The 124,583-nt window shown below is 46.6% G+C and overlaps 20 protein-coding genes and 1 pseudogene across 22 annotated transcripts; 10 read left to right on the top strand and 11 right to left on the bottom strand.

Moving 5' to 3' along the window:
* Window positions 1-7,556: 7,556 nt before the first annotated feature.
* Window positions 7,557-7,967, bottom strand: LOC311321670 (histone H3.2; the record flags this gene model as incomplete). The annotated part of the gene is made up of 1 exon (XM_084453675.1): window positions 7,557-7,967. The coding sequence occupies one exon, from the start codon at window positions 7,965-7,967 to the stop codon at window positions 7,557-7,559; it is 411 nt and encodes a 136-aa protein (XP_084309801.1).
* Window positions 7,968-8,261: 294 nt separating this feature from the next.
* Window positions 8,262-8,648, top strand: LOC311321689 (histone H2A-like; the record flags this gene model as incomplete). The annotated part of the gene is made up of 1 exon (XM_084453694.1): window positions 8,262-8,648. The coding sequence occupies one exon, from the start codon at window positions 8,262-8,264 to the stop codon at window positions 8,646-8,648; it is 387 nt and encodes a 128-aa protein (XP_084309820.1).
* Window positions 8,649-10,089: 1,441 nt separating this feature from the next.
* On the bottom strand, window positions 10,090-68,077 carry LOC311321657 (histone H1-like; the record flags this gene model as incomplete). Of its 2 annotated transcripts, XM_084453661.1 has the most annotated exons (2): window positions 10,090-10,149; window positions 67,487-68,077. In XM_084453661.1, the coding sequence occupies 2 exons, from the start codon at window positions 68,075-68,077 to the stop codon at window positions 10,090-10,092; spliced, it is 651 nt and encodes a 216-aa protein (XP_084309787.1). The 2 variants fall into 2 exon arrangements, with proteins under 2 accessions (XP_084309787.1, XP_084309788.1); XM_084453662.1 differs by lacking the exon at window positions 10,090-10,149 and having other exon boundaries at window positions 67,457-68,077.
* On the top strand, window positions 12,655-13,032 carry LOC311321703 (histone H2B-like; the record flags this gene model as incomplete). The annotated part of the gene is made up of 1 exon (XM_084453707.1): window positions 12,655-13,032. The coding sequence occupies one exon, from the start codon at window positions 12,655-12,657 to the stop codon at window positions 13,030-13,032; it is 378 nt and encodes a 125-aa protein (XP_084309833.1).
* Window positions 13,913-14,224, bottom strand: LOC311321721 (histone H4; the record flags this gene model as incomplete). The annotated part of the gene is made up of 1 exon (XM_084453725.1): window positions 13,913-14,224. One exon carries the CDS (start codon window positions 14,222-14,224, stop codon window positions 13,913-13,915), a length of 312 nt encoding a protein of 103 aa, XP_084309851.1.
* LOC311321697 (histone H2A-like) lies at window positions 46,630-47,012 on the bottom strand (annotated as a pseudogene). The gene has a single exon. The product of its transcript is annotated as a histone H2A-like (transcript).
* Window positions 47,307-47,717, top strand: LOC311321680 (histone H3.2; the record flags this gene model as incomplete). Its single annotated transcript, XM_084453685.1, has 1 exon — window positions 47,307-47,717. The coding sequence occupies one exon, from the start codon at window positions 47,307-47,309 to the stop codon at window positions 47,715-47,717; it is 411 nt and encodes a 136-aa protein (XP_084309811.1).
* LOC311321671 (histone H3.2) lies at window positions 64,963-65,373 on the bottom strand (the record flags this gene model as incomplete). The annotated part of the gene is made up of 1 exon (XM_084453676.1): window positions 64,963-65,373. One exon carries the CDS (start codon window positions 65,371-65,373, stop codon window positions 64,963-64,965), a length of 411 nt encoding a protein of 136 aa, XP_084309802.1.
* Window positions 65,666-66,052, top strand: LOC311321688 (histone H2A-like; the record flags this gene model as incomplete). Its single annotated transcript, XM_084453693.1, has 1 exon — window positions 65,666-66,052. The coding sequence occupies one exon, from the start codon at window positions 65,666-65,668 to the stop codon at window positions 66,050-66,052; it is 387 nt and encodes a 128-aa protein (XP_084309819.1).
* A 1,952-nt stretch (window positions 68,078-70,029) lies between the features above and the next one.
* LOC311321711 (histone H2B-like) lies at window positions 70,030-70,407 on the top strand (the record flags this gene model as incomplete). Its single annotated transcript, XM_084453715.1, has 1 exon — window positions 70,030-70,407. The coding sequence occupies one exon, from the start codon at window positions 70,030-70,032 to the stop codon at window positions 70,405-70,407; it is 378 nt and encodes a 125-aa protein (XP_084309841.1).
* Window positions 70,408-71,303: 896 nt separating this feature from the next.
* On the bottom strand, window positions 71,304-71,615 carry LOC311321714 (histone H4; the record flags this gene model as incomplete). The annotated part of the gene is made up of 1 exon (XM_084453718.1): window positions 71,304-71,615. One exon carries the CDS (start codon window positions 71,613-71,615, stop codon window positions 71,304-71,306), a length of 312 nt encoding a protein of 103 aa, XP_084309844.1.
* Window positions 71,616-76,144: 4,529 nt separating this feature from the next.
* LOC311321715 (histone H4) lies at window positions 76,145-76,456 on the top strand (the record flags this gene model as incomplete). Its single annotated transcript, XM_084453719.1, has 1 exon — window positions 76,145-76,456. The coding sequence occupies one exon, from the start codon at window positions 76,145-76,147 to the stop codon at window positions 76,454-76,456; it is 312 nt and encodes a 103-aa protein (XP_084309845.1).
* Window positions 76,457-77,413: 957 nt separating this feature from the next.
* On the bottom strand, window positions 77,414-77,791 carry LOC311321702 (histone H2B-like; the record flags this gene model as incomplete). The annotated part of the gene is made up of 1 exon (XM_084453706.1): window positions 77,414-77,791. One exon carries the CDS (start codon window positions 77,789-77,791, stop codon window positions 77,414-77,416), a length of 378 nt encoding a protein of 125 aa, XP_084309832.1.
* Window positions 77,792-80,901: 3,110 nt separating this feature from the next.
* LOC311321658 (histone H1-like) lies at window positions 80,902-81,531 on the top strand (the record flags this gene model as incomplete). Its single annotated transcript, XM_084453663.1, has 1 exon — window positions 80,902-81,531. The coding sequence occupies one exon, from the start codon at window positions 80,902-80,904 to the stop codon at window positions 81,529-81,531; it is 630 nt and encodes a 209-aa protein (XP_084309789.1).
* Window positions 81,532-82,725: 1,194 nt separating this feature from the next.
* On the bottom strand, window positions 82,726-83,112 carry LOC311321694 (histone H2A-like; the record flags this gene model as incomplete). The annotated part of the gene is made up of 1 exon (XM_084453699.1): window positions 82,726-83,112. The coding sequence occupies one exon, from the start codon at window positions 83,110-83,112 to the stop codon at window positions 82,726-82,728; it is 387 nt and encodes a 128-aa protein (XP_084309825.1).
* Window positions 83,113-83,385: 273 nt separating this feature from the next.
* LOC311321675 (histone H3.2) lies at window positions 83,386-83,796 on the top strand (the record flags this gene model as incomplete). Its single annotated transcript, XM_084453680.1, has 1 exon — window positions 83,386-83,796. The coding sequence occupies one exon, from the start codon at window positions 83,386-83,388 to the stop codon at window positions 83,794-83,796; it is 411 nt and encodes a 136-aa protein (XP_084309806.1).
* Window positions 83,797-88,423: 4,627 nt separating this feature from the next.
* LOC311321674 (histone H3.2) lies at window positions 88,424-88,834 on the bottom strand (the record flags this gene model as incomplete). The annotated part of the gene is made up of 1 exon (XM_084453679.1): window positions 88,424-88,834. The coding sequence occupies one exon, from the start codon at window positions 88,832-88,834 to the stop codon at window positions 88,424-88,426; it is 411 nt and encodes a 136-aa protein (XP_084309805.1).
* Window positions 88,835-89,106: 272 nt separating this feature from the next.
* LOC311321687 (histone H2A-like) lies at window positions 89,107-89,493 on the top strand (the record flags this gene model as incomplete). The annotated part of the gene is made up of 1 exon (XM_084453692.1): window positions 89,107-89,493. The coding sequence occupies one exon, from the start codon at window positions 89,107-89,109 to the stop codon at window positions 89,491-89,493; it is 387 nt and encodes a 128-aa protein (XP_084309818.1).
* Window positions 89,494-91,018: 1,525 nt separating this feature from the next.
* Window positions 91,019-91,630, bottom strand: LOC311321664 (histone H1-like; the record flags this gene model as incomplete). The annotated part of the gene is made up of 1 exon (XM_084453669.1): window positions 91,019-91,630. The coding sequence occupies one exon, from the start codon at window positions 91,628-91,630 to the stop codon at window positions 91,019-91,021; it is 612 nt and encodes a 203-aa protein (XP_084309795.1).
* A 3,115-nt stretch (window positions 91,631-94,745) lies between these two features.
* On the top strand, window positions 94,746-95,123 carry LOC311321709 (histone H2B-like; the record flags this gene model as incomplete). Its single annotated transcript, XM_084453713.1, has 1 exon — window positions 94,746-95,123. The coding sequence occupies one exon, from the start codon at window positions 94,746-94,748 to the stop codon at window positions 95,121-95,123; it is 378 nt and encodes a 125-aa protein (XP_084309839.1).
* Window positions 95,124-97,610: 2,487 nt separating this feature from the next.
* On the bottom strand, window positions 97,611-97,922 carry LOC311321712 (histone H4; the record flags this gene model as incomplete). The annotated part of the gene is made up of 1 exon (XM_084453716.1): window positions 97,611-97,922. The coding sequence occupies one exon, from the start codon at window positions 97,920-97,922 to the stop codon at window positions 97,611-97,613; it is 312 nt and encodes a 103-aa protein (XP_084309842.1).
* Between the last annotated feature and the right edge of the window lie 26,661 nt (window positions 97,923-124,583).

Consider the following 124,583-nt stretch of genomic DNA (forward strand, 5'->3'; position numbering starts at 1 on the left):
TACTACAGGGCACTTTCCAACTGCATGTTCAAGTATCCTACTTCTGTAAGGGATGTCTCTATATGAGCCAGTAAGTTTCTCTCGAAGGGCTTGGCTCTTAGCATCCGAGGGCATCAGTTTTCCTGGACCGCAGATGACGGGACGGTCACACTGTCTCGACCCCGAGTTTGAGTACACTTCCTGGCTATGTGTCCCACCCCATTGCACCTTAGACATATGGGCTGCCCATCCTCAGTGTACCTTGGCTGCCTTCTAGGCCTGTTAGTTGCTGCTGTCAGTTCTCTAATTGCTTTAGTTAGCTCTGAAATGGTTTGGTCTTGTTCAGCCAACCGTTTGTCTTGCTGTGCAACCACCTTTAGGACATGGTCTAAAGTAGCTGGCTGATCACTGGCAGAGATGGCTGCACACTGTGGCTCACAGGTTACTTCTGACTGAACTTGTCGGCTTTTTACCACTCTAGGGCCGTGGGACCTATCGTCCTCCACCGACCACATGTTTGCCTCCTTACGAACATCAAGGAGGTTTGACTCAGGTTTGTCTCTGATAAACTTGCGGAGCTCCCGCTTAAGGTTTGCATCCCTCAAACCCTCAACAAACTGATCTCTGAGGACTACTTTATCATTGGATACAGCATCCTGTGACTGCTGGGTTACAGAGGTTAGGATCTGGGAAAGCGCATGGGAGTAATCCCGGAGATTCTCACCTTCTAGCTGCCTACGTTGGTAAAAGGTCTGCAGGAGTTGTGTAGCGCTGCGTTTCTCCCCAAATGCCTCACGCAAGAAAGTGAAAAGATCACTAGGTGGCCTAGGCCTAGACCCATCTCCCATACACAGTCGGACCTCTTCTAGAGCAGGACCTCTTAGGAGGGAGAGGAGGAAGTCAGACTTCTCTTCGCTAGACTGTTCTCTGGTCCTGAGGACCCTTTCCACTTCCTCAATGAATTCCCCCACTGACCTCCCATCCTTACTGATATCCCCAGTAAAAATTTGGATTTGCCTTTCTCTTGGTACACAGATGTATTGTTGGGAACTATTTCCCCTGTTGGCACTACTTGCCCTCGTTTCATCTCTCCATCTGTTAAGCTCCCTGATCTGGTGCCGCAGCTCCTCCATTGTGTCCCCATCACCACCTGCGGCGGCCCCATTATTTTCACCATTATCATTTTCTACCACTGACATTGTTACAGTTATAGGTGATAACTACTATGATACTCAGTCCCATACACCACACCAGTCTCAAGGATATAAAACAGTCTCTTGATGATGTAAGCTCTGCTGGGACTTGCTTGGAGATATAGATGACACAGTCTCTTGATGACTTTGTAACAGGAACCACCAAGGCAGGAACGATGATCTTCCTCACAGGTACAGCTGTCGTCACTGGCTCCCTCTGGAACACCACCAGTCGTCACTCCCAACAGCTACTCCTCCACCAAGCTGGCCACTGGTGACACCGTTCACCGCCTGCCAATCTTCACCACTGCCGTATTGCCGTAGATTTATCTTTGCCAATTTGTCTTCGACCCCACTCCTGGTACCAATATTGTAGCCCGTGGATTTTAGGGACACACCGGGCACAACTGCTTCTGGGGGAGTTCTTTATTTTGTTAGTGATGTCACTCATAGAAAAATAAAGAGTGACAACAAGTTCCTAAAATTGGCAGGAAGTTTCAATTTAGTTTTCCCAAAACAATACGGCAGTGGACAGATGTAAATTGTTTTAATATTATTTACCACAGATAATACTGGATTCCGAAGATGCGCTTTCTTACACAGCGATGCTTACACAGAAGTGCTTCTCACCAAAAGACTCTCTTACTGCGCAGGAAACTATCTCACTGCACATGATACTAGAACATGCGACATCGCCCTCTAGTGGCGGCGGCCCAAATACCCACGCAATTACACGTTAACTTAAATCTAAAAGAAAACACATTCGCTACACAGCGCAACACCTGGGGAACACATAATTATTATTTACCACCCGGTTACATTTGATTGAGTGCACCAGTCAATTTATAGATGTTCATATTTTTTTACAAAGTCACTATATATGAGCTTGTAGTATGGGATGTCTTTTCTACCTCTTCCTATTTTGTGCCTCCATTTTGTGACATCACCAATCCAATTCACATTTCGGCTCATGCCTTTTGCAACTGTTTTACACAGGCTTATCATCAATTTAATACCAAAATCAACGGAGCCTAAACCTCCGCAGACTCTTGGCTTGAAGAGGAGTTCTCGTTTTGTCACTTCTCTGGTAGTGTCCCATACCAAACGGAAACCTTCTTTGTTTATTTTCTTAACAGTTTTGTCAGTCGGCGGAAACACTCTACTCAAAAGCAGGTCTCGCTGCAGCTAAAAGACCGGCTCGAGCCGCAGTCTTTTCCTGCTAAAGCAGATGTGACTCACGCTGCCCAGCAAGCAAAATACGTCTAATAGAAGTCTAGGCTAAACATATACCAGATATAGCCGGTTTAGCATAGCCCACTTTTAGCCGGATTATTTTTTTTAAAGGGGTAGTAAAGGGAAAATGCATGTTTAGCCCTGTTTTAAGGTTACTTATGATCATATACAATGGTTCAGATCAAAACATTGACAAAACTAGCCCTTTTGAGAAAGTCTGATATTGCTCTACCACCGTTTAGGTCATACAATGGATGTGGGTGGGCACCTTGAAAAATCATTCAAAAACATGTTAAACTCATAGGGGCGAATTCACTAAAGGATTGCGCAGCTTTTCCTGACGCAAAGCCTGTGCAAATAAGTCAGAAATTATGTTTGCTATTCACAAAGCCCTCGCAAAGGGTGAAATACGGTGTTAACTGCGTTGCGTTCGTCATTGCGTTTCTCTGCGCCGGTGTTATTAGCTCATATTTAAATTAGGTAATATGGGCGGAGAATGTTCCCCTCTCTATGCAAATGAACATTATTGCAAAACCCGCCCAATTCACAAAGATCGGCGCAAATTGCCTCACGCAGTTAAAGTGAAATTAATTCCGTTTTCAGAGACGTGGTGGTATTTAAGCGCAAGGGGTGTCATGGCCAGCCTTTCCGCTGATCATGGCAGCAGTGATTGTTGCAAGGCGAATTCGGCATCGCAATGCCAGGCATGTTGTTCGTGAGAGAATATTAAGAAGAAGGTCACTTTTTGATTTAACACTAGAACCACCGCGGTAGCTGTTTGGACACCAGAGCGCGCAGCTCTTCAGCCAACTGGAGGATGAAGTCGCGTCTGGGGAGGCTCAGTTGACTATGCGTCTCTCCACCCGTCCCCAGAGAGTCCAAGCTCCCCCAATGAATAATACTTATTTATAATAGCCTACATAGCACGAAACTGTGCGTATAATAGTCTATACGCGAAACTGCGCATTCCCTATAGCTGTTCATTGAACGGCTGGGGGCCGATATAGGTATAAATAAATAAAAACATAGCCTACACAATATTTTTTTTATTTGAATGGTCTTGAAAATATTTTGCTTTTGTATCATAGGTGACGGCAGGTATCATCTTCAGCCATGGATGATGACTCCCGTGCGTAATCCTTCCAACGTTGGAGAGGCGGCGTACAACCGGGCTCACATCAGGACGCGCGGTGTGATTGAGTGCACATTTGGAATCCTGAAAAGCCGTTTAGATGCCTAGATCGTACCGGTGGGGCAATGTTATACACTCCCCCAAAAGTATGCCAGATCATCGTGCTGCAACTTGCATGACATAAAATGACAATTTTTCCTTTGTTCGTCTTTTTAAATCATTCCACCTCCGTTTGCAGTCTTCCGCGTTTACACACACAAATGGCACTGACTGATTGGGAAATTAAACCCCAAATATGATTTTTTGCTGCAGTCGTGATATTTTTTGCGGAAAGCTGTGAGACATGTTTTTGAACCTCGTCCGTGAGGCCTTCAAGTTCGCTGTCTGAAAATCGTATCTTTCTTTTTCTGTCTGCCATCCTCCAATGATATGCATACGAGTTGTATGCGCTGTATGCGCAGTATTTATAGTCATTTCCTATATCAGCAGCAAATTGCACTCAGCCGCAAACACCGAATGGGCGTGTTTGCGCTGGGATATTATTAGCGCAATGTCTTTAGTGAATAGGTTTTTAAAACGGAGCACATAGCTGGAGCAACTGACGCGCAATGTAATGGTGCAATTAGCAGGCGCAATTTGCTTTAGTCAATTCGCCCCATTGTGTCGCCATGGCCCCAGGTAGCTGCGCTGACCTGCTGGACGCCCATGAGACCGCCCCCGGGACCAGGTGGGATGCCAGCGAGTGCTCGAGGGGCGGGGTTCCCTGAGAAATATCCCTCTCCAGCCCGACCATTTGGCTGTCTTTGAAATTGAGAGTTTAACATGTTTTTTGAATGATTTTTCAAGGTGCCCACCCACATCCATTGTCTGACCAAAACGGTGGTAGAGCAATCATCACTTTCTCAAACGTGCTAGTTTTGTCAACTTTTTGATCTGAACCATTGTATATGATGATAAGTAACCTTAAAACAGGGCTAAACATGATTTTTCCCTTTACTACTCCTTTAATGCTAAGGGTAATGAGGGATGAGGTGCAGGTGATACAGGATACGGGAAGGTGAGTAGGCAACAACCAAGCAGGAACTGGAACCGGACCACTGGCTCCTCCTTCCCACACTGTGTCGTCAGCTGTCCCTACCCACCCAACCCTACCCATGTTTTACCCTTGGCTCTCCGCTTTCCCCACCTCTGCCTTGCGGCATTCTCTATGAGCCTGTTATGCTAAGTGCGTATTGTGCTTTGTTATAAGATTCACTCAAATATCATATTATAGACTACAGTGATAGCTAACACATAATGGCCTACCATGTAGGCAACTTCTCTGTAACTATTTGTGCACTCTCCTGTTAGTCATGTCTCTCTTATGAAGTATCTAGCCCATGTTTACTGCTCTGTATAAGTTTAATAGACAAACATTTTCCAGGAGTTTGCTCGATCGTCTCGTTGAGAGAGGTCAGGGAATAATTGTTACGGCTCACTTTTCTGGCCCCCGGGTGAAACTCTTTTTTTTGTTTTGTTGCTTCCCTCTGGAATATGTAGGGGTGGGAACTATGCCCACCCTCCCATTGGTCTCGGTAAAGTGAGTAGCATTTAGGTAACACACACACACACACACGTACACACACACACGTACACACAGACATACACCAGTCCACTTACGGCTTTTGGCCTGGACTTGGGCCCAGTCCCCCTTCCCCTCACCCTAACCCGGGTCCGTATCATTTTCCCACCCCCACCCTACCCCCGACCCCTGCCTCTACCTGGACCCAGGCACACTCACGCTCACACAGACATACACCAGTGTTTACCATGTCTCTCCTATCATCTTTTTAGCCCCTTTTGCTCTGAAAATGTAATTTAATGTAATTTATTGCTCTATAAATGTTCTTAACAGTTGGACAAACATACTCCAGGAGCTTGCTTGATCATCTTGTTGATAGGGGTCAGGGAATAATTTTTACAGCTCACTTTTCTCTCCCTGGGTGATACTGTTTTGTTTTTTTTGCTTCCCTCTGGAATATGTAGTGGTGGGGCCTATGCCCACCTCCCTTGTTCTCTGTAAAGCGCATTGTGTTGCCTCTGTGTATGAAATACGCTATACAAATAAAGCTTTGATTGATTGATTGCTTGATTGATCACGTCACCACAATATCTCTCACATGAGGTGTGTTTGGTCCTGTAGGTAAGAAGCACTGATAGTTTTTTTTTTATATACACTATATTGACAAAAGTATTGGGATGTCTACACATTACACTTAGAGGAGCTTTTATGACATCCCTTTCTAAATTCATAGGCATTCATAAGGAGTTGGTCCCCCGTTTGCAGCTATAACAGCTTTTGTCCATATAGGGTATGATAGGCCATCTTTATAGAATCTCTCCAACCATGTTGCCAATTGTTGTGTGATGTAATTTGATAATGCCCTGCATATGGCATGAATCTGCCTCTAGCAATGTTCTTCTAAATAAATCATTTATTGAGCATTATAAAAAGTAAAGTTATCTTGCGTCATCTGTATGGTACTTTATGTGAAATGTTAGGTGATGTGAAATGTTAGGTGATGCATGCATTGTTATTCTTATAGGTTGCCCTGGTTTGTAAACGACACACCCTTGTAGCTGAAGTATACTAGCTGCTAAAACCTAATTCTAGCAACCACGTCAACAGACATCTCCTTTAGAGAAGAGCAGTGGTGAACCTGATTTGGCTCCTGTGCTGCATCCCCCCTCTCAGGTCATAGGGGGTGCTGCTGGAGCGTAGGCAGGGTGGGCTCTGGGAAAGACTGTTAGAAGCTATAGACAAATCTTCTTCTCACCTGCCTAAACTATCTATTAGAAACCCACACAAACGAGAAGTCGCTGGGCTGGTAAGTTCCTGTTACAGGAGGGCAGGACTCGGACCCCTGTACAGGGGTAATGCAGAGACAACTGATTTAACAGTAGTCCATTTTCAGGGCAGGCAGGTACTTTAATAATTCCAGAGGGGAAATTGCACTGTTACAACAGCCACATTCAAGCGATATGAAATAGGTTTAGGTCGATATAATATGCAATACAATATATGGGTTCCATGTAAATACACAGGTGAACTGTATGTATGGATTAAAAATGTGTGTGCCACTGGTGTTGTGGTGCTGCAGCTGAACCTACTGGGCTGGGGACTGGGGACCATCAACATCCACCTCCTTCAGCTCCCATTTGACCTGAGGGAACCGTGGAGGGAACATTACTATCTCACACTGTGACTGACAGGATGGAGGTCTGTCTTAGCTGTGCTACAATCTGTTCTCAACTATCCAAATGAGGAGAAGACATAGGGGTTGCCAAAAGACAGGTAAAGACAGGCACCAGTCAAAAGATATAGAGTTGATGGAAATCCATATCTGTAGCAGAATGTAATTTATAACTATAGCCATTAGAGGGAGCTAAAAGGCTTTTTTGTTGCTTGACTTTGTTTTTTCCCGCTTTGTGGTATTGTTTAGGTATGGTACACTTAAATAGTCCACCTGTAACATACCACAACGCAGGAGGAAAAAGAAACAAGACAAAAAAACAACCTTAATCTCACTTTGCTGTGGATTTCCCATCACGTTAAAATAGATTGAACGGCTATTCACTTGTTTAAACCACCTCATACGCTAAACAAAGCATGTTACTAGTGTTTGAATAAACCATTTTGAAACTATGTTCATACTCTCTGAGGCTGTAATCAAATGCTGGAAGGGACTAAAGTCTGACTCATTCCGTTCCAAGTTCTCTTCGTGGGTGTCAAAAAAGGCGGTACAGGCTAAAATGCATGGCTGGGCGTAAAGTCAATGTACAAAAATAATTGCATTGTATACGTGGATGTCATGACGGTGGTGAACGGACAGTGTAGTAGAACTAGCAGTCCAACCTACTCCTATTAGGACACACTAGACTGTGCAGGTAACAATAGGAACACATTGGCTTTATCATTAGAGATAATGAGTTGGCTCTTAAAAGAGCCTTTGGGGGATGTTGAAGCAACTCAGACCATTTTAGGCGCGTTCTCCGCGAATGCGGCGGGCCAACTGGATGTCCTTGGGCATGATGGTTACCCTCTTGGCGTGAATGGCGCACAGGTTGGTGTCCTCGAAGAGGCCGACCAGGTACGCCTCGCTGGCCTCCTGCAGGGCCATAACAGCAGAGCTCTGGAAGCGCAAGTCGGTCTTGAAGTCCTGAGCGATTTCCCTCACCAGGCGCTGGAAGGGCAACTTACGAATCAACAGCTCGGTTGACTTCTGGTAACGACGGATCTCTCTCAGGGCTACTGTGCCGGGCCTGTAACGATGGGGCTTCTTCACACCGCCGGTGGCGGGTGCGCTCTTACGAGCCGCCTTGGTTGCGAGCTGCTTCCTCGGGGCTTTGCCACCGGTGGATTTTCGGGCGGTCTGCTTGGTTCTGGCCATGATCTCAGCTTTCTTCTGCGCGAGTAGAAGTTATAACTTTCGACGAAGAGTTTTGTAGTTTTACAGAAGGTAATGTGCCATTTATATAACGTCCGCTGCCGTGCGCTGATTGGACGGCCTCTCTGGGTGACTTCATTGGCTGGCTATCGTCTCCTTCTCCCCATTGGCCATTAACACGGAGACTGGGATTGGATAAGGCGACAAAAGCAAAAGAGCGCCACTTTACGCAAGTTATAAAAATCCGACCGCCGTAGTATCACACCACTCAGTTTCTGAACTACTTTGATACTGAAAATGAGCGGAAGGGGGAAAACAGGAGGCAAAGCCAGGGCCAAGGCCAAGACCCGATCATCTCGCGCCGGTCTCCAGTTCCCGGTGGGTCGTGTTCACAGACTTCTCCGTAAAGGCAACTATGCCCAGCGTGTGGGAGCCGGTGCACCGGTCTACCTGGCCGCTGTGCTCGAGTACCTGACTGCTGAAATCCTGGAGTTGGCCGGCAACGCTGCCCGCGACAACAAGAAGACTCGCATCATCCCCCGTCACCTCCAGCTGGCTGTCCGCAACGACGAGGAGCTCAACAAACTTCTCGGAGGCGTGACGATCGCCCAGGGCGGCGTGCTGCCCAACATCCAGGCAGTGCTTCTCCCCAAGAAGACCGAGAAGGCTGTCAAAGCCAAGTAAAGTCGTTACTGAACTTCAGTTTCCCAACATCCCCAAAGGCTCTTTTAAGAGCCACCCACTTCACTCCTTAAAGAAAGCGCAATATGTATTTTCATACCAAGTTTTTAAGACTTGGCCTACTAAGACCTACAACGTGGCCAATCCTCCAAGTAAACCCATGTTATTTCTCTTAAGGGTTTGTCACGAGGATTCAGAAACGTCTCGGGATTGTTTTAATAATGTGCCATCAACTGCATGCTGCCTACAATTGTCAGTGTTATTACCGGCATATAGTTTTCTTGATCACTGGGCTGTTTGATCTGTGTTTTGGATTGAATCGCATTGTGTTGCGTTTTGTGTATTAAGTGCGCTACCATAAAGGGAACAATTCACGTCAAGTAACGTTTGATTTGTCATGCCTGTTGATCCTCCCTACTAAATAGACCTCCATTGACTTTCCGTCCTGTCCGAAATAGAAAGGCAGAAAAGAGCAGCAGCTCTGAATGATCCCATCAGCCCCAACAGACTGCTTACTACCTGTAGCCTACTACTAATACTATCCTACTCCGTCCTTCACCAGGTCTTGTGCGCAGCATGATCTGCAACTAAAAAAATAAAAATAATCTTACCTACCGGTGTGCCACCACACTGTAGCTCAACGTTGTAAGTCGCTTTTGATAAGTGCCTGCTAAATGACCCAATTGCATGAGCACCAGGAGCTACACGGTCAGACACTAGTCCTGTTTTAGTTAAACCTGTTGCTATATAGACAAATACAAGCGAAATTAGTATGGGCACATGGCGAAAGACAGCTTATGCCTTGATCTACTGCCACTTACATTACCATCAGAGGGCAAACAGAGAGAATGCATGGGGGTCTATGGAGGTTTTTCAAAAAGCCTTTTATAATTTGTGATTTGAATGAAGTGTGTGTCATGATTGAAGTAGTAAGTATGGCCAGTGGACGTACCACATAGTCATAACTGTCTCTTCTTTAAATATGAGATCATAACTGTCTTTTCTTTAAATATGAGACCGTAAGTGAAGCGGCTGTTCAAATGATAAAATGGCTGTGGCTGGAGGCAAGTCGGTCGAAATTTAGCCAGAGGCCACAGCAAGGCGGCGATCGGCGCTGATTATTGACTGCGCAGTCCTGATCCTTACGAACGAGCCCACGGTCAGCGCTTGTCCCCAGCTCTCACACTAACTCTGCTAATTTTGGGCGCCAGAATGACGATGTTCATAAACTAGCCTAGTGTTGATCTGATCCAAAGCCTCAACAATTTAGTCCTAGAGTTGACATCCCAAGCCTGTGCTGTGGAAGTTCATTACAATGAAACATCAGCGTGCATAAAACGCGCACCCGCATGAATAAGGTACCCATACATGGATATGCTTTTATGGAGAGGGGTGGGTGGCTCTTAAAAGAGCCTTTGTTATGTAGAGGACGAAAACAGGACGTTTACTTCTTTTTGGGGGCTGCCTTCTTCGCCTTGGCAGCCCTGGGCTTCGCAGCTTTGGGCTTGACGGCCTTCTTGGGGCTCTTAGCTGGGGCTTTCTTGGGTGTCGCGGGTTTCTTAGCCTTTTTGGGGCTCTTGGCTGGGGCCTTCTTAGCCGCTACTGGCTTCTTGGCTTTCTTGGGCGATTTTTTTGCGGCTGCAGGCTTCTTAGCCACAGCCTTTTTGGGCTTCTTGGCCGCAGCGGGCTTCTTGGCGACTACTTTTTTGGCCTTCGGGGCGGGGGTCTTCTTAGCTGGCTTTTTTGGCTTCACCTCGGCGACCTTGTTGATCTTGAAAGAACCGGAGGCGCCAGTTCCTTTGGTCTGTACCAAAGTGCCCTTGGTGACGAGGCTCTTGACGGCAATCTTGACGCGGGAGTTGTTCTTCTCCACGTCGTAGCCGCCGGCAGCAAGAGCCTTCTTGACCGCTGCCAGGGAGACACCGCTCCTCTCCTTGGAGGCGGAAACAGCCGTGACGATCAGCTCGCCGACGCTGGGTCCCACTTTCTTGGGCTTGGCTGCTGCCTTCTTCTTGGGTGCCTTGGCCGGAGCGGGGGCTGGGGCGACTTCTGCCATGTCTAATTTCAATTTGCCCTCTAGTAACACACGTTGGTTTTGCTAACTACGAGTCCTCTTGACGCTGCTCTGTGCTGTTGTGTTGCTCGCCTGTGCAAAGGGTTGGCCTTAAACGCAACATGAGAACCGTGTGGACTCAGCTCCCCAACTCTGCAGCTCCCGGTTACCAAAATGTTCTCCTCTTGTGTTTTCTCCTGGCGAATAAAGGGCTAAAAATCAAAGTTGGAGTGGAGCAGAAGTCCTAAAGCGAATGTGACAAGGAGTAACCTATTTGCCGTTCGAAATAAAGCGGTTTGGGTAGCGGCGGCCTCGTCTGTTTAGTTGCGACTGTGTGAAAACATTGCCGTTGATCTCTCGGATGGAGCTGTGCGCACTGGGTTTCCACTGGCATTTGACTCCTAAAGTGTCTAAAAGTGCAAGCGATTTTGGACACAAACCGTTGCCCAGTGAGCAAAGTTGTTTGGCGAGGGACTAAAATGATTTAGGGTACACAGATGTGGTGCCGGGGTTTTTAAACAGGGTCTCTTTTGGGGTGCGTAAAGCACAGTGTTGAAACTGGGTCTGAGCCCTGGTCCCTATAAAAGTGGTGTCTGTCCGTGTGTGTATGCTACCTTTCTCAGAGGGTGACTCTCATTTGGATTCCCTGCAGAATGACTCCCTCTGGTCTTTTTAGACTAGGCTACTACTACTACTACAGTCTACGTCCCTCGTCTGGCGCAATGTCGTCGTTTGGTTGGTATGGCTATGCAGTAAAGTGACCTGAGGCGCACCGGCTGCGTCTCACCTGGGTTGGTTTAGGAGGAGTCTCTGAGCACACCTATGTCGTAGTTCCCTTTGAGGAGCGATGAGTTAGACTCATTGTACATGGGTTGAGGGTTAGGGTTAGACCGACTTCTGATTTCGATTGCTGCCTGGAGACCGTGCATTGTTGTTGAGGCAGTGACCTGCACGCTAGCTCCCTAGGGTTTCGTCATTTAGATTGTACCACAGCTTGTTCTCATTCAATAACCTCCTTTCTTAGTAGCCTACAAATCAAACCAGATGAAATCGCCTAAAAGCACATTGGTTGCAGAGGGCAGAAAGGTGAAACATAGCCCAACAATCACAACACACTCTTTTTCTTTTTACTTAATTTGATGACCTGACTATATACATCTCTTCATCGTGTAATTGAATGTGCCATGAGAATTACACAAAGCTTAACAATTTGAAGAAGCCTAGCTTAGGCTATAGGTAGGCTCCTACTGAAGATTTAGGCTACACCTTACACTTAACACGGAAAGTGCTTATTGATGAGTGATCAATTGATCAAAACTCCTTCTGTGCTGTTCTTTACTAAACTACGCACACGCACGCACACACAGACACACGCACGCACACGTCGCCTGGTGAAATGTTCTGCCTTTGACCCATCCTATGCTATCCTTCCTCCAAGGGCTGCCAGGAGCAGTGGGCGTGTGCAGGGAACCAATCTGTCCAATTCTGTTCACCTTTTGAGAAAGCTGTCTTTTGATGTGTGTCGTGCTAGCATGGTGACAGATGCTGCTGTAGCATCGTTGGATTAGAGCTACCGCTTGCTTACGCACACACAAAATATTCATTATTATTGTTACTATTATCATTAATAATAATAATAATAAATCTCTGTGTTTCATTACTGTACTTGTACATCTCAGATTCATGAAGCAAGATTGTCCATCCCACTATTTATTTTTTTGGGGGGGGGGGGGTTGACTAACTTAGTTTGTATGGATAGGCTACAAAAAAAAAAGGCAGACGGAGGGGGGGTCCCGGCATGTGCAATTGATTTGGGTCACAGGTGAAACGAGGGCGTCGAGCTCAACGCAGATATTAGAGGGAGCCTTGCCTAAATATTTGCATACCCCTCCATATATAGTGGGTGAATACCAGCGGCTTCTTACATTTGTTCCTGTGAAGCAACGAAGAATCGAGATGCCTGAACCTGCTGCGAAGTCCGCGCCCAAGAAGGGCTCTAAGAAAGCCGTCTCCAAGACCGCTGTCAAAGGTGGCAAGAAGCGCAGAAAGTCGAGGAAGGAGAGCTACGCTATCTACGTGTACAAAGTCCTGAAGCAGGTCCACCCCGACACTGGTATTTCCTCCAAGGCCATGGGGATCATGAATTCCTTTGTGAACGACATCTTCGAGCGCATTGCCGGAGAGTCCTCTCGCCTGGCGCACTACAACAAGCGTAGAACCATCACCTCCAGGGAGATCCAGACCGCCGTGCGCCTGCTGCTCCCCGGTGAGCTGGCCAAGCACGCCGTGTCCGAGGGCACCAAGGCAGTGACCAAGTACACCAGCTCCAAGTAAAGCGGCTGCTTTCCACGGCTCCAAACTACCCAAAGGCTCTTTTAAGAGCCACCCACATTTTCTGTAAAATAATGCAATTCCATGGCGATTTGGCTACTTTTCGTATAAATCGCAAACTCTGCAAATGCTGCAATTGGTCACCGAATGTGCCTTTTGTTGTCCAATCTGCGATGGTAGAATTATTTTTTTATAATGTATATTTGCCTCATCTTTCCAGGGATCAATAGTTATCGAAGTAGCATATAGTCCCATCTATAGCTAGATTGATCTCTAATTTTTACTATTGCACCCTTTTTCAAAACTCCCGCCTCTGGAAGACGGCGAGGCTGGATCTGCTTCTTGAATAAATCGATCTAACCCTACCTTTCAGTAAGTTTAAACAATCGATTTGATGTACTGTGCACTGTCATCCTTGTAATTGCATACTTATTCATCTAGTGTCCTTGTTCATGTATATTTTAAACGTAGTATTCAAGTCAAATTCAGTGTAGCCCGACTAGAAGGAAACGGAAGATCTCAGTACATAGGCTGCATACAGAATATTGCAAGGTAATCTTGATGTGGATGGGCAACAAACTGAGTGAGATTTTTTCCTACAATTAAACAATTTAAACAGTGTTGGCGAACAAGCCATTCATTCCGGTTAACCAGCTGGATTGTAGTTAATCTAGTTATATGCGAGTGTACAACGCAATGCGTATTTCGGAGCTCCTCAGATGCAAGCTCACTATTAATAAATACAACCTTAAAAATTAGAATGAGCGTTGACTATTAATACCCGAGCTTCACTCAACATGGACCCATCGCTTTTAATTGTAGACGTGGGTGGCTCTTAAAAGAGCCGTTGGGTTGGTGGACTACAGAAACGGGGAGACGATGCTTATCCGCCGAAGCCGTACAGGGTGCGTCCCTGGCGCTTCAGAGCGTAGACGACATCCATGGCGGTGACGGTCTTTCTCTTAGCGTGCTCGGTGTAGGTCACGGCATCACGGATGACGTTCTCCAGGAACACCTTCAGCACACCACGGGTTTCTTCGTAGATCAGACCAGAAATACGCTTCACGCCGCCACGGCGAGCCAAACGACGGATTGCAGGCTTGGTGATGCCCTGGATGTTATCACGAAGAACCTTGCGATGGCGTTTAGCGCCTCCCTTTCCGAGTCCTTTGCCTCCTTTTCCGCGGCCAGACATTTTTTGACGGTTTTCTTTTCAATTGTTCTACACGAAACCTTCGAGTTCACTGTTCAATTCTCGAAACGTGGCCCGTCTATTATATCGAAAATGCGGATGTGATTGAACACAGTGAGAGCTCTTTTCTGCTGGGCGGAGCCATGGAGGTATGATGAGACGTTATTGAAAATGGCTGCCTATTCATTTCAATGAAAGTTGCTCACCGGCGCATGAAGCCATTTGACGTAGGCTAGTGGCCAAAGCTCGGTATTGCAAGTCACGTGACGGCATGCGGCACAAGACCTATTCCCCATGATTTGTGGATTATGATACATAGGGCTAGAAAAGGAAAACAAAATGTTTGTATTCATGGCTGAAGATGGTCTGATACGACTGAAGCGGTCCTTTTTTTGTGTGTTGTCACATTAAATCACTTTTTATTTGTATCCTGAGTGCCTCCTCTCTTTTTTGTCAGTGTGCGGGCTTTTTCTTCTATTTTTCCTTGATCAGTGCATTTGGGCCCACGCACCTGACTTAGATTTGAATCAGCCTAATTTTAAGAGCGCCAACTTTTCCTTCAGTTTGAACAGTATGCAAGCCAGCAGGTTCTCTTTTTAACATTAGTTTCAATGTTTCACCTATGGGATGCGCATGCGCGACCCTACGACGGAAGCTTTTATACAGCGTCTGTCGTGATAGGTCAGACTGGCAGTGCATGACAGGAGGCCCCACCCTCCCAGGTTATATACCTGAGACACCGCGCCAAACGTCATTTTCGGTTTCTTCCCTGTGAAGATTTGTGTGAACCTATGTTCGAGTTGGCAACTCTAAAGCCGCCTTTACACTATTACGGAAAAATTACCACGGTACGGTCCTGAAAAGACCGGAAGTCATTCGTTTCCTATGAGAGTCCGCAGACCGCATGCGACAGGACTCCGAGGGATGCGGTGCGGACAAAATTCCGCTCCGGTGGACGTCCGTATGCGTTCAAAAAATTGAACTCATCCGGCAAATCCCAGTCCGGCAGTACGACCGGGAAATAGCGTTGCTATGGTTTTGGTAAATAATGGTGTGTGTAAACAATGATAGATCGCTTTCTTGTCACTTTACTTGAATAATTTAATGTTATAAACTATATAAAAAACAGAATTAACAAGCCCATGTGATCTAGTGGAGCACGTTGTCAACATAACAAATATAACGAATATAACCAGACAATCTAACCAGCATAGAGCCGGCTTCGGCTATGGCTAGTTAGCTAACGTTAGCTATAAGCTTCGTAGATTTGTCAAACTTGATAAATACGACACACACACAACCCAAAGCTGTCAAAATAGTTCAATATTGGTGTAACTAAGATAGCTGGGTAATATGTTTTTTTTTTTCCACAGACACATTTTGCTACAAAGTCTGTAACCTTTTAATATAGTTTGGCAAATTTCTACCGCTTCGATGTCCGCCATGACTGTTGACAGATCACTGACTGCTCGGTGACGTCGACACTTGACGTATCGTCCGGCAGTTCTATTTCGCGGAGCTTCGCCCCATAGGGGGGCTTCGCTCCTAGTGGTTTACCCCGTTGCCTAGGCAACGCAGACTGAATATGAATATTAAAAATTGAACGCATCTGACAGCCAATCAGGTACAGGTGCCTTTCTCTCTAAACTGTATAAAAGAGAGCTAAACCCATCAAACTGCTCCCAAAATATTTCAGCGAGCTGAAATATTGACTGAGTGTGAAGATCTACCTCAAGTATGAAGAAAGCGGTCAGCAACCTGGAAGCGGCGGGACTGGGAGACATTCCAGCCCCACCAAAAGCCCTTCTAAGGGCTCAGTGTTGCTGCCGGAAGCTCAACCCGAAGACAGACCGGCACGATTTGTGCTTCGTCTGCCTCGGGGCCCAGCATGCGAGGGATGGTCTGCTTGTGCCTCCCCCGTGCGCGCCGTGCTACCTCCTGCCGTTGGTAGAGAGGCAGTATCGTGCTGCGTTTTTTGCTGAGGAAGTTCCTCTGACCCCAGTGGACTCACTCTCTATGGCCGCCTCCGGTTCGGAGTCCGGTTCTGAGGGAGAGGACGAGGAGGAGGGGAGAGGCGCTGTCGGCGATCGGTTCGGTTGTCCAGAGCCCCCTCCCAGGTGTCTGAACCCGAGGACTCTGATGGTTCGTTGGACCGCTCTGAGAGTCCCGGGGGAGGGCACAGGGGCTCTGTGACCGGAAGCTTTATGCCGTCCTTCCGCCGGGAGTTTCCCGGTATCCTGGAGAGGGCGGCGGCTTACGTCAGCATCCCCCTACCACCGGAGCCGGTCGAGGAGGAGCTGCCTGGATGGAGCCACTCCTACTTCGGTGACCGGCAGGCGAAGAAGGAGAAGAGGCTGCTCCCCGCGATGCCACGCATGGAGTCCTTCATCGAGGGATCGTGGGAACAGCCTGTCACAGCGAAGGCACCTGTGAAGTCCTTTCTCCACGCCACCCAAGTGGTCGGGCTGGAGAGGGATATTTCTCAGGGAACCCCGTCCCTCGAGCACTTGCTGGCGTCCCACCTGGTCCCGGGGGCGGTCTCATGGGCGTCCAGCAGGAAGGCGTAGCTACCTGGGGCCAAGGACAGGGCGACTTTGGCGTTCGCAGTGAAGATGTGTTACACATGTGTCTTACACTATTGTTTGAAATGATTATTCAGTTGTGCCTGATCATTGTGCTGCAGTCAGGCACACCTGAATAATCATTTCATCCAAAGTGTAGGACAGGAAATAGAGAAGCATGTCTAATTTCAGGAAGTAGCCTACTGGAGTTGTGCATAGGCCCTACTGGTAGCCGCCAAACAGGACGGCCTTCGGCTGCTCCACCTCGTCCAGCATGATCACTAGTTATTCTTTGGTGAACGCTACCACACGCTTCCTCTTCATATCTGCCATGTCGCTCAATGTGTGCAGTTACCCTTGTTTTTTTATAGGCCACATGCGCCAACACCGGTGCCTGATAGATTCAATTAGTCATCGTATCCGCGCGAATTCTAACGTGGGAATGCTACTGCCACAGGGGCAATTTAAATGGCCATTATACCTTTGTTTGTATGATAACTAAATCAGTGGTCATTTTGCTATCATCATTGCCTATCATCATTAAAGTATTTTTTCCTGGCCTTTCAAGACATCCTCGACGGGGCTTATATGTCCCGATCCGATCCGTGCTCTTTCTTGGATATTTTAGGCTATTTGATGTAATGTAATTTGATGTATGAATTGGGATTATCACGAGGTCTCGCTTTGACTCTTAAATACATTAGCAGATGAGCTTTCGGAGGCATAGCTTCCTTTTTGGTAATATTTAGACTGAAATAAAATAATTAAGACAGCACGTATTATATTGGCACGTCATTTCTGTGACTTTACGAATGGCCATCGATGTGTGCGGCATCGATTCATTCTTTTTTCAGCACCGCGCCCAGGGACAGCTCCTCTAACGATGTATCTTGGGATGGACCTAACGATGTATCTTCAGGCGCCCACTAAGGGATAGTCTGGGAAACACTCGTAGGAAAAACTGTCCCTTCGCCAAGGTATAACTTGAGAAGCGTCGTAGCGCGGAGAAGTTCGGCGAATCTGGGAAACGCGGCCCAGATCCCTGGTGGTATAGTGGATAAAGTGCCTGACTCCCATGTGGAAGGGCAGGAGTTCAAACCCTGGTGTTGGAGACTTTTTGTCATGTCAGTGAAATTCAGTGATGCTGCCGTGTATATTTCCCTTCTAACCTTCATTGCATCACATCCTGTTTTTAGCTGATAATCAGATAAGCAGGAAGATGCTGGAAAGTAAGACGTTGTTATAGAAGTGATCTACCCAAAGGCTCTTTTAAGAGCCACCCACATATTCTATAAAATAATGCAATTCCATGGTGGTAGATTTTTGTTTAATGCTCGTATACATTGTGTGCTCGGGATGCGTGCTGTAATTGATCCCCGAATGTGTAATTTGTTGACCATCTCTCTGGGGATCAATGCAGTTGTCTCTAAGCCTGGGGCATTGCGCGCGTTTTCTTATTCTTCTAAGCCCCCCGGTAACGTTAGAATAAACGGATCGCGGGCTTGGTCGACGGCGAGGATATTACACAGGAGGCAAGTCAGCATCTCTGATAGCACGGTCCTCCCCCTCTCTCTCTCTATCGCTCTCTCTCTCCCCTCCCTCTCTCTCTCTCTTCTCCCTCCTCTCTCCCCCCTCCTCTCTATCGCTCTCTCTCTCCCCTCCCTCTCTCTCTATCCTCCCTCTCTCTCTCTCTCTCCCCTTTCTCTCTCTCCCCTCCCTCTCTCTCTCTCTCTTCTCACTCCTCTCTCCCCCCTCCTCTCTCTATCGCTCTCTCTCTCCCCTCACTCTCTCTCTATCCTCCCTCTCTCTCTCTCTCCCCTCTCTCTCTCTCTCCCCTCCCTCTCTCTCTCTCTCTTCTCCCTCCTCTCTCCCCCCTCCTCTCTATCGCTCTCTCTCTCCCCTCCCTCTCTCTCTATCCTCCCTCTCTCTCTCTCTCTCCCCTCTCTCTCTCCCCTCCCTCTCTCTCTCTCTCCCCTCCCTCTCTCTCTCTCTATCCTCCCTCTCTCTTTCTCTCTCTCCCCTCCCTCTCTCTCTCTCTTCTCTCTCCTCTCTCTCCCCCCTCTCTCCCCCCCTCTCTCTCTATCTCTCTCTATATCCTCTCCCTCCCTCTCTCTCTATCCTCTCTCTCCACCCCCCCCCTCTCTCTCTCTCTTTCTCCCTCTCTCAGTGTCTCTATCTTCCTCTCTCTCTCTCTCTTTCTCTCTCCCCCTCCCTGACAGCATGTGAGGAGGATAGCGGCCATTTTGTTTCCTGGCACTGATGAGAGAGTTGAGGCGACTGCAGCAGAGCAGAGAGGAGGAGAGAGATGACATCAGAGCAGAGAGGAGGAGAGAGAGAGAGAGAGAGAGACAGAGAGAGAGAGAGAGAGAGACAGAGAGAGAGAGAGAGAGAGAGAGACAGAGAGAGAGAGACAGAGAGAGACAGAGAGAGAGAGAGAGAGAGAGAGAGAGAGAGAGAGACGGAGAGAGGGAGAGAGAGCGAAAGCAGTGGGGAGTGGGGGGTCATGAAGCCTCCATCTAGGGTTGGGGGGGTCACTCTGGCTGACAGGCAGACCCATGTGGGCCCAGTGTGAGACACAGCAGCTTCCAGCCTCACCTGCCCTCGCTGGGCTGGATGGCGGGTCCTCTGACTGGCTCGCACATGACCAGCTCGCATAAACACCGCTTTAACCAGCTCCACTGAAAATATTTTTATACCGAGGAGTGAGTTTAACCAATCCAACTCAGTTACATCAGCCAGAGTCTGTTTCTGTAGCCAGGGTAGAGGTGACCTGGGCCTAGAGCCTTATTACACCTGGATTAGCAGAACCAGACTGGGTCAGAACCCGCTTTATGGTTCTAGAGTTTGTTCAAATGGGCGACTGTGTGTTCTAACCCCCAAACCACAGCATGTCAGTGAAATTCAGTGATGCTGCCGTGTATATTTCCCTTCTAACCTTCATTGCATCACATCCTGTTTTTAGCTGATAATCAGATAAGCAGGAAGATGCTGGAAAGTAAGACGTCAACACATTTAGAGGTGATCAGCACTAATAAGCAGTCAGACAGTTCTCCGTACGGTTAGGTTATATTTCTCATCTGACCAGAACTCAAGTCTGGACACAGATATGGTTCCAGTCCTGATGGTGATGTTAATGTCCTGGACCACAGGTAGGGCCCAACCCTTTTCTATCTGCTGTATACCGTGTTGGAAACACTACAGGTCTGTGTTGAGCAGAGAGGCCTCTGTTATACTGTAGACTGGATATTTTGTATCAGTACTGTAGATATAGGGCTGTGTAGTTTAGTTCACTTTAGTTTATTGGACAGTTGTTAAATACATGATAGAACAGGTCATGAATCATACAAATGTCAATGATGGCACAAAAGGTCACAGACTTATTTCCGTTGTGGTCCTTGGTCTCGGCACATGGCAATATACATAAACATGATTAGCATTACTGGGGGTTTGCCAGAATCCCAATACAGTATTCAGATGAGCAAAAATTTTGGGGTTTTCTGAATATAAAATTCATCAGAATAAAAAAAAAAAAAGTATTCAGGAAAAAAAAAAGTGCAGTGCGCTCTGCCTGCTGACATGACAAGATGAGGAGAGAGAGATAGAGAGAGAGACAGAGAGAGAGAGAGAGAGAGAGAGAGAGAGAGACAGACAGACAGACAGAGACATAGAGAGACAGAGAGAGAGAGAGAGGGGCGGGGGTTAGCAGTACACTGAGCAGCAAGATAATAGGCAGATAACAGATGTACTGTGGGGTTCTGACTGAACTGAACTTGAACTAGCTCATGTAAAGCGTGTCCCTGTTAGAACGTAGGCTAAGCACTGTGGGGGTCTGACTCTGTTTGGGTGTCATGTGACTCTGCATGTGGCCAGCGGTCAGCTGTAGCTGATTGACTGAGTGCTGATGGTCTTGAGTCCAGGGTGCAGAGCACCTTTCACATGAAAAGACTGAATGAAAAGCTTGTGAACCCTAGATTTCCTCAGACAATTTATTACTATTCAAGTTCAAGTTATTCTTGCACCTGGTCTGTGTATGTGTGACATGAATGTCTGTCTAAACCCCATCTCTCATGTGAAGAAGAGAAACTTGCTGTGATGGTTAGAAGTTATTTGTCCACAACGGTGTGCTGGTGTGTTATTGAGTTATTAAAGGTGTAGTACTTAGTCACATAGAAGTGTAGGCCTGTTGATCAGACTGAATTACAGTACAGTTGTTGACTGCTCAGTAGTGATGATGCAGAGTTTCCACCACGGCAAGATCCTTGCCGCCACACCAAACATTTGATACAAAAAACAATAATACAAATTAGGCTATATATATAAAAGTCTTAAATTAAAAATCTTAAACTTTTTAAATATTTCTGCCTAAATGCGCTTTCAAAACCACTCTCGCGCCCACATTAGGACTATTTATTTTCAATAAGCCTATAGGCCGCGCGCTCTGTGCCGCTCCTTTCTGAGGTGATCGGAAGACTCGGCGCGTGAAGGGATTTTTTCTTCAGTGAGCGGCATGAGGTTACAACGAAAGATAGGTAGGCTATTGGGGCTATTGACGCTCAAATATTACCATAGTGTTAACCAGTGTTTGAATTGGGCCAAACACTGGTGCTGGCACCTAGTCCTACTTCTCAAAATGCCTAGCCTACTGTCTAAAATACATTTATGTTAGTAATCTCTAAAGTCTAAAGTAGCCTAGTCTAAAGACACGGGGGTGGAGGGGGGGGGTGGATCTTGTTTAGCTGGTTGTTTTAAAAGTAGCTCACAAGACAAACAAGTGTGGGCACCCCTGCTCTAGACCAATGTCAACTAAAGTTATCACATGGATTGTTGATTTTTAAAGTGTTCGCCCGTTACAGCCAATCAAAATCGGTGGCGAAGCCACCAAATAGGAAATGAGGTCATATCTCAGCCACGTTTTGAAGTATCAAAAACAAATGTGGCCCCCTGATCAGGGACAGTCCCATGACTCTTGTCACCAAGTCTGTCGACAGCTGGAACATTCTAGCGCCACCGATGCTTGGCCCCGTATTGCTGCTCACAGCTATATTTCATCTTCTTCTTCTGTCATGGGAGTCTATGGCAGCCTATAGAACCGTATGGTAAAAAGTTCAGCAATTTGGCAAGCTGATCAAAGACAGGCCTATGACTCTTGCCACAAAGTCCCATGTCGACACCTCAAAATGTCTAGCACCACCAATGTGTCAAAGGTGGAGGTGCATTTACAGTATGCTGAACTGTGAGTTCAATGCCCCTTCTGACGTCATAGGACACTGACTACCTACATTAAATGCAATTATTGTAAGTCGCTTTGGATAAATGTGTCTGCTAATTGACTGTAATGTAAATGTTCTGTAATGCTTGGTCCATCATCCCTGCTTGCAGGTATAATTTATCAATCAATTTGTTCACTCATTCCTTCGTTCACACATTCACTCATATATTTCTTCACTTATTCACTCATTTATTAATTTAGTCATCAATCTGTTAACCACTTTGGCATTGATGACTGCAAGCTGGAAGTTGCCACACACAATCTGTGATGATGTCATCTTAATGCGACTACCTCTATGTTGGACTCCTGTCTGTATCTCGTAGCTGGTGCTCCTCTGAGACTTGTCAACGGCAGCAACGCCTGCTCTGGCAGAGTGGAGCTGTACCAGCAGGGCCAGTGGGGGACAGTGTGTGACGATGGCTGGGATCTCCCGGAAGCCCAGGTGGTGTGTAGACAGCTGGGCTGTGGCCAGGCGGTGTCTTCTCCCAGAGGTTCCCTCTTCGGTCAGGGCAGTGGTTCCATCTGGCTGGACAACGTCAGGTGCTCAGGCTCAGAGTCCTCCCTGACAGAGTGCAGCCACCGGGGCGTTGGCTCCAACAACTGTGATCATGATGAAGACGCTGGGGTCGTCTGTGAGGGTGAGTGTGAACGGGTGAATGTTAATTAAGAATTTGATCGTCAGAAAAAGGTGTGAGGGATGGTTACGAATATGAAAATTAAGATGAATTAAATCAATCATTCATGGCTTTGATATGTATTTTTTGAATTGTCATTAATTTATTCAGTTGCAACATTCAGACATTATTTCATCCACTAATTACCTCCACCCCCAACAACAGCGCAGGGGGAAAAGTAATGTTTTCGGTGGCGTGTGTTTGTACTGTACGTACTAGGGATGGGACATGATCTTCGAGAAATCGAATAGTCATTAAATAATTAAAAATCGATTTTATAATTTGATAATCGTTTGTTCATCTTGTCTTATAAAATACTAGTTGCCTTGTTTTTCGCGGCGCGAGACTCCGCAAGACGAGAGAGAAAGGCACGGGCGAAAGACAGTTTGAGTACTGTAACCTAGGATAAGTAGTAGGCGTCGTTTGCGCAGCGCGTGAGGTCAGAGACCAAGACTCGACCGGAACAGACATGCAGCGGCTAACGCAGCCAACGAAAAGTTCTGTGTGGAACAGCAAAACTGTCGAATGCGTACCTGAGTGTACCCGCAACATCATACCCTCAGAGAGGGTCTTTTCCGCAGCAGGACTTATCGTCAATAGACTGCGCACCTGTCTCCATCCCGACCATGTCGATATGCTCATATTTCTAAATAAAAATATGAAGAAATAGGATAGGCCCTATTGGCCGGAAAAGTCGCTCAGACGAGCAATGATGAGATGCGATTTTCTAATAAAAATCGATTTTTGCCCAGCGATTTTCGAATAGCAGATTTGCCAGAAAGTCCCATCCCTAGTACGTACGTCCATACAGTACCGTACGTACAACTGTTATCAGGATTACACAAAAACTACCAGACTGATTCTCACAAAACTCGATGGAAGGGTGTAGCATGGGCCAATGATTTTGATGAAACTCGGTGGAGGGGTGTACAAGCTGCCCAAACGTGGCCGGCCATTCACCTCCATTCATTTTTTGGACTTGCGGAGCAGAAAATTCCCCCCTTTCATTGTCAATAGAGGGAAATAAAACGTCCATATCTCGACATGGGAAGGTCACATAGACACAGGGGGTGGAGGGGGGGGAGGGGGGGGTAGATCTTGTTTATCTGCTTGTTTTAAAAGTCGCTCACAAGACAAACAAGTGTGGGCACCCCTGCTCTAGACCAATGTCAACTTAAGTTATCACTTGGATTGTTGATTTTCGAAACGTTCGACCGTTACAGCCAATCAAAATCAGTGGCGAAGCCGGCAAATAGGAAATGACATCATATCTCAGCCAAGTGTTGTTGTATCAAAAACAAATTTGGCCCACTGTTCAGGGACAGTCCCATGATTCTTGTGACAAAGTCCCATGTTGACAACTCAAACTCTAGCGCCACCAATGTGTCAAAGGTGGAGGTGCATTTACAGTATGCTGAACTGTGAGTTCCTTGCCCCCTCTGACGTCATAGGACACTGACTACCTACATTAAATGCAATTAATGTAAGTTGCTTTGGATAAAAGTGTCTGCTAATTGACTGTAATGTAAATGTACTGTAATGCTTGGTCCCTCATCCCTGCTTGCAGGTATAATTTATCAATCAACTTGTTCACTCATTCCTTCATTCACACATTCACTCATATTTCTTCACTTATTCACTCATTTATTAATTTAGTCATCAATCTGTTAAACCACTTTGGCATTGATGATTGCAAGCTGGAAGTTGCCACACACAATCTGTGATGATGTCATCTTAATGCGACTACCTCTATGTTGGGCTCCTGTCTGTATCTCGCAGCTGGTGCTCCTCTGAGACTGGTCAACGGCAGCAACGCCTGCTCTGGCAGAGTGGAGCTGTACCAGCAGGGCCAGTGGGGGACGGTGTGTGACGATGGCTGGGATCTCCGGGATGCCCAGGTGGTGTGTAGACAGCTGAGCTGTGGCCAGGCGGTGCGTTCTCCCAGAGGTGCCCTCTTCGGTCAGGGCAATGGTTCCATCTGGCTGAACGAGGTCAGTTGCTCAGGCTCAGAGTCCTCCCTGACAGAATGCAGACACCGGGTCATTGGCTCCAACGACTGTGGTCATGATGAAGATGCTGCGGTCATCTGTCAGGGTGAGTGTGAACGGGTGAATGTTAAGAATTTGATTGTCAGAAAAAGGTGTGAGGGATGGTTCCGAACATGAAAATTAAGATTCATTCAATCAATCATTCATGGCTTTGATATGTATTTTTAGGTGGGCTAGCTTGTAGAAGCTAGCCCAACTTGTGATATTCCCACTATTTCTTTCTTTATTATAGTTCTCCCCACTTTTTTGAACCTCAATTAGTTCTTCATACTTTGTGCTAGAAACTTCATTCAAACTTTAAAATGTTCATGATGTTTAGCTGTTTCAGGGATCCATTCAGATTTTTTTTTTTTGTAATAGTTTTTTAGTAATTTAAATTTGAAAACAATTTTTTGTCCCATTGAAACTGCTTGAAACTGCTTTTGGAATGTTCAGTAACTTTATGTTTTTAGAGTGGTGGCAGCAGTTGCTTTGAAAATATTCACACATTTTGTAAACTGCTGGCACTCCTACAGTTTTGACAGCTCACACACATAGTATATCAAAATGTTCACACAACTGTGCTGATTCGTACAATGTAAGTATCTAAGCTGTGTGACTTATAGTTTTCACGGTATGACGATTTGTTCGGCAACCGAGCTCCTCATTGAAACGTATGGCACCACACTAACTTTTGAGCTGCTAATTTTGTATTTTTACCCTTTTTCTAACCTGTCGCTATGCCTACAGTTTTAACAGCTCATACACATATTGTATATAGAAATGTTCACACAACTGTGCTGATTCATACAATGTAAGTATCTAAGCTGTGTGACCTACTGTTTTTGAGGTATGACGATTTGTTCGGCAACTGCGCTCCCCATTGAAACATATGGTGCCGCACTAACTTTTGAGCTGCTAATTTTGCATTTTTACTCTTTTTCTAATGTGTCGTTATGCCTACAGTTTTAACAGCATATACACATATTATATATTGAAATGTTCACACAACTGTGCTGATTCGTACAATGTAAGTATCTAAGCTGTGTGACTTATCGTCACTTATACGTTTTCGCTGTATGACGATTTGTTCAGCAACTGCGCTCCCCATTGAAACATATGGCAAGTGAGTCAGCGAATTCTGTGTGTTCTGTGCTTTGGTGCTGTAGAACTGCTGCTGCGCTGTGGTTGCTATGGTGACAGTTCACATATTCTTGAGCAAGCTGTGACTGCTAAAAAGATGTTGGTGGCTTGTCATCGAAAATCTATTCAATATCCTGTTATAGGTGTCATAGTTCTTAAGTTAACTTGCATCAGCACCCTCATTAGTCTACTTGAATTCTAACCCTGTTTGTACTGTAACACTACTTGAATTTTATAATCCTTCTACTTTAGCACCAGTAGTACCAACTGTGGTAGGCTATTTATAGTATAGTTTATAGTAGTTTATTAATATTTCATTATATTTATTATTATTGTTTGTGCTAAATTATATTTGTAGCTATAATAGTAATAGCAATTTAATTTATAGTAGTTATATGTACAGTAGTTATAATAGTACTGTCTCATGATGTTTAGCTGTTTCAGGGATCCATTCAGATTTTTGATATTTTTTATAGTTTTTTAGTAATTTAACTTTTAAAACTATTTTTTGTCCCATTGAAACTGCTTGAAACTGCTTTTGGAATGTTCAGTAACTTTATGTTTTTAGAGTGGTGGCAGCAGTTGCTTTGAAAATATTCACACATTTTGTAAACTGCTGGCACTCCTACAGTTTTGACAGCTCACACACATAGTATATATCAAAATGTTCACACAACTGTGCTGATTCGTACAATGTAAGTATCTAAGCTGTGTGACTTATAGTTTTCACGGTATGACGATTTGTTCGGCAACCGAGCTCCTCATTGAAACGTATGGCACCACAGTCTAACTTTGAGAGTTTAACATGTTTTTTTAATGATTTTTCACAGTGCCCACCCACATCCATTGTATGACCAAAACGGTGGTAGAGCAATTATCAGACTTTCTCAAAAGTGCTAGTTTTGTCAACGTTTTGATCTGAACCATTGTATATGATCATAAGTATCCTTAAAACAGGGCTAAACATGCATTTTCCCTTTACTACTCCTTTAATGCGACTACCTCTATTTTGGACTCCTGTCTGTATCTCGTAGCTGGTGCTCCTCTGAGACTTGTCAACGGCAACAACGCCTGCTCTGGCAGAGTGGAGCTGTACCAGCAGGGCCAGTGGGGGACGGTGTGTGACGATGACTGGGATCTCCCGGATGCCCAGGTGGTGTGTAGACAGCTGGGCTGTGGCCAGGCGGTGTCTGCTACCAGCGGTGCCCTCTTCGGTCAGGGCAATGGTTCCATCTGGCTGGACAACGTCAGGTGCTCAGGCTCAGAGTCCTCCCTGACAGAGTGCAGCCACCAGGGCATCGGCTCCAACGACTGTGGTCATGCTCAAGACGCTGGGGTCGTCTGTGAGGGTGAGTGTGAACGGGTGAATGTTAATTATAAACTACCAGTGAAGATAGTGTGTGTGTAGCTGTCCTGTCTGGCAGTAACCAACTGGCTGACCTCTTCTGTCAGAAAGATGATGCAATCTCCAGACTTCTTTAACTTGTTTATTATCCAAAACATATCATCCATAAATATGTGAGTGTGTGGTTTCCTATGAATAGGTAATAAACAATACAAATGCATTCAAACAACATAATTACATAAATACATTAAACAAAATGGCTGCAACACACCAGCTCCTAATTGTTCATTGGCTAGAGACATCAACAATTCCAATCCAAACAAAGCCATTATGTAGCAACACTATTACACACTGCAGTAGCAATATAAATGACCTGTTTTTTTTCTTCCATTATCCACAATAACATGCAATAAAGACAATATAAAGTCCATTCAAAGTCCAATAAGAAAGTCATAATCCATAATTCACACAGGGCTGTAGTATACTCCATTATGAATGTCATTATAATCAAGGTGCTGGAAAGGAGGGTCCGGCCGATAGTTGAACCTCAGATCGAAGAGGAACAATGCGGATTTCGTCCTGGTCGTGGAACCACCGACCAGCTCTTCACTCTCGCGAGGATCTTGGAGGGGGCTTGGGAGTTTGCCCAACCTGTCTACATGTGTTTTGTGGACTTGGAGAAGGCTTACGACCGGGTCCCTCGAGAGGATTTGTGGAGGGTTATGCGGGAGTATAGGGTGAGGGGGTCCCTACTTAGGGCCATCCAATCCCTGTACACCCAGAGCGAGAGCTGTGTCCGTGTCCTCGGCAGTAAGTCGTCTTCCTTTCCGGTGGGGGTTGGCCTCCGCCAGGGCTGCGCTTTGTCACCAATCCTGTTTGTGATTTTCATGGACAGGATATCGAGGCGTAGCCGTGGGGAGGTGGGTTTGCAGTTCGGTGAGCTGGGGATCGCGTCGCTGCTATTTGCAGATGATGTGGTCCTGATGGCATCAGCTGCCTGCGACCTCCAGCACTCTCTGGATAGGTTCGCAGCTGAGTGTGAAGCGGCTGGGATGAGAATCAGCACTTCTAAATCTGAGGCCATGGTTCTCCGCAGGAAACCGGTGGCCTGTCCGCTCCGAGTAGGAAATGAGTCCTTACCCCAAGTGTAGGAGTTCAAGTATCTGGGGGTCTTGTTCACGAGTGAGGGAACCATGGAGAGGGAGTTTGGCCGGAGAATCGGAGCAGCTGGTGCGGTTCTGCATTCGCTTTACCGCACTGTTGTGACGAAAAGAGAGCTGAGCCAAAAGGCAAAGCTCTCGATCTACCGGTCTATTTTCGTCCCCACCCTCACCTATGGTCATGAAGGATGGGTCATGACCGAAAGAACGAGATCACGGATACATGCGGCCGAAAAGAGTTTTCTCCGGAGGGTGGCTGGGGTCTCCCTGAGAGATCGGGTGAGAAGTTCAGTCATCCGGGAGCGACTCGGAGTAGAGCTGCTGCTCCTTTGCGTCGAAAGGAGACAGTTGAGGTGGTTCGGGCATCTAGTGAGGATGCCTCCTGGGCGCCTCCCTAGGGAGGTGTTCCAGGCGTGTCTGGCTGGGAGGAGGCCGCGGGTTAGACCCAGGACTAGGTGGCGGGACTACATCTCCGCACTGGCCTGTGAGCGGCTAAAGATTCCCCAGGCAGAGCTGGTTGATGCTGCTAGGGAAAGGGATGTCTGGGGCCCCCTGCTGGAACTGCTGCCTCCGCGACCCGACCCCGGATAAGTGGATGAAGATGGATGGATGGATGGATTATAATCCATGAGAAAAATCATTTGTAATCCATCAAAAATGTCCTTTATAATCCATCATGAACATTGATCTTCTGGGGTCAGAAGTTCAAGCACTAAACCCACCACTGGGACTCAGTCTTTACCACTGGTCCAAACAACAAAGTTACTGTGCCGCTTGTAGAAGACACAGTTTGGTGATAGGCCTGACCAAAACATTAGTCTTGGTCTTGACGCTCGCAGAACGTACAAATCCACGCTTGTCCGCAAACGTATCCTGAATTCGTCCCAGCAGCCAAGAACTGCGTGGAGCAAAGTGAATGGACCAGCAAAGGACTGTTGTCTGGCATGAGCGAGCGGAATGCGACAACGGGACTGAGAAGTGCTACATTTCAACCAGACATTCCAGTGAAACCAGGTAGTCAAAATAACTTACCTGATATAAAATTGACATTTTTGATGATGTCCTCAGTCCAGTCCGTACCATGGATGTATTGGTCCGTATGCTTAATAATGGCGATTTTGTCTGTCTTCCTCTGCTACTGTTTCAAGAATGCGCGCGCATACTTGTGCTGAGTAGGCTGTAAAAGGGTCTATAATTAACAAATATGACCCACGCTCGTTACATAACTTCTATAACATCCAGTGACAAAATATGTCATGGTACCTTGGTATGTCCACACCAAGGATTGAACTCACAATCTTCGCGGTGATAGGCAGCGCACTATCAACTCAGCCACCATCCACTCAGCCACCGCTGACCTGGGAAATTTGTGGAGTCTTTTTGTTTTGATGTTCTGGGACCACTGCCTCTTGTGGTAGCAACATAGAACTGCAGGTCAACAACGACAACAGGGAAGGAGCGACAAATAGGATTCCCTCTTCTTGGTGTGTCGGCTTACAGGCAACACACAAAAACACTACTGCTGGTTTGATTATAAAAGCATAGGAGGTGTGTGTGTGTGTGTGTGTGTGTGTGTGTGTGTGTGTGTGTGTGTGTGTGTGTGTGTGTGTGTGTGTGTGTGTGTGTGAATCCAGACTAACACTACTAGGTTTCTGATATGAAGAGGTTAGGGTGTGTTTCTGGAGAGGGCCTGACTGTCTCCTGTCTTTCTCCAGAGCCTGATGATGTGAGGTTGGTGGGAGGAGGCAGCCACTGTGCTGGTAGAGTGGAGATGAAGCACCAGGGAAAGTGGAGAGGTCTGGGCAGTGGATATGACTGGAACATGGATGTCTGGGCCATGCGTGATGCAGCTGTAGTGTGTAGACAGCTGGGCTGTGGCTCTGCTGTTTCAACAAGAGGGGCTCCTGGTGAAGTCCGTCCTGTATGGGAGTTTATATCTCGCTGTGCTGGGTCTGAGTCTGCACTGAGGAAGTGTGTAGGAGTGTCTGGAGAGAGTAATACTGCTGTTCTCCTGGAGGTGGTCTGCTCAGGTTGTTGTGGGGCGTGCGCGGAGCGCGTCACGGTCTGCCTCTCCGACGCCGTCTGACCAGCCCACCACCTCTGCGCGCTCAATGAGAGCGTTGGCTAGGCGACGACGCAGCCGGTCTCCATCAGGCAATCAGCGCACCTGTCGCTGATTGCCTCCGCTGCTACAAGAACCAGCGGGACCGGCAGTTCATCGCCAGATCGTAGCCTTATGTACACGGTACAAATCTCGCTCCCTGTGATTACTAGTCAACTTGCCTTTTCTTTCCCGGACCCTGCCTTACCCCGTTTTGTGTTTTTTCCTTCCAAGATTCCCACGGACCCTCCCTCGCGTCTCTCCGGCCCCAGTTCCTCTCGGCCTCCCACGGATCCCTTCCCCGTCTCCCCGGACCCACAGAACCCCTCGAACCACCCCCGAACCCCTGGACACCCTCGGACGGATCTCCCGGTACCACGCTCGCCTCCTCCCTTGGACATCCCTTGGACTCTCGGACTGTACTGTAGCCAGGCGCACGCACATACATACAACACCCTGCCCGCCTATATCTCCCCGCACCCACGGTAGACCACACACATAGTCTTCACTACGCACTACACATAGGTATTCACACATCCCATACTCCGAGACCATTCAGCGCACCACACTTTCTCCCGCATATCCCCTTCCCAACATCCTGGAAATAAACAAACCCACGGGCTAACGGATCAACCGCTCTGTGCCGCTTCTTTGGTCCCCCCGGGTCGTACCGCACAACATTACGATCTGGCCATGACGGACCCCAGCAGCACAGGGGCGGCTGACGCCCCGGCTCCACCGGTACCCAACGTCTCGGCCCTCACCGTTCTCTCTGGGGCTGTCCAGCGGCACGAGGGACGGCTAGCCAGCCTGGAGACCCAGCTCACCGACGCCTTTGCACTGATTGTGGCTCGTCTAGATCAGCTGGACAGCACCGCTCGGGCGCGGTCCCAACCTCCGCCCCCCGCTGCTCAACCCATGGCAGCGTCTCCCCCGTACCAGGCTCCTGCGCCCGTCGCTCCGGAGAGAGAGCCGAACCTAGCCACCCCTAGGCCCTACGAGGGCGACTTCGATCTCTGCCGTGGGTTCCTCAGTCAATGCGAATTAGCATTTCGCTACCAACCTAGCCGGTACGCCTCTGACGGGGCTAGGGTGGCATACATCATGTCACTCCTCACAGGTAGGGCCCTTAGATGGGCTACAGCCGCGCTAGATCAGAACGGGTTACTCACCTCAGATTATGCGGTTTTCCGTAGGGAGTTCACTCTGGTGTTTGACCACCCCGTAGACGGATGTGACGCCGCTACACGCCTCCATGTAATCCAGCAGGGCTCTCGTTCTGTCGCGGAGTATACCGTTGAATTCCGCATCCTTGCGGCCGACAGTGGGTGGGGAGACAAGGCCCTCCTCAGTGCCTACCGACGGGGCCTTAGCGAGGCTGTCAAGGACGGTCTTATGAGGGACAGACCCGAGACCTACAACCAGCTGGTGGACCTGGCTCTCATGATGGACCAACGTCTCCGTGAGAGACGCGCCGAGCGCTGTCACCGTCTTCCTCCAGCGGCCCCTAGATCCTCTCCCCCGGCTCCCCGATTCCACCCCGAACCACGGTTCACGACACCCAACGAGCGTGCACCGGCTCTCCGTCCAGCCGAGTCCGAGGAGGAACCGATGCAGGTAGCCCGGTCACGGCTCTCGGAAGCGGTGCGCGAACAGCGCATGCGCGGAGGGCTTTGTTTATACTGTGGGGAGCCCGGTCACTTCATCCGTGCCTGTCCTACCCGCCCAAAAGACAGGGCTTACTAGCTGAGGGGTTACTAGTAAGCCACCTGACGCTGCCCCAGAACAAGAGCTCACCTAGTATGTTATTCCCTGCCTCGATCTCCTGGGACAGCCAGTCATTGACCGTTAGCGCTTTTCTGGACTCTGGGGCAGACGACAGTTTCATTGACAGCACGCTTGTCCGGCAGGCTGGTATCCCCCTTGTTCTCCTGGAAACCCCTCTGGTTGCCTACGCCCTGGATGGGCACACTCTAGGGAAAGTTACACACAGCACTAAGTCCCTTTCCTTCTCCATCTCCGGCAACCATGTAGAAACCATGCGTTTTTTTGTTATCTGTTCGCCCACGGCCCCGCTCGTGTTAGGGAGACCCTGGCTCCAGAGACACGATCCCCACGTCTCATGGTCCACAGGGCAGATCCTCGGATGGAGCGTCGCATGCCACGCCAACTGTCTCCGTTCTGCCCCTGGCTCCCCTAGGACGCTCAAGCCTGACCCCTTACCTCCGGATCTGTCTGGCGTTCCTACTATTTACCACGACCTAGCCCCCGTGTTCAGCAAGGAACGCGCTCTCTCTCTACCTCCCCATAGACCCTACGACTGCGCGGTCGACCTCATCCCGGATGCGCCGCGTCCCTCTAGCCGGTTGTATAACCTCTCCCTCCCCGAGAAAAAGGCGATGCGGGAGTATATATCCGAGTCCCTTGCCTCTGGTATCATCCGTCCCTCTTCATCCCCGGTGGCAGCGGGTTTTTTTTTTGTTGGCAAGAAGGACGGCTCGCTCAGGCCCTGCATCGATTACCGTCAGCTCAACGACATCACCATCAAGAACAAATATCCCCTCCCTCTCCTTAGTTCCTCGTTTGAGCCTCTCACCACCTCTGTCATTTTCACGAAATTAGACCTGCGCAACGCTTACCATCTCGTCCGTGTCAGGGAGGGCGACGAGTGGAAGACGGCGTTTAACACACACCTTGGGCACTTTGAATACCTGGTAATGCCGTTCGGGCTCACAAATGCCCCTGCCGTTTTCCAAGCCCTCGTGAATGACGTTTTGCGGGACATGTTAAATATTTTTGTTGTTGTTTACCTGGACGACATTCTTATTTTTTCCCGTTCCCAGCAGGAGCACGAGCAGCATGTCCGCCTGGTCCTCCAGCGGCTCTTGGAGAACCGCCTGTATGTTAAAGCGGAGAAATGCACGTTTCACGCGGCCTCAGTGGAGTTCCTGGGATACATAGTGGAGGGGGGGCACGTCCGGACCGACCCCCGAAAAGTGAAGGCGGTGGTGGAGTGGGCCCAACCCACCAACCGGACTGAATTGCGTCAGTTCCTGGGGTTTGCAGGGTTCTATCGCCGTTTCATCCGTGGCTTCAGTAAGGTGGCAGCCCCTCTCCACGAGCTCACATCCACTCTTCGAGTTTTTTCCTGGACCCCGGAGGCGGACGCTGCGTTTGAGACCCTGAAGGGGTTGTTCACGGAGGCTCCGGTGCTCGGCCATCCAGACCCAGCCCGGCCGTTCGTCGTGGAGGTGGACGCGTCAGACACGGGCGTCGGAGCCGTCCTCTCCCAGCGGTCTGAAGAGAGCAAACCGCTCCACCCCTGCGCGTTTTTCTCCCGGCGTCTCACCCCCGCAGAACGCAACTACGACGTGGGGAACAGGGAGCTGCTGGCAGTCCACGAGGCCCTGGTTGAGTGGCGGCACTGGCTCGAGGGGGCTGAGCTGCCGTTCTTGGTGTGGACAGACCATCGCAACCTCACCTACATCAAGACCGCCAAGCGGCTAAACGACCGGCAGGCACGCTGGGCCCAATTTTTCAGCCGTTTTGATTTTACCCTCTCCTACCGCCCAGGCTCCCGAAACACCAAGGCGGACGCCCTCTCCCGGCAGTTCGCGGAGGAGGCAGCCGACCACGACACCCCTGACCCCATCCTGCCCCCAGCCCGAGTGGTGGGTGTCGTCACCTGGGCCATCGACTCTGTGGTCAGGGCGGCTCTTCGCGCCCAGCCAGGCCCAGGCAACGGACCCCTCAACCGCCTCTATGTCCCGACCCTGGTGCGTTCTCGGGTCCTCGAGTGGGGCCATTCCAGCCGTTTTGCCTGCCACCCCGGCGCCCACCGCACGCTGACCTTCCTCCAGCGGCGCTATTGGTGGCCCTCCATAGCGGCTGACACCAGGGAGTTCGTTGCAGCCTGCATCACCTGTGCCCGGAACAAGGCGTCCCATCGACCTCCGGCGGGCCTCCTACGTCCCCTACCGGTTCCCAGTCGGCCTTGGTCCCACATCGGGCTCGACTTTGTCACAGGTTTCCCCAGGTCCCAGGGCAACACCGTGATCCTCACCATCGTCGACCGGTTTTCCAAGACCGCTCACTTTGTGGCTCTGCCCAAACTCCCCTCCTCTGCGGAGACCGCCGACCTCCTCGTCTCCCACATCGTCCGGCTCCACGGCATACCCCAGGACATCGTCTCTGACCGTGGTCCCCAGTTCACCTCTCGGGTGTGGCAGGCCTTCTGCAAGGGGATTGGGGCCACGGTTAGCCTCTCCTCCGGGTACCACCCCCAGACCAACGGGCAGGCGGAGCGGACCAACCAAAGCCTGGAGGCGATGCTGCGCTGTGCCACCTCCCGCAGCCCCGCCTCCTGGAGCAAGTACCTGGCCTGGGTGGAGTACGCCTACAACTCCATGACCAGCTCAGCACTGGGTATGTCGCCTTTTGAGTGTTCCCTGGGTTACCAACCACCTATGTTCCCCCAGCAGGAGTCCGAGGTGGCGGTTCCGTCCACTCGGGCCCATCTCCGGCGGTGTCGGCGCATATGGAAGGTCGCCCGTGCTGCGCTGCTGAGAGCCACGGAGCGGTCCCGGCGTTGCGCCAATCGACGGCGGGTTCCGGCTCCCCTGTACCGCCCCGGCCAGCGCGTCTGGCTTCTGGCCAGGGATCTCCCTCTCCAGGTCCCCTCCCGGAAGCTCGCTCCCCGCTACGTGGGGCCCTATACCATCGACCGGGTCATCAACCCCACCGCGGTACGTCTCTCCCTCCCTCCATCCCTGAAGGTGCACCCGGTGTTCCATGTGTCACTGCTTAAACCGGTGTCTGTCAGTGCCCTGTCGCCCCCTGTCTCAGCTCCCCCTCCTCCCCGTGTCCTCGAGGACGGCGACCGGGTGTGGCCCGTCAAGCGGCTGCTCGCCGTCCGGCGTCGGGGCCGGGGGTTCCAGTACTTGGTGGACTGGGTGGGTTTCGGCCCCGAAGACCGGAGCTGGGTGCCCCCTTCCTATCTGGCTGACCCTGCCCTGTTGGCCGACTTCTATCGGGCCCACCCTGACGCCCTTGGGCGCTCGCCGGGAGTCTCGCGTCGGGAGGGGGGTACTGTTGTGGGGCGTGCGCGGAGCGCGTCACGGTCTGCCTCTCCGACGCCGTCTGACCAGCCCACCACCTCTGCGCGCTCAATGAGAGCGTTGGCTAGGCGACGACGCAGCCGGTCTCCATCAGGCAATCAGCGCACCTGTCGCTGATTGCCTCCGCTGCTACAAGAACCAGCGGGACCGGCAGTTCATCGCCAGATCGTAGCCTTATGTACACGGTACAAATCTCGCTCCCTGTGATTACTAGTCAACTTGCCTTTTCTTTCCCGGACCCTGCCTTACCCCGTTTTGTGTTTTTTCCTTCCAAGATTCCCACGGACCCTCCCTCGCGTCTCTCCGGCCCCAGTTCCTCTCGGCCTCCCACGGATCCCTTCCCCGTCTCCCCGGACCCACAGAACCCCTCGAACCACCCCCGAACCCCTGGACACCCTCGGACGGATCTCCCGGTACCACGCTCGCCTCCTCCCTTGGACATCCCTTGGACTCTCGGACTGTACTGTAGCCAGGCGCACGCACATACATACAACACCCTGCCCGCCTATATCTCCCCGCACCCACGGTAGACCACACACATAGTCTTCACTACGCACTACACATAGGTATTCACACATCCCATACTCCGAGACCATTCAGCGCACCACACTTTCTCCCGCATATCCCCTTCCCAACATCCTGGAAATAAACAAACCCACGGGCTAACGGATCAACCGCTCTGTGCCGCTTCTTTGGTCCCCCCGGGTCGTACCGCACAACACAGGTAAAACACACATCATGTCATTATATTCAGCTGATGGTCTTGACAGTCACATTTCTAGTCTGCACCTGGATAAACCTATTAATGATGCCTTATAACCATATACTAGAACATAGAATGATTAGTATAGTAGAATATAGAACTGTATGGAGCAGAATAGTATAATTCTACTGAAGAACAGTTTTGTGTTACTGAAGGCTATATTTCTATCTCTCTCTGGGTGGTGGTCTGCTCAGGTAATAAACACATCATGTCATTATATTAACTATTCAGTTACACTGTTACAGTATTATTGCACTAAAGATTTCTGGCTCATCGGATACAAGCTAATGTTATCTGTTATTGTATAAAATAGCAACATTTTGACAGAGCTGAGTGTATTCTTTGAGATTGTTGGATATCTTCACAGTTCTTATTTTTTGTTTGGAATAATTATTATGTTCATATTGACCATCTGTCTCTGTTCCTTCAGAGTCTGCAAGGCTTGTGAATGGAGCTGGTCTGTGCTCTGGCAGAGTGGAGGTGAGGTCTGATCAGTCGTGGGCCTCAGTGTGTGAAGCTGACTTTGACTGGCAGGATGCAGAGGTGGTCTGTCGGGAGCTTGGCTGTGGGGCTCCTTCAGCCCTCCAGGGGGCGCTCTATGGAGAAGGTGAGGGTGACACCTCAGGCTCCGCTAGAAACACCTGCTCATCTGGCAATGCTGTTGGACTCACCTGCTCAGGTACTGTAAGAATCAGTTTGTCTCTCAACCTCTGTTTCTCATGTGGAGTGACATCATGAGAGTATGGCTGTGTTTTGTTAGGATACATAGAGTCAGAGGGCCTCACTGTCTCCTGTCTTTCTCCAGAGCCTGATGATGTGAGGTTGGTGGGAGGAGGCAGCCGCTGTGCTGGTAGAGTGGAGGTGAACCACCAGGGAGAGTGGAGACGTCTGGCCTCAGGGTGGTCTAGCTGGAGCATGGATGATGCAGCTGTAGTGTGTAGAGAGCTGGGCTGTGGCTCTGCTCTCTCAACAAGAAGGGCTTCTGCTGGTGAAGTCCGTCCTGTATGGTGGTTTATGTCTAGCTGTGCTGGGTCTGAGTCTGCACTGAGGGAGTGTGGAGTGCATGGACAGCGTAATACTACTGCTGTCCTGGAGGTGGTCTGCTCAGGTAAAACACACACATGTCGTTATATTCAGCTGATGGTCTTGACAGTCACATTTCCTAGTCTGCACCTGTCACAGTATCTGTGAGTGCTCTACAATAGAATACTCAGTTACACTGTTACACTATTAAAAGCTTCTGTATATCAGGTATCTCTGGTACTAAAGACGTCTGTCTCATTGGATACAAGCTGATTTATTTGTTGAAGGGATTCACGTTTTATAAAATGGCTAGATTGTGATTGTATTATTTGCCATTATTGGACAGCTACTGTACACACTTGTAATTTTGCAGATAGAGCTTATATGAACAGCTTGTTGCATGGTGGTTTAAATCTAAATGTGCTGGTCTGAGGGAGTGTACACCAGGGTTTAAAGAGACTAATACTAACGGTGTCCTGGCAGTGATCTGCTCAGATATGTATAATAAATATCACGTGATGCTACTGTATACTGCTGTCTCAGTCACTAAAGTAGCCCATGCTGCCCTGTGAGGGAGGGAGGAGAACACAGCAGATCTCATCATCACACCTGAATCAGAGAGGTTGGTTTCTCTCCCCTCTTCTCTGTCTTTGCAGATCTCCTATTCCAGCCTATTATCTCCCTGTCTATCTCCATGCGAGGGGTCTCCGAGGGCCAGCAGCAGGGGCTGCAGGTGTTCAAGGACCACAGCTTCCACATCAGCTGCTCCATCCAGCCACAGTACCCAGGAGGCTCCTTCCACCTCACCTTCACCGGCTCCAACACAACCCTGAGACACACCCACCCAGCTGTCAATCACTCTGCCAACTTCCTCTTTCCTGCTGCAGACCACGCCCACCAAGGAAACTACAGCTGTGTTTATGAGGTCTACGTTTTCTCTGAGAACTTCACCTCTGAGAGTGAGCTCCTCTCTGTCACTGTTGCAGGTAACTGAGGACGGACTTTTAAAACACAATCTGTACCTTTTTCACTTAATCAAGTGGTTGGGTTGCCATGACACATTTTTCTATCCCACTTCGGGTTGACTGACTTCTCAGTTGACAGCTTAATCTGATCTGATGATTCTCAGTTTCCTCATCTGCTGTGTTTCTGTTCCAGACTCTCCTCTGACAGATTTCATTATCAGAGTGGTGATGCTGGTGGTGGTGCTGATCTTGGTGATATCCACCACTGCCCTCTATCTGTTCTTTAAGGTACAAGTTATTACCCAGTCAGTCAGGGGAATGATAGCCATGGCACAGAGGTCAAGTCTTGGCTTAACTACCACGTGTGTCCATCTGCTTGCTGGTAGACTAACTCTAGTTTTGTTTGTGGTCTGTGATCTGCTCATGTAGGCCTGTGATAATGAACTTGCTGCTCATTTCTCCAAGTCTCTCCCCCTGTTCCTGACTGTTGGTGTTGTGTCTCTCCAGACCACCAGGGGGCGGAGGCCAGCAGAGAGGGAGAGCATGGAGATGGAGGTCCTGCATTCCAGTGCTGAGGCGGGGCCAGGAGAGGAAGGAGCAGCCCAGAGGATGGAGCAGGAAGAAACTGCTGTTTAGAGGCTGATCTGAGGTCAGTCATGGGTGACATATTCTCTTATACAGCTACAGAGCTGCTAATTATGGGCCATGTTAACTTTGATTGGGAAAAACCTCTGACAGCTCTAAGGATATGTGTATTAATCTACATTTCGATTAATAACTAAACCAACACGTCCTAATGCAAAAATGAACTCAAAGTCTTCTCTGATCGACATCATACTTCCCAGCATGCCTCAGAGGAACAGTCCAGCAGCGTCCAGTGGAGGCTGGATCAGCTGGATCTGGTCCTGGATCACCTGGATCTGGTCCTGGATCAGCTGGATCTGGTCCTGGATCAGCTGGATCTGGTCCTGGATCACCTGGATCTGGTCCTGGATTAGCTGGATCGTGTCCTGGATCAGCTGATCTGGGCCTTGGGACAAATTCCACCCAGCGTCCAAGATACTTAGTGGTCCATCTTTATAAATAGCTTTTTATATTCAAGCATTTGTAAATCCAAGCTTTTTTATATTTCAACTATTACCACAGTCAGTTTTGTAGTTGTTTTGACAATGTTAGTGTTATATTGAGTAAATAACGAGACATGTATATTTAGTTTGCTGAGGATTTTCTGCGAGGGCTCAGAACCCAACAAGTTGACAGTTTTACATTATAGAGATCATTTCTACTATTGTTCCTATGTTTTGACACATTTATACATATTTGACTTTTATCATTTTATTCTTACTATTACATTGTGGTTTTTGTGAATATCATATTTTATAGTCATTTGTTTAGAAAGGAGATGCACTTCTCTGGTGAGTAGTAGTACACTGACCTACATGTACGTTAAATACAATTATTGTAAGTTGCACTGGATAAAAGTATCTGCTACTATAAATGAATGTAGTGTAAATGTAATGTAATTATAGAAATACTTGCCTTCTGCTGATGTAGTACCAATAAAGTGAGTCAGTCTGGCCTGTGTACTGTAATTATTTACAGTCTTCAGTTTAGTTATCAACAGTGATGCCACTGAAGACACCAGCAACAACAAGAGCAACAACAACAACAACCCATAGAAATAGAGATGGATGGTACTGTAGGAGGGGCTGGCTCAGGGAAATAGAGATGGATGGTACTGTAGGAGGGGCTGGCTCAGGGAAATAGAGATGGATGGTACTGTAGGAGGGGCTGGCTCAGGGAAATAGAGATGGATGGTACTGTAGGAGGGGCTGGCTCAGGGAAATAGAGATGGATGGTACTGTAGGAGGGGCTGGCTCAGGGAAATAGAGATGGATGGTACTGTAGGAGGGGCTGGCTCAGGGAAATAGAGATGGATGGTACTGTAGGAGGGGCTGGCTCAGGGAAATAGAGATGGATGGTACTGTAGGAGGGGCTGGCTCAGGGAAATAGAGATGGATGGTACTGTAGGAGGGGCTGGCTCAGGGAAATAGATGCGCTGTGGGAGGAGCCGGATGAAGAAAGTAAAAACAGCGCTCGGAGTAGAAGCCCTTTTACAGCACTGAGTTGAAGATGTGTGTGGCCCAGTCCCAATGTGACAGGCCCAGTCCCAATGTCCACCCTTATGGACTCACAGACTTTGAGGCGCGTTCCCGCTAGTAGGGAAGTGTGTGAGGACTTAGGACTGTCCCACTGTCACATCCTCAAGTACATGAGGACTTAGGACTGTCCCCCTGTCACATCCTCAAGTACATGAGGACTTAGGACTGTCCCACTGTCACATCCTCAAGTACATGAGGGCTCTCTGGCAGACATTTTGAGCCCTTCATGCCCTCTTACCATAAGTCTGCGTTTCTGCAGACTTTGCCTGAGGGAATTACCCACAGTTCATATGGTTGTGATGTCAAACACGGGGTCACCTGAAGAACGGCCCATAAACAAGCACACAGATCAACCAACCCTCGTTCAAAATATCTTTGACATGAATCATTCATCTCGATGCACTGTTCTTTGAATTGAGATGAGATTTCTAACATGGATATGAAAGAGTTGTGAGGTATTTGTGCAGAAATGCGTCTTGTCATTCTTGAATTGGCTAAATACTTTTGGATTCATCACAAACAAGAATTACAGGCAGTCATGTAGCTTATGATCACAAAATCAAATGATTTCAACAAGTTGAACAGAAATGTTTTGAGGGTAAACACAGAGAGTTGGGATCATGTAAAGGGGATTTGACTCAGCCTAAAATTAATGAACATGCAGGCCTACAAGAAAACATAACGTAAAATCAAAACATCAAATAAAAAGTCCCAAACCCACAATAGTAAGAAATATGTTTTTGTGGTCAATGTAACGTGATGTCACATTGTCCTATTCCTTTATATAGGCCTACCATATACCATCAAGCCCTCGCAGCCTCTCGCACTCAAACACCTAAATAGTCAATCAGTCTGTGAGGGTTCAGGGCTTGAGGGTTTAGGGGGGACATTGGGATTGGGCCTGTGTGTGTGTGTGTATGAATGTGTGTGTGTGTGCGTGTATGTGTGTGTTCTACCTGCTATAACAGAGGTGTGTAGATTGGTCAGCATGTGTGTGTGTTTACGTGTATGTGTGTGTTTCTGTGTGTAAAATGTGTATTAAAACATGAAATATGTTTTTCTCTAACTAGGAGATGATCAGGGCATTTGTAATGCCTACCCCTGTGCGAGGTATTGAAGTATTTCTGAGAGTCAGTGTGACACTCACAATTGTGTGGTCACAATTTAGGGTTTAATGTGTTTGATTAGTTGTTCTTGAAGAGCCATATTTATTTGGGGTTGTTTCTAATGAATGCTGTAGTTTGTACCCTGCGCCACCAGAGGGCGCTATGGTTCCCTATTAGAGTGAGGCGCGAGGCTGTTTCCTCAGACGACTGACAGCCTGTGAAAACGAATATCTAACGGCTCCCGTTTTATTCTTGCTTCTATATAAAACAGGTATGTAAAGTCACCAAGCATGTTAGAACTAAGTAGGAACCATGAATGTATGTATTTAGCTTGTGAACTACAGAGTTCTGGGTCATTAAGTCCAGCATAATCATTAGTTTGATTTTAAAAGATCGCTAGCTTCTTTAGCTTCGTAGCTAACTAGCCAGATAGCCTAGCTGCTTCCCTCACGTGACGGCAGCTACTGGCCATTGTTCTGTATCCCAGTTGAGGGAATGGTTACTCACACCATTATTAAGTATTTCTTTTGTTTCATTTTGGCACCTGGACTCATTGGGTTTATTTTCTGGCTACAGTAAGAAGGTATGAATGTGTATCAGGTTAAAGTTAGACAGTAAGAAGGTATGAATGTGTATAAGGTTAAAGTTAGACAGTAAGAAGGTATGAATGTGTAAAAGGTTAAAGTTAGACAGTAAGAAGGTATGAATGTGTATAAGGTTAAAGTTAGACAGTAAGAAGGTATGAATGTGTACAAGGTTAAAGTTAGACAGTAAGAAGGTATGAATGTGTATAAGGTTAAAGTTAGACAGTAAGAAGGTATGAATGTGTATAAGGTTAAAGTTAGACAGTAAGAGGTATGAATGTGTATCAGGTTAATGTTAGACAGTAAGAAGGTATGAATGTGTATAAGGTTAAAGTTAGACAGTAAGAAGGTATGAATGTGTATAAGGTTAAAGTTAGACAGTAAGAGGTATGAATGTGTATCAGGTTAAAGTTAGACAGTAAGAAGGTATGAATGTGTACAAGGTTAAAGTTAGACAGTAAGAAGGTATGAATGTGTATAAGGTTAAAGTTAGACAGTAAGAAGGTATGAATGTGTATAAGGTTAAAGTTAGACAGTAAGAAGGTATGAATGTGTATAAGGTTAAAGTTAGACAGTAAGAAGGTATGAATGTGTATCAGGTTAAAGTTAGACAGTAAGAAGGTATGAATGTGTATACGGTTAAAGTTAGACAGTAAGAAGGTATGAATGTGTATCAGGTTAAAGTTAGACAGTAAGTAGGTATGAATGTGTATCAGGTTAAAGTTAGACAGTAAGAAGGTATGAATGTGTATAAGGTTAAAGTTAGACAGTAAGAAGGTATGAATGTGTATCAGGTTAAAGTTAGACAGTAAGAAGGTATGAATGTGTAAAATGTTAAAGTTAGACAGTAAGAAGGTATGAATGTGTACAAGGTTAAAGTTAGACAGTAAGAGGTATGAATGTGTATAAGGTTAAAGTTAGACAGTAAGGAGGTATGACTGTGTATAAGGTTAAAGTTAGACAGTAAGAAGGTATGAATGTGTATCAGGTTAAAGTTAGACAGTAAGAAGGTATGAATGTGTATAAGGTTAAAGTTAGACAGTAAGAAGGTATGAATGTGTATCAGGTTAAAGTTAGACAGTAAGAAGGTATGAATGTGTATAAGGTTAAAGTTAGACAGTAAGAAGGTATGAATGTGTATAAGGTTAAAGTTAGACAGTAAGAAGGTATGAATGTGTATCAGGTTAAAGTTAGACAGTAAGAAGGTATGAATGTGTATCAGGTTAAAGTTAGACAGTAAGAAGGTATGAATGTGTATAAGGTTAAAGTTAGACAGTAAGTAGGTATGAATGTGTATAAGGTTAAAGTTAGACAGTAAGAAGGTATGAATGTGTATCAGGTTAAAGTTAGACAGTAAGAAGGTATGAATGTGTAAAAGGTTAAAGTTAGACAGTAAGAAGGTATGAATGTGTATAAGGTTAAAGTTAGACAGTAAGAAGGTATGAATGTGTATCAGGTTAAAGTTAGACAGTAAGAAGGTATGAATGTGTATCAGGTTAAAGTTGGACAGTAAGAAGGTATGAATGTGTATAAGGTTAAAGTTGGACAGTAAGAAGGTATGAATGTGTATCAGGTTAAAGTTGGACAGTAAGAAGGTATGAATGTGTATAAGGTTAAAGTTAGACAGTAAGAAGGTATGAATGTGTATCAGGTTAAAGTTAGACAGTAAGAAGGTATGAATGTGTATCAGGTTAAAGTTAGACACGGTTTGATTGAACGTTTCTGAGCTGAGCGACGGTTGAGAGGAGTGTAACCGACGTCACCATGGTAACACATAGCCAGTTAGTTCCGGTGTCTTCTAGTCTACCCGGTTACATGGGTCAGGTTTTGCTCTTGTCAACTGTTTAGTATAAGTTTGGTTCTAGTCTACCCAGTTACATGGGTCAGGTTTTGCTTGTGTCAACTGTTTAGTATAAGTTTGGTTCTAGTCTACCCAGTTACATGGGTCAGGTTTTGCTTGTGTCAACTGTTTAGTATAAGTTTGGTTCTTTGGCATAGGCTGGTTTATTCTGAATATACATATATAATATAGATTGCATTTAACTATAAACCAGTAATGAGACTTTTAATTACTAGTATTAAAGACTAGTAGTGTGAACTGTATAAGACAGTACTGTAGCATTTAGTGCTACCAGGATAACTTTACTGTAGCTATTAATTGGTCTATTGAGTCAATTGTTATTGCATTAGTGCAAGTGGAATGCATGTTGTAACTTATGTATCTGTGAAAGATAATTGTTGACATAAAAGAGAAAGAACAAATGAAAGGAACGATGAATACAGAAAGGATTCATTTCCAGTTTTATTTATTAAAGATGACTGACAGCCTGTGAAAACGAATATCTAACGTCTCCCGTTTTATTCTTGCTTCTATATAAAACAGATAAAACAGACCACATACATGTTACAAGGCCCCACGCCCCCCCCCCCCCTGACCTGGGACCTGTAACATCAGCTAATTGCTCTGCAGCAGCAGAGATGTCCTTGGGCGTTTGCAGAGAGACGGTGCTTCTGAAGAGTTACAGCCACAGGGAAGCCACAGTCGACAGGAACATTCAGGTACCGAGCTACTCAACCACAGCACAACCACAGACGCTGACAGGAGGCCAGTCAGCATCTCTGATAGCACGGTCCTCCCCCTCTCTCTCTCTATCGCTCTCTCTCTCCCCTCCCTCTCTCTCTCTCTTCTCCCCTCTCTCTCTCCCCTCCCTCTCTCTCTCTCTCCCCTCTCTCTCTCCCCTCCCTCTCTCTCTCTCCCCTCCCTCTCTCTCTCTCTATCCTCCCTCTCTCTCTCTTTCTCTCCCCTCCCTCTCTCTCTCTCTTCTCTCTCCTCTCTCTCCCCCCTCTCTCCCCCCCTCTCTCTCCATCTCTCTCTATATCCTCTCCCTCCCTCTCTCTCTCTATCCTCTCTCTCCACCCCCCCCCCCCTCTCTCTCTCTTTCTCCCTCTCTCAGTGTCTCTATCTTCCTCTCTCTCTCTCTCTCTCTTTCTCTCTCCCCCTCCCTGACAGCATGTGAGGAGGATAGCGGCCATTTTGTTTCCTGGCACTGATGAGAGAGTTGAGGCGACTGCAGCAGAGCAGAGAGGAGGAGAGAGATGACATAGAGAGACAGACATAGAGAGAGAGAGAGACAGAGAGACAGAGACAGAGAGAGATAGAAAGAGACAGAGAGAGAGAGACAGCGAGAGAGAGACAGAGAGAGAGACAGACAGAGAGAGAGAGACAGAGAGAGAGAGAGACGGAGAGAGGGAGAGAGAGAGCGAAAGCAGTGGGGAGTGGGGGGTCATGAAGCCTCCATCTAGGGTTGGGGGGGTCACTCTGGCTGACAGGCAGACCCATGTGGGCCCAGTGTGAGACACAGCAGCTTCCAGCCTCACCTGCCCTCGCTGGGCTGGATGGCGGGTCCTCTGACTGGCTCGCACATGACCAGCTCGCATAAACACCGCTTTAACCAGCTCCACTGAACATATTTTTATACCGAGGAGTGAGTTTAACCAATCCAACTCAGTTACATCAGCCAGAGTCTGTTTCTGTAGCCAGGGTAGAGGTGACCTGGGCCTAGAGCCTTATTACACCTGGATTAGCAGAACCAGACTGGGTCAGAACCCGCTTTATGGTTCTAGAGTTTGTTCAAATGGGCGACTGTGTGTTCTAACCCCCAAACCACAGCATGTCAGTGAAATTCAGTGATGCTGCCGTGTATATTTCCCTTCTAACCTTCATTGCATCACATCCTGTTTTTAGCTGATAATCAGATAAGCAGGAAGATGCTGGAAAGTAAGACGTCAACACATTTAGAGGTGATCAGCACTAATAAGCAGACAGACAGTTCTCCGTACGGTTACGTTATATTTCTCATCTGACCAGAACTCAAGTCTGGACACAGATATGGTTCCAGTCCTGATGGTGATGTTAATGTCCTGCGCAGTCAATGATCAGCGCTGATCGCCGCCATGCTGTGACCCTTGCATTGTGGCTAAATTTCGTCCATTATTGTATAAGTCTACGAGGAGATCAAGCCATTTATACATGGACGTCTAATTAGGTAGGACAAACAGGCATGACAAACTAGGTCATTCATGCATCACACTTCATCCACAAAGGCAACACGAAGCGTTTCAATTAAACAGGTTTTAAATTAAAACAATGACAAGAGTAATACAACTATGCCCAATAACGAATATTTTAAAGCAATCCAAAAACATGTCTGCAATACCTTCAAACCAGACTGAATTAGCTAAATTTCAAGCATCAAGCTCATGTAGGCGAATGTGCCTCAAATCGGGAGGGGGGGGGGCACGCATTAGAGAGAACAATGGAAATACACGTTGCACTTTTAAGAATAGAAGTGGGTGGCTCTTAAAAGAGCCTTTGGGATTATTGGGAGAATTCACTTCAGTGGCGTCTTCACTTGGCTTTGACAGCCTTCTCGGTCTTCTTGGGGAGAAGCACTGCCTGGATGTTGGGCAGCACGCCGCCCTGGGACTCACGCCTCCGAGAAGTTTGTTGAGCTCCTCGTCGTTGCGGACAGCCAGCTGGAGGTGACGGGGGATGATACGAGTCTTCTTGTTGTCGCGGGCAGCGTTGCCGGCCAACTCCAGGATTTCAGCAGTCAGGTACTCGAGCACAGCGGCCAGGTAGACCGGTGCACCGGCTCCCACACGCTGGGCATAGTTGCCTTTACGGAGAAGTCTGTGAACACGACCCACCGGGAACTGGAGACCGGCGCGAGATGATCGGGTCTTGGCCTTGGCCCTGGCTTTGCCTCCTGTTTTCCCTCTTCCGCTCATTTTCAGTATAAAAGTATTTCAGAAACTGAGTGGTGTGATATAACGGCGGTCGGATTTTTATAACTTGCGTAAAGTGGCGCTCTTTTGCTTTTGTCGCCTTATCCAATCCCAGTCTCCGTGTTAATGGCCAATGGGGAGAAGGAGACGATAGCCAGCCAATGAAGTCACCCAGAGAGGCCGTCCAATCAGCGCACGGCAGCGGACGTTATAAAAATGGCACATTACCTTCTGTAAAGCTACAAGACTCTTCGTGGAAAGTTTTAACTTCAACTCGCGGAGTAGACAGCTGAGATCATGGCCAGAACCAAGCAGACCGCCCGCAAATCCACCGGTGGCAAAGCCCCGAGGAAGCAGCTCGCCACCAAGGCGGCTCGTAAGAGCGCACCCGCCACCGGCGGTGTGAAGAAGCCTCATCGTTACAGGCCCGGCACAGTAGCCCTGAGAGAGATCCGTCGTTACCAGAAGTCAACCGAGCTGTTGATTCGTAAGTTGCCCTTCCAGCGCCTGGTGAGGGAAATCGCTCAAGACTTCAAGACCGACTTGCGCTTCCAGAGCTCTGCTGTGATGGCCCTGCAGGAGGCCAGCGAAGCATACCTGGTCGGCCTCTTCGAGGACACCAACCTGTGCGCCATTCACGCCAAGAGGGTCACCATCATGCCCAAGGACATCCAGTTGGCCCGCCGCATTCGCGGAGAACGCGCCTAAAATGGTCTGAGTTGCTTTATCATTTCAACATCCCCCAAAGGCTCTTTTAAGAGCCACCTCATTATCTCTAATGATAAAGCCAATGTGTTCCTATTGTTACCTGCACATTCTAGTGTCCTAATGGGAGTAGTTTGGACTGCTATTTCTACTACACTGTCCATTCACCACCGTCGTGACATCCACTTATACAATGCAATTATTTTTGTACATTGACTTTACGCCCAGCCATGGATTTCAGCCTGTACCGCCTTTTTTGACATCCATGAAGAAAACTTTGAACGGAATGAAAGTCAGACTTTAGTCCCTTCCAGCATTTGATTACAGCCTCAGAGAAAGTATGAACATAGTTTCAAAATGGTTTATTCAAACACTAGTAACGTGCTTTGTTTAGCGTATGAGGTGGTTTAAACAAGTGAATAGCCGTTCAATCTATTTTAACGTGATGGGAAAACCAAAGCAAAGTGAGATTAAGGTTGTTTTTTTTGTCTTGTTTCTTTTTCCTCCTGCGTTGTGGCATGTTACAGGTGGACTATTTAAGTGTATCATACCTAAACAATACCACAAAGCGGGAAAAACAGTCACAACAAGCAACAAAAAAGCCCTTTAGCTCCCTCTAGTGGCTATAGTTATAAATTACATTCTGGTACAGATATGGATTTCCATCAACTCTATATCTTTTGACTGGTGCCTGTCTTTACCTGTCTTTTAGCAACCCCTATGTCTTCTCATTTGGATAGTTGAGAACAGATTGTAGCACAGCTAAGACAGACCTCCATCCTGTCAGTCAGTGTGAAATAGTACTGTATCCCTCCACGGTTCCCTCAGGTCAAATGGGAGCTGAAGGAGGTGGATGTTGATGGTCCCCAGTCCCCAGCCCAGTAGGTTCAGCTGCAGCACCACAACACCAGTGGCACACACATTTTTAATCCATACATACAGTTCACCTGTGTATTTACATGGAACCCATATATTGTATTGCATATTATATCGACCTAAACCTATTTCATATCGCTTGAATGTGGCTGTTGTAACAGTGCAATTTCCCCTCTGGAATTAATGAAGTACCTGCCTGCCTGCTGAAGGTCCAGAAACAGCAGTAGGGCCGATATTCAGTTCCAGTTGATATGAGCAGAGGCTATTAGGTAAACACCTCCAACACCAACGTGGATGATAAATGCACCAATATTGTTACTTGTTTCCTCTCACCCTCCGGATCCCATTTCACCCCGATTCACATTTAGGGGCCAAAATATGTAGTTAGTCAGCCTCACTAATTGAAAAAGGAGAAAAGCCTCAATTGGGTCGATGTCTTTTGTATGGGGGTTGTAGTGCATTGGCTACACAAACCAAATGAAAAACCTACCAATATCAATCACATATATTTTGAATCATTTGGAAAATGGACTACTGTTAAATCAGTTGTCTCTGCATTACCCCTGTACAGGGGTCCGAGTCCTGCCCTCCTGTAACGGGAACTTACCAGCCCAGCGACTTCTCGTTCGTGTTGGTTTCTAATAGATAGTTTAGGCAGGTGAGATCTGTCTATAGCTTCTAACAGTCTTTCCCAGAGCCCACCCTGCCTACGCTCCAGCAGCACCCCCTATGACCTGAGAGGGGGGATACAGCACAGGAGCCAAATCAGGTTCACCACTGCTCTTCTCTAAAGGAGATGTCTGTTGACGTGGTTGCTAGAATTAGGTTTTAGCAGCTAGTATACTTCAGCTACAAGGGTGTGTCGTTTACAAACCAGGGCAACCTATAAGAATAACAATGTGTGCATCACCTAACATTTCACATCAATCAATCAATCAATCAATCAATCAAAGCTTTATTTGTATAGCGCATTTCATACCCAGAGGCAACACAATGCACTTTACAGAGAACAAGGGAGGTGAGCATACGACCCACTCTCTACATATTCCAGAGGGAAGCAAAAAAACAGTAATCACCCGGGGGCCAGATAAGTGAGCTGGAAAAATTATTCCCTGACCCCTCTCAACAAGGCGATCGAGCAAGCTCCAGGAGTATGTTTGTCTACCGGCTAAGAACATTTATAAAGCAATACATTACATTAAATTACATTTCAGAGTAAGAGAGGCTAAAAAGCATCATAGGAGAGAGTACATTCTACGGACATGCTACGACATCCACAGCAGACACGGGGGTATCTATCGGACTCCGGGAGGTCTGCTGGTGACAGTGGGGCATCCACTGGACCTGGTTAGAAGATAGGAGGGAGAGAGAGAGGCACTAGGGAGAGGGAAGGCAGAACAGGGTTAGTAGCACATAGAGCCATACAGACCACACAGATATTGAAACAGGCAACCTGGGGCTAGCTCCTGGATTATATTTGTCTAATGGCTAAGAACATTTAAAGAACAATAAATTACATTAAATTACATTTTCAGAGCAAGAAAGGCTAAGAGCATCAGGTCCAGGCCTAAGCCGGATGTGGACTGATGTGTGTCTGTGTGTGTGTGTGTGTACTAAATACTACGACATCCACAGCTCCACAGCTGACCTTGACCTGGTTAGAGGATAGGAGGGAGAGAGAGAGGTGCTAGGGGAGGCAGAAAACGGTTAGTAGCACACTGAGCCATTGAAGCAACACAGATGTCAGAACAGAACAAGCCTGTTTCAGGGTAACCAGCTTCTGTACACTACTTGATATACATACAGTGCATAGCAGGATAAATACCAATGTATACAGAGGATTCACAGGTAGGTTTGAGGCTGCCTTTCTGTGTCTCAAGGTCCTAGCTAGTGATTGTAGGCTAGGTCGAAAAGGTACGTCTTGAGGTCTCGCTTGAAGACCTCCGTTGACATAAACAAAGTACCATAGATAATGATGAGATACTTTTACTTTTTATAATGCTCAATAAATGATTTATTTTGAATAGAAGCTCCATTTCTAGAGGCAGATTCATGCAATATGTAGGGTATTACCAAATTACATCAATCACAATCACACAACAAATGGCAACATGGTTGGAGAGATTCTATAAAGATGGCCTATCATACCCTATATGGACAAAAGCTGTTATAGCTGCAAACGGCGGACCAACTCCTTATGAATGCCTATGAATTTAGAAAGGGATGTCATAAAAGCTCCTCTAAGTGTAATGTGTAGACATCCTAATACTTTTGTCCATATAGTGTACATAAAAAAAAAACTATCGGTGCTTCTTACCTACAGGACCAAACACACCTCATGTGAGAGATATTGTGGCGACATGATCAATCAATCAATCAATCAATCAATCAATCAATCAATCAATCAATCAATCAATCAATCAATCAATCAATCAATCAATCAATCAATCAATCAATCAAAGCTTTATTTGTATAGCGTATTTCATACACAGAGGCAACACAATGCGCTTTACAGAGAACAAGGGAGGTGGGCATAGGCCCCACCCCTACATATTCCAGAGGGAAGAAAAAAAAAAACAGTATCACCCAGGGAGAGAAAAGTGAGCTGTAAAAATTATTCCCTGTCCCCTCTCAACAAGATGATCAAGCAAGCTCCTGGAGTATGTTTGTCCAACTGTTAAGAACATTTATAGAGCAATAAATTACATTAAATTACATTTTCAGAGCAAAAGGGGCTAAAAAGATCATAGGAGAGACATGGTAAACACTGGTGTATGTCTGTGTGAGCGTGAGTGTGCCTGGGTCCAGGTAGAGGCAGGGGTCGGGGGTAGGGTGGGGGTGGGAAAATGATACGGACCCGGGTTAGGGTGAGGGGAAGGGGGACTGGGCCCAAGTCCAGGCCAAAAGCCGTAAGTGGACTGGTGTATGTCTGTGTGTACGTGTGTGTGTGTACGTGTGTGTGTGTGTGTTACCTAAATGCTACTCACTTTACCGAGGCCAATGGGAGGGTGGGCATAGTTCCCACCCCTACATATTCCAGAGGGAAGCAACAAAACAAAAAAAAGAGTTTCACCCGGGGGCCAGAAAAGTGAGCCGTAACAATTATTCCCTGACCTCTCTCAACGAGACGATCGAGCAAACTCCTGGAAAATGTTTGTCTATTAAACTTATACAGAGCAGTAAACATGGGCTAGATACTTCATAAGAGAGACATGACTAACAGGAGAGTGCACAAATAGTTACAGAGAAGTTGCCTACATGGTAGGCCATTATGTGTTAGCTATCACTGTAGTCTATAATATGATATTTGAGTGAATCTTATAACGAAGCACAATACGCACTTAGCATAACAGGCTCATAGAGAATGCCGCAAGGCAGAGGTGGGGAAAGCGGAGAGCCAAGGGTAAAACATGGGTAGGGTTGGGTGGGTAGGGACAGCTGACGACACAGTGTGGGAAGGAGGAGCCAGTGGTCCGGTTCCAGTTCCTGCTTGGTTGTTGCCTACTCACCTTCCCGTATCCTGTATCACCTGCACCTCATCCCTCATTACCCTTAGCATTAAAGGAGTAGTAAAGGGAAAAATCATGTTTAGCCCTGTTTTAAGGTTACTTATCATCATATACAATGGTTCAGATCAAAAAGTTGACAAAACTAGCACGTTTGAGAAAGTGATGATTGCTCTACCACCGTTTTGGTCAGACAATGGATGTGGGTGGGCACCTTGAAAAATCATTCAAAAAACATGTTAAACTCTCAATTTCAAAGACAGCCAAATGGTCCGGCTGGAGAGGGATATTTCTCAGGGAACCCCGCCCCTCGAGCACTCGCTGGCATCCCACCTGGTCCCGGGGGCGGTCTCATGGGCGTCCAGCAGGTCAGCGCAGCTACCTGGGGCCATGGCGACACAATGGGGCGAATTGACTAAAGCAAATTGCGCCCGCTAATTGCACCATTACATTGCGCGTCAGTTGCTCCAGCTATGTGCTCCGTTTTAAAAACCTATTCACTAAAGACATTGCGCTAATAATATCCCAGCGCAAACACGCCCATTCGGTGTTTGCGGCTGAGTGCAATTTGCTGCTGATATAGGAAATGACTATAAATACTGCGCATACAGCGCATACAACTCGTATGCATATCATTGGAGGATGGCAGACAGAAAAAGAAAGATACGATTTTCAGACAGCGAACTTGAAGGCCTCACGGACGAGGTTCGAAAACATGTCTCACAGCTTTCCGCAAAAAATATCACGACTGCAGCAAAAAATCATATTTGGGGTTTAATTTCCCAATCAGTCAGTGCCATTTGTGTGTGTAAACGCGGAAGACTGCAAACGGAGGTGGAATGATTTAAAAAGACGAACAAAGGAAAAATTGTCATTTTATGTCATGCAAGTTGCAGCACGATGATCTGGCATACTTTTGGGGTAGTGTATAACATTGCCCCACCGGTACGATCTAGGCATCTAAACGGCTTTTCAGGATTCCAAATGTGCACTCAATCACACCGCGCGTCCTGATGTGAGCCCGGTTGTACACCGCCTCTCCAACGTTGGAAGGATTACGCACGGGAGTCATCATCCATGGCTGAAGATGATACCTGCCGTCACCTATGATACAAAAGCAAAATATTTTCAAGACCATTCAAATAAAAAAAATATTGTGTAGGCTATGTTTTTATTTATTTATACCTATATCGGCCCCCAGCCGTTCAATGAACAGCTATAGGGAATGCGCAGTTTCGCGTATAGACTATTATACGCACAGTTTCGTGCTATGTAGGCTATTATAAATAAGTATTATTCATTGGGGGAGCTTGGACTCGCTGGGGACGGGTGGAGAGACGCATAGTCAACTGAGCCTCCCCAGACGCGACTTCATCCTCCAGTTGGCTGAAGAGCTGCGCGCTCTGGTGTCCAAACAGCTACCGCGGTGGTTCTAGTGTTAAATCAAAAAGTGACCTTCTTCTTAATATTCTCTCACGAACAACATGCCTGGCATTGCGATGCCGAATTCGCCTCGCAACAATCACTGCTGCCATGATCAGCAGAAAGGCTGGCCATGACACCCCTTGCGCTTAAATACCACCACGTCTCTGAAAACGGAATTAATTTCACTTTAACTGCGTGAGGCAATTTGCGCCGATCTTTGTGAATTGGGCGGGTTTTGCAATAATGTTCATTTGCATAGAGAGGGGAACATTCTCCGCCCATATTACCTAATTTAAATATGAGCTAATAACACCGGCGCAGAGAAACGCAATGACGAACGCAACGCAGTTAACACCGTATTTCACCCTTTGCGAGGGCTTTGTGAATAGCAAACATAATTTCTGACTTATTTGCACAGGCTTTGCGTCAGGAAAAGCTGCGCAATCCTTTAGTGAATTCGCCCCTATGAGTTTAACATGTTTTTGAATGATTTTTCAAGGTGCCCACCCACATCCATTGTATGACCTAAACGGTGGTAGAGCAATATCAGACTTTCTCAAAAGGGCTAGTTTTGTCAATGTTTTGATCTGAACCATTGTATATGATCATAAGTAACCTTAAAACAGGGCTAAACATGCATTTTCCCTTTACTACCCCTTTAAAAAAAATAATCCGGCTAAAAGTGGGCTATGCTAAACCGGCTATATCTGGTATATGTTTAGCCTAGACTTCTATTAGACGTATTTTGCTTGCTGGGCAGCGTGAGTCACATCTGCTTTAGCAGGAAAAGACTGCGGCTCGAGCCGGTCTTTTAGCTGCAGCGAGACCTGCTTTTGAGTAGAGTGTTTCCGCCGACTGACAAAACTGTTAAGAAAATAAACAAAGAAGGTTTCCGTTTGGTATGGGACACTACCAGAGAAGTGACAAAACGAGAACTCCTCTTCAAGCCAAGAGTCTGCGGAGGTTTAGGCTCCGTTGATTTTGGTATTGAATTGATGATAAGCCTGTGTAAAACAGTTGCAAAAGGCATGAGCCGAAATGTGAATTGGATTGGTGATGTCACAAAATGGAGGCACAAAATAGGAAGAGGTAGAAAAGACATCCCATACTACAAGCTCATATATAGTGACTTTGTAAAAAAATATGAACATCTATAAATTGACTGGTGCACTCAATCAAATGTAACCGGGTGGTAAATAATAATTATGTTTTCCCCAGGTGTTGCGCTGTGTAGCGAATGTGTTTTCTTTTAGTTTTAAGTTAACGTGTAATTGCGTGGGTATTTGGGCCGCCGCCACTAGAGGGCGATGTCGCATGTTCTAGTATCATGTGCAGTGAGATAGTTTCCTGCGCAGTAAGAGAGTCTTTTGGTGAGAAGCACTTCTGTGTAAGCATCGCTGTGTAAGAAAGCGCATCTTCGGAATCCAGTATTATCTGTGGTAAATAATATTAAAACAATGTACATCTGTCCACTGCCGTATTGTTTTGGGAAAACTAAATTGAAACTTCCTGCCAATTTTAGGAACTTGTTGTCACTCTTTATTTTTCTATGAGTGACATCACTAACAAAATAAAGAACTCCCCCAGAAGCAGTTGTGCCCGGTGTGTCCCTAAAATCCACGGGCTACAATATTGGTACCAGGAGTGGGGTCGAAGACAAATTGGCAAAGATAAATCTATGGCAATACGGCAGTGGTGAAGATTGGCAGGCGGTGAACGGTGTCACCAGTGGCCAGCTTGGTGGAGGAGTAGCTGTTGGGAGTGACGACTGGTGGTGTTCCAGAGGGAGCCAGTGACGACAGCTGTACCTGTGAGGAAGATCATCGTTCCTGCCTTGGTGGTTCCTGTTACAAAGTCATCAAGAGACTGTGTCATCTATATCTCCAAGCAAGTCCCAGCAGAGCTTACATCATCAAGAGACTGTTTTATATCCTTGAGACTGGTGTGGTGTATGGGACTGAGTATCATAGTAGTTATCACCTATAACTGTAACAATGTCAGTGGTAGAAAATGATAATGGTGAAAATAATGGGGCCGCCGCAGGTGGTGATGGGGACACAATGGAGGAGCTGCGGCACCAGATCAGGGAGCTTAACAGATGGAGAGATGAAACGAGGGCAAGTAGTGCCAACAGGGGAAATAGTTCCCAACAATACATCTGTGTACCAAGAGAAAGGCAAATCCAAATTGTTACTGGGGATATCAGTAAGGATGGGAGGTCAGTGGGGGAATTCATTGAGGAAGTGGAAAGGGTCCTCAGGACCAGAGAACAGTCTAGCGAAGAGAAGTCTGACTTCCTCCTCTCCCTCCTAAGAGGTCCTGCTCTAGAAGAGGTCCGACTGTGTATGGGAGATGGGTCTAGGCCTAGGCCACCTAGTGATCTTTTCACTTTCTTGCGTGAGGCATTTGGGGAGAAACGCAGCGCTACACAACTCCTGCAGACCTTTTACCAACGTAGGCAGCTAGAAGGTGAGAATCACCGGGATTACTCCCATGCGCTTTCCCAGATCCTAACCTCTGTAACCCAGCAGTCACAGGATGCTGTATCCAATGATAAAGTAGTCCTCAGAGATCAGTTTGTTGAGGGTTTGAGGGATGCAAACCTTAAGCGGGAGCTCCGCAAGTTTATCAGAGACAAACCTGAGTCAAACCTCCTTGATGTTCGTAAGGAGGCAAACATGTGGTCGGTGGAGGACGATAGGTCCCACGGCCCTAGAGTGGTAAAAAGCCGACAAGTTCAGTCAGAAGTAACCTGTGAGCCACAGTGTGCAGCCATCTCTGCCAGTGATCAGCCAGCTACTTTAGACCATGTCCTAAAGGTGGTTGCACAGCAAGACAAACGGTTGGCTGAACAAGACCAAACCATTTCAGAGCTAACTAAAGCAATTAGAGAACTGACAGCAGCAACTAACAGGCCTAGAAGGCAGCCAAGGTACACTGAGGATGGGTAGCCCATATGTCTAAGGTGCAATGGGGTGGGACACATAGCCAGGAAGTGTACTCAAACTCGGGGTCGAGACAGTGTGACCGTCCCGTCATCTGCGGTCCAGGAAAACTGATGCCCTCGGATGCTAAGAGCCAAGCCCTTCGAGAGAAACTTACTGGCTCATATAGAGACATCCCTTACAGAAGTAGGATACTTGAACATGCAGTTGGAAAGTGCCCTGTAGTAGACTTAAGGATTGAAGGTGTACCAGCATCATGCATACTAGACACAGGCAGTAATGTAAGTACGATCACAGAGAGCTTCTTTAGGCATCATTTGTATGGAAAAGATGAGGACATCGAACCTACATCTGAGTGGTTAAAGATAACGGCAGCCAACAAATTAGACATCCCTTACCTAGGCTATGTAGAACTGGATGTAGAGACCATGGAGATGACCATACCAGAGTGTGGGTTCTTGATCATTAAGGATGAACTGAACTCCTCCCCTTTCCCTGGGCTGGTGGGCATGAACATTGTCAAGAGGTGCAGACAGTTAGCACAGACAGAGTTTGACACCACCTTAGGTGGACAGCTTGATTCAGGATGGAGAGAGGCTTTCCAACAGTTGCAGACAGCCAGTATGATTGAGCGGGCAACTTTTGCCAGAGTCTCAGGGAAGGATATTGTCCATATACCAGCCTCATCTATCGCAAAAGTAATGGCCAGGGGGAGTAGGACTGAAAAATATGGGGGACCTGCGCTACTGCTAGAGCCAGTGAACACACCGTTGCCGGGTGGCCTAGTAGTTGTGCCTATGCTAGTGTTCACTGACAGTCAGGTCTTTCCAGTTCAAGTTATGAATCTCTCTCAGGAAGATGTGTGGTTACAGCCTAGGACTAGGCTGGGAGTGCTGTCCAGCGTAAAGAGCATGGAAATCGATGGGCGCTGTGAGGTCAAGTTTCAGAGAATCTCAGCAGACACTGAGGAGGTCACAGTCGATACCCACACAGGCCAGCCATTGAACACACCGTCCATGTTTGAGAATGTCAAGATAGGAGGGAGCCCTGAACAGCAGGCCAAGCTAAGAGTGATGCTGGAGAAATACTCTACCGTCTTTGCGTCAGAGGATGAGGATTTAGGTTACGCGGACAACGTACAGCATGCAATACATCTTAGTGATGACAAACCAGTGACCCAACCTTACAGGCGAATTCCACCTACACAGTATAGTGAGGTAAAGGAGCACATCGCCGAGCTTTTAAGAAAGGGTGTCATTCAAGAGAGTGCAAGCGCCTACGCATCCCCTGTAGTACTTGTGCGCAAGGCTGATGGTAGTCTACGGTTGTGTGTCGACTACAGGAGACTGAACTCTAAGACCAAACGTGATGCATTTCCGTTACCTCGGATAGATGAAAGTTTTGATGCACTGAGGGGGGCCAAGTTCTTCCCACATTAATCTGCCTTTAACTGCACAGGTTTGTTCTTTTTCTATTAATGCGTCCAGGCAGCTTTGAAGCCGGTTCATCATTACCTAGGTAAAGCTTTGCATAGATCTTGTAATCAGTGTTAGTTAAAGTTAAGTGCCTCCAGTTGTTGATATTTCTTTCGTCTCCTTTTTTATATAATAGAGTAATTACTCCTTTATAGAAGGACTCATAAAGGAGGCCCTGTTTGATTCCTTCGTTGAAAGCCCGGACCAGCAGTGGGGAGACCTCGTAACTAATTTCCTGATATAGGTCTGCCGGCAGGCCATCTTTTCCAGGCGCACGTTGCTTATTCAGTTGTTTAAGTACCTGTTGAATTTCATCTGCTTTTATTTCATCAGTGAGTGAGGTGGGATCTTCACATTTACATAAATCCGCAGATGTCAAGAAGTCTTTTGTAGCCGATTCCTCGAAGGGGAGTTCGTCATACATCTAATCAAAGATTTATTTGACCGTCTGTCTCATCTTAGATTCATCTGTGATAACTTCCCCGTTCTCGTTTAGGATAGCATTAATTTGTTTGCTTCCTTTTCGTCGCATTTCTTCGCTCCGCCGACGCTGGAGACTGAAGTTTTGGCCCAGCTGGTCGGCGCGGTCGACGACGAGGACATCGGCGTGCCCCCGCAACAACCGACAACCCCGATGCTCTCCCTCCCGCCTGATGATGAGGAAGAGCTCTCCGAGGCAGACAAGGGTCTCTCTGCCTCAGAAGCCACTATGGCTAGTGGCTCCTCCTTCCCGGGGCAGGGTTCCTTCGACCGCGACCTGCCCTGGTTGCTGGGTAGAGCCACGCATCACCTTGGCATCCCCGTACTGGAGGCTGCTGCGACTACGGGGCTCCCCCTGTGGAGCTCCGTCTGCTACGGGCGTCCCTCCCAGCCTGCTTCTCGTCTCCTGCCGGCTATGCCCAACCTGGAGGCGTTCGTCGAGGCTGAATGGGAGCGGCCGTTGGCGATCAGATGTCCGCTTCACCAGTTCAGCAGAGCTAACGAGGGTAACCGGCTGGACTGCTGTAGCAGCTATCGTCTCTCCTCCCCTGGAACCCGACATCGCAGTGGTCCTGGTGCCTGGTTCCTCCGCCTGGGGCTCGGCCAGGACGCATACTGGACGTCAAGGACAAGACAACCCTGCGTTTTTCGCTGGCCGTGCAGGCCGTGGCTGCCTCCTCCTCTATTGCTATGCTGTCCATTTACATCGGCCAGCTGGCTATGGAGCTAACCCCCCCCTCTATGGATGAAGACAGGAGAGCGGAGATGGCCGAAGCCGCCGGAGCCGTTGCTCAGCTTGTGAGAATCTCCGCCTCCTGTCTGGGTGGAGTGATGGCCATGTCGGTGGTGCAGCAGCGCCACCTATGGCTCTCCCTGACTCGTCTGCGCGAGGAAAACAAAGGTATCCTCCTCAACTCACCGGTCAGTAGGGAGGGGTTGTTTGGGGCGGCTATGTCTAACATCCTGGAGCAGTGTCGCAGCCAGGAGCAGGACCGGCTCCTCCTCGCTCGCCACCTCGCTGCTCCGGGGGAGCGCAGTGTGCCGGCACGTCAAGGTTAAACAACCTGCCACGGGGTCCCGCCCCGCTACGGCCCATGGACCGGCTCGCCCGGGCTCCTGGACTGCGCGCGCGGCTCCTCCCCCGCGACCTCCCCCTGCCTACCCCGCCCAGGGTGCCGGGACCAGACCGGCGTCTTCAAGCGCGCCCACCGCTCCGCTTCCGGCTTGGGTTAAGAAGAGACGCACCTATTGATGGTGGTGGTGTGCCCACACCACGCTGTGTTAAGAGCGGTGGTGAGCAAGTTTCCCTGTTGAGGAATGAAGTAAATGGTAATGGTAAATGGACTGCACTTATATCCAAAGCGCTTTACAATGGCCTCTCATTCACCCACTCACACACACATTCACACACCAATGGCGGCAGCTGCTATGCAAGGTGCTAGTCTGCTCATTGGGAGCAATTTGCTGTTCAGTGTTCACTTTGCCCAAGGACACTTCGACATGTCCGATGATCATTGTACGACCCGCTCTACCTCCTGAGCTACAGCCGCCCCGGGGGGGGGGGGGTGTAGGCACATCACCCACTGCCCATAAAGCAAACACAATGCAACGTTATCCTGGTTGTCATGTACAGTCCGCATCTCCTCCTGTTTCAGCTACTGTAATGTTCTTGGCTAGAGCCGCTGGGTCTTCTGTGAAAGAGTCAGAATTGACCACGGCAGGTCTCGCTGCAGCTGAAAGACCGGCTCGAGCCGCATTCTTTTCCTGCTAAAGCATATGTGACTCACGCTGCCCAGCAAGCAAAATACGTGTAATAGAAGTCTAGGCTAAACATATACCAGATATAGCCGGTTTAGCTTAGCCCACTTTGAGCCAGATTATTTTTTTTAAAGGAATAGTAAAGGGAAAATGCATGTTTAGCCCTGTTTTAAGGTTACTTATGATCATATACAATGGTTCAGATCAAAACATTGACAAAACTAGCACTTTTGAGAAAGTCTGATAATTGCTCTACCACCGTTTAGGTCATACAATGGATGTGGGTGGGCAACTTTAAAAATCATTCAAAAACATGTTAAACTCATTGTGTCGCCTTGGCCCCAGGTAGCTGCGCTGTCCTGCTGGACGCCCATGAGGCCCCCGGGACCAGGTGGGATGCCAGCGAGTGCTCGAGGGGCGGGGTTCCCTGAGAAATATCCCTCTCCAGCCCGACCATTTGGCTGTCTTTGAAATTGAGAGTTTAACATGTTTTTTGAATGATTTTTCACGGTGCCCATCCACATCCATTGTCTGACCAAAACGGTGGTAGACCAATCATCACTTTCTCAAACGTGCTACTTTTCTCAACTTTTTCATCTGAACCATTGTATATGATCATAAGTAACCTTGAAACAGGGCTAAACATGATTTTTCCCTTTACTACTCCTTTAATGCTAAGGGTAATGAGGGATGAGGTGCAGGTGATGCAGGATACGGGAAGGTGAGTAGGCAACAACCAAGCAGGAACTGGAACCGGACCACTGGCTCCTCCTTCCCACACTGTGTCGTCAGCTGTCCCTACCCACCCAACCCTACCCAGGTTTTACCCTTGGCTCTCCGCTTTCTGTTTCCCCACCTCTGCCTTGCAGCATTCTCTATGAGCCTGTTATGCTAAGTGCTTATTGTGCTTTGTTATATGATTCACTCAAATATCATATTATAGACTACAGTGATAGCTAACACATAATGGCCTACCATGTAGGCAACTTCTCTGTAACTATTTGTGCACTCTCCTGTTAGTCATGTCTCTCTTATGAAGTATCTAGCCCATGTTTACTGCTCTGTATAAGTTTAATAGACAAACATTTTCCAGGAGTTTGCTCGATTGTCTCGTTGAGAGAGGTCAGGGAATAATTGTTACGGCTCACTTTTCTGGCCCCCGGGTGAAACTGTTTTTTTTTTTTTGTTGCTTCCCTCTGGAATATGTAGGGGTGGGAACTATGCCCACCCTCCCATTGGTCTCGGTAAAGTGAGTAGCATTTAGGTAACACACACACACACACACACACACGTACACACAGACATACACCAGTCCACTTACGGCTTTAGGCCTGGACTTGGGGCCCAGTCCCCCTTCCCCTCACCCTAACCCGGGTCCGTATCCTTTTCCCACCCCCACCCTACCCCCGACCCCTGCCTCTACCTGGACCCAGGCACACTCACGCTTACACAGACATACACCAGTGTTTACCATGTCTCTCCTATGCTCTTTTTAACCCCTTTTGCTCTGAAAATGTAATTTAATGTAATTTATTGCTCTATAAATGTTCTTAACAGTTGGACAAACATACTCCAGGAGCTTGCTTGATCATCTTGTTGAGAGGGGTCAGGGAATAATTTTTACAGCTCATTTTTCTCTCACTAGGTGATACTGTTTTTTTTTTTTCTTCCCTCTGGAATATGTAGTGGTGGGGCCTATGCCCACCTCCCTTGTTCTCTGTAAAGCGCATTGTGTTGCCTCTGTGTATGAAATACGCTATACAAATAAAGCTTTGATTGATTGATTGATTGATTGCTTGATTGATCATGTCGCCACAATATCTCTCACATGAGGTGTGTTTGGTCCTGTAGGTAAGAAGCACTTATAGTTTTTTTTTATATACACTATATGGACAAAAGTATTGGGATGTCTACACATTACACTTAGAGGAGCTTTTATGACATCCCTTTCTAAATTCATAGGCATTCATAAGGAGTTGGTCCCCCGTTTGCAGCTATAACAGCTTTTGTCCATATAGGGTATGATAGGCCATCTTTATAGAATCTCTCCAACCATGTTGCCATTTGTTGTGTGATTGTGATTGATGTAATTTGGTAATACCCTACATATTGCATGAATCTGCCTCTAGAAATGGAGCTTCTATTCAAAATAAATCATTTATTGAGCATTATAAAAAGTAAAAGTATCTCATCATTATCTATGGTACTTTGTTTATGTCAACGGAGGTCTTCAAGCGAGACCTCAAGACGTACCTTTTTGACCTAGCCTACAATCACTAGCTAGGACCTTGAGACACAGAAAGGCAGCCTCAAACCTACCTGTGAATCCTCTGTTTACATTGGTATTTCTCCTGCTATGCACTGTATGTATATCAAGTAGTGTACAGAAGCTGGTTACCCTGAAACAGGCTTGTTCTGTTCTGACAGCTGTGTTGCCTCAATGGCTCAGTGTGCTACTAACCGTTTTCTGCCTCCCCTAGCGCCTCTCTCTCTCCCTCCTATCCTCTAACCAGGTCCAGTGTCAGCTGTGGAGCTGTGGATGTCGTAGTATTTAGTACACACACACACACACACACACACACACACACACACACACACACACACACACACACACACACACACACACACACACACACACACACAGACACACATCAGTCCACATCCGGCTTAGGCCTGGACCTGATGCTCTTAGCCTTTCTTGCTCTGAAAATGTAATTTAATGTAATTTATTGTTCTTTAAATGTTCTAAGCCATTAGACAAATATAATCCAGGAGCTTGCCCCAGGTTGCCTGTTTCAATATCTGTGTGGTCTGTATGGCTCTATGTGCTACTAACCCTGTTCTGCCTTCCCTCTCCCCAGTGCCTCTCTCTCTCCCTCCTATCTTCTAACCAGGTCCAGTGGATGCCCCACTATCACCAGCAGACCTCCCTTAGTCCGATAGATACCCCCGTGTCTGCTGTGGATGTCGTAGCATGTCCGTAGAATGTACTCTCTCCTATGATGCTTTTTAGCCTCTCTTACTCTGAAATGTAATTTAATGTAATGTATTGCTTTATAAATGTTCTTAGCCAGTAGACAAACATACTCCTGGAGCTTGCTCGATCGCCTTGTTGAGAGGGGTCAGGGAAGAATTTTTACAGCTCACTTATCTGGCCCCCGGGTGATTACTGTTTTTTTGCTTCCCTCTGGAATATGTAGAGAGTGGGTCGTATGCCCACCTCCCTTGTTCTCTGTAAAGCGCATTGTGTTGCCTCTGGGTATGAAATGCGCTATACAAATAAAGCTTTGATTGATTGATTGATTGATGTGAAATGTTAGGTGATGTGAAATTTTAGGTGATGCACACATTGTTATTCTTATAGGTTGCCCTGGTTTGTAAACGACACACCCTTGTAGCTGAAGTATACTAGCTGCTAAAACCTAATTCTAGCAACCACGTCAACAGACATCTCCTTTAGAGAAGAGCAGTGGTGAACCTGATTTGGCTCCTGTGCTGTATCCCCCCTCTCAGGTCATAGGGGGTGCTGCTGGAGCGTAGGCAGGGTGGGCTCTGGGAAAGACTGTTAGAAGCTATAGACAAATCTTCTCCTCACCTGCCTAAACTATCTATTAGAAACCCACACGAACGAGAAGTCGCTGGGCTGGTAAGTTCCTGTTACAGGAGGGCAGGACTCGGACCCCTGGACAACTGATTTAACAGTAGTCCATTTTCAGGGCAGGCAGGTACTTCATTAATTCCAGAGGGGAAATTGCACTGTTACAACAGCCACATTCAAGCGATATGAAATAGGTTTAGGTTGATATAATATGCAATACAATACATGGGTTCCATGTAAATACACAGGTGAACTGTATGTATGGATTAAAAATGTGTGTGCCACTGGTGTTGTGGTGCTGCAGCTGAACCTACTGGGCTGGGGACTGGGGACCATCAACATCCACCTCCTTCAGCTCCCATTTGACCTGAGGGAACCGTGGAGGGAACATGACTATCTCACACTGTGACTGACAGGATGGAGGTCTGTCTTAGCTGTGCTACAATCTGTTCTCAACTATCCAAATGAGAAGAAGACATAGGGGTTGCCAAAAGACAGGTAAATACAGGCACCACAGTCGAAAGATATAGAGTTGATGGAAATCCATATCTGTACCAAAATGTAACTATAGACACTAGAGGGAGCTAAAGGGCTTTTTTGTTGCTTGTTGTGACTTTGTTTTTCCCGCTTTGTGGTATTGTTTAGGTATGATACACTTAAATAGTCCACCTGTAACATGCCACAACGCAGGAGGAAAAAGAAAAAAAAACAACCTTAATCTCACTTTGCTGTGGTTTTCCCATCACGTTAAAATAGATTGAACGGCTATTCACTTGTTTAAACCACCTCATACGCTAAACAAAGCATGTTACTAGTGTTTGAATAAACCATTTTGAAACTATGTTCATACTCTCTGAGGCTGTAATCAAATGCTGGAAGGGACTAAAGTCTGACTTTCATTCCATTCCAAGTTCTCTTCGTGGGTGTAAAAAAAAGGCGGTACAGGCTAAAATGCATGGCTGGGCGTAAAGTCATGTACAAAAATAATTGCATTGTATACGTGGATGTCATGACGGTGGTGAATGGACAGTGTAGTAGAACTAGCAGTCCAAACTACTCCTATTAGGACACACTAGACTGTGCAGGTAACAATAGGAACACATTGGCTTTATCATTAGAGATAATGAGGTGGCTCTTAAAAGATCCTTTGGGGGATGTTGAAATGATAAAGCAACTCAGACAATTTTAGGCGCGTTCTCCGCGAATGCGGCGGGCCAACTGGATGTCCTTGGGCATGATGGTCACCCTCTTGGCGTGAATGGCGCACAGGTTGGTGTCCTCGAAGAGGCCGACCAGGTATGCCTCGCTGGCCTCCTGCAGGGCCATCACAGCAGAGCTCTGGAAGCGCAAGTCGGTCTTGAAGTCTTGAGCGATTTCCCTCACCAGGCGCTGGAAGGGCAACTTACGAATCAACAGCTCGGTTGACTTCTGGTAACGACGGATCTCTCTCAGGGCTACTGTGCCGGGCCTGTAACGATGAGGCTTCTTCACACCGCCGGTGGCGGGTGCGCTCTTACGAGCCGCCTTGGTGGCGAGCTGCTTCCTCGGGGCTTTGCCACCGGTGGATTTTCGGGCGGTCTGCTTGGTTCTGGCCATGATCTCAGCTTTCTTCTCCGCGAGTAGAAGTTATAACTTTCGTCAGAGTCTTGTAGTTTTACAGAAGGTAATGTGCCATTTATATAACGTCCGCTGCCGTGCGCTGATTGGACGGCCTCTCTGGGTGACTTCATTGGCTGGCTATCGTCTCCTTCTCCCCATTGGCCATTAACACGGAGACTGGGATTGGATAAGGCGACAAAAGCAAAAGAGCGCCACTTTACGCAAGTTATAAAAATCCGACCGCCGTAGTATCACACCACTCAGTTTCTGAACTACTTTGATACTGAAAATGAGCGGAAGGGGGAAAACAGGAGGCAAAGCAAAGGCCAAGGCCAAGACCCGATCATCTCGCGCCGGTCTCCAGTTCCCGGTGGGTCGTGTTCACAGACTTCTTCGTAAGGGCAACTATGCCCAGCGTGTGGGAGCCGGTGCACCGGTCTACCTGGCCGCTGTGCTCGAGTACCTGACTGCTGAAATTCTGGAGTTGGCCGGCAACGCTGCTCGCGACAACAAGAAGACTCGTATCATCCCCCGTCACCTCCAGCTGGCTGTCCGCAACGACGAGGAGCTCAACAAACTTCTCGGAGGCGTGACGATCGCCCAGGGCGGCGTGCTGCCCAACATCCAGGCAGTGCTTCTCCCCAAGAAGACCGAGAAGGCTGTCAAAGCCAAGTAAAGTCGTTACTGAACTTCAGTTTCCCAACATCCCCAAAGGCTCTTTTAAGAGCCACCCACTTCACTCCTTAAAGAAAGCGCAATATGTATTTTCATACCAAGTTTTTAAGACTTGGCCTACTAAGACCTACAACGTGGCCAATCCTCCAAGTAAACGCATGTTATTTCTCAAGGGTTTGTCACGAGAATTCAGAAACGTCTCGGGATTGTTTTAATGTGCCATCAACTGCATGCTGCCTACAATTGTCAGTGTTATTACCGGCATATAGTTTTCTTGATCACTGGGCTGTTTGATCTGTGTTTTGGATTGAATCGCATTGTGTTGCGTTTTGTGTATTAAGTGCGCTACCATAAAGGGAACAATTCACGTCAAGTAATGTTTGATTTGTCATGCCTGTTGATCCTCCCTACTAAATAGACCTCCATTGACTTTCCGTCCTGTCCGAAATAGAAAGGCAGAAAAGAGCAGCAGCTCTGAATGATCCCATCAGCCCCAAAAGACTGCTTACTACCTGTAGCATACTACTAATACTATCCTACTCCGTCCTTCACCAGGTCTTATGCGCAGCATGATCTGCAACTAAAAAAATAAAAATAATCTTACCTACCGGTGTGCCACCACACTGTAGCTCAACGTTGTAAGTCGCTTTTGATAAGTGCCTGCTAAATGACCCAATTGCATGAGCACCAGGAGCTACACGGTCAGACACTAGTGCTGTTTTAGTTCAACCTGTTGCTATATAGACAAATACAAGCGAAATTAGTATGGGCACATGGCGTAAGACAGCTTATGCCTTGATCTACTGCCACTTACATTACCCTCAGAGGGCAAACAGAGAGAATGCATGGGGGTCTATGGAGGTTTTTCAAAAAGCCTTTTATAATTTGTGATTTGAATGAAGTGTGTGTCATGATTGAAGTAGTAAGTATGGCCAGTGGACGTACCACATAGTCATAACTGTCTCTTCTTTAAATATGAGGTCATAACTGTCTCTTCATTAAATATGAGACCGTAAGTGAAGCGGCTGTTCAAATGATAAAATGGCTGTGGCTGGAGGCAAGTCGGTCGAAATTTAGCCAGAGGCCACAGCAAGTCCTGATCCTTACGAACGAGCCCACGGTCAGCGCTTGTCCCCAGCTCTCACACTAACTCTGCTAATTTTGGGCGCCAGAATGACGATGTTCATAAACTAGCCTAGTGTTGATCTGATCCAAAGCCTCAACAATTTAGTCCTAGAGTTGACATCCCAAGCCTGTGCTGTGGAAGTTCATTACAATGAAACATCAGCGTGCATAAAACGCGCACCCGCATGAATAAGGTACCCATACATGGATATGCTTTTATGGAGAGGGGTGGGTGGCTCTTAAAAGAGCCTTTGTTATGTAGAGGACGAAAACAGGACGTTTACTTCTTCTTGGGGGCTGCCTTCTTCGCCTTGGCAGCCCTGGGCTTGGCAGCTTTGGGCTTGACGGCCTTCTTGGGGCTCTTAGCTGGGGCTTTCTTGGGTGTCGCGGGTTTCTTAGCCTTTTTGGGACTCTTGGCTGGGGCCTTCTTAGCCGCTACTGGCTTCTTGGCTTTCTTGGGCGATTTTTTTGCGGCTGCAGGCTTCTTAGCCACAGCCTTTTTGGGCTTCTTGGCCGCAGCGGGCTTCTTGGCGACTACTTTTTTGGCCTTCGGGGCGGGGGTCTTCTTAGCTGGCTTTTTTGGCTTCACGTCGGCGGCCTTGTTGATCTTGAAAGAACCGGAGGCGCCAGTTCCTTTGGTCTGTACCAAAGTGCCCTTGGTGACGAGGCTCTTGACGGCAATCTTGACGCGGGAGTTGTTCTTCTCCACGTCGTAGCCGCCGGCAGCAAGAGCCTTCTTGAGCGCTGCCAGGGAGACACCGCTCCTCTCCTTGGAGGCGGAAACAGCCGTGACGATCAGCTCGCCGACGCTGGGTCCCACTTTCTTGGGCTTGGCTGCTGCCTTCTTCTTGGGTGCCTTGGCCGGAGCGGCGGCTGCGGGGGCTGGGGCGACTTCTGCCATGTCTAGTTTCAATTTGCCCTCTAGTAACACACGTTGGTTTTGCTGACTACGAGTCCTCTTGACGCTGCTCTGTGCTGTTGTGTTGCTCGCCTGTGCAAAGGGTTGGCCTTAAACGCGACATGAGAACCGTGTGGACTCAGCTCCCCAACTGCAGCTCCCGGTTACCAAAATGTTCTCCTCTTGTGTTTTCTCCTGGCGAATAAAGGGCTAAAAATCAAAGTTGGAGTGGAGCAGAAGTCCTAAAGCGAATGTGACAAGGAGTAACCTATTTGCCGTTCGAAATAAAGCGGTTTGGGTAGCGGCGGCCTCGTCTGTTTAGTTGCGACTGTGTGAAAACATTGCCGTTGATCTCTCGGATGGAGCTGTGCGCACTGGGTTTCCACTGGCATTTGACTCCTAAAGTGTCTAAAAGTGCAAGCGATTTTGGACACAAACCGTTGCCCAGTGAGCAAAGTTGTTTGGCGAGGGACTAAAATGATTTAGGGTACACAGATGTGGTGCCGGGGTTTTTAAACAGGGTCTCTTTTGGGGTGCGTAAAGCACAGTGTTGAAACTGGGTCTGAGCCCTGGTCCCTATAAAAGTGGTGTCTGTCCGTGTGTGTATGCTACCTTTCTCAGAGGGTGACTCTCATTTGGATTCCCTGCATAATGACTCCCTCTGGTCTTTTTAGACTAGGCTACTACTACTACTACTACAGTCTACGTCCCTCGTCTGGCGCAATGTCGTCGTTTAGGTTGTATGGCTATGCAGTAAAGTGACCTGAGGCGCACCGGCTGCGTCTCACCTGGGTTGGTTTAGGAGGAGTCTCTGAGCACACCTATGTCGTAGTTCCCTTTGAGGAGCGATGAGATAGACTCATTGTACATGGGTTGAGGGTTAGGGTTAGACCGACTTCTGATTTCGATTGCTGCCTGGAGACCGTGCATTGTTGTTGAGGCAGTGACCTCAGCTCCCTATGGTTTCGTCATTTAGATTGTACCACAGCTTGTTCTCATTCAATAACCTCCTTTCTTAGTAGCCTACAAATCAAACCAGATGAAATCGCCTAAAAGCACATTGGTTGCAGAGGGCAGAAAGGTGAAACATAGCCCAACAATCACAACACACTCTTTTTCTTTTTACTTAATTTGATGACCTGACTATATACATCTCTTCATCGTGTAGTTGAATGTGCCATGAGAATTACACAAAGCTTAACAATTTGAAGAAGCCTAGCTTAGGCTATAGGTAGGCTCCTACTGAAGATTTAGGCTACACCTTACACTTCACACGGAAAGTGCTTATTGATGAGTGATCAATTGATCAAAACTCCTTCTGTGCTGTTCTTTACTAAACTACGCACACGCACGCACACACACACACGCACGCACACGTCGCCTGGTGGAATGTTCTGCCTTTGACCCATCCTATGCTATCCTTCCTCCAAGGGCTGCCAGGAGCAGTGGGCGTGTGCAGGGAACCAATCTGTCCAATTCTGTTCACCTTTTGAGAAAGCTGTCTTTTGATGTGTGTTGTGCTAGCTTGGTGACAGATGCTGCTGTAGCATCGTTGGATTAGAGCTACCGCTTGCTTACGCACACACAAAATATTCATTATTATTGTTACTATTATCATTAATAATAATAATAATAATAATAAATCTCTGTGTTTCATTACTGTACTTGTACATCTGAGATTCATGAAGCAAGATTGTCCCTCCCACTATTTTTTTTTGGGGGGGAGGGGGGGTTGACTAACTTAGTTTGTATGGATAGGCTACAAAAAAAAAAGGCAGACGGAGGGGGGGTCCCGGCATGTGCAATTGATTTGGGTCACAGGTGAAACGAGGGCGTCGAGCTCAACGCAGATATTAGAGGGAGCCTTGCCTAAATATTTGCATACCCCTCCATATATAGTGGGTGAATACCGGCGGCTTCTTACATTTGTTCCTGTGAAGCAACAAAGAATCGAGATGCCTGAACCTGCTGCGAAGTCCGCGCCCAAGAAGGGCTCCAAGAAAGCCGTCTCCAAGACCGCTGTCAAAGGCGGCAAGAAGCGCAGAAAGTCGAGGAAGGAGAGCTACGCTATCTACGTGTACAAAGTCCTGAAGCAGGTCCACCCCGACACTGGTATTTCCTCCAAGGCCATGGGGATCATGAATTCCTTTGTGAACGACATCTTCGAGCGCATTGCCGGAGAGTCCTCTCGCCTGGCGCACTACAACAAGCGTAGAACCATCACCTCCAGGGAGATCCAGACCGCCGTGCGCCTGCTGCTCCCCGGTGAGCTGGCCAAGCACGCCGTGTCCGAGGGCACTAAGGCAGTGACCAAGTACACCAGTTCCAAGTAAAGCGGCTGCTTTCCACGGCTCCAAACTACCCAAAGGCTCTTTTAAGAGCCACCCACATTTTCTGTAAAATAATGCAATTCCATGTTGATTTGGCTACTTTTCGTATAAATCGCAAACTCTGCAAATGCTGCAATTGGTCACCGAATGTGCCTTTTGTTGTCCAATCTGCGATGGTAGAATTATTTTTTTATAATGTATATTTGCCTGATCTTTCCAGGGATCAATAGTTATCGAAGTAGCATATAGTCCCATCTATAGCTAGATTGATCTCTAATTTTTGCTATTGCACCCTTTTTCAAAACTCCCGCCTCTGGAAGACGGCGAGGCTGGATCTGCTTCTTGAATAAATCGATCTAACCCTACCTTTCAGTAAGTTTAAACAATCGATTTGATGTACTGTGCACTGTCATCCTTGTAATTGCATACTTATTCATCTAGTGTCCTTGTTCATGTATATTTTAAACGTAGTATTCAAGTCAAATTCAGTGTAGCCCGACTAGAAGGAAACGGAAGATCTCAGTACATAGGCTGCATACAGAAGGCTGCATACAGAATATTGCAAGGTAATCTTGATGTGGATGGGCAACAAACCGATTATGGGATTTTTTCCTACAATTAAACAATTTAAACAGTGTTGGCGAACAAGCCATTCATTCCGGTTAACCAGCTGGATTGTAGTTAATGTAGTTATATGCGAGTGTACAACGCAATGCGTATTTCGGAGCTCCTCAGATGCAAGCTCACGATTAATAAATACAACCTTAAAAATTAGAATGAGCGTTGACTATTAATACCCGAGCTTCACTCAACATGGACCCATCGCTTTTAATTGTAGACGTGAGTGGCTCTTAAAAGAGCCGTTGGGTTGGTGGACTACAGAAACGGGGAGACGATGCTTATCCGCCGAAGCCGTACAGGGTGCGTCCCTGTCGCTTCAGAGCGTAGACGACATCCATGGCGGTGACGGTCTTTCTCTTAGCGTGCTCGGTGTAGGTCACGGCATCACGGATGACGTTCTCCAGGAACACCTTCAGCACACCACGGGTTTCTTCGTAGATCAGACCAGAAATACGCTTCACGCCGCCACGGCGAGCCAAACGACGGATTGCAGGCTTGGTGATGCCCTGGATGTTATCACGAAGAACCTTGCGATGGCGTTTCGCACCTCCCTTTCCGAGTCCTTTGCCTCCTTTTCCGCGGCCAGACATTTTTTGACGGTTTTCTTTTCAATTGTTCTACACGAAACCTTCGAGTTGACTGTTTAATTCTCGAAACTTGGCCCGTCTATTATGTCGAAAATGCGGATGTGATTGAACACAGTGAGAGCTCTTTTCTGCTGGGCGGAGCCATGGAGGTATGATGAGACGGCATTGAAAATGGCTGCCTATTCATTTCAATGAAAGTTGCTCACCGGCGCATGAAGCCATTTGACGTAGGCTAGTGGCCAAAGCTCGGTATTGCAAGTCACGTGACGGCATGCGGCACAAGACCTATTCCCCATGATTTGTGGATTATGATACATAGGGCTAGAAAAGGAAAACAAAATGTTTGTATTCATGGCTGAAGATGGTCTGATACGACTGAAGCGGTCCTTTTTTTGTGTGTTGTCACATTAAATCACTTTTTATTTGTATCCTGAGTGCCTCCTCTCTTTTTTGTCAGTGTGCGGGCTTTTTCTTCTATTTTTCCTTGATCAGTGCATTTGGGCCCACGCACCTGACTTAGATTTGAATCAGCCTAATTTTAATTGCGCCAACTTTTCCTTCAGTTTGAACAGTATGCAAGCCAGCAGGTTCTCTTTTTAACATTAGTTTCAATGTTTCACCTATGGGATGCGCATGCGCGACCCTACGACGGAAGCTTTTATACAGCGTCTGTCGTGATAGGTCAGACTGGCAGTGCATGACAGGAGGCCCCACCCTCCCAGGTTATATACCTGAGACACCGCGCCAAACGTCATTTTCGGTTTCTTCCCTGTGAAGATTTGTGTGAACCTATGTTCGAGTTGGCAACTCTAAAGCCGCCTTTACACTATTACGGAAAAATTACCGCGGTACGGTCCTGAAAAGACCGGAAGTCATTCGTTTCCTATGAGAGTCCGCAGACCGCATGCGACAGGACTCCGAGGGATGCGGTGCGGACAAAATTCCGCTCCGGTGGACGTCCGTATGCGTTCAAAAAATTGAACTCATCCGGCAAATCCCAGTCCGGCAGTACGACCGGGAAATAGCGTTGCTATGGTTTTGGTAAATAATGGTGTGTGTAAACAATGATAGATCGCTTTCTTGTCACTTTACTTGAATAATTTAATGTTATAAACTATATAAAAAACAGAATTAACAAGCCCATGTGATCTAGTGGAGCACGTTGTCAACATAACAAATATAACGAATATAACCAGACAATCTAACCAGCATAGAGCCGGCTTCGGCTATGGCTAGTTAGCTAACGTTAGCTATAAGCTTCGTAGATTTGTCAAACTTGATAAATACGACACACACACAACCCAAAGCTGTCAAAATAGTTCAATATTGGTGTAACTAAGATAGCTGGGTAATATTTTTTTTTTTTTCCACAGACACATTTTGCTACAAAGTCTGTAACCTTTTAATATAGTTTGGCAAATTTCTACCGCTTCGATGTCCGCCATGACTGTTGACAGATCACTGACTGCTCGGTGACGTCGACACTTGACGTATCGTCCTGCAGTTCTATTTCGCGGAGCTTCGCCCCATAGGGGGGCTTCGCTCCTAGTGGTTTACCCCGTTGCCTAGGCAACGCAGACTGAATATGAATATTAAAAATTGAACGCATCTGACAGCCAATCAGGTACAGGTGCCTTTCTCTCTAAACTGTATAAAAGAGAGCTAAACCCATCAAACTGCTCCCAAAATATTTCAGCGAGCTGAAATATTGACTGAGTGTGAAGATCTACCTCAAGTATGAAGAAAGCGGTCAGCAACCTGGAAGCGGCGGGACTGGGAGACATTCAAGCCCCACCAAAAGCCCTTCTAAGGGCTCAGTGTTGCTGCCGGAAGCTCAACCCGAAGACAGACCGGCACGATTTGTGCTTCGTCTGCCTCAGGGCCCAGCATGCGAGGGATGGTCTGCTTGTGCCTCCCTCGTGCGCGCCATGCTACCTCCTGCCGTTGGTAGAGAGGCAGTATCGTGCTGCGTTTTTTGCTGAGGAAGTTCCTCTGACCCCCGTGGACTCACTCTCTATGGCCGCCTCCGGTTCGGAGTCCGGTTCTGAGGGAGAGGACGAGGAGGAGGAGGAGGGGAGAGGCGCTGTCGGCGATCGGTTCGGTCGTCCAGAGCCCCCTCCCAGGTGTCTGAACCCGAGGACTCTGATGGTTCGTTGGACCGCTCTGAGAGTCCCGGGGGAGGGCACAGGGGCTCTGTGACCGGAAGCTTTATGCCGTCCTTCCGCCGGGAGTTTCCCGGTATCCTGGAGAGGGCGGCGGCTTACGTCAGCTTACGGCGGCTTACGTCCCCGCGATGCCACGCATGGAGTCCTTCATCGAGGGATCGTGGGAACAGCCTGTCACAGCGAAGGCACCTGTGAAGTCCTTTCTCCACGCCACCCAAGTGGTCGGGCTGGAGAGGGATATTTCTCAGGGAACCCCGTCCCTCGAGCACTCGCTGGCGTCCCACCTGGTCCCGGGGGCGGTCTCATGGGCGTCCAGCAGGAAGGCGTAGCTACCTGGGGCCAAGGACAGGGCGACTTTGGCGTTCGCAGTGAAGATGTGTTACACATGTGTCTTACACTATTGTTTGAAATGATTATTCAGTTGTGCCTGATCATTGTGCTGCAGTCAGGCACACCTGAATAATCATTTCATCCAAAGTGTAGGACAGGAAATAGAGAAGCATGTCTAATTTCAGGAAGTAGCCTACTGGAGTTGTGCATAGGCCCTACTGGTAGCCGCCAAACAGGACGGCCTTCGGCTGCTCCACCTCGTCCAGCATGATCACTAGTTATTCTTTGGTGAACGCTACCACACGCTTCCTCTTCATATCTGCCATGTTGCTCAATATGTGCAGTTACCCTTGTTTTTTGTATAGGCCACATGCGCCAACACCGGTGCCTGATAGATTCAATTAGTCATCGTATCCGCACGAATTCTAACGTGGGAATGCTACTGCCACAGGGGCAATTTAAATGGCCATTATACCTTTGTTTGTATGATAACTAAATCAGTGGTAATTTTGCTATCATCATTGCCTATCATCATTAAAGTATTTTTTCCTAGCCTTTCAAGACATCCTCGACGGGGCTTATATGTCCCGATCCGATCCGTGCTCTTTCTTGGATATTTTAGGCTATTTGATGTAATGTAATTTGATGTATGAATTGGGATTATCACGAGGTCTCGCTTTGACTCTTAAATACATTAGCAGATGAGCTTTCGGAGGCATAGCTTCCTTTTTGGTAATATTTAGACTGAAATAAAATAATTACGACAGCACGTATTATATTGGCACGTCATTTCTGTGACTTTACGAATGGCCATCGATGTGTGCGGCATCGATTAATTCTTTTTTCAGCACCGCGCCCAGGGACAGCTCCTCTAACGATGTATCTTGGGATGGACCTAACGATGTATCTTCAGGCGCCCACTAAGGGATAGTCTGGGAAACACTCGTAGGAAAAACTGTCCCTTCGCCAAGGTATACCTTGAGAAGCGTCGTAGCGCGGAGAAGTTCGGCGAATCTGGGAAACGCGGCCCAGATCCCTGGTGGTATAGTGGATAAAGTGCCTGACTCCCATGTGGAAGGGCAGGAGTTCAAACCCTGGTGTTGGAGACTTTTTGTCACTGGATGTTATAGAAGCTATGTAAGAATGTGGTTACCTGGTGGTGCTATGTAAGTTATTGAATTCATGTGCAGTAATTTAAAGGGGAACGCTGCTGTCATATCAAGTTTAGCTCAAATGTCGCCTTGTCCTCAATGAAACTGATCCGTACACACCAACATTTAACCGATCCGTGCAGTAGTAAGCTAGCTCCTTTTTCCTCTGTGTGCGCACCCCCTTTATAATGGAGGTCTATGGGCCTCTGCTAAAAACTATGATAAACATGCATTTTCAAGGCAGCCAGCTCGTCCTTTGGGTACCCGCTGTAGGTCCGCAAGCCTTGTGTTGTATTCCGCCTGAGGTCCGCCAACTCGTTCATTGGGTAACCGCTGTAGGTCCGCTAGCCTTGTGTTATCTGGGTTTATCCGTTACCTTTGTCCAGAAACAGAAGTTGAACCAATTGCAGCAAAATAGTTAACGTTACAGGAATCATCAGTGTAACTTCTTTAGCCACTGACCACTACCATTAATGTTATATGCTGCTGCTAGTTATTGTGAGGTAACTGGCTATCCCACTCTTATTGTGCTGGATTAGTATTGGAACTGATGTGTCCAGGCGACAAGACCTATCTTCATTTATCAGACATTATTTCATGTCATTTCAATTTACAGCTATTTCAGTGGCATGACTAGCTTCCGTCCTACCCGTCCTTAACAGAAACAAGCCAGCCACGCACATAGGCCAGGCTGGACCTGGCCTGGTTGAGGACGTGCTGCTTGAAGGGTTGGGCTGAGGTAGGAGGTTCTATCTAGTGGGGCTCCACCCAGGCAGAAAAATGCGCCCACTGTGTTCAATCACATCCGCATTCACGACATAATAAACACGCCACACTTCTGGGGTGCAGCAGTCAAGCTAACAACTTGGTAGACGAAGTGTGAAAAATGTCAGGCCGCGGTAAGGGAGGAAAAGGACTCGGCAAGGGAGGCGCCAAACGCCATCGCAAGGTTCTTCGTGATAACATCCAGGGCATCACCAAGCCTGCTATCCGTCGTCTGGCTCGTCGTGGTGGCGTGAAGCGTATTTCTGGCCTGATCTACGAAGAAACCCGCGGTGTTCTGAAGGTGTTCCTGGAGAACGTCATCCGTGATGCCGTGACCTACACCGAGCACGCCAAGAGAAAGACCGTCACCGCCATGGATGTGGTCTACGCTCTGAAGCGCCAGGGACGCACCCTGTACGGCTTCGGCGGATAAGCGTTTTCTGGATAATTTGTGGCATACCGACCCAACGGCTCTTTTAAGAGCCACCCACATCTACAATTAAAAGCCTTGTCTCTATGTCGAATGCTCAGATCATGCATAATTGATGCTCATAGTTAATGTAGAATACATTTATATAAAAGCTCCAGATTAAATATTGAACTAAGTGCTGTTCCCAATTACAGCTCTCGAGCGGTAGCGTTAGAATAAAATCAGCCGAGTGCCGTTATTTAACTACGTGAACAACAATAAAAGAACGAGTATCCGCTACGTGAACAACAATTAAAGAACGAGTATCCGCTAGCTGAGTTTCTATGTGGGAAAGACGTTTTCGCCGTTATTCCAACTGGAATTCTGTTACAACGAATTGTAGCTTGTCCGCAGGGCAAGTAGCCTAGCCTAGATCTCCCACTCAAATCGTCCCGGACGGCTTTGAAGTCCAGTTTCTATTGTGAAATATTTGTTTTCGCGTCGAGTCTGGCTGCGAGGCAGTGCAAGAATGGCTGCTCCCCCCAAAACTGCTGGCATTGTTTTCCTGTAGAAGAGGGTTGAATCCCACTCAACTGTCACCCACCGTAATGGGCTAATAGTCTAGAATCAGTCTACATGGTCATATTTCGTGATCGGCTACCGACGGGGATAACTCACTATCAATCGTAAATATCCTCGCTGTCGACCAAGCCTGCGATCCGTTTATTCTAACGTTACCGGGGGGCTTAGAAGAATAAGAAAACGCGCGCAATGCCCCAGGCTTAGAGACAACTGCATTGATCCCCAGAGATGGTCAACAAATTACACATTCGGGGATCAATTACAGCACGCATCCCGAGCACACAATGTATACGAGCATTAAACAAAAATCTACCACCATTGAATTGCATTATTTTATAGAATATGTGGGTGGCTCTTAAAAGAGCCTTTGGGTAGATTGGAGCGTGAAAAGCCGCCTCTTTACTTGGAGCTGGTGTACTTGGTCACTGCCTTGGTGCCCTCGGACACGGCGTGCTTGGCCAGCTCACCGGGGAGCAGCAGGCGCACGGCGGTCTGGATCTCCCTTGAGGTGATAGTTGAACGCTTGTTGTAGTGCGCCAGGCGAGATGACTCTCCGGCAATGCGCTCGAAGATGTCGTTCACAAAGGAATTCATGATCCCCATGGCCTTGGAGGAAATGCCGGTGTCGGGGTGCACCTGCTTCAGGACTTTGTACACGTAGATAGCGTAGCTCTCCTTCCTCGACTTTCTGCGTTTCTTGCCGCCTTTGACAGCGGTCTTGGAGACGGCTTTCTTAGAGCCCTTCTTGGGCGCGGACTTGGCAGTCGGTTCGGGCATTTTTCTAGGTCTCGTTGCTTCTCAGGAACGAAAATAAAGCGGCGGGTAGTCACCCAGTATATGTAGGGGGAGTATGCAAATGTTTAGGCAAGGCTCCCGTCATTGTCTGCGTTGAACTCTGACGTCCTCGTTTCCCCAACGAACCAAATTGACCGCGCATGCTCAGGAACTCGCTCACCCCCCAGTCCACTTTCCCTGCTGTCGGGCGTGTGGTCTGACATCACTTTATTGGATGTAGCAGTGCCGCCATTGTGGAGTGTAGTCCAAAAAGTTAATTATTTGAGACACACATACGGACATTTTCTCCATAGTCATCCATTGTTGAAGCATTTTGTTTACACCTCCCACCCACATTTGTTTGCACCTCCCACCCATTGGCATACAATGGGCGAGTGGCGTGTGATGTCTTTGTAAGCAAAATGAAGGCATTTGCAGAAAATAAAGTCAGTGTTTAATAATGACTCCGTTGAATTTAAAATTCATTGTTGAGTTGAAATATATCATTGGAGATGAGTTTTGTGAATTTTGAAGCCCTTAGCCTAGTTGATTCTCAGGTCAGTGTTGAACCTAGCATGACACATCACAGGACAGCTTTCTCAAAATCTGGCAAACGACAAACCCTGATATGTCCACAAGGACACCAAAGCAGGTTGCTAGGTAGCCTAGATATGGTCACACTAACAAAAGGACACGGTCTGCAGTTGCATTGTTATTCCTTACTCAACTTACTTTTAATCCTCTTGGTTGGATGAGGAACATAAGGCTATGACTCTCTGCTTCCATCTGGACCTGTCCTGTGCAGCATGTTGTGTCTTGTCCCAAGTTAGGTAGCCATTTTTAGTTCCGAGCTCACAGTTCTTCGCCAGGTTGTTTTTGGCCTCCCTTGTTTCCTCTGAAATTCCAGCCCCCTAAAAGTCCTGTCAGCATTGAACCCAGGGCACGATGTTGGCATTGGGCATTTTGGGGTATTTCCATAAGAGCTCCACTGCACACTGTCGCTCTCACCGCTATCACTCCTCACTGATATCAGCAGCCAGTTGTTCTGACAGGCGTGTTCCCCATATTCTTTTAATGACTTGTTCACAGTCATAAATCTCAAAATTGGCTGCATAGCCTAGAAAACAAAACTGTTCCACAGTAGACATCATTCACTATTGCATCGTAGATAGCTGTAACTGCTTGACTGAGTGTAGCGATTTATTCGCAGCTGCCTATAGGCTACAGTGGTGAATTTAGAAGGTTTAAGTAGTCTTCACATGCCTTAGAAATAAACTATAGCCTATGCACTCTGTGTATCTCAATGATGGATGATTCAACACTGGCAGAGTAGGCCCTGTGTGTGCAAATCAGAAGCTGGGCCTTGGCTGTCACAGAGTAGCGGCAGGGCAGACTAAGGTCACCAGACTAGGGTGCTAAGGTAGCCTAGTGCGTAAGGACTAGGAATTGAGGGACCATATGACAGGCATATACATTAGGACTTGAACAAAGGATATTAAAACTAAAGTTTGTAATGAACAGTCTTTGAAGAGTGGACAGGGAGGGATGACCGTGGCCCACAGAAAGTTGCCCCAATAAGGTGTTAATCGGCACCAGACAGCTGAATCAACAGTATTGGACAGAAGGCACTGCCCTAACTTATAATAAGATAAACCATCACTCTGAAAAGTCACCTGTGACAACTGACAGATGCAGCCTGTGACAACTGATAGAAACAGATATATTATACAACTGTTAGGCCTATGTGCGAAGGGCATCTCTCCTGCAGGACACTCACTGAGACTGTATTCTCTGTATGAGACTGTATGCTCTTGTTGAAGCAAACACCTTCTGTTGATCGCCTATGGGTTCTCGAGTTTCTACTCATGTTGTTAGCAATAGTCTAACATGGTAGGCTATAGGAGATTGATTCTTAGCAGTTCCCGCTTAGTCACTTATCTTGTTATTCCCTGTAGGCGTAAATACTGTGCTCAAGAACACAATCTTGCTTGAGATAAACATTTCTAGAAATTAAGCCAAATTGATTTAATTCTGCCTCGACCACGCCTATTCACATCACGTAGGCTCGTTCAGAATCCCAAATCACACAGCCCAGAAATAGCTAATTGCTCATATCACTTAACAATAAGCGCCTACATGTCCTTCCATGTAGGCTATAGGCCTGTCTTCACTACATGGGCTGCTATAGGATAGGCTAGGCGACTGGGCTCCTGCGTTCTCTATAATTCTCATGGCACAATAGCCTAGCCACTCAAGATACGATTCAGACATTTTTATAGCAAGGTCATCAAATTCAGTAAAAAGAAAACGACGAGTGTGTGTTGTGATAGTTGCTTGTCACTTTTTGCAATCCTATGTAACGCAGCCGGTGCGCCTCAGGTCACTTCACTGCATAGGCTACCAACCAAACGAGGACATTGCCCCAGACGAGGGGTGTAATAGGCGGCAGATAGTCCAAAAAGACCAGGCGGAGTCATTCTGCTGGGAATCCAAATGTGAATCACCCAGGGAGGGCGAAAGGTAGCCTACACACACGGGCAGACACCAGCTTGATAGGGACCAGGTCTCAGCCCCAGTTTCAACGCTGTGCTTTACGCACCCCAAAAGAGACCCCGTTTAAAAACATAGGCACCGCTTCTGTGTACCCTAAATCATTTTAGCCCCTTGCCAGACAACTTGTCTCACTGGGCAACGATTTCTGTCCATAATCGCATGCACTTTTAGACATTTTAGGAGTCAAATGCCACTTGAAACCTAGTGCGCACGGCTCCATCCGAGAGATGAACGGCGGTGTTTTTACCCGGTAGCGAATAAACAGACGAGGCCGCCGCCACCCAAACAACTTTATTTCGAACGACAAATAGGCTGCTCGCTGTCACATTCGCTTTCGGACTTGTGCTCCACTCCAACTTTGATTTCTAGCCCTTTATACACCAGGAGAAAACACAAGAGGAACATCATTTTGGTAACCGAGAGCTCCTCGGTGGTGGAGCTGAGTCCACACGGTTCTCATGGCGCGTTTAAGGCCAACCCCTCGCAGCGTCGAGGACTCACAGTCAGCAGGACCGACATACAGTACGTGTGTGATACCGCAGAGCAATCTCAAGATAGACATGGCAGAAGTCGCCCCAGCTCCCGCAGCCGCCGCTCCGGCCAAGGCACCCAAGAAGAAGGCAGCATCCAAGCCCAAGAAAGTGGGACCCAGCGTCGGCGACCTGATCGTCACGGCTGTTTCCGCCTCCAAGGAGAGGAGCGGTGTCTCCCTGGCAGCGGTCAAGAAGGCACTGGCTGCCGGCGGCTACGACGTGGAGAAGAACAACTCCCGCGTCAAGATCGCCGTCAAGAGCCTCGTCACCAAGGGCACTTTGGTACAGACCAAAGGAACTGGCGCCTCCGGTTCTTTCAAGATCAACAAAGCAGCCGAGGCGAAGGTAAAGAAGCCAGCTACGAAGCCCGCCGCCCCGAAGGTCAAGAAGGTAGCCGCCAAGAAGCCCGCTGCAGCCAAGAAGCCCACAAAGGTCGTGGCTAAGAAGCCTGCAGCTGCAAAGAAATCTCCCAAGAAAGTCAAGAAGCCCGCAGCTAAGAAGGTGGCAAAGAGCCCCAAAAAGGCCAAGAAGCCCGCGACACCCAAAAAAGCCCCAGCCAAGAGCCCCAAGAAGGCCGTCAAGCCCAAGGCCGTCAAGCCCAAAGCTGCCAAGCCCAAGGCTGCCAAGGCGAAGAAGGCAGCCCCCAAGAAGAAGTAAACGTCTTTTTTCTGTCCTCTTTACCGTCACAAAGGCTCTTTTAAGAGCCACCCACCCATCCATAAAAGTGCCTCTCCATGTATGGCCACCGGATTCACGCGGGCGCACACCCAACCGTAATAATTCCGATATAAAGCACTTAATCTAGTGGTACTGAAAACGTGCTGCACACGCTGGTGTTTCATTATAATACACTTCCACAGCACTGGTGATGGGAGGCTATGAATTTCAACTGTAGGGTAAAACTCTATCTGATGCATGTTCATGGTCAACTGGCGTGCACGGGGATCAGATGGACACGTAGTTTATTCAACATTGTCTTTTTGGCGCCTGAAATGAGAGGAGTAGTGAGAGAGCGGCGGACCAGCGCAGGCCGTGGGCGCGTTCGTAAGGATCAGGACTGATCCTTACCTGATCGCCGCCATGCTGTGACCCTCTGCATTGTGGCCAAATTCCGTCCAGACTCGCTCCAACGTGATTCGTACTTTGTTGGGTTATACATTATTAAAATTACAAATTCAAATAATTAGTAAAAAGTTATTTTGAGAAACGCCCATAGACATGCATGCATTCTCTCCAAGTCTAAAGCGACGTACAATGTTTTGAGTTGGGGTTAAGTGGCACAGCGGTAGGTACGAAATTGTTTTATTTGTTGGTCTTTACAGGTCAAACAATCATTGTAGTTTGATGGTGTGCATGACACCAGGGAAAGGAGGGAGTAGGTTAATAGTAGCCCTGTTGCCCTTTTCTGTCCATTATTGTATAAGTCTACGAGGAGATCAAGCCATTTATAAAGGGACGTCTAATTATTAGGGAGGACAAACTAGGTAATTCATGCAGCACACTTCATACACAAACACGAAGCGTTTCAATTAAACACGTTTTAAATTAAAACCAAGAGAAATACAACTATGCCCAATAACCCAATAACCTAAACACATGTCTGCAACAACTTCAAATCAGACTGAATTAGCTAGATTTCAAGCCAGACTCCTACTTGCAGGAGTCTCATGTGGGCGAGTGTGCCTCAACTCGGGAGGTGGCCCACGTAGAGGCAAGCAACGGAGAACACGAGGATGATGGAAACGCATTCCAGAGGACAATGGAAATACACTTTGCGCTTTTAAGGAATGAAGTGGGTGGCTCTTAAAAGAGCCTTTGGGATTATTGGGAGAATTCACGTCAGTGGCGACTTCACTTGGCTTTGACAGCCTTCTCGGTCTTCTTGGGGAGAAGCACTGCCTGGATGTTGGGCAGCACGCCGCCCTGGGCGATAGTCACGCCTCCGAGAAGTTTGTTGAGCTCCTCGTCGTTGCGGACAGCCAGTTGGAGGTGACGGGGGATGATACGAGTCTTCTTGTTGTCGCGGGCAGCGTTGCCGGCCAACTCCAGGATTTCAGCAGTCAGGTACTCGAGCACAGCGGCCAGGTAGACCGGTGCACCGGCTCCCACACGCTGGGCATAGTTGCCCTTACGGAGAAGTCTGTGAACACGACCCACCGGGAACTGGAGACCGGCGCGAGATGATCGGGTCTTGGCCTTGGCCCTGGCTTTGCCTCCTGTTTTCCCTCTTCCGCTCATTTTCAGTATAGAAGTAGTTTAGTAACTCAGTAATGTGACACAACGTCGGTCGGATTTTTATACCTTCCGTAAAGTGGCGCCCTTTTGCTTTTGTCGCTTTATCCAATCCCAGTCTCCGTGATAATAGCCAATGAGGAGAAGGAGGCGATAGCCAGCCAATGAAGTCGCCCAGAGAGGCTGTCCAATCAGCGCACGGCAGCGGGCGTTATAAAAAAGGCACATTACGTTTTTGAAAATTTCAAGTTCGACTCGCTGAGAAGGGAAGCTGAGATCATGGCCAGAACCAAGCAGACCGCCCGCAAATCCACCGGTGGCAAAGCCCCGAGGAAGCAGCTCGCCACGAAGGCGGCTCGTAAGAGCGCACCCGCCACCGGCGGTGTGAAGAAGCCTCATCGTTACAGGCCCGGCACAGTAGCCCTGAGAGAGATCCGTCGTTACCAGAAGTCAACCGAGCTGTTGATCCGCAAGTTGCCCTTCCAGCGCCTGGTGAGGGAAATCGCTCAAGACTTCAAGACCGACTTGCGCTTCCAGAGCTCTGCTGTGATGGCCCTGCAGGAGGCCAGCGAGGCATACCTGGTCGGCCTCTTCGAGGACACCAACCTGTGCGCAATTCACGCCAAGAGGGTGACCATCATGCCCAAGGACATCCAGTTGGCCCGCCGCATTCGCGGAGAACGCGCCTAAATTGGTTCGAGTTTTATCATTTCAACATCCCCCTAAGGCTCTTTTAAGAGCCACCTCATTATCTCTAATAATAAAGCCAATGTGTTCCTATTGCAACCTGCACAGTCTAGTGCGTCCTAATAGGAGTAGTTTGGACTGCTAGTTCTACTACACTGTCCATTCACCACCGTCATGACATCCACGTATACAATGCAATTATTTTTGTACATTGACCTTACGCCCAGCCATGGATTTCAGCCTGTACTGCCTTTTTTGACACCCAAGAAGAGAACTTGGAACTGAATGAAAGTCAGACTTTAGTCCCTTCCAGCATTTGATTACAGCCTCAGAGAAAGTATGAACGTAGTTTCAAAATGGTTTATCCAAACACTAGTAACATGCTTTGTTTAGCGTATGAGGTGGTTTAAACAAGTGAATAGCCGTTCAATCTATTTTAACGTGATGGGAAAACCACAGCAAAGTGAGATTAAGGTTGTTTTTTTTGTCTTGTTTATTTTTCCTCCTGCGTTGTGGTATGTTACAGGTGGACTATTTAAGTGTATCATACCTAAACAATACCACAAAGCGGAAAAAACAAAGTCGCAACAAGCAACAAAAAAGCCCTTTAGCTCCCTCTAGTGGCTATAGTTATAAATTACATTTTGGTACAGATATGGATTTACATCAACTCTATATCTTTTGACTGTGGCGCCTGTCTTTACCTGTCTTTTAGCAACCCCTATGTCTTCTCCCCATTTGGATAGTTGAGAAAAGATTGTAGCACAGCTAAGATAGACCTCCATCCTGTCAGTCACAGTGTGAGATAGTACTGTATCCCTCCACGGTTCCCTCAGGTCAAATGGGAGCTGAAGGAGGTGGATGTTGATGGTCCCCAGTCCCCAGCCCAGTAGGTTCAGCTGCAGAGCACCACAACACCAGTGGCACACACATTTTTAATCCATACATACAGTTCACCTGTGTATTTACATGGAACCCATATATTGTATTGCATATTATATCGACCTAAACCTATTTCATGTCGCTTGAATGTGGCTGTTGTAACAGTGCAATTTCCCCTCTGGAATTAATGAAGTACCTGCCTGCCTGCTGAAGGTCCAGAAATCGCAGTAGGGCCGATATTCAGTTCCAGTTGATATGAGCAGAGGCTATTAGGTAAACACCTCCAACACCAACGTGGATGATAAGTGCACCAATATTGTTACTTGTTTCCTCTCACCCTCCGGATCCCATTTCACCCTGATTCACATTTAGGGGCCACAATATGTAGTTAGTCAGCCTCACTAATTGAAAAAGGAGAAAAGCCTCAATTGGGTCCATGTCTTTTGTATGGGGGTTGTAGTGCATTGGCTACACAAACTAAATGATAAACCTACCAATATCAATCACATATATTTTTAATCATTTGGAAGATGGACTACTGTTAAATCAGTTGTCTCTGCAGTACCCCCGTACAGGGGTCCGAGACCTGCCCTCCTGTAACGGGAACTTACCAGCCCAGCGACTTCTCGTTCGTGTGGGTTTCTAATAGATAGTTTAGGCAGGTGAGGGGAAGATTTGTCTATAGCTTCTAACAGTCTTTCCCAGAGCCTACCCTGCCTACGCTCCAGCAGCACCCCCTATGACCTGAGAGGGGGGATACAGCACAGGAGCCAAATCAGGTTTTTTTCTTCAGTCAATATGGCTAGCTGGGTTTCGCTAGCCAATAGGAGATAGCCCTGTGGAAATAGAGCGAGGGGTTTTATTCTCATTACTTCCTCGTTCCCAAAAAGACAGGCGGTGTCCGGCCGGGGTCAGCTCTATGTTCCCACAGCCCATTGGTCCCACATTAATAAGACTTTTTTTTTTTTTTTTTTAATTAGGCCCAATGGTCCCAGAGCCCATTGGTCCCACATTACCAAGACCTTTTGGGCTGTGAGATATGAGGGATGCTTACTTTCATGTTTCAATAATCAATCGGCACCGAAAGTTTCTCCGCTTTGCTTTTCAGGGGGTGGCATACGAGTACTCCAGACTACCGTTTGGATTTGCTCCAACCCCCCTAGCCCTTCTCCAAGTGCGTGGAGGCTGCACTCGACCCGCTGCGGCGGCAGGGGATCTGAGTGTAAAGCTGAATCCCAATCTGAGTGCGCAAACCACCCTTGCGGCCCCTCGCACTTGCGGCCTGAGCACTTAATTGACGTCAGCTGGACGTTTTTAAGAGCTTTATTGATAATTTTAGTACATTACAAAAAATACAATACTTGACAGTTTAACAACAATAATCATATTAAAAATTCAAAGTGCCATTGTGCAATAGCCAGTTGAATAACAGGCCTACAATTCAATACAATATTACAAAACAATAAACAATTCAAGTCAGGTCAGATCAATTGTGGCCCAGTTAAGTCTCGGGTGTGTCCTGTTTAGATCAATGGTCCTTCTCCTTTTGAGTTCGGTTTTGATCTGTTTGAAAACCATACATGAGCCAATGAAGGTGCCATCAATAGACATTTTGCACCGGGTTTTCCATAGTTTAAAAACAGTGATACAGATACATAAATAAAACAGTTTATGGTTGTCGGTGCTGTCAAAATTGGCATACACCATTTTCCATTCACAAGGCACTTTGACTCCTATATCATGCATTTTTTTCCATACATATTTGGCTCTATCACATTCTATTATAAGATGTTCTATTGTTTCTATTTCTTTACAGGTTGGCATTGGGCACTCCACTGTCCTGACTGAGGGGAGGTAGTTCAGCACCTCTCTGACGGGTAGTTTGCCGTTTACCGTCAGCCACATAGTGTCACGCATGACTCCAGATATATCATCACAGTTTAAATATTTGATTAATTGTTTACTTTGGTCTTCTGTTAAATCTTTATACAATACCATCCCCCCATAGAGGTGGTCACTTATCTGTTGATATATGCTTTTGCTAGTTTGAGAGCACCAATCAATATTTAGACCGGCGTACTTGTCTACGAAGACTGCATATGACACCTTGTGGCCAGGTACGGTTGGTCCACGTCTTGTTCGTTTCCACTGGTCTTTTTCCCCTATCCATGTTGCTTTATTTTGTATTCCTTTTGCTATGTTTTTACAATAAGCTATGTTCAGCTTCAGGCCAACATCTACAGCACCGAGACCACCATGTGCCGTGCTCTTATACATCAGGGCTCTCTTTGCCACTTCCCTGTTGCTTCCCCATATAAAACGAACACACATTTTATTAATCTTTTGCATTGTGGTTGCAGGTGGTGGGAGTATGTTGGCTAAAAAAAGTAGTTTTGATATAATAAAGGTCTTTACAATCTGTATTTTTGAGTTGTATGTACTTGTCCTGAATCTCCACTTGTTAGTCTCTTCTTCTATTTCTTTTTCTTTTCTCTGCCAATTTTTGTGTATGACATCCTTATTGCTGAATAAAATTCCTAATATTTTCATTTCTTCTTTTACATCTATGAGCAGGTTAGGTTTTTTCTTTTCCTCTCCTATCCAGATGCACTCAGTTTTGCTATCATTTAACTTGGCTCCTGAAGCCTGCTCATACTCATGAAAGTGTTCTCTCACTATGTCGAGTTCCTTCTGATTTTTTATAAAGACAGTCACGTCGTCGGCATAGGCGACGGCCAGACGTCAGCTGGAAGGGCCAGAGGGTGCAGGGCCGTGAATTAAATGGGACAGCACTTCCAGCGGCGTGCCAACGATTCCCAAGCTAGTTTAGCTCAATGCCCCTCCCACTTTGTTTTCATTGGCTGCCGCGTCCCTCCACACAGAGGCTGCTCTGACGCGCTCCTCAGCTCCGCAAATTGACGTCTGTTTTGATTTAATAATAATTTAAAATTTATGTTAGGTGGGATATGTTTGCAACGTGCGGATTTCAAGAGAATTTTTGTTATCTGCAAATGTCATCATTTATGTGTGATGTACTCGGATCATGACTCGGATACACTCACTGTGTCACATGAGACGAGGTGGACTGTGGGTATTTTCTGCTCCTAAGTCTGCGAAATTGCGGACTTTCGGTAAGTGTGGTTAAAGTGCGCAAAATGGCGGCAGTGGCGCACTTGTGGACCTAGCAATTCCGTTTTGGGACTACCCTGAGCCCTTGTGAACTTGGCGGGAACGCGCATGTAAGGCCACAAGGTCGCGAGTGCTCTGCACTTTCGCCTAAGTGCGCGATTTGGGATTCAGCTTTAGACTACCTAGATGACTTATTGGTCCTCGCCCCCTCCCCAGTGATAGCGATGGAGCACACCACCAGACTAGTGAATCATCTCTCGAGTCTGGGGTTTGCCATAAATTGGAAGAGCACGCCATGTCCAGCTCAGCAGGTAGTTTACCTGGGTCTCAGTTTGGACACGGTGACCAAGAGTGTCTGCGTTGCCTAGACAGCAGGGTAAACCACTAGGAGCGAAGTCCCCCTATGGGGCTAGGCTCCACTCAAGAGCTGGAGTTACTATAGGCAACTGTCGATTTCAATACGGTGGTGCATGGACAGTATAGCAGCAGATAAGTTCAAATAACGCATAAGACTGTGCAGGTTACAATAGGAAAACAATGGCTTTATAATTAGAGATAATAAGGTGGCTCTGAAAAGAGCCTTTGGGGATGTTGCAATTATAAAGCAACTCGGGCCAATTTAGGCGCGTTCTCCGCGAATGCGTCGGGCCAACTGGATGTCCTTGGGCATGATGGTTACCCTCTTGGCGTGAATGGCGCACAGGTTGGTGTCCTCGAAGAGGCCGACCAGGTATGCCTCGCTGGCCTCCTGCAGGGCCATCACAGCAGAGCTCTGGAAGCGCAAGTCGGTCTTGAAGTCTTGAGCGATTTCCCTCACCAGGCGCTGGAAGGGCAACTTGCGGATCAACAGCTCGGTTGACTTCTGGTAACGACGGATCTCTCTCAGGGCTACTGTGCCGGGCCTGTAACGATGAGGCTTCTTCACACCGCCGGTGGCGGGTGCGCTCTTACGAGCCGCCTTGGTGGCGAGCTGCTTCCTCGGGGCTTTGCCACCGGTGGATTTGCGGGCGGTCTGCTTGGTTCTGGCCATGATCTCAGCTTTCTTCTCCGAGAGTCAAAGTTGAAACTTTCAAGAGGGTAATGTGCCTTTTTTATAACGCCCGCTGCCGTGCGCTGATTGGGCAGCCTCTCTGTGCGACTTCATTGGCTGGCTATCGCCTCTGTCTCCCCATTGGACATTGACATGGAGCCTGGGATTGGCTAGGGCGACAAAGGCAAAAGAGCGCCACTTTACGCAAGGTATAAAAATCCTACCACCGTTGTATCACACCACTTGGTTTCTAAAATACTTCGATACTGAAAATGAGCGGAAGGGGGAAAACAGGAGGCAAAGCCAGGGCTAAGGCCAAGACCCGATCATCTCGCGCCGGTCTCCAGTTCCCAGTGGGTCGTGTTCACAGACTTCTCCGTAAGGGCAACTATGCCCAGCGTGTGGGAGCCGGTGCACCGGTCTACCTGGCCGCTGTGCTCGAGTACCTGACTGCTGAAATCCTGGAGTTGGCCGGCAACGCTGCCCGCGACAACAAGAAGACTCGTATCATCCCCCGTCACCTCCAGCTGGCTGTCCGCAACGACGAGGAGCTCAACAAACTTCTCGGAGGCGTGACGATCGCCCAGGGCGGCGTGCTGCCCAACATCCAGGCAGTGCTTCTCCCCAAGAAGACCGAGAAGGCTGTCAAAGCCAAGTGAAGTCGCCACTGACGTGAATTATTCCAACAATCCCAAAGGCTCTTTTAAGAGCCACCCACTTCAATCTATAAAAGTGTATTTCCATTGTCCTTTATGATTTCATCACCCTCTCGTCTCGTGCTCCGTTACTTAGTCCTACGACGGGCCTTTAAAACTCAATATAAACTCAATATCGTTCAGGCTGATGCAATTTATGCACAAATTTTTAAGTTAAGACACGTCTTTGGATTGTTTAAAAAGAAGAGCAACGGGCTTCGCATGTTACACCGCGTTATTAGGAATGGCTGTATTTCTCACTTATGCTGTAAATGTTTTAATAAAAAAAAAAAAAAAGTAATTTAATCGGTTCGTGTTGCCTTTGTGTATTAAGTGCGCTGCATGAATGACACGTTTGTGATGCCTGTATGTCCTCCCTAATAAATAGACGTCCCTTTATAAATGTCTTGATCTCCTGATAGACCTCCATCCTGTACGAAATAATGGACAGAAAAGAGCGACAGCTCTATCCCAATCAGGCCCAACAGACTACTACTATTAGGGCTACTATTAGTCTACTCCCTTCTTTGCCTGGTGTCATGCACACCATGAGCTGCACGCTTAAACACAATGATCCCGTTTGATCTGTAAAAGACCAACAAATAAAAAAATATCTTACCTACCGCTGTGTAACATAACCCCAACTATAGCTCAAAACATTGTACGTCGCTTTAGATAAATTGCCTGCTAAATAACCCAATTGCATACGGAGACCAGGAACTACACGGTCAGACACTGGTCCCTTTTGAGTTGAAAATTCAGCCCTCTGCAATACAGACGGATACAGGTGAAATTAGCATAGGGTCACATGGCTCAAGTCTTGTTTATGCCTTAATCTCAGGCCACTTACATTACCATCAGAGGGCATTAATTAATTAATTAATGCATGCCTATGGGCGTTTCTCAAAAGGCCTTTCTACTATTTATTTTAATTTGTAATTTCAATAACTTATTAAACAAAGTTCAATACTCTCTTAGATTCTCTTAGAAGTACTTATCATGCTGGACCGAGTCGGACGTTATTTAGCCACAATGCAAGGGCCACACCATGGCGGCGATAGGCACTGATCATGGACTGCTGCAGTCCTGATCCTTACGAACGAGCCCAGCTGCCCACGGCCAGCGCCTGTCCCCCACTCTATTACTCCTCATTTCATGCGGCGAAAAGACAAATGTTGAATAAACTAAGCGTCGATCTGAGCCCTATGTACAGTTGACCATGCACACGCACGTTTTATCCTACAGTTGAAATCCCTAGCCTCCCCTTATCAGTGCTGTTAAAAGTGTATTATAACGAAAAATGAGCGATTGTAGAACAAATGTTCAGCACCTTGAGATTGTCTCACAGTTAAGTGCTTTATAAAGGAAGTATTACTGTTGTGCGTGCGCCCGCGTGAATCCGATGTCCATACATGGCGATGCGCTTTTATGGAGTGGTGGGTGGCTCTTAAAAGAGCCTTTGTAATGGTACAGAGGACGGAAAGAACTCTTACTTCTTCTTGGGTGCTGCCTTCTTAGCCTTGGGCTTGGCAGCTTTGGGCTTGACGGCCTTCTTGGGGCTTTTGGCTGGGGCTTTTTTGGGTGCCGCAGGCTTCTTGGCCTTTTTGGGGCTCTTTGCCACCTTCTTAGCTGCCGCTGCGGGCTTCTTGACTTTCTTGGGAGATTTCTTGGCAGCTGCAGGCTTCTTAGCCACGACCTTTTTGGGCTGCTTGGCTGCAGCGGGCTTCTTGGCGGCTACCTTCTTTGCCTTCGGGGCGGCGGGCTTCTTAGCTGGCTTCTTTGCCTGCGCCTCGGTGGCCTTGTTGATCTTGAAAGAACCGGAGGCGCCAGTTCCTTTGGTCTGTACCAAAGTGCCCTTGGTGACGAGGCTCTTGACGGCGATCTTGACGCGGGAGTTGTTCTTCTCCACGTCGTAGCCGCCGGCAGCCAGTGCCTTCTTGACCGCTGCCAGGGAGACACCGCTCCTCTCCTTGGAGGCGGAAACAGCCTTGACGATTAGCTCGCCGACGCTGGGTCCCACTTTCTTGGGCTTGACTGCTGCCTTCTTCTTGGGTGCCTTGGCCGGAGCGGCGGCTGCGGGAGCTGGGGCGACTTCTGCCATGTCTATCTTGAGTTTGCTCTGCGGCATCACACACGTACTGTATGTCGGTCCTGCTGACTGTGAGTCCTCGACGCTGCGAGGGGTTGGTCTTAAACGCGCTATGAGAACCGTGTGGACTCAGCTCCACCACCGAGGAGCTCTCGGTTACCAAAATGATGTTCCTCTTGTGTTTTCTCCTGGTGTATAAAGGGCTAGAAATCAAAGTTGGAGTGGAGCACATGTCCAAAAGCCAATGTGATAGCAAGCAGCCTATTTGTCGTTCAAAATAAAGTTGTTTGGGAGGCGGCGGCCTCGTCTGTTTATTCGAGACCGGGTGAAAACACCGCCCTTGATATCTCGGATGGAACCGTGCGCACTGGGTTTCCAGTGGCATTCGACTCCTAAAATGTCTAAAAGTGCGTGCGATTATGGGCAGAAATCATTACCCAGTGAGCCAAGTTGTCTGGCGAGGGACTAAAGTGATTTAGGGTACACAGAAGTGGTGCCGGGGTTTATAAACCGGGTCTCTCTTGGGGTGCGTAAAGCACAGCGTTGAAACTGGGGCGGAGACCTGGTCCCAATCAAGCTGGTGTCTGGCCGTCTGTGTATGCTAACTTTCTCTCCCTCCCTTGGTGATTCGCATTTGGATTGCCTGCAGAATTACTCCCTCTGGTCTTTTTGGAATTTCTGTCGCCTATTACACCCCTCGTCTGGGGCAATGTCCTCGTTTGGTTGGTAGCCTATGCAGTGAAGTGACCAGAGGCGCACCGGCTGCGTTACATAGGATTGCAAAAAGTGACAAGCAACCATCACAACACACACTCGTCGTTTTCTTTTTACTGAATTTGATGACCTGGCTATAAAAATGTCTGAATCGCATCTTGAGTGGCTAGGCTATTGTGCCATGAGAATTATAGAGAACGCAGGAGCCTAGCCGATCCTATCGCAGCCCATGTAGTGAAGATAGGCCTATAGCCTACATGGAAGGACATGTAGGCGCTTATTGTTGAGTGATATGAGCAATTAGCTCTTTCTGGGCTGTGTGATTTGGGATTCTGAACGAGCCTACCTGATGTGAATAGGCGTGGTCGAGGCAGAATGAAATACATTTGGCTTAGTTTCTAGAAATGTTTATCTCAAGCAAGATTGTGTTCTTGAGCACAGTATTTACGCCTACAGGGAATAACAAGATAAGTGACTAAGCGGGAACTGTTAAGAATCAATCTCCTATAGCCTACCATGTTAGACTATTGCTAACAACATGAGTAGAAACTCGAGAATCCAGAGGCGATCAACAGAAGGTGTTTGCTTCAACAAGAGCATACAGTCTCATACAGAGAATAGAGTCTCAGTGAGTGTCCTTCAGAGAGATGCCCTTCGCACATAGGCCCAACAGTTGTATAATATATCTGTTTCTATCAGTTGTCACAGGCTGCTTCCATCAGCTGTCACAGTTGACTTTTCAGATTGATGGTTCATCTTATTATAAGTTAGGGCAGTGTCTTCTGTCCAATACTGTTGATTCAGCTGTCTGGTGCCGATTTACACCTTATTGGGGCCACTTTCTGTGGGCCACGGTCATCCCTCCCTGTCCACTCTTCAAAGACTGTTCATTACAAACTTTAGTTTTAATATCCTTTGTTCAAGTCCTAATGTATATGCCTGTCATATGGTCCCTCAATTCCTAGTCCTTACGCACTAGGCTACCTTAGCACCCTAGTCTGGTGTCCTTAGTCTGCCCTGCCGCTACTCTGTGACAGCCAAGGCCCAGCTTCTGATTTGCACACACAGGGCCTACTCTGCCAGTGTTGAATCATCCATCATTGAGATACACAGAGTGCATAGGCTATAGTTTATTTCTAAGGCATGTGAAGACTACTTAAACCTTCTAAATTCACCACTGTAGCCTATAGGCAGCTGCAAAAAAATCGCTACACTCAAGTCAAGCACAGCTATCTACGATGCAATAGTGAATGATGTCTACTGTGGAATAGTTTTATTAGGCTAGGCTATGCAGCCAATCTTGAGATTTATGACTGTGAACAAGTCATTAAAAGAATATGGGGAACACGCCTGTCAGAACAACTGGCTGCTGGTATCAGTGAGGAGTGATAGCGGTGAGAGCGACAGTGTGCAGTGGAGCTCTTATGGAAATACCCCAAAATGCCCAATGCCAACATGGTGCCCTGGGCTCAATGCTGACAGGACTTTTAGGGGGCTGGAATTTCAGAGGAAACAAGGGAGGCCAAAAACAACCTGGCGAAGATCTGTGAGCTCGGAATTAAAAATGGCTACCTAACTTGTGGACAAGGCACAACATGCTGCACAGGACAGGGCCAGATGGAAGCAGAGAGTCACAGCCTTATGTTCCTCAACGAACCAAGAGGATTAAAAGTAAGTTGAGTAAGGAATAACAATCCAACAGCAGACCGTGTCCTTTTGTTAGTGTGACCATATCTAGGCTACCTAGCAACCTGCTTTGGTGTCCTTGTGGACATATCAGGGTTTGTCGTTTGCCAGATTTTGAGAAAGCTGTCCTGTGATGTGTCATGCTAGGTTCAACACTGACCTGAGAATCAACTAGGCTAAGGGCTTCAAAATTAACAAAACTCATCTCCAATGATGTATTTCAACTCAACAATGTATTTTGAATTCAACGGAGTCATTATTAAACACTGACTTTATTGTCTGCAAATGCCATCATTTTGCTTACAAAGACTTCACGCGCCACTCGCCCATTATATGCCAATGGGTGGGAGGTGCAAACAAATGTGGGTGGGAGGTGTAAACAAAATGCTTCAACAATGGATGACTATGGAGAAAATGTCCGTATATGTGTCTCAAATAATTCATTTTCCCCATAGGTATTTTGGACTACACTCCACAATGGCGGCACTGCTACATCCAATAAAGTGATGTCAGACCACACGCCCGACAGCAGGGAAAGTGGGCTGGGGGGTGAGGGAGTTCCTGAGCATGCGCGGTCAATTTGGTTCGTTGGGCTAACGAGGACGTCAGAGTTCAACGCAGATAATGACGGGAGCCTTGCCTAAACATTTGCATACTCCCCCTACATATACCGGGTGACTACCCGCCGCTCTACTTTCGTTCCTGAGAAGCAACGAGACCTAGAAAAATGCCCGAACCGGCAGCTAAGTCCGCGCCCAAGAAGGGCTCTAAGAAAGCCGTCTCCAAGACCGCTGCCAAAGGCGGCAAGAAGCGCAGAAAGTCGAGGAAGGAGAGCTACGCTATCTACGTGTACAAAGTCCTGAAGCAGGTCCACCCCGACACCGGCATTTCCTCCAAGGCCATGGGGATCATGAATTCCTTTGTGAACGACATCTTCGAGCGCATTGCCGGAGAGTCCTCTCGCCTGGCGCACTACAACAAGCGTAGAACCATCACCTCCAGGGAGATCCAGACCGCCGTGCGCCTGCTGCTCCCCGGTGAGCTGGCCAAGCACGCCGTGTCCGAGGGCACCAAGGCAGTGACCAAGTACACCAGCTCTAAGTAAAGAGGCGGCTTTTCACTCTCCAATCTACCCAAAGGCTCTTTTAAGAGCCACCCACGTTTACTGTTAAAGAATGCAATTCCATGGTGATTGAGCTTGTATAGTTTGTTCCAAGATTTTGTTCCAAGATTTTCGTATGTCTTGAATGCTACTATAATTAGTCTCCGCATGCGCCTTTTGTTGCCCAATCTAAGATTGTCGTACTTTCTCTAAAGCTGGGGTATTGCGCGCTTTCATCCGCCACTGTGAAACGACATAGCGAGAGATTTTAACTTGCGTTCCACCACATTGCATACTTTAAGTCATCTTCTGCCACATTTTTTTTGATTGCCTTTACCTTTATTTAAACGTAATTCAGTGGCCACAGATTCAACTGGCCCACAAAAAATAAAGTCTGCGGGAATCGGCTAATAAGCACAAATCAGTGCTTGGTCATATTTTGTTTAGATTGGATATGATGTACAAGATGACGTAGACTACAAGATGACTAAGATATGTAATTTGTAAGTCGACCTATGCAATTAGTAGCCTATTGCGGCAGGTGGCAACATTTTGATGAGGATGGGACTCAACCCTGATGGGGAGAATCTGTTTCTGCAGTGACGATTTCAACAGTGTTGGTGGCCAGCTAGTTTTAGGTGAGTTTAGTAGGCCTACAGCAAGGTTGGACATGGAGATGGGTCAAAGACGTGACGCATGTTTTTCTGTGTCCCTTTGGTTAAGTTTATATTTTTTAGGTTAAAATTTGAAAATAAACTTAAAGATTACTTGCATACATTATTTTCTGACAACCTGCCCTAAAAAGTTGTGGTTTTAATTCATTTCGAGAGAATTGTTGAGTAAAAATGGCAAAAATGTCTTGTGTTGTAACCATAAAAACTGAGTACAGAAAAATTAAAATTGCTCAAAAGAGCTGAAAGTAATAAAAACAAAACATATAAACTAGTTTGGCATAATCTTACATAACTATTTTAAAGTTAATAAAATAAGTGGAACTATAGTGTTCTGGATATTATAAATAATCCGGGGAATAATGTCAGTCAGGTCAACTTACATAAGTGTCTAGATGGTGTAACCACTATATAAGGAGTTTTTTATTATTATTTTTTTAAAAGACAATTTTGGTGGGAAATGTATCACAGAGAAGGACCCCTCTCTGCTCTTCAGGGTTGCATGTCAAGGTTAGTAACTCTCTTAGAAATATTGAGATAATTTGACATTTTAGGGTATTGTCAGGTATGATTAGGTTTACATGTCAAATGGTGTAACCAGTGAAAAACATTGATTATTGATCTTTATCATAAAAACAAGTATTTACTTTAAAAAGTATGGTTGAAAGTAGCTAGGTCATAGCTAGCAATATTTTATGATGCAGCACAAGGACAACTAACCATCTTAAGAAGAAATGTTTAGTTTATTAGTCAGTTTTATTTATCTTCCAAGTATTCTTTCGAGAAAGGGGGAATTGTCATGTACATCATAGCCTACATGTTATTTGGCCAGTCATTTTATGTTGTGTTGAGACTCGGAGATGGCCTGCCCAATAAGTCAGATACTTGTCTGCCATTTCATCATTAATACAATATAATAAATGTGGTAAATGTGGATGGTTACACCAATTGACACTGGGTTGTGTCAAATGGTGTAACCAGTGTTCATGAAAATATGAAATTATACAGGAATATTAATTATATTCCTATTCCTATCCAAGCATTATATTCTACTGTAGTGTAACATGTTTTTAACCATTTCCAAAGATTATAACAAAAACCAAGGTGTTTTCAGCATACCATATGACCCGCTCGATGTTGCAAAACTGGTGAAATATTAAAATTTGAGATCACCCTGAAAAAATCTATTCCTAGGTAACATGTTGCAATTGATTATTATTATGAGTACATCGACATACTCTAGGTTGATAATATATTGAATTGACCACTTTTCTCTGGTTACACCACTTGACATTTTCAGGCGCATTTGGTCTTACTTTTTGAAGAAAAAAACGTAGAAATGTAATTTAAAATGACAAAACCAACAAATACAAAATCCACATATTAACACACCTGATGCATGCTTTTAAAACAATATTTCCCCCATTTTTTTTTTTCCATCTTTTCCACCCTTATTTGTCACTGACCCAGATACAGAATATGCATCGCCAATAAGAATTAACATGCAGACAATATGCAGTCTAATAAAAGCTGGAACAAGGAATATATACACTGTACATTCATACAGCATGTATAGTATATTTACATGCAGATGACCATGGTAAGCTAGTATCTATACAAGCATAGATGGCCTACAACCAAAAGACAACCTACGATGATTAATATGAATGTTATCATCAATGCAGGATATGCTGTAGCCTATCAATTTCAGCAATTTCTGAGCTTCATACGATATGGAGACATAGCTTTTAATTGTAGATGTGGGTGGCTCTTAGAAGAGCCGTTGGGTTGGTGGACTACAGAAGTGAGGAGAAAACGCTTATCCGCCGAAGCCGTACAGGGTGCGTCCCTGGCGCTTCAGAGCGTAGACGACATCCATGGCGGTGACGGTCTTTCTCTTGGCGTGCTCGGTGTAGGTCACGGCATCACGGATGACGTTCTCCAGGAACACCTTCAGAACGCCGCGGGTTTCTTCGTAGATCAGGCCAGAAATACGCTTCACGCCACCACGACGAGCCAGACGACGGATCGCAGGCTTGGTGATGCCCTGGATGTTATCACGAAGAACCTTGCGATGGCGTTTGGCGCCTCCCTTTCCGAGTCCTTTGCCTCCTTTCCCCCGACCAGACATTTTCACACGTTTCTTTAAGACTGTTTTCTACGAAACCGTCGAGCTGAGTGATAGATTCACGACGTGTAGCATGTCTATTATGTCGAAACTGCGGATGTGATTGAACACAGTTGGCGCTCTTCTCTGCTGGGTGGAGCCTCATGAGTCACGAGATAGAACCTCCTACCTCAGCCCCCCCTCCCCTCACACGTTTCAAACTGCGCCCGTGGAGTCAAATAAAGGATAAGAGCAAGAGACCAAATGTTTAACGTTTGGTCGCAGGGCCGGCCCTAGGATTCTGGTGGCCCCCCAAAACACTCCCAGCGCAAACACCAAACTAAACGCAAGAAGGAACCGTTCATCTCTTCGTAAGTAATGCCGCGTTCCAGGCAACCCATAACCCGTGTTTTTCCAACCAAAAACAGGGAGCGATAACACAGATGATCACTTCATAATGTTGGACCACATTAAACATTTTCCCCTCTGGGAAATTAAGACTCTCATCTAAATCACCCGGTAAATCACACTTAAGCATTTATTTGGCTGCCAACAGAAACACATATCAAATGAATATGGCTACACAATAAAATGTTTAATGGAAAATAAAGTTTACAGACAAACTCAAAGAAAATGACTGAAATTGTTTCCCCAGACTCTGACGTGGGGTGGGACTCAGAGGAGGGGGAGTCTGCAGTGGTCCTTGACCTGACGGTCGTGCCCCCGCCGGTTGTAGCCTCCACCTCCAGCGCCACGACCTCCAGTGCCTCCACCTCGAGCGCTCCGGCCTCCACCTCCAGTGCCATCTCCAGCGCCTCCGTCTCCACCGCCCACGCCTCCACCTCCGGCTGCCAGCGTCCCTGCCTCAAGGGTCCCTGAGGGAAACCGTCTGGGCTTCCTCTCAGACGCTGTGCTGGAGGCCCAGACGGGGACCCTAGAGGCCCAGAGGGACATGGCAGAAGGGATTGGGGGCAGTTGTGCAGCAGTTGGTGGAGGTCACCACACTACACCACCAGAGCCAACAGGACATCCTCACTGCACTTCCTTCCCTCACACATGCTGTCACGGACCTCACACAGTCACTCACTACCACACTCACGGACCTCACACAGTCACTCACTACCACACTCAAGGACCTCACACAGTCACTCACTACCACACTCACGGACCTCACACATTCACTCACTACCACACTCACGGACCTCACACATTCACTCACTACCACTCACGGACCTCACACAGTCACTCACTACCACACTCACGGACCTCACACAGTCACTCACTACCACACTCACGGACCTCACACAGTCACTCACTACCACACTCACGGACCTCACACAGTCACTCACTACCACACTCACGGACCTCACACATTCACTCACTACCACTCACGGACCTCACACAGTCACTCACTACCACACTCACGGACCTCACACAGTCACTCACTACCACACTCACGGACCTCACACAGTCACTCACTACCACACTCACGGACCTCACACATTCACTCACTACCACTCACGGACCTCACACAGTCACTCACTACCACACTCACGGACCTCACACAGTCACTCACTACCACACTCACAGACCTCACACATTCACTCACAAACGCACTCACACACCTCACACAGTCACTCACCAACAGACAATAAAATGGTAGAAATGTGAACCTTACTTGTTTGTGTCTTCATAGCTGGCGCATGACCTCAGCGCGGGCCCTTTGGCCCCGCTGGTAAACCTCATGACGGGGAGGGGGCTGAGGGCTTGGGTCCTCATTTTGTGGTGGGGTCTTGACTGGTTCTCATTCTTATCAGCTTTGAATATGTATCTTGGCAAACATAACACAGGATGATGTACAAGGAGGGGACAGATACCTAGTGAAAGTACTATTGGTTGCTAGTAAAAAGACAATAATGAGGGCTTGGTATAAGGTGGAACCCCCAACCAAGGAGCAGTGGCTGGGTGTTGTGGAGGAGATTTATGTTATGGAGAAGTTCACGCATGCATTGAGGATGCAGGAAGGAAAGTTTGAAGGGAGATGGGAAAAATGGATGGATTATAGAAGGAAGTGTGATGATACCACTAATATTGAAATTGTAATATTTGAATAAGAGAAAAAAGCTGCATTGATGGAAGTACCCATAAGCTGCTATTGTTAGTTTTTATGTTTTATTTTATTGTCGTTGTATGGATGGAATATGCAAATAAAGATTAAAGTAAAAAAGAAAAAGAATATGTATCTTGGCTATGCACACACCAACAAGCCAGCCGTCACGCGCAGCGCCTGCCTCCAGTCTAGCCCTACCCTGCTGTGCGCCAGGATGAATGAGTCATGCGTGGAGCCAGGCCACCGTGCCACTACACTTGTGATGAGCATGTCGGCGTCACATATGATTTGGGTATTTATAATGTGCACATTTTTGCGATTCGCATAGACGTATTCATTCACTGATGGTGCCCTTATCAATATGTGGGTGCAGTCGCCATCGCCGCCATCTCTTTGGAGTTCTATCTCGGCCAGTAGGCCGAGTAGCGCCGGGGGGGGGGGGGCGTACGCCTGAAATAGCGGAAAAGACCGTGTAAAAGAAGGCGTACCTCAATGATAAATGAGGCCCCTGCTGGCATTTCAACGTTGATTAACAGGTGATTCAACGTCGTGATGACGTGAATCAACGTTGGATTAGGTTTAGATTTTGAAAGGTGAATTAACGTTGATATCACGACGTTGTTCCAACATCTTACTCTTCAACATGGGTGAATTAAGGTCTTACAATCACTGTTGAATTTGTGTTGAATTTGAAATGTGAATCAACTTTGAAATCCCAACCTTGTTTCAACGGTTTATTTTTCAACATGGGTAAATTAAGGTCTTTGAATCAACTTTGCATCACTGTTGAAACTGCAACTTTGTTTCAACTTCTTACTTTTCAATCATGTAGCCATGGAGAAGAAAGGCGTGAACTTTTTACAATTTTATTTTACATTAGAATCAAGATGCACATGTAGGCCTACATCAGCAGTGAATGGGGTTGCAACACTGACAACTGTGCAAATAGCAACAACATCGATCCAACAATAATGTGAAAAATAAGTGTTTGTGGCACTGGCGTGCACATACACAAACACACATTTTGTGACATACTTCTATACAGCAATGCTACAGAAAAAGGCATTCACAGTCAATCTGCCAGCTGGTAACAGCTTTTAGCTTTCTAAACATAACCTCATCTGCAGCACAATACGACCCAGGATGTAACCTATGTTAAAACGCGAAAGCAAAACCAACAAGCTAAACAATATATTAACCTTTCCATCTACAAGTAGCGGCAAAAGTTGAACAACAAGGGAATGACTGGCACATTGCTCAGCTTGTATAGAAGTAGATACTAGCTACGTCCAGCTAGTGCGAGACAAACAATACATCCATGGAGACAAACAATACATCCATGGAGACAAACATTACACACGATACATACACTGCACCAACATTGCCAAAGAAACTACGGTGTCCATAATAGGACATCCTCGGATGTCCATGAAAGGAAATTTGAATCTCATTCTTTGTGCAAGCGCAAAATAAGGATTTGTGACCAATAAGATTAATTTATTGCAAAGATATATAAAGCAAAACCTTCGTTGGGCCACTTCTTATATTGTGCGTTAAAGGGCTATAAGGTAGGTTGAAGACATCATGTTGATGTTGATGTACATCAACGTACAGATCTTCAACAGAATTTCAACGTTGATTTATAAGTATTTTATCAACCTTTTTCAACCATTGAGCATTCAATATTGTTTCAAGGTTGAAACGATGACTGACATTAATCCAACTATATTTCAATGTTGAAGGTCGGTCGTGTGCCAGCTGGGAAGCCCCTGGTCGCTTTTAACATCAATACAAATGTCGGTAATGCAGTGTTTAGACACCGAGACGTAATGTGGCTTGTCATAACTCACAGTGACGTGACTATTTCCTGCGGGGCTCCCGTTATATGCACACATCTCAACAGAGGCACATAATGATCCCCCACTGTTTGATATCGTATACAATCTGTGTAAATAAATAAAGTGTAAAATGCCCCGTAAAGGTCTGCAGGGTATTTCGCATAATATCTGCCATGACCTGACTCCACATCTGCGATAAATGTCTTACTACCCACTGCTTTTAATATACCCTTACCATCGACGACCCCCAACCCCAAGATGGTGGCTAATTTCACACTGAACTTTAGAAAGATAGTTTCCACACATTGCATATAAACCTTATTACGTATGGGATCATAACCCAGTCTAGCATGTAGACCCACTAAAAATGTGTTGATAGCAGCAATTATGGATTCGACGCTCGGGTAGAATCCATGAGGCACCCTCTGCGTGACAGCCACGCCTCGGGTTGTAAATTCGATGTCGAATGCACATCTTTTTCACTTATAGTCTCCCACGTACGTGGATATGTCATCTCAATCAGACCAACTTCCCACGCACCGGGTAACTCCAACAGTGTGTGTAAATTAGTCCTGTAGGCCTATTTACCTATCGCATTGTCCGGGTAAACTGCCACGGATGCATTAGAGGGGAGTGTGACATAAAACCCATCGTCGTCGCTCATTTTTGAAGCGATATTCATTCATGAATGAAAGTTAAGACTTTTATATATTGACAACTTCATTATCTGGAAGCCAGCTGTTGAATTTCTCCGGCCAACCTAACCAACTCACTAACACCATAGAATTCCTACCAACTTTTTTCTTGCAATGATCTTGTCAATCTTAAATTGATAGCCCTTATTCAATTTAATCTTCTTTTACTCCTCTTCATAAAAAGCCCCATAAAGTGCCTCACCATCATAATCAGACAATCGGTAGGTCGGTGGTGTTCGGGGGATACGCTCGGTTATGGTAAAATATTTGTTCATATCTGCTCATAACCTTTATCAAATAGTCAGCGTTTTCTTGACACACGCACTGTATCCCCCACCTCGAACCTGAATCTCACTTTCACTTTTTTATCATCATCATTTACGGCGTACAAGTTGTTAAACACCTTAGGGCCCTTACATAGTCATATAAGCTATTGACCGCGTCTGAGAACGCTCGGGACTATGTGGCTCTACGCGAGCATTTTGGTACCCTCCGCGCACTGGGCCGTGTCTTGTCAGGTGCACTACACCACCCCACCAGCAGGGGGAAATCAGTGGTTATAGTCCGGTGACCTATGAACTCTCCAGACCGAACAGAAGAGGAAGAAGAAGAAGAACTATCCAGACCCAAGCCCCCAGGATCAGCTTGGCGCATTGAAGCCACCATGGGCTTTCAGGCCAAGCCCGGTATTGCACGGCATGCGGCCCAAGAACCCTTATTTCCCATGTTAGTGGATGATGATAGATAGGGCTAGAAAAGGAAAACAAAATTTTTCTGGGTATCATTCAGCATCAGAGACCAATCTTATCAATATAAACTTTTAATTCAATGGGGTTTTGGGGTTTTTGAAGCCACCAATACCTGTATCGAGCCATTTAAACATGTGCTGTGCACGAGCCTCGGGGACGCGCTGGTCGCGCGTTCGTGAGTCCTGCGAACTCGGGAAAGCACGTGACCATAGGAAGACCCGCCCTACTCTGCCTCTGATTGGATAGGAAGTCATGTAATGACGTCGCTAACATTTGCTATGCTTTTAGCAATGAAGCTTATGATCATGCTAATCAGAACGTATGTCTATGATGCAAATGATCATGACATGTGGTTACTTTAGGACATCGTTGGAAAAGATCTAGAGGGTAAGTGGGTCAATGTTGAATAACTTAGCTAACATTATCTAATGTTACATTTCTTTATATTAACATCAACTATATTGATAGGCTAGGGAGCTATGCTAACGGTAGCTAATGCTAACGGCTTAGGGTTAACGTTAGTTAGTTAATGCTAACGTTACGTTCGGAGGTCTCAGATGTATTTCAATTTTAACAATGTTGAGCATGATCAATGTGACATTGTTCATACATTGATTACAGTCTGTAATCTTGTCTGGCATTATTTAGCTATAGTGGGCTGATGCTTGCTGCTGCTACTATAGCATTTGCCACATTATACATCAAATTAATCAAGCATAGTGTTATTACCTGAAGGCATTATTACCATTGCAAGTAAGCATGCCATGTATATGCCATGCCTGGAAATCAAATTAATAGTGTAATTATTCCCCATCATAGCTCATTGTACACTGATATAATCATTCTCCTTGCCTTTGCTAATACTCATCTCTTTTATCAAACTTTGTGCTAGGAAAGAAATCTGGCTGTGATTCGTCACTAGTGCTCATCCAGGCTGTTGTCATCTCCCGCCTGGACTCCTGCAACTCCCTACTTGCTGCCATCCTGCAGCGTTGGCCATCAGACTCCTGGAGAAAGCTGCTGCTAATCCCGTGTTCAACGGCCCCATGCTCTTCCACACAACTTCCCTACTCCTATATGTATAGTCTATATGTTTTTACGTGTTCCTTTACATGTCTTTACATGTGTATTTGTCAGGGTTTGTCTGTTAGTGATTGTCGTGTCCCCACTCTTGGCCTGCACCTTGACGTGGTGAGTGGGCTTTAAACCAAGCCAGGCCTTTTATAGTTGTGTTTTGTGTTTTTCTGTTTGCTTAAGTGTCTAATATTGAAGGTACAAAACCTTTAAAAAAAGAAAGAAAAAAGAAGCCCCTTCCTTCCCATAAAATTCCTGCGATTGTAACAGGTGTATTGATTCCACCACACTTGCCCACACTGGGTTCAAACCCGGGTCCTCTGACTTAGGAACGCACATGACCACCTTTCTAGAACACTGCCACCAGCTATCCCAATGAAAAGCTAGCGAATCAATTGTGCACATGGGCAGTACTAATACTGAGGACAGAGTTTAAACCAGTTCAACCAGATATTCACTGAGCCTGACGGGCACCTGCCAGCTAAAAAACCTAGTACTGTCACCCTCGACTTCTGCTGCGCCTGTATCCAGCCATAGGGGCTGATTATTTATAATGATGTTGATGAAGTTTAAAACCTTATTTACACATAGTGTTTGCTGTTTTAAAAGATAAATGCAGTGATATGAGGCGCCACCTATTGGTGAGGACAAAATCATTTTTTGACTGACTAGATGAGATAATGAATTCCTGATGTGCATAATGATGTCACTAAATCCCACTGTGATTGCTTTTTCAGTCAGTGAACAGGAAGCAGAGCAACCCCTCTGTGTTCGATCACCTGATAGAAGAACCTCCTAGGTGAGACCACACTACAGTACGTTGCTCCAGTAAACATATGAAGACCCAGCCGTATTTAAGCTGTCTTGTCTAATTTGAGCTGTCTTGTGAAGTCCCTGTTTTTCACATACTCCCCCCAACCCCCCCCCCACCTACAGATGTGTAGTGCTCTGATCTACAGTCCCCCAAGTACAGGCAAGACCCCAGTGGCGCGGGTGCAGACTAACGAGTGTAGGCAGGGAAACACAAAGGTGTCTATAAGGAAAGGAGCTGACTGCCTTAGCAAGTGGGTTGGTGAATCAGAACACATAATCAGCTCTGCCTTCTCTTTGACCAGGTTAGCCAATGGGGCAACTGTGGCGGTGGGGGGAGGGGGGTATAATTATTGGACAGGACACCTGACCATCATCCTCAGTGTTGACTGAGAGCTTGTGATGGCTGTTTGTTGGTCTCTCCCAAGGTCAACCTAATGAGACCCTCCTTCATCTTCTTCCACAAGATAGACCGGCTGGCCCCAGTATGCTCCAGCAGACAGGACCAGATACACAGGTGAGGCCTGTCTGTCACGGAGCCACCGCCTCGCTCCGCCTCTGATGTAACTCGGTTCTTCAGCTTGGCTGCGTACTTGATTGATGTTGCACATGGGCGATTGGAACTAAACTAACCTTGCGTTGCATTTGTCTCTCTCTCTCTGGCTCTATCGTGTCCACTCTGCTGGCGCTGATGGATGGGTTGGACAGTCAAGGGGAGCCAGTGGTCCAGTTCCTGTTCATGCTTGGTTGTTGCCTACTCACCTTCCCATCTCCTGCATCACCTGCCACCTGTCTCCACTCTGCCCAGCTGCACCTCATCCCTCATTACTCTTAGCATTAATACCAGTCAATTTCCCTTGGTTCTCTGTAAGATCATCCAGTCATCTACCAAGTCTGCTCAGCTCTTCTGTCTGCCATATTTTGAAGTTGTTTATTGAAATTGAGTTAAAGTAGTTTGTATGGGTCAAGCATCCTCCAGTTTGTATGACTCAAGATCTGTTTACTGCCATGTATATGGTTCACACATACTAGAAATTTGACTAGGGTTAAGGCATACACTGGTGACATGTTTTGAATTGTTTTGTGATCACTGTCTTTGTGATATTTTCTGATGACCAAGCCTTTGATCTAAGCAGAGCCTTAGCACATTATGGAGGAACCATGTCCCTTTCTTTTACCGATCCCTGAGAGCAAGACCTGTGAATGTCCTGAACAGTGTGGTGGCCACATTTGTTGGGAATTTGGGTGGAAACAGTGTGGAACATCATTGCATAGTTTGACTGCCATTTCATACCAACATTAAGAGAAAGTGGAGAAGTAGGCTATACCTAGAAAATACTATAGTTGTGCAATTCGTTTGTACAGTCTAGTAGTTAAATGGTTAAAAATGGGCAAGCAATAACATTGGAGGGAAATGTATACTGACACTGATGATTGTTTCAGAAATGGTCTGAGACAAAATAATGAAATGTTATACATCAGTATTGTGAAACACTGAACATATTTTAATGACTGACAAGGAGAGAGGAAACAGTCCAAGTTAATCAATAATAACTAGGCTCACTATGAACAGTGTGTATTATTGGCTCTGTTCTGACATCAGTGCACAGTTCATTCCACCACTGTGAGGCCAGGACAGAAAAAAGCCATGGCCACGCCAATCTGCCGTAGGGGGGCTTGGAGCAACTGGGGAACCAATCACCTCAAGGCAGCAGAGCTTGACCACAGCCTGGAGGTCGGAGGGAGCTGTTCATTTGCCCTGTAGGCTTGAACCACAGTCCTAAACTGGATGGGACAGCGCAGGGAGCCAGTGCAGAGAACAGAGTAGGGAAGTTTTGTGGAAGAGCATGGGGCTGTTGAACACCAGGTCAGCAGCAGCTTTCTCCAGGAGTCTGATGGCCAACGCTGCAGGATGGCAGCAAGTAGGGAGTTGCAGGAGTCCAGGCGGGAGATGACAACAGCCTGGATGAGCACTAGCGACGAATCACAGCCAGATTTCTTTCCTAGCACAAAGTTTGATAAAAGAGATGAGTATTAGCAAAGGCAAGGAGAATGATTATATCAGTGTACAATGAGCTATGATGGGGAATAATTACACTATTAATTTGATTTCCAGGCATGGCATATACATGGCATGCTTACTTGCAATGGTAATAATGCCTTCAGGTAATAACACTATGCTTGATTAATTTGATGTATAATGTGGCAAATGCTATAGTAGCAGCAGCAAGCATCAGCCCACTATAGCTAAATAATGCCAGACAAGATTACAGACTGTAATCAATGTATGAACAATGTCACATTGATCATGCTCAACATTGTTAAAATTGAAATACATCTGAGACCTCCGAACGTAACGTTAGCATTAACTAACTAACGTTAACCCTAAGCCGTTAGCATTAGCTACCGTTAGCATAGCTCCCTAGCCTATCAATATAGTTGATGTTAATATAAAGAAATGTAACATTAGGTAATGTTAGCTAAGTTATTCAACATTGACCCACTTACCCTCTAGATCTTTTCCAACGATGTCCTAAAGTAACCACATGTCATGATCATTTGCATCATAGACATACGTTCTGATTAGCATGATCATAAGCTTCATTGCTAAAAGCATAGCAAATGTTAGCGACGTCATTACATGACTTCCTATCCAATCAGAGGCAGAGTAGGGCGGGTCTTCCTATGGTCACGTGCTTTCCCGAGCTCGCAGGACTCACGAACGCGCGACCAGCGCGTCCCCGAGGCTCGTGCACAGCACATGTTTAAATGGCTCAATACAGGTATTGGTGGCTTCAAAAACCCCCAAACCCCTAAAACTAAAAGTTTATATTGATAAGATTGGTCTCTGATGCTGAATGATACCCAGAAAAATTTTGTTTTCCTTTTCTAGCCCTATCTATCATCATCCACTAACATGGGAAATAAGGGTTCTTGGGCCGCATGCCTTGATTTGACTTGCAATACCGGGCTTTGGCCACTACGTCAAATGGCTTCATGCGCCGGTGAGCAACTTTCATTGAAATGAATAGGCAGCCATTTTCAATGCCGTCTCCAGTTATATTATACCTCCATGTCCAGACCGCATTCACCACAGCCCCCCGATCTGAATACAGGCGATCTGGCGAGCTGCTCCTCCTTCTCCGCTGTCAATTGCAGTGTATACTTTGCCGCCATTATTCAAAACTAGCTCTGTTTATGATTGTCTTTTTGCTGTTTCAATCAGAATCCCCCTCTAGCGCCCCATTGGTACGCGTGGAATTGCACTCGCGGCTTGCGGTGCGTTTCGATTTTGAGCATGTCACACGGAGCTCCGCGAGGCCGCTTCAACGTCACCTTGCAGAGCCTTGCGGCCTCGCGTACGGCCTTGCGCACGGAGCTTACGGCGACTATGTAAGGACCGTTAAGCTCATTGGCAATTGTAGAAGATTTTTAACTGATCTAGTCAAGAAGGATTTGCCAAGATTCGCTCAAACAGGTTAAGTCTGGTTTATTGAGAAAACATACGAGCGCAAGGACTTCAGGACAACGCACGGGAGTGGTTTATCCAAGTGAAGTGCTGCCTCCTGGTCTTGCGCGGCCTTATATTCAAGCAATACGCAGGTATGGCGCTTCCAGGATGTGATTGGCTAACCCATTGTACACTTCATATTGAAATGGCAGGAGTCATCAACAGTGGTCGAGAATACAGACACGTGACATGAGAAAAAGCAGTAATTTCTTGAAGGGACAATGGGACAAAGGATGGTTATTCTGGAGCAGACAACGTCTAGATGTCTCGACCTCCTGGAGAGGTCATCCTGTCTATGTGAAAGGTTGAGGGAGGTGGTGAATTACAAAGGAGGTGGTGAAACTACAATTTCTATGACAATTCCCCGGTTTGTGCCTAACCAGGCACATAAAAATATAGAAATTACAAATATAAAATCCAAACACAAAGTGTAAACATTCAGCTATGCTATACATGTGGAAAGGAAGTAATCGCTCCACTAGGTGGAGCAGAGTAAAAAGGCCTGAGAATTTTATTATAATATTGAACAATTTTTTTTATTATTTTCTCTCCACATGCAAATTATGCACCAAAACCCCTTGTTTCAGAAATTTGACAGGAAACAAGATAAAAAAGATCACATGATTACTAGTCTAAAAAGGGGACAACCATTCACCAAAAAATGATTGATTTAAAGTTTGACAGAAACAAGGTAAAAAGATGACATGGTTACCAGTGTAAAACAGCCGATGTTCTGAAAAGGGGAAAAAAAAACTCTTGGTCAATTTAGAGGAAAAACCCAAAGAAATAACCCTTCAAACTCATTTATCAGCTCATGTTTCAACCATTTTAACTCTTCTAAAACAAATATGATATTTCTTCAAGATAATTTCAAAGTTCATTCACTCGTGGATCGCAGCTTCCATGTTTGCGTCTCTGAATGTTCAATGTTGGTTCCAGAGAGTGTGTGTGTGTGTTTTTTGATGCAGTCATTGCTGTTGAGCTTGTCCACGTTGTCATAACAACGACCACAAGAAGGAGGTGACCGGTTCGGTCTCTGGTTCGGCTGCATGGACCGTCCTCTGCTGCTTGAACCCGCCGACAATGGCTCGCATGGACCCACAAAATCCTCTCAGCTACTTTGACAGCTATTCCACACAGGCCTGAATGCCATGGTCCTGATTGTTCAATTTTTGACGGGTAGGTTCACCCCGCTACTTCTACTTCTCTTCCATGTCTTCTGGCCTCTTCTTCTCAGGCTTCTCGTTTGCTCCTTGGTCTGGGACGCAACGGCTCTCATGGACCCACAAAGTTCTCTCAGCTACTCTGGCAGCCGTCTGCGTGGTGAGTTGAATCTGGTACGGCCTGAGGTCGCGGATCAGGACCCAATCCCCAGGCTTGGTGTGATGCAGGAAGCCCCTTTTTCGTCAGGAATGGTTATCAGCAGTCTGTTGAAGATATTCTCAGAAACATCGTTAAGTGCAAGTCACATTCTATCATCTCCTCTTCCTGGCAGGAGACTGATCCTGCTTTGGGGAAAACGGTGTTAGTCAGTCAGGAAAACTTAAACAGGGTGGTGGTGAACAGGTTGGTCAGTCTCTGTTTAAGTGTCGTTAGAGCCAGTCGGGCTCGTCAGTCCATGTAGTTTGTCAGTGGGGAACTAGCTTTTGTCCATTTACCGAATCGGACAGTAGCAGGGATCTAGGCTCTGCAGTAGCCTGCAGTGATATCAGGGCCAGTGTAAGAATAACTTTAACACGCCCAGTCCCCAGTCGTGATCAAGGCAATTTACCTGTTCACGCACCAATTGGATTTTGCTCTTAGAATTTCTGTGGCCATTTCATGAAATAAAAAATAAAAAACATTCTCGTCTCAACAAAACAACGCCCCCTAAGGGTAAAAACGAAAATTCCCTGAAGTCAGGGTGAAACAGAGATGGGGGAAAAAATGCATTACTCAAATAAAATAACACTAAAATGAAATCGCTTCATTTACAAATAACAAAATATCAATTATCTAAAACTTCCCTCTTCTGCATTTGAGGACAGCGTATTGGGCACGCTTCGGACGAAATGGTCTCTTGGGTTTGACAATCTTCCCTATGTCATATTTATCTGTCGGGTGACATGGAGTTGGCCCTGCATCCCACGAACCACAGGTGTTGCCCATCTGTAGGGAAGCAGGCCGGTAACCTCCATCTCCACCTCCGGTCCCGTGCGTCTCCTGGTTCCGACCGGTTCGGCATTCATCCGTCACTCCCGGAACGACAGTTGTCTGTAAAAACACTCGGACCCGATGAATGTGCCCCTGAAAACTATAAACATGAGATATTTAACATAAACTTTAAAAAATATATAATTGGGTTGTTAGGCGGTGCTGTATGCAGATTAAGACACTGGCAAACATTTTCTATCCTCTCACCATCATGCACAAACCTTATGTCCTCAGCTACATCTGTCTTGTCCTGTTTATTTACCTTTAAAAAATGGGTCTATATTGGCTAGTTAAAATCTACCTTGTGGATTGTTCAATGAAACTGCAGCAGGTGGCACCGAACCCCAAGTCTGAGAATTATCCCTTTCTTTCAGCTTGTGGTAATTGTGACAGTCATTAATCCAGTGATCCGGTTCACCACAATGAAAACATGCATCATCATTTCTGTCTTCCTCACTCCTTATCAGTTTGTGAAGTATTCTATTCTTATAAGGAAGGGAGCCTGAGGAATGATATAGATTGGAATGCATTCAGGAAGTGGGAGCTAGTAGCACATGAAACTTTCAGTTTCAGTGCTTATTCTTTCCAATATCCACGTTTCATTCAACTGCGCCTCCTTTCTCTTAGGCCATGTGTGCACTTCATGTCTTTCATTGTTGAAAACTGTCTTCACTTCGTGAGTAACGAAATAATATGAAATATTAACAATTTCTGTAGATAATACAAACAGTGACAAAAGTGAAAGGGAAATGGCTCCTGACTGCCTGGACCAGAGCTAAGCAACACGGCAAGTCAGATTATGGGCCTATATTCATTCACATAGGCAAGAAAATATAGAATGTTTCAAAGCCTAGGCTATATGAATATTTAATTACTTAATTTCATTCATTCAATGTGTTGAATAGCCTGCTACTGAAATATGCTACATGAAGTGTCAACATTCTTGTATCAAGAATACAATATTATGATTGAAAACGCCCACAAGTATTAAATACTTAAGCTAATAAATGAGACCAAATAAATGCTTTTAGGCAGAGTTTACAGACTTTTTATTTCTTCATTAAAACAGAATGCATGCTACGCCTTTCATGCTTCTCGGGATATGTCATTATAAACAGCGTATTAGAATCCAGCAATTGCCTCTTCACATGTAGCCTATCGTCATTTATATCAAAGAATAATCACCAAAAGAATAATACTGCGTGCATAATCGATTTGACAACTGGACAATGGATACGTTGCACAGCAAATATGCAGTATCCAACAGTTCGTTCATGGCTAGCAATGGTAGGCCTACAGCTATGGGATTGTTTGGGTTGTTGTCAAAGCTGCCACTCTTATGTTGCTATAGCCTACAATTATCAGAACACTATGAACATTCAGTTAAAAGTTTTCCATCCACCCATAACTGGATGAGGAATAAGCACCGCAAAGCGATCAATTCTCACGCAAGCAGGAGCCAGGCTGTTCAGTGCTTTTTTCCGATCGGGTCGCGACCCAGTCACTAGAATACATGTTTTGGACGCGTTGCAGACAGTTTGCGCATCTGGCCACCAGGGGGGTCAGTGCCCCCCTTGCCCCAGCCAATCGGCGCGCCTGGTTATACACAGGGGGAGGAGTCTGGTTGCGCACACATCCAGCATTGGTGAGGCGGAGGGGGTGAAAGCTTAAGAAAAGGGGCCGTTTTGATATCATTAAAACCCACCAATACACATCTCTATCAAAAAATGTCATAGAAACACTAAAAATAAAATAATATTGAGATAGTTTACTCATCGACATCTGTCGAGTCATGGGGTTTAGGCTCAATCACTATGTCTGCGTGAATTGGTCACAGACGTTTATGAATAACGACCGTTTGATACCATTAAAATCTTCCAAGACATTCCTCCACCAAAAAATATCATCAATTCTATCAAAAATGTCCATAGTACATAGTATATATCACCCCATGGAAAGACGAACAGGGCCTGCAAGTTTTCTATAAGTCGTGAGGTCATCGGGGGTTGAAATGAAATGTGTCCTATAAGAACCATAACATACGTACACATATATATCGCTTTCTGGTATACGCTCTTGGCGCAGGTTTGATAAGACACTCTCTTTGAATGCCCACCACGCTTCCTTATCGAACACAACTCCGTCTTTATCTAATTCTGCAACAACGCTAGTTGTGGAAATCTTGACTGTGGCATCCTCTTTATCGTAAAGGTATCCAGCCAGTCGAAAATCAGATAGCTAAATTCCATATCGATATCTGACGAATCAAGATTTCGAATCAGGCTACTAGGACGCCTTGTTAAAGCGAGAGCCCGGGACACACGCTTCTTTGGAGCCCGACATAAGTCTTCGCTACCAACACCCATGGGTGGGACCGACTGTACAGGTGTGCTTGCCATCGTTGCGTGGAGAGAGACGGAACGCAGTAGTAGTAGAGTAGGAAGGCAAACGCGCTTAGGAAGAGTGAGGGTAAATGACGGCTAGAGAAGACGTGGATTTTATACACCAGATCCCTAAGACAGCCACCTCTTTCATCCCACTAGGCCATAAAAACCTACACACACACACACACACACCCCAGACAACGGAGGCCACAATCCTATCCCTTGTAACATGTCTTATCACGAGGACAGACCTGGGACAGGCCAGGATGAACCCAGCAGGAGATGGGCTAGACCCTGAGTCTGGACTCAGCCATGCTGAAAACTTCTGTCTTATCAGGCCTGGAGGAATCTAGTCTGCAGATCAACAAACTCAAGGGACCAGCTGGACGTGGGGGGGCTGTAAGGGACGCTAGTCTGGAGTAGGGCTGCTCGATTAATCGGATTTTAATCTAGATTACGATTTGGCTTGTCAACGATCATTAAAACAAAATAATCGCCATAAAACGATTTTGGGGAAATCAAGCGCACCCTACACTGCAGAGCTATTGTGGTTGACCCCTCCCCCACCCCCCAAAGCCCAAAAACAAACACTTTAGTTCAGAGCGAGACGAGTTGTAAAGCGATGCGCACGCTCTCGAACACACGACGAGAAGAATGGCAGAAAGAGAGCCGCTGGTGGACAAGAGAGGTAAAACGAGATAGATTTGGACCAAGTTGACACGGTGTGTAAGATTTGCTACACAGTCGTAGCTGCCCCTCAAAGCAACACGACAAATCTTTTTAATCACCTGAAGTCGTCTCACAAAGTGGTCTATGACCAAGCAATAAAGGAGCAAAAGAAGAAAGCCCTCTCGTCTCCTCCTGCTGCCACTGCATCTATTCATGTCATCTATTCAGGACACCCTTTATAACGCGACCACATATTCCACCAGCTCCCGTAGACATAAAGAAATAACGCAGGCCATCACATTCTTTATCGGTAAAGACCAGTGCCCAATAAACACTGTCAACAACCCCGGATTCAAGAAAATGGGGAATACTTTGGACCAGCGTTACACCTTGCCATCTCGTCACTAGTTCAGTAGAGTTGCACTGCATGCTCTGTATAAAGAGTGCCGTGAGGGCGTTGAAAATGATGTGGCTACAGCCGGATATTTGCCACTACAACGGACCCCTGGTCAAGCCGCACCATGGAGCCGTACATTAGCCTCACAGTAGCCTAATTTTCATTGACGCGGATTTCAACATGAAGACGAAATGTCTCCAGACAGCGTTTTTCCCAGAAGTCCACACCGGGCAAAACATTGCTGATGGCCCGAAACATGCGATGGCTACATGGAACCTGGAGGAGAAGAAACTCATCTGTATGACTACAGACAATGCCTCAAACATCACACTGGCTGCTCAACTCAATGGCTGGATGAGGCTCCAGTGCTTCGGGCATAGACTGCACTTGGCCATAGGTGAGTAGGCTACTTCACCCTGATTGTTTGGCATTATGTGATAATTTGTGGATATATTTAAGATTTATTAATATCCATACAAATATATTTAATCAGAGCTACTCTATCACTTATTCTCTCTCAGTCTCTCTCTCTCTCACACACACATACACACAAATGATATTCATATGCATTATAAATATAAATATTTAATCCGAGCTACTCTGTCATTCATTCTCTCTCACAGTCACACACAACTAAATGATAATGATTCATATGCATTGTATAAATACAAATATATTTTATCTGAGCTACTCTGTCACTCATTCTCTGTCTCTCGCACTCGCACGCACGCACACACACACACACACACACAAGTGATAATCATCCTGATAATAAATGTGTATATTTTTTTGTAATCTTAGAGAATGCTATGAAGGATCACAGGATTGAGCGTGCGATGAGGGTCGGCAAGAAGGTGGTCAGCACCTTCTCCTACAGTTGGAGAAAGAAGAGGGAGCTGGCAGTGGCACAGAGGAACCTGAAGCTGCCTGAACACTCGCTGAAGACTGAATGTCCAACCAGATGGGGTTCGAGGCAGGCCATGGTTCCAGGATCCTTGAGCTGCGGGAGGCCATCGCCCAGGTCCTCTCCCAAGACCGGAAAAAAAGACACCTCGACCGGCTGGTGTTTCTGGCTAAAAACCTTTGAGGTTGCAGGAGTCATATTGTGACATATGATGAGTCCTATGAGTATACCCCCCACAGTGATCAGCAGCAGCAGTTTAGTAGCCGTGTGTGTGTGTGTGTGTGTGTGTGTGTGTGTGTGTGTGTGTGTGAGAGAGAGAAAGAGAGAGAGAGAGAACACAAACACTACAATTTGTTTAATAATAGAGGTTTGACCTGTGAGATTAACCCCCCTTGTGTGTGTGTGTGTGTGTGTGTGTGTGTGTGTGTGTGTGTGTGTTAAGAGGTTGCAGGAGTCATATTGTGGTGTGAGGGAGTATAGGATGTATAATTTGATTTGTTAAGAAAAATTAAAAACTCTTGATTAAAAAAAAATAATTTCAATGAATAATCGTGTTCAATAATCGTGATCTCAATATCAATCAAAATAATCGTGATTATGATTTTTGCCATAATCGAGCAGCCCTAGTCTGGAGGGGGAGGACTGGGGGACAGTAAAAGAGGGAGTTGGGGCAGGACGTGGAGTATGATACACACACACACACACACACACACACACACACACACACACACCGACATTAAAGAGGGACAGATATCAAGATTAAACCCCCCTCTCTATAGGTCAGGCTCTATCTAGGAGATCCTATCCAGATTGACCCCTCCCTCCACACACCCTCAGTAAAGAGGGGGCTCTATCTAGGAGCCCAGATATCAAGATTGGCCCCCACTCCACACACCCACATTAAAGTGGGATCAGACATAGCCCAACTACGGGTCATAAATCCCTACACAGGACACAACCTGTCAAGTGAACACTCGGTGAGGGGGGTCAGACACCCCTCCACACCGGATACACGCCAGGTGCATGTCATAAATCAGACTGAACTCATTTGCATATTAAATTGATAGGCTCATAAATGCTAATTAATTATTCAAAGTGCCCTCTATTATAGTAGTCAGGAATCATCAGTGTAACTGCTTTAGGCACTGACCGCTACCATTAATGTTATGGAAGCTGCTGCTAGTTGTTGTGAGCCCATGATCTTGATCATGACAAAGATAACTTTAGCACAACGTAAAGTAAATGTGTTGTAGTCAAAATAATACAAACGATTATGCACTACAATCTGCTATGTGTATGTAATGATGTCCAAATATGTTGATGACAAGATATAGCTAGTGCTAGCTAGCGCTAGCTAGCTAACGTTAAGGTAAACCTGAACTTGGCCATGCAAAGCCAAAAAGTTGATGATGTCAATAAATAAAATTACGTAATGTACGATTTCTTAGCATAGGGAAATTAGGCATACAATGTTTAGCTTGCCAGCTCTGACAGTGTGCCAAATCTCAAGCCTTTGCCACATTGGCTTGTTTACATTTATCCAGAATTCCACGCATTCAGACAGTTGTCCTGGAACGCTTTGAAGTCGTGAGTTGTGACTTGAAGTCGGAACTTACGGGCTCAAAATCCTATCTGGAACACGGCATAACTTTAGCTCTCCACCCCATGCACCATCCAGTCAGTGACGTTGGTCACACTTTACAATAAGGGTCACAAAAAACATTAGTTAACTGCTTGCATGGCCAAATTCAAACAATGCTTATTTAGGGTTAGGTTACTAATGTCAATTAATACCTTAGTTAAGGTTAGGGTTAGGGTCAGGTGAGTTAACCTTAGTTAACATAAATAACATTAGTAAATGGTTAATAGAGACATTAGTTAACTGTTACTTAATGCTTAATAATGCATTAACTAATGCTTATTAATGTACCCTTATTGAAAAGTGTTACCGTGACGTTAGCCTAGCTAGCTAACGTTAGCTCTCTAACCCCATGCACCATCCAGTCAAAGTACAACATTTGATGCAACATATTGAACACAATGTTATATTTTTATGTCATATTTACCAAGGGATTTCACAGGATGCTGCTTGTTAACCGAGTAACGTTCCGTCACAGTTCACTTGCTTACGGGCCGTCCCCACTGGAGAATTTGAAATCATGCATCCCCGTTTCCCCTCCGCAGTTTCCACGCTTGTGGGCGTTTCTAGGTGAGGAGTGGTACCGCAACAGGAGCGCTCTGTTCCGGCTGCTCCTCTGCTATAGGGAGGGAAAGTGATCTCATCGCCCCCTAGTGGTACCGTTCCTAATGCCGAGAGAATGAATGGGATTTCTCATAGACACGTCTTTTGAAAAATTATATCTTGGTCGACACCGAAAAGTTAGTAGAATGCCTTAAACGGCAAATACTTGGAGACAAACTTTATTGATTCTGGTGATCATAGATGATTTTCAATCACAATCCGAATTACGAAGATATTTTTCTTAAATTCCATTGACTTTGACTGGAGAAATGGAGCAGTTTCGAAAATTTGACAGAAGGCGAAATACTGTTTGAAATTCTCACGGTCAGTAGGTTATTACTGTAAAGACACTCACACATTTTTGTTTTGATAACTTGATAACCGAAATGGCTTCGTCGTAAATATTAGAAAATCCGGTCTATGGGAGTCGTTCTATTAATACATCCATGATGGGAGTTTACATTGAAACTCCTCTCCGATAGGAACAAATCCGCTAGGGGCGCATGTTTTCACTTCCCTCTCTATAGTCCTTCATATTACTTCCAGTGTGCGGACTCTACTTTTTTCATTTCCTGTTTGCTGGTTTGTCCTGCACCTGGCCCAAGCCCCCAGGAATCGAAATCTAAAGTGAAGGCCTATTGAACCGCGCCATCTTGGCTAGATTTGTAGTCACTTGGCTATTTCCGGTGACTTTTGACTTGCGCAGTTGAGCTTCTCTGGCCGACGCGCGTCCACGCACGTTCCCGGCTCTCCCCGCTTTGATTTAGCAATGAAAACCGGCTTGCATATTAACCTGTTTTTGTCAAATATATCAATTGGATAAATTATTTTTTGATCCTGGCATCTTAGTTTTAACAAGTTAAATATAATTGAACATGTTTTGTTTGCTAGTAGATGGTATTCATTCCGTTCGCGATAACGTTATTGCAGCCAGGCTAAATTCCTCCAGGGAGCCAGTGACCGGCGAGTTGAAGAGCTTCACTCCCCGCCAGCAGGAGCTCTGGCCGCGGCTACCGCATCTCGGAAAATCCGCTGAGTTCGTGGCTGCTATTTCACACTCGCCCTTGATCAATCCCAATACCGATCCATGGTAATAATGAATCAATCGTTCAGATCAGATCGGCAGTGCTGCATGCATGTTACAACATCATTGTTAGCTTTATTAACATAACCATAGCCTACATTTATCTCTCTAACGTTAGGCTATCCATCTTACACCAGTCGGCCATTCGATAGCTGGAAGCGGTCAACGCCAACGTTGACTGAAAACACCCAAACTCAGTGTATCGTTTCATCTTCATGCTACACATCAACTCCTTTACATTGTATGTGAATAAATTCCTGTTATTCTAAAAATATCCCATTTCTGTCCATTCCTGGAAAAGGCTAATAATTGCTGTCAAATGATCACTCCAGTTTATCACCGTATCCCACTACCATTTCAACTATGCACAGGAGGTTGTCTTGTGGTCATTTTCATTAAAAAATGTGAACTTTTTCGTGGACGCGCGTCGGCCAGAGAAGCTCAACTGCGCAAGTCAAAAGTAACCGGAAGGCCAGAAAAGCACAACTGCGCAAGTCAAAAGTAACCGGAAATAGTCAAATGACTACAAATTTTGCCAAGATGGCGCGGTTCAATAGGGCTTCATTGTTGATAGCGGCCAGTGAATGGAGTGGCTGTATCCAGTTTATATAATACATCCATGACCTGGCCCAAGCCCCCAGGATCAGCTTGGCGCATTGAAGCCACCATGGGCTTTCAGGCCAAGCCCGGTATTGCAAGTCACGTGACGGCATGGGGCCCAAGACCCTTATTTCCCATGGTTTGTGGATGATGATAGATAGGGCTAGAAAAGGAAAACAATTTTTTTCTCGGTATCATTCAGCATCAGAGACCAATCTAATCAATATAAACTTTTAATTCAATGGGGTTTTGTTTGTTTTTGAAGCCACCAATACCTGTAACGAGCCCATTTGAAACATGTGCTGTGCACGAGCCTCGGGGACGCTGGTCGCGCGTTCAAGAGTCCTGCGAGCTCGGGAAAGCACGTCACCATAGGAAGACCCGCCCTACTCTGCCTCTGATTGGATAGGAAGTCATGTAATGACGTCGGCTAACATGCTATGCTTTTAGCAATGAAGCTGCTATGATGATGCTAATCATAGATATGAACGTATGTCTATGATGCAAATGATCATGACATGTGGTTACTTTAGGACATCGTTGGAAAAGATCTAGAGGGTAAGTGGGTCAATGTTGAATAACTTAGCTAACATTATCTAATGTTACATTTCTTTATATTAACATCAACTATATTGATAGGCTAGGGAGCTATGCTAACGGTAGCTAATGCTAACGGCTTAGGGTTAACGTTAGTTAATGCTAACGTTACGTTCGGAGGTCTCAGATGTATTTCAATTTTAACATAATGTTGAGCATGATCAATGTGACATTGTTCATACATTGATTACAGTCTGTAATCTTGTCTGGCATTATTTAGCTATAATGGGCTTATGCTACTATAGAATTTGCCACATTATACATCAAATTAATCAAGCATAGTTAGTGTTATTACCTGAAGGCATTATTACCATTGCAAGTAAGCATGCCATGTATTTGCCATGCCTGGAAATCAAATTAATAGTGTAATTCTTCCCCATCATAGCTCATTGTACACTGATATAATCATTCTCCTTGCCTTTGCTAATACTCATCTCTTTTATCAAACTTTGTGCTAGGAAAGAAATCTGGCTGTGATTCGTCGCTAGTGCTCATCCAGGCTGTTGTCATCTCCCGCCTGGACTCCTGCAACTCCCTACTTGCTGCCATCCTGCAGCGTTGGCCATCAGACTCCTGGAGAAAGCTGCTGCTGACCTGGTGTTCAACAGCCCCATGCTCTTCCACACAACTTCCCTACTCCGTTCTCTGCACTGGCTCCCTGCGCTGTCCCATCCAGTTTAGGACTGTGGTGCAAGCCTACAGGGCAAATGAACAGCTCCCTCCGACCTCCAGGCTGTGGTCAAGCTCTGCTGCCTTGAGGTGATTGGTTCCCCAGTTGCTCCAAGCCCCCCTACGGCAGATTGTAACGGCCATGGCTCTTTTCTGTCCTGGCCTCACAATGGTGGAATGAACTGTGCACTGATGTCAGAACAGAGCCAATAATACACACTGTTCATAGTGAGCCTAGTTATTATTGATTAACTTGGACTGTTTCCTCTCTCCTTGTCAGTCATTAAAATATGTTCAGTGTTTCACAATACTGATGTATAACATTTCAGTATTTTGTCTCAGACCATTTCTGAAACAATCATCAGTGTCAGTATACATTTCCCTCCAATGTTATTGCTTGCCCATTTTTAACCATTTAACTACCAGACTGTACAAACGAATTGCACACCTATAGTATTTTCTAGGTATAGCCTACTTCTCCACTTTCTCTTAATGTTGGTATGAAATGGCAGTCAAACTATGCAATGATGTTCAACACTATTTCCACCCAAATTCCCAACAAATGTGGCCACCACACTGTTCAGGACATTCACAGGTCTTGCTCTCAGGGATCGGTAAAAGAAAGGGACATGGTTCCTCCATAATGTGCTAAGGCTCTGCTTAGATCAAAGGCTTGGTCATCAGAAAATATCACAAAGACAGTGATCACAAAACAATTAAAAACATGTCACCAGTGTATGCCTTAACCCTAGTCAAATTTCTAGTATGTGTGAACCATATACATGGCAGTAAACAGATCTTGAGTCATACAAACTGGAGGATGCTTGACCCATACAAACTACTTTAACTCAATTTCAATAAACAACTTAAAATATGGCAGACAGAAGAGCTGAGCAGACTTGGTAGATGACTGGATGATCTTACAGAGAACCAAGGGAAATTGACTGGTATTAATGCTAAGAGTAATGAGGGATGAGGTGCAGCTGGGCAGAGTGGAGACAGGTGGCAGGTGATGCAGGAGATGGGAAGGTGAGTAGGCAACAACCAAGCATGAACAGGAACTGGACCACTGGCTCCCCTTGACTGTCCAACCCATCCATCAGCGCCAGCAGAGTGGACACGATAGAGCCAGAGAGAGAAAGACAAATGCAACGCAAGGTTAGTTTAGTTCCAATCGCCCATGTGCAACATCAATCAAGTCCACACTGGATCACCCTGTATAGGCAGGCACACTCAATTGCAAACACACTAGATATCACCCTGAGTCGGCACACTGGTACATGGGCGCATAGTTTAAGCTGGGCTAGACAGGCATGTTATCCTCTCCCGTGAGTGCAAGTTAACAATTGCTTCGTCAGACTAGTTGCCCTGACGGAAATGAAGCTCCGCTCCCCAGACTGCCGACTGGCTCTGCTTTCTTAGTCCACCCCTCAGCAATCAAGTCCAGCCGAGGGTGATCAGAGCCTCTGTCAGCGGCCCAGTTCAGGTGCACCCCCTTAGTCTTTCATTAGTGACACTGCAGCTTCACTACAGTACCACTGCTCGCTAGAACTCATAAGTGCATCTCCTTTCTAAACAAGCGTCTAAGAGCTTAACCTGTTGCTAAAGACAAAGTACAAGAACAAATAAAATAGGTGTTAAAAGGAAGGGTCCAGGGCACATCTTGAACAGGTGAATTTTCAGCATGCGGCGAAAGATGGGCAGCGACTCTGCTGTACTGACATCAGTGGACAGTTCCCACCACTGTGAGGCCAGGACAGAAAAAAGCCATGGCCACGCCAATCTGCCGTAGGGGGGCTTGGAGCAACTGGGGAACCAATCACCTCAAGGCAGCAGAGCTTGACCACAGCCTGGAGGTCGGAGGGAGCTGTTCATTTGCCCTGTAGGCTTGCACCACAGTCCTAAACTGGATGGGACAGCGCAGGGAGCCAGTGCAGAGAACGGAGTAGGGAAGTTGTGTGGAAGAGCATGGGGCTGTTGAACACCAGGTCAGCAGCAGCTTTCTCCAGGAGTCTGATGGCCAACGCTGCAGGATGGCAGCAAGTAGGGAGTTGCAGGAGTCCAGGCGGGAGATGACAACAGCCTGGATGAGCACTAGCGACGAATCACAGCCAGATTTCTTTCCTAGCACAAAGTTTGATAAAAGAGATGAGTATTAGCAAAGGCAATGAGAATGATTATATCAGTGTACAATGAGCTATGATGGGGAAGAATTACACTATTAATTTGATTTCCAGGCATGGCATATACATGGTATGCTTACTTGCAATGGTAATAATGCCTTCAGGTTATAACACTAACTATGCTTGATTAATTTGATGTATAATGTGGCAAATGCTATAGTAGCATCAGCCCACTATAGCTAAATAATGCCAGACAAGATTACAGACTGTAATCAATGTATGAACAATGTCACATTGATCATGCTCAACATTATGTTAAAATTGAAATACATCTGAGACCTCCGAACGTAATGTTAGCATTAACTAACGTTAACCCTAAGCCGTTAGCATTAGCTACCGTTAGCATAGCTCCCTAGCCTATCAATATAGTTGATGTTAATATAAAGAAATGTAACATTAGATAATGTTAGCTAAGTTATTCAACATTGACCCACTTACCCTCTAGATCTTTTCCAACGATGTCCTAAAGTAACCACATGTCATGATCATTTGCATCATAGACATACGTTCATATCTATGATTAGCATCATCATAGCAGCTTCATTGCTAAAAGCATAGCATGTTAGCCGACGTCATTACATGACTTCCTATCCAATCAGAGGCAGAGTAGGGCGGGTCTTCCTATGGTGACGTATTTTCCGCCGAGCTTGCAGGACTCTTGAACGCGCGACCAGCGTCCCCGAGGCTCGTGCACAGCACATGTTTCAAATGGGCTCGTTACAGGTATTGGTGGCTTCAAAAACAAACAAAACCCCATTGAATTAAAAGTTTATATTGATTAGATTGGTCTCTGATGCTGAATGATACCGAGAAAAAAATTGTTTTCCTTTTCTAGCCCTATCTATCATCATCCACAAACCATGGGAAATAAGGGTCTTGGGCCGCATGCCGTCACGTGACTTGCAATACCGAGCTTTGGCCACTACGTCAAATGGCTTCATGCGCCGGTGAGCAACTTTCATTGAAATGAATAGGCAGCCATTTTCAATGCCGTCTCCAGTTATATTATACCTCCATGACCTGGCCCACCCAGTGGATGTGCAGGCTTTTTTCTCTTTCTATGATTTTCAGATACAATAACCACACCCTCTGCTAGCCTGTGGGTCTATTCCTATGTTTACCTTCGGCATTTCCATCCCTCTCCCTCCCTCCTTTCACTCTCCTTTCCCCTTTATTTGGAAGTCCGGGAGAGATTCCATATGAGAAAAAACACTATAATGGTTGCTGTGAGCACAACAAATATCAGATGAAGTGAGTCCTACTGTTTTTATCCACTTTTAACTTTAATATTTGGTATGTCCACCTTTTGCAGCAATTACAGCAGCACTCTTTGGCATAGTGTCAATATATTTCCTGAGAAGTAACACCAATGTTATCCCATGCCTTCTGCAACTCAAGCCAAAGGTTTTCCTTTGAATGTACAATAGATCTGTCTTATTTTCCAACTCGCCCCAAATTTGCTCGATGGGGTTGAGGTCCGGACTTTGAGGGGGCCAGTCCATCATTGTCAATGTTCCAGCAGATTCCTTCCGTCGCAGGTAGTTCCGGCAATAGTTAGAAGAATGTTTAGGGTCATTGTCCTCTTGGAAAATAAATCCAGGCCCAATAAGACGACTCCCAGATGGTACTCTATGCCTCACCAGAATGTTGTGGTATACTTTCCTGTCCATGATGCCATCAATTTTTACTAAGTCACCTGTTCCTGAGGCTGAAATGGCACCCCACACCATAATACTACCCCCTCCATGTTTAACTGTTGGCAACAGATACTCATTTTTATACTGTTTGGCTTGAGTTGCAGAAGGCATGGGATAACATTGGTGTTGATGTTCTCAGGAAATATATTGATACTATGCCAAAGAGATGTGCTGCTGTAATGGCTGCAAAAGGTGGACATACCAAATATTAAAGTTAAAAGTGGATAAAAACAGTAGGACGCACCTCATCTGATATTTGTTGTTCTCAGAGCAACCATC

This window comes from Borostomias antarcticus (assembly GCF_949987555.1).
Source record: "Borostomias antarcticus genome assembly, chromosome: 19".
Taxonomy (NCBI): Eukaryota; Metazoa; Chordata; class Actinopteri; order Stomiiformes; family Stomiidae; genus Borostomias; species Borostomias antarcticus.